General features: G+C 39.3%; 2 protein-coding genes and 1 long non-coding RNA gene across 15 annotated transcripts; all 3 read left to right on the top strand.

Annotated features, from left to right (window-relative positions):
- Positions 1 to 36,719: 36,719 nt before the first annotated feature.
- On the top strand, positions 36,720 to 57,823 carry LOC143888367 (uncharacterized). 13 transcript variants are annotated; one of them, XR_013254557.1, is made up of 7 exons: positions 37,558 to 38,162; positions 42,246 to 42,492; positions 42,602 to 42,651; positions 44,991 to 45,140; positions 56,878 to 56,955; positions 57,294 to 57,436; positions 57,523 to 57,823. It is a non-coding gene; the product is annotated as an uncharacterized LOC143888367 (long non-coding RNA). The 13 variants fall into 13 exon arrangements; XR_013254559.1 differs by having other exon boundaries at positions 37,559 to 38,162; positions 56,870 to 56,955; positions 57,325 to 57,436; XR_013254556.1 differs by having other exon boundaries at positions 37,561 to 38,162; positions 56,870 to 56,955.
- Positions 57,824 to 67,349: 9,526 nt separating this feature from the next.
- On the top strand, positions 67,350 to 72,156 carry LOC143888874 (uncharacterized). The gene is made up of 3 exons (XM_077393263.1): positions 67,350 to 68,500; positions 69,880 to 69,931; positions 71,917 to 72,156. Exons 1-3 carry the CDS (start codon positions 67,350 to 67,352, stop codon positions 72,154 to 72,156), a joined length of 1,443 nt encoding a protein of 480 aa, XP_077249378.1.
- An 18,276-nt stretch (positions 72,157 to 90,432) lies between these two features.
- LOC143888875 (uncharacterized) lies at positions 90,433 to 91,464 on the top strand. The gene has a single exon (XM_077393264.1). The coding sequence runs from the start codon at positions 90,433 to 90,435 to the stop codon at positions 91,462 to 91,464; it is 1,032 nt and encodes a 343-aa protein (XP_077249379.1).
- Positions 91,465 to 103,594: the final 12,130 nt, after the last annotated feature.

Here is a 103,594-nt window from a genome sequence, read left to right on the forward strand (position 1 = left end):
TCACCTTAAATATCCTTGGTCATAGCTCATCTTCATCTAGGTTTAGAAAATCCTCATTCTGCGATTCCGATTGGTGCAACCTCCGGTGAACTTTGTGAAATCCGGTCACCTCCCCTGCTAGCCTCCATATTCTAACATGGAAACCCTAATTGTAGAGAGAAAGAGGAATTTCTCGACCGATCATCTTCTCCGAGAAAGCTTCGCCGGAGCTCCGGCTGGTCAAGGGAGTCTCTAACCCTCAGATTTTCAAATTCCCTTGCCGTTTCATCCTTAAATCACTATTGCAATCAGAAAGTGTGGACCCCGATCCGGGAGAGAGGTGGGGGACGAGCCCCCAACGGCCTCTTGGATCATCCACACATGAAGGAGAGCTCTACCAAGGAACTCTCAAAACAAAAACAAAACTCAGAGTCGCCATCCATGGTATACGGCCATGGATCCTAAAAAAATATGCTCTGTATACCATGGATAACCAGAAATGAATGGGTTCGTGCCTGATTACGAATGGAGAAGGTCTGAAGAGCACCTCCAACTCGTCCGAGTGCAAGCACTTGGTCTCTTATTCCATTTATTATTAGATCTAAAGAATTTTCGGTAAAATCATATGAAATGGGAACAAATATCCCCGAGTGAACGTCTACTTAATCATGCATGACTCGGGGATGAAATAATAAGCACACATAAAATAAGATGAAAAATGTGTCACCTAATGATAACTAGGTTATGAGTGACATGCCTAACTGGTGTCTAAGTTCTAGTGGACGTACACATGCAAGCTACAGCTAAAGGTATAGGATCAGTACAAGAAAATAAGAAAACACAACAAAACACACAACACAAATCAACTCTATACATGACTGGACAAGATAAATCCTAAAACTCTAATGCAGGACTTGACTCGGACCAAGATGGCCGTCCATCCCAACTGCTCTACGTATCCCGACCTCGGAAAGAATCGGAGTCAACGTAGTTCGATGACCTATTCTAACTACAATGCCTAACCATCTAGAACCGCTATCCTAGACTCGATCCACTAGACTCGACTGATTTTTAAAGCTTTTTGAACGATTGCTTAAGTTCAGGTGAATTGTAATTTTCAGGACTCTCTATATGCCCTACCTAATGTAAGTTGATTAGCCTTAAGCTAATGCAGGTGGGCCCTACATCCTATGTGTAACTAGGCTGTGCAACCTAATGAAAACCATGGGCTGACTATATGCTTCCTAGTCTAACCATCGGTTCGACTAAATATCTAACCGATCGACTCGAGGCCTCCTAACTCTAGGGACACTCACACGACATGACACACCATATCAATACAAATCAGGACAGCCTCCTAACTCTAAAACACCCTAAACAGCTATGACATATTCCTAACTCTAGGGGAAGATCTTTTTGAAAATGTTTTGAAGAATTTTATATTTTTTGGAAGTTTAAAATATTTATTTTTAAAAGGTTTGGCCGGACCTGAGATGTGGATCTCAAGCTGCACTACGTACCCTATGTAAAAGGATCAAGCCAACGTAGTTCGGAACATATTCCGAGATAAAGACACTAAACAAGTACACAAGGGTGATTCACAAACAAGTAAACTAGTGTGCTCACAAACAGGTACACCAGCGTGGTCACAAACAAGTAAACTAGCATGATCACAAACAAGTGAAACGGCAATCAGATAAAACATGTCTAAAGAGAATATCTAAAAGACTTAGAAAGTCTTCTAAAATGAAGAGAAATGGATGCTACAGGACTTAAACAAGTCATCCTAAAAGAGGGGCTTGGGATGACTTTTTCATCGCCCTTACAATGAGAAGGGTTCTAAAAATAATCAGAACATCTAAAAGGCTGGGTAAGCCTACGAATCAATAGAGGGGAATGCTACTAGGACCGAGCAAGTCCCCTAAAGATGGGCTCCAAGTAACCTTATCATTGCCCTTGCAATGAGGGAAGGGTTCTAAAAAGGATTAAAACATCTAAAAGGCTGGGTAAGCCTACTAAACAAAAGAGGGGAGTGCTACTATGACCGAGCAGGTCCCTAAAAGATAATGAAAACACTTGTTATAAACAAAAGATGCGCTGGAAATGAATTAATAATATTACTATTAGATTCATACATTAATATTCTTAACTATGACCCTAATTCACATGTCAGAGTATAGTCATGCTTGAGAAGAAAATAACAGTGACGTTACTCTATCTCAACATCAACACTTAATATGACAATTCTACTGAACATAGTACTTTTACAAACATGACAATTCTACAAATTAATGCAATTCCTAATATTCTAAAATAAAGAACACAAGGAACATATAAATGATTGATTAGTCATCACATTTATTAAGTATTCTTCCGAATCAGTAAATAAATAGATAAACTAAACAAGTGCTATTATCAACTCAGGTTAGTATTCTCATTTAAAAAAAAAACTAATAGAGACATTAAGAGATTGTTTATAACCACATAAAAAATAAGAATCAATCATATAAAGAATGAAAATATCATTCCCAGGGATCAAAACAAAAGAACATTATTCATAAGATTGGGGAAACACTCTAAAGTTATACTACTTATTTCACTGTTCAAATTAGCTTTACTTATTCCCATGATATGAATAGTAACAAGTTAAGAAAGAAAGACTAATTTTATGCTCTGTTCAATAGAAATAAATAACCACAATGCTTATAAAATCACACACAGTGACCAAAAGAAAAAGAAAGATAAATAGCTTTAAAAATAAAAAATCAAAAATCAAAAGCATTCTGATGGTGATGGACTGAGATAATGGACATGTACATTATGCTTACATATAATCCTACCTTGGATCTCTTTCTCTATTCTTTATCATACCTATGCTTACATATAGACATACACTCATACAAGCACACGTTCAGCCACATGCACATACACCTACTCCCATATTCATTCACACTCACACAGCTATATGCACAGATGTACACATATAAGCTCACAAACTCTCATATACTCAGCTCTTATCTGCACACATTCAAATTTCAGGTTATGCTAACTATTTTTAAGTCATAAACTAACTATTTTCAGTTTATATGTCAACTGATTTCAGGTTTTACACTAACTGATTCAGATTTTCGTGTCCACTGATTCAGTTCAAAATCTGAGATATTATAATGGAAATCTGAATTTCAAGAATAAAACATATGCAAGAGCATGTAGGTGTACCCCAAATTGTCCTCTGTGACCACAAACCGAAAATATGTGTGTGACAAACTAAGATAGAGAGGGAGGTAGGTCAAGATATAACTCATATATATAAGGACAACTTTCCCTTTAATGCTCAAAGAAGATAATTAGTACACTTAACAAAGAAAGAACCAAATTGGATGTGAAAATTATCAAGGCCACCAAGTGGGTAGATGTAAAGATAGAAAAAGATTTTAAAAGCAAACTCCAGCACTTGGGGATCCCACTAGTGATTTAGAACCCTCCAAAACTTCTAACAAAGGCAACAAGGGCTGAATAATGTAAAATAGGGGCTGAACCATGGCAAAAACAGGGACCGCATTGTATAACACAAGGGCTGAATTGTGTAAAATAGGGGCTGAACTATGGCAAAAACAGGAACTGCATTGTTTAACACAGGGGCTGAATTGTGTAAAACAGGGGCTGAACTATGGCAAAAACAGGGACTGCATTGTTTAACACAGGGGCTGAATTGTGTAAAACAGGGGGTGCATTGTGTGCTAAAACTTGTGCAGAAAATGGGGGTTGAATTGAATTGGCCTTGGATGATTTCAGTTGGAGTTCAGAGTTCTATTTGGGTAGAATTTCAGAGCAGCACTAGTTCGGCTTCCAATAGCTTTTCATTTATTCAAGTGCAGCTGCTCAAGTCATGCAATAATCTAGTACCTTTGAAACAAATCATCAAACAACATGTAGGCCTTAGCAATTGCTTTCAACAACACAAGTATTTGTGTGCAGGTGAAAGAGTACACTCCTACTCCATCCAAACTGTGTGCACAGCATGATTGATTATTTTAAACCTGAAGCATGATTTTTCTTTTTGGTCCAATCAATGGCTCTGAGTTTCAATCCTAGGCTCAAAATGAACGAAAATAGAATCTTTTGAGCAGGAACTATTATCGTGTAACTAGAAAGAAGATGTTCTCAAGTGAAGATCGATCTGGATCTCGTGAGGCTTCAATTGCTCAGATCAACGAAAATTAAGATGGAAAATACACATATAATCGGTGTGCTGGCAAGATTCTCTTAGCTCTTTGCCAATTTCAATTCTACACACTTGAACAGTAAAGCGAATCGATCATATACAGACAACCTTGATTGTAAAATTCTTTAAAAAAAAATAACACCGGTGTAACAGAGGGGCTGAATAGACAGAAAATGATGATTCGTTCTCCTCTTCCCTGTTATAACTGAGTAGGATTCTCTTTACTGTACTCAGATCACAGAAACGAACATACAATCCAGAGCATATTTTGTTCTTTTAAAGAAAAGTAAGATCTGATGAAAAGCTCTCAGATTAGTGATTGATTTTTAATGAAAAATGATGAGATTATTTATCTGCAACAGATCTTGAAAAATTCCTCAACTTTTCCACTAAGAACAGAGTAATATGACCGATCTAGACACTTTCTTTGATTTTACCAGATGTTCTCCACAAATTGCATCAGATCTCTGCAAATTTATTCCAAGATCGGCTGAAATTGAGAAATTTCGGCGATTTGAGCTTTGATATCATTTGACGCAGGTGGCCGAGGAAGCACCTTCATCGATCTTTGGGAAAGGATCCGATCTTCAATGGAAAGTGTCGATTCTTAAAGGAAGATCAAAGAAAAAGAATAAAAGGTATATGTTGTCTGGAGCTTGGCCGGAGCTCCGGCGAGAATGATTGGAGAAGAAGATCAGAAGAAGAATGTATAACCCTAATTTCGCCTCTCTCTCTCTCTTAAAAATTAAGAACCATCATTTTTATTTTCTTTTCTTTAGAATGATAGAGGGCCTCTCTATTTATAGGTGTTTACAATAATTTTTAGGCCCCAAAACTCATGGGACAACCCCTTACTAGATTTTCCCCATTAAAACCTTTCAAAAAGATCAAACAGTGTAACACAGGTTCGGTAATTTCATGTCTGTTAAAAACCTTTCAAAAAGACCAAACCTTGTAACACAGGTTCGGTAATTTCATTTCTGTTAAAAATCTTTCAAAAAGACCAAACCGTATAACACAGGTTCGGTAATTTCCATCTCTGTTAATATCTTTCAAAAAGGCCAAACCGTGTTACACAAGTTCGGTAATTTATCTCTGTTAAAATCTTTCAAAAAGATCAAACCGTGTTACACAAGTTCGGTAATTTATCTCTGTTAAAATCTTTCAAAAAGACCAAACCGTGTTACACAAGTTCGATAATTTATCTCTTCGATCAGTCTAAAACTTACTCGACCAATTATTAGGGTACTCGAATATTTGAGCTAAACTCAAACTTCTAATATCGAGGCAAAACTAAGTCTCAAGCCTAGCGATAGATATACAGATCATTGCTGAAAATAAATTTGTTTAGCTATCCGAGTAACTCTGACTCCTCTCTTTCAAGGTAGCGAATCACTCCGGATCACGCGGTTCTGCTAAACAGTTCCACATAAACCAAAATTCGTATGTCCTGCTAAACAGTCCCATACAAACCTCTTCGCAGATACACATGACTCCTAACATGTTAGGAAGCTGCACATTGCGGAACGATGATTAGGTAAGTCACTACTTGACATTACATTACTAATCATCTGGGTACTAAATACCTGTAGACACCCCATTTTGACCGTGCCCTAAACCTTCCAATTTTGTGTAAAACCCCATCAAATGATTGAACTAGGGTCTCAAACTTTACTCTAAGCTAGGTTAAGGCCCCAGCTAGGTCCCTGCAAAATTTCGTCGAATTCCGAGCGCGTTTGCCTAGCGAACAAGTCGAGCAAAGTCGTAGTGCAAGTTCAGAAAAGGGGGGCGAATTATCCTGAATGGTGTCGAACCTGAGCCGAATGGGACAAGAGTTGCGGGCGCGCCGTATCAAATTTCCGCGCGCCCATCAAGTAGTTGTGCGAGTATCATTTTCCCTTTTTACCTATAAATACGAGTTTTATCTCATTTTCTTAAAAAAAAAAGAGAAAATCGGCAGAGAGAGAGAAATCCCTGAACCTACCTTTTTCCGTTATCTTCTCCGACGGGATTCCGGTCGGAATTTGGCCAGACTCCAACTACTTTTCTTCTCTTTCTTCTTCCGTTCACTCAAACGTCACTTAGACTTTTCAATTTCATTATCATTTAAAGAAACCTGCAAACCCTAGTTTTTTCCTTAGATTTTGTTCTTGATTCCTCCGATCTTCTTCTCCGGCTAATCATCTCCGGCGAGCTCATCTTCTCCGATCTGTCCCTCAAAACCGTAGATCTGCTCATCCAAAAGCTTCAGATCTGTAAAAAGAAAAAAAGGGCTTTTCCCCAAATTAGAGAGAGAGAGAGAGGCGATTTTGCAAACCCTAACCCAAACTCTTATTTTTCTGATCATATTCCCGCCGGATTCCGGTTAACTTTTGGCCGGAATTTATCTCCTCTACTTTGTTCTTTCTCCTTTTGTTTTGAATTTGTTTTTCTGAAACCCTAGCTATATTTCTTCTTCTCCGGTCTAGTTTTTTGTCGGACTCCAATCAATTTCTAGCCGTTGTGTGCAAATCTCACAAATAAATCTTGCTTTCTTTTATCTCTGCTACATTGTTTGTTCTAAACCCTAACACTATAGTAAAAGAAGAAGATCGGCAGAATAGAGAAAAAATTGAAGAGAAGAGTAGTAGATCTGCAAAAAAGGAGTGAGATTTTACAAAAATATGTGAAAAATTAAGAGAAATGGAAGATTCTGCGAAAAGAGGAAAAATTCTGGTTATTTTCTCTGTTTCTTTTTACTGAAGCTTTAGATCCATAGCAGATTCGATCGTTTTCGTCATCCTTCCAGAAAGCTCCATCAAAAATTCGGTTGTCCTTTGTACATTTGAGTTCTACATCAGCAATAAAAGTAAGTATTCTCATTAAATGTTCAGTTTTATTTTTTAAAGTGATCATGATTGAGTTAGTATGCTAATTTTAGTTTAAATTTTTATCGATTCCTTTGATTGTAATGAATTTTTGGGGTAAATAAATGCTCTAATGTGAAAAACCTGTGTTATTTTGGCTTACTCATAAAGAAAAAAATGTATTAATCTGATAATCTGTCCTTTAAAAAAAAACGGTTTTCTTTAAGCCTTTGTGAGAAAATTGGATAATTAGTAGTCATATAGAGGCCCAGAATTTGTTCAAAATTCAGTTTTTCTCTTCATTTGTGGCTTTATATATTGCTCAGCCATATCTTGATAAATGCTCAATTTTGCCATGTTTCTTTTCAATGGTGACTTAAAAATTTGATATGTTTATCATATAGCCTTATTTGTCCTCATGAATCCATATGGAATTGTGTGAAATGAAAGAACCAGGAGTTTATGTATAATGTTTTTGGTTGCGGCTGCGAATTATTATATGATATAACTATAGTCTCTGTTTATGGCTAAATAATCTGTGATTGTGTGTGTGTGTGTGTGTGTGTGTGTGTGTGTGTGTGTGTGTCATGCAAGGTTAAAAACATCATTTTGTCTCGGTGAAATGTAGAATGTTGTATATTTTTTCCATAGATCCTGTTCAATATTCTGGTGTGGTGATGGTTATTTGTTGGGGAAAAGATGTATAATTATCATGTTGTGATAACATGCATGAAAATATGATTTTCTTAAATATTTGTTTTACTTTGTTTTACCTTTGAAATTTTCATTTTCAACTTGAGGTCAAAACTTTGTTTCAGATTTCTCTTAGCATCACTATTAATATCCCTCTTTCTTTTGTCTTTTATAAAGACAGCCTCAAGTCATTAGATCCTTTCTAGATCTTTCCATTCATCGCAAGGGCGATGAAGGCGCTAGCCCAAGCCCACCATTAGGAGACTTGCTTAGTCCAAGTAGCACTCCCTTCTCTTGTTTAAAAGACTCGCCCAGTCTTTTAGATGTGTATCCCCTATAGACCTTAGGTTCCCCTATTCATTGCACGGGCGATGAAAGAGTCATCTAGAGCCCCTGTTTAGGGAGACAAGCTATGTCTCGTGCAGAGAAAATCATACCTTTTGAATACAAGCTGTGTCTCAGAAAAATCAAACCCTTTTGGAGACAGGCTTTGTCTCATTGGCCCTACTTATCATTTTGTTTTAGGAGACATCATGTCATGTCTCATTAGAGCCCTTCTCAGAGTCATTAGCATAGGAGTCTGTCCTTTAGTGTTAGGGATCAGTCTTTCAGTTTCAGGAGTCAATCATATCATCATAGCGGTCAAGATTCTTTCCAACCTCTCATCAAATATTGTGATTTTTATCCACTCTTGCAAGGTATAGGATGCTGTCCAACCCTTGCAGAGTCGTGATTCTGTCATTTTCTCCCGCAAAGCATAGGATGCTGTCCAACCTTTGCGAGATATCAGGAGTCTGTCATACTCTTATGATGATAGGAATTTGTCCTCTTGAGTCAAAAACACTTGAAAATTCAAAAACATCTGAAAAACCAAAAATCTCAAAAATCTTGAGTCTTTAGGAGAGTAGTTAGGAATTCAATTCTGAACTACGTTGGCTTGATCCCTTTCCACTGGGTACGTAATGCAGCTTGGGATCCACATCCCAGGTCCAGCCAAACCTTCAAAAATAAATATTTTAATTTTTCCAAAAATACAAAACTTTTTTAAAACCTTTTCAAAAAGATCTTCCCCTAGAGTTAGGAGTCTGTTTTAATTGTTTGAGGTGTTTTAGAGTTAGGAGTCTGTCCTGATTTGTATTGATATGGTGTGTCCTGTCGTGTGAGTGTCCCTAGAGTTAGGAGGCCTCGAGTCGATCGATTAGACATTTAGTCGAACCGATGGCTAGACTAGGAAGCATATAGTCAGCCCATGGTTTTCATTAGGTTGCACAGCCTAGATACACAGAGGATGTAGGGCCCACCTGCATTAGCTTAAGGCTAATCACCTTGCATTAGTTATGGCATATAGAGAGTCCTGAAAATTACAATTCACCTGAACTTAAGCAATCGTGCAAAAAAGCTTTAAAAATCAATCGAGTCTAGTGGATCGAGTCTAGGATAGCGGTTCTAGAAGGTTAGGCATCATAGTTAGAATAGGTCACGTTGACTCCGATTCTTTCCGAGGCCGGGATACGTAGAGCAGCTGGGATGGACGGCCATCTTGGTCCGAGTCAATGCATTAGAGTTTTAGGATTCATTTTATCCAGTTATGTTTAGAATTGAATTGTGTTGTGTGTTTTGCTGTGTTTTCTTACTTTCATGTATAGATCCTATACCTTTAGCTGTGGTATGCATGTTTTTGCACACCAGAACTCAGACACCAATTAGGTATGAGACTCATAACCTAGCTATTATTAGGCGACACTTCTTTCATTTCTTTTATGTGTGCTTATTTTTCATCTCCGAGACATGCATGATTAGATAGACGTTTTCTCGGAGATATTCGTTCCCATTTCATATGACTTTCGCCCAAAACTCTTCAAAATTATTAAGTAAATGGCATAAGAGACCAGATGTTTGCACTTGGGCGGATGAGATGCTCTTTAGACCTTCCGAATTCGTAACCAGGCACGAACCTTCTTTTATATTTCTGGTTATCCGTTGCAACAGAGCATAGTATGGGATCCTTGGCCCACTTCCTTGGATGGCGACTCTTCTTTTGTTTAAGGTACGCCTCGAATCTGGGCTAGTCCCCGAATCGAGAGGTATCTCACATTTGTATTGCCACTCATGCTGTGAGGGGCACTTCTTTCGAGAGTTCCTTGGTAGAGCTCTCCATTCACGTGGATGATCCTGAGACTGTTCGTGTGGGGGCCCGTTCCCTCACCGCCCCTCTCGGATCGGGGTCCACAATACCCGAGAGAAGGAAGAAAAGACCAATCCATGTAACACAGGATCAGAAATATTTTCCTTATTAAAACCTTTCAAAAATACCAAACCGTGTAACACAGGTTCGGTAATGTTTATCTCTTAAAAACACTCAAAGAGTTTTTGTCATTCAATTAAAACTTTGTCAAAGCAAACAAAAACCAAACACTCAAGAGTACAAATCAGATAAGTACACACTAATCACTCAAAGAGCTTTTTTTTATAGCTGTATTAAAAAAAATTTGTCAAAACAAGTGTAAACCAAAGGTTTTTTTTTTAAATGATGGAAGAAAAGATCAAACCGTGTAACACAGAATATAGTAATTTCTTCCTTTATTGAAAACTTTCTAAAACCATGGAAGAAAAACCAAACCGTGGAACACGGAACCATTAATTTCTATCCTTATTAAAAACTTTCAAAAGAAATGAAGAATTTAACATCTTTGATCAATTTCACTAATGGGCCAGTCATCTCTTACCGAGAATAACTAGGAGCGCATGATCTTTGCTAAAAGCAAAACTCAAGTAGATTGATGAGATTTTCAGGTGCTGACTCTCTTTAACAGGTGAAAAGCATTCTGATTAGGTTTGAAGGATGCATGAGTAGATTCTATACTCCGCTGGGAATTGAAGTTTCTGAAACTGGCTCCAAAAGAAACCATTGGATCAAGGAATTCAACTCAAAGAGTATGCTCAAGCTTCTCTGGTTTCTATTTGCTAAGAATAGATATCCCAATTATCATTGTGTAATATCTTTTATGACGCAAGTCATAAAAGATGCCCCTAGTATGATGTGCTTCCATGACAAGGTCTTAAGAAAGCAGAACCAAGGTAAGTAGGAAAATTTTGAGTTTGCATGGATTCTTTCTTTGGTATAGTGGTAAAACCAACTCCACAAAGGCTAGATCTAAGATTCTTCCTTTCATTGCTGAACATTACTTGAGGCTTGATGTCTTCTTGTAGGTTTGAACCAAATGTTTCATGCCCCTTCCTTGATTCTTAAACCAGGATCTACTCTAGATTTTTCTTTACATTTCGGAAGGTGTACACCCATTCTCTCCAGTGCCAAACACTTTTGATTCTAAAAGAAAACAATGATAAACAAGAAACAGACTCCTGAGGACTCTTTCAAAGAAGATTTACAATATTCAAGGAACTTGACTAAATTTTGATTCACTCTTAGATTAAATGTATCATTTTTAAATTGTAAGGTCAGTCACTCTCAGAGTAGTCTCAAAAACTATGTCAAGATGACCTAATTTCCTCCATCGGGATCTCCGTCATGGTTATACCCCCTTCGGATTGCTCAGTTTCAATGCCCCTAGTTTAACAAGATATCAAAGTAAGTCTTGTCGACATTACTCGGATTCCAGGATCCTGCCCTGTGTAGTGATTGTTTCTCCATCTCTTCGAGTCTCCTCTTCGAAAGAAGTCACAACTTTTATTTTTCGAGTTTTCAGTCTAAAAGACCGTTTGTCTCAACTTTTGCTTTCCAAGTTTTCAGTCTAAAAGACTACTTGTCCCAACTTTTGCTTGCACTCGAACTTGGGAATTCTACGTAACTGAGGAACTCCTTCTGCTTCTATTCAACTCAACTTTTCATGGGAAGTATTTGCCTCTGACTAGATTGTTTCTTCAAGTTTTCAATCTAGCAGACCACTACCCTTACTTTCTAATAAGTCAATCTCTTTGCTTGTTGACTTAGCAAGAAAAACGGCTTTCACCTTTCTCTAGGCCGCCCTTTCGGGTTTTCAACCTAGCAGGTCTTCAGACTCTCATTCTTTTCTTTCTGTTTTTCTTTTCATTCGCCTCGAACCTTTGCTTGTTTCACCAGAAGGACTTTCTAGGTGGGCTTGGGTTCAAAAGGGTTGAATACCTAAGGTTCTAAGGATTTGGACCGAATCTGGTCTAGCCAGACTGCCTACGTACCCCAAAAATGGAGGATCAGATCTGCGTAGTTCGCTTTAGGATTTTTCAAAGAATAGTTTAGCATTTAGCTTCAAAATTTTGAAAGGGATTTTATCCCAAGGTTTGACCGAACCTGAATTAATCAGGTTGCCTACGTACCCCTGAAGAGGTGGGGATCAGGTTCGACGTAGTTCGGGTGCATAAATGCCCCTGGTTTATAATGTGGTTGAAAGAAACATTGGCTTTAAATTGTTGGCCCAAAGGGTTCTCAAAAGGATTTTAAAATATTAGGATTTTGGCTATTAAGGCTCAAACGTCCAATGATGGCCTCCTGATGTATTTGATGTACAAGCTCTTTTGCTTAAGGTTCAAAGACTTAAAAAAATTTCTAGGAGTCTGACGGCATGCCAGACAAAACTTCAACCACTGTGCTCCACTCCTATCTTGCCTCGAAATCATAATGAAAATACACAGCCCAATTTTTTTCTTTTTAGGGCTCAAATTTACAATACAACTTTTTTGCCTGAAATCTTCTCTCAATATCTCATCAGCTCCACAGGATGTCTGATGCGTATCTCTTTAAAATTTTACTCTTCAACTGGATGTCTAAAGCAGATGAAGTCTTGCTTTGCTCAACGACAGGGTATTCCCCTGGTTTATCCTTATAGGATCAAGCAAGACTACCTCAAACCCCTATAAACAGGTTTATCAATTCTTTGCACTCCTCGGGAGGTAAAGTTTTGCCAATCCATCATTCCCGAGTTTTGAATTTCAATACCACTATCAATGGCTTCGATTTCTTCTTCAAGTGGTTATGCTAGACGCTCTTCCTCTCGTTTGACCTTTTCAGATTTCAAGGGAAATTTCGTCTGCAATCTCATCCGAGAAGGGTGTCTTTAGTTATTTAAACATTAGATCTAAGAGTGAATCATAGAGTATCAAAGATACGAAATCAACCATTTTATTGAATTGAAGACTGTAAGTACATTGATGATTTTTGACACACCTCAATGGGCTCTTCATCAGTTCTGATAGAAAACAGAACACTGACTCTATATAAGAAAGACTGACAGATATGTCACTTTTTTTTTAACATCTACATAACTGAACTTTTTCAACTTAGAGAGAAGAAAGTTGATGTATACTCAATGAAAGACAAATCTAAAGACACAGGACACTTCTTCAAAGGTAGTGAACTGACACTGAAAGTTTATAGATGATACATCTTTCCTCATGATAATGATAACTATAAAGTTCGATCCCGGAGTAGGAATCCCAGAAAAGGCAATTCCACAAGGTCTAGGTTAAATGGGGCAACAAAAGGCTTATGTTGACAATGTGGGTAAAGCAATAGACTGTTGTATCGAATGAGTTCAGAAATAGTCAGTCTTTTGAAAGAATGGTCTTTCGCTAAACACAGACTGTTGACTTGGAAGTACATACACTAGATCAATAGTCATGGGATAAAGATTCTGAATAAATAGAGATATGAGTATTCTTGAACACATCAACGGGTATTTTATTCTAAAAATCAAAGAAATACTGTCTATGAAGGTCAAGGAAAAATAGACAGTGATAATGTGACCTACATCAACAGGGTCTCAAAGGATTTTCAATTCACTCCTTTAAGTCTCATTTGAGTATAACTGCTCTTCTTTTGGGAATGAAAGAGTCAGGAACGATAAACATCCCTAATCTAAACAAGTTCTGATCTCAGCAATGATCATGCACTCAAAGGATACAGGTAAGATCAAACTTTTCCATCAATGATTTCGATATGATCCAAGGGTAAAAGATATATGATAGGTAAACACGGATCAATGAAAAATCAATGGCTCAGATAATAGACCATGGCCATAAGAATGACAAGAGTAGGGTCAAAGACCAGATCTAAAATCTGAATGATGGATATCAACAACTGTACGATCAATATGATCAGAAATGATAGACCATGGCTATAAAGGTAGCGGACGAGCTATCAACCAGGTCTAAGACACAACGAGTAAACAAGTAAGGATCTAATCCTACTGAGTAATGTATATACATAACCTGAATCTATGACACAACAAAAGAATTGATACATAGACAAAGGGTAACAAATAAATTATGACCAGGAGAATGACATGTACTGGCCACTAACCTAGTGAAACTAAAAGTATACAAATACAACTGATCAAATCAGAAGCTCTCACTAAAAGTGGGTCCTAAACTAATGTAAGCTAGACATGGGGATCAAGACAAGGTAAACTGACTCCAAAGAATAGCAATCATGCTCAACATGTGTTGCAAAAAATTCGGCAGCATAACGGCTAAACAAGAAAGTCAAGGTACGGTAAACTCATGGTTTAACTAACTCTAAAGGATAGCAGTTATGCTCAAAATATTCTGCGAAAAATTCGGCAGCATAACGACTAGACAAGAAAGTCAAGGTAAGGTAAACTCATGGTTTAACTAACTCTAAAGGATAGCGGTCATGCCCAAAATATTCTGGACAAAATCCGGCAGCATGACGACGCTAGAAAGAATTCCCACAACTCAACCTAAGGTATATGAATAACGGTGGTAAGATAAGCTCGGAATATGGTTACCAGAGAAGGGTGACCAAATGAAGGACCGACCAAAGGTGAGAACATATATGACAACGGGTCAAATCCTATAATCAACAGATCAAAGGACAAAACCCGGCCAAGGAAATGGCAAGCAAAAGCCACTAACTAGATCTAAATCTGAACAGAGAATGGATATAACCAATTGAAATGAATAAGGAACTCTAACTAAGAGGAGAACCCTAATATATATAATCATTATATATAGGTATATATACATACACACAAATCCTAACCAGGGGCACCAGCCCTAATCTAATCTAACTGAGTCAAGGAAGTCTCGACTCAAGACAGACCTGTGAGTGTACTAGGACCGCATTGTAGCCATGTAAAATAAGCTACCCTAGTCTGCAAGTGGGACAAAGCTCCTAACTCTAGGCTTCACATGTGTAAGCAACACACGTTCGACCCTATATGAATGCAATATACTTTATATAAACACGGGTACTTCCTAGGTGGATTTCACTAAGTCAGTACGTATATACATAGTATATAAAACAAAGTACTGCTTCGGACTCAATCTAATGGGTACTATGCGTATGAAACATACTTAACATGTGTAACATAAGTACGCCCCATGTTATACATAGTATGCTTCATTGCTCATCGGCTGCTGTAGACAAAAGTACGCCCAATGTCTAAGGCTGCAGCACCGGCGCATAGCTTGAAAATAAAGACAACAGCCCCGTCAGGGTAATGAACTCCCAGTCTGGCACGCACTGTATCTATTTTCATAGAGCCAAGAATAATAAAAAACAATAAAAAAGTAAAGAAAATAATATGATAACATATGATGTGCAGTGTGTGAATCCCTTGTTTTAATTACGCACCTATCTGGTGCCCCTGGATTCTAACGATAGAATTCCCATTTAAAATGATTTTAGCTCAAATTTCTCCAAAGTTAGCAAAAATGGCATTTTAATAGAGTTAGGCAATATTTCAAGAACTCCCCAGCAGAGTCGCTAGCCTGTGGACCCCGATCCGAGGAGCGGTGAGGGAACGAGTCCCTAACGTCATCTCTGGATCATTCACGTGTGAAGGAGAGCTCTGCCAAGGAACTCTCGAAACGAATACCATCCTCATAGCATAGCACGAGTGGCGATATAAAAAGAAAGAGATATGTCTTGATCCAGAGCCAAGGCTCGAAACCGAGACATACCTAAAATAAACTCAGAGTCGCCATCCATGGATATGCCATGGAACCCTAAAATCAAATCCTCTGTGCAATGGATAACCAGAAATATATATGGGTTCGTGCCTGGTTACGAATGGAGAAGGTCTGAAGAGCACCCCTAATTCGTCCGAGTGCAAGCACTTGGTCTCTTATGCCATTTTCATTAACTCCAAAGAAATTTGGGTAAAAATCATGTGAAATGGGAATAATCCTCGGGAGTCGTCTACCTAAGCATGCATTTCCTGAGGATAAAGATAATAAGTACACATAAAATAAAATGAAAGATGTGTCACCTAAGCATAGCTAGGTTATGAGTGACATGCCTAATGGGTGTCTAAGTTCTGATGTGCAAACACATGCAAGCTATAGCTGAAGGTATAGGATTAGTACAAGAAAGTAAGAAAACATATAAAAAATACAATAACTACACAACAAATCTTAAGACTCTAAATGATTAGCCCGAGTCCTCGGATGGTCTGATATTCATCCAAAGAAGCCTACGTATCACCGCTTCCACGAGAATCAAGGCAACGTAGTTCTTCGCGCCTATTCTAAGCTATGATGCCTAAGATACCTAGACCTCTATCCTAGACTCGATCTAAAAGACCGGACCAGTTATTAAAGTTTTTTGTATGATTATTTAAATTCCAGTGAATTGTGAATTTTAGGACACCATATATGCCCTAACTAAATGCAGATTAGCCCTAAGCTAATGCAGGTGGTTCCTACAACCTATGTGTAACTAGGCTGTGTTTCCTAAGGAAAACAAATGGTGTACTAGCGTATCCTAATCTAGTCATCATTCGGCGATGTGGATCGCCGACTGACCGGACAGAGGCGTTCCTATAATTCTAGGACAGACCTCTAACAAGCACACAACAAACAAACAATCAAATAACCTATCAAAAGAAACTCCTAACTCTAAAACTCTCTATCTAGGAGAAACTCCTAACTCTAAGAAGAAGATCTTTTGAAAATAAGGTTTTAAAGGTTGCTTATTCAAAAAAAAAGATTTAAAATGCTATTTACAAAAGTTTGGCTGGACTTGGGATATAGATCCCAAGCTGCACTACGTACCTCTGAAGAGGATCAAGCCAACGTAGTTCGAAACGAACTCTCCTAATTACTACTTCTAAAACACTCAACAATTTAGATTTTTTTTAAGTTTTTTTTAATGTTTTTGATATTTTTAAAGTTTTCAAATGTTTTTGAGTTTCAAATTTATAATGTTTTTGGATTTTAAAGCTTTTCCAATGTTTTTGAAATTTAAAGAGTTTTCACCCTTTTGGTCAAAGACCTAAGGGAATATATAAAGCAAAACCCTAGGGCCGAACCCTAGGGCTAACAGGGGAAACCCCTAAACCAGGTAAACTAACGCTAAAGACGAGGGAATGATCTAAGATCGCAAATAAGAAAAGCTCTAATGAGACTGTGCTAGTCTCTAACAAAGAAGAATGACGACAACACTAAGGAGAAACTCCTAACAGATAATACCAAGGAAGGAGTACAACTGAGACAGAGGCTCTCTAATAATACCACGAAAAGATGAATATCGCTAAAGTAGACAACTGAGTCTTTGACTCTCTGATAATATCGCTAAAGTAGACAACTGAGTCAAAGACTCTCTAACAAGGACAAATGAGTCTAAGACTCTCTAATAATACTGCTAAGCAAGATAACTGAGTCAAAGACTCCCTAACAAGGACAAATGAGTCAAAGACTCTCTAATAATACTGATAAGCAAGATAACTGAGTCAAAGACTCCCTACAACACTACCTAAAGGACGAGTGAGTCAACGACTCTCTAATAAAAACCACTAACGAAGACAAATGAGCCAAAGGCTCTCTAATACTACAACTTAAAGGAGGAATGAGTCAAAGACTCTCTAAAAGGAGCTACTCTAATATAAGGCTGGGTAAGCCTTCTAAAAAAGGAAACCCTCTAAATGAGACAACGCTTGTCTCCAAATAGGAGCTCTAAAAATAAGGCAAGGCATGCCTCCTATGAGGAAACTCCCTACCAAATTAAGGTGACATCCCAAAGGGGGATACTCTAAACAACAAGGTTTGTCTCCAAGGGAGGATCGCCTTAATAAGACAAAGCATGTCTCCTATATACAAAGGAGGGGTATGCTACTTGGACTGAGCAAGTCCCCTAAGGATGGGCTGAATTGTGTCTACTAAACAGGGGCTAATATTCTGGAATTTAACATAGATTTCAATCCCTCTCTTGAAATCCTTCAGGTCAGCCAACATAATTGTTGTCTTTACAACTAAGGAATAGCTAATACCACTAGCTTGTAATATTTCCCTATATTCTTCAAAACTAGCAGCAGAAACAGGGGTCAAATAAAGCAAATTAGGCATTATATTGTCAATTCTCATCTCAGAATATCCAGAACATGCAAATAAAGGGAGAAGGATGCTTTCAGGTCCACATATTGAAATATGTAGTAGATATTTCTCACGTATAATCTTACCAGATTCAACCAATGAATCATACAAATGGCTCCATGAAACTCAAATAATTCCTTATTCCCTTTTAATGGCATAACAAAGAGGTTATGATAGTTCCCAAAAGAAACAGGGATTTTGAGAAAGGGATACAAAGATAATATTTTTGCCCCACAACCAATTAGGTGATCAAACAAATTCCCCTACTTCATTTAGTTCAAAGGCAATTATACGAAAGAGGAATCTGCATCATTCAAAATAACTAGCTTTAAAACCACAAAAAATCCGAACAAAGTTAAAATTTTAGATTTACAGGTTTCATCTTTTAAAAAGACTCCTCACACACATATATCTTCACACACTTACACATTCAGCCACAGACTGTTCGACTTGATACCTCAGGACTAATTGTAAGATTACAAAAGTATCCTGATAAGGGATTGAGCAGCACACATACATTGATTAAACGATCAATACGATATGCGGCATACGAAACAGGGATTAAACCATGAATAGATGACCTAATTTTTATAAGTGCATTGATTTTTATCATTACTTCAATCAAATGATTCAACAAAGCAAGATCTTCATAACAGTAATAAAATTACTATAAATTTCAAGAAAATTTTAGCCATACATGGATTTTCTTCTGAGAAACAAATGCTTAGAAACCGAGACTACATGAAGCACAACATGAAAACTCAATTTATTGAATCAACAACCAATAGATCCAACAAGAATCAAACTAAAGCTTATGGATCTATCAGTTTTCACATCAAGATCTAAACCTTGACCAAGCACAATACATTTTAGAAGGGATTACTAGAGGAAATTATAAAGAGATCAGATCAATTTTACCTTAGCACTTTACCTTTTCTTTAAGAAGATTACGCAAAGAACCACCTCGCAATTTCCGAAGACAACGATGCTGACTTAAGACAACCGGACTAAAGAATGATCAAAGACAAAATCTGTACCAATTAAAACTGAATCTGAGCATAAGACTAGCTAGATCTAAAGGGAGATATGGTATTTGGGGTTTAAGTAGGTGATAAGGGTAAAAGTAATTGAAGAAGATGATCAAATCCCGACAGATCTTGCCGATGGAGATAGAAATGGGGTCTGTTAAGGATTTGTAGTGAGAAAAACTAAGGAAATAGAAACCGAAATAGGGTTTTGCGTGAAACTAGCTTTGAAAAATGAGAAATGCAAAAGAATTAACAAATCTAAATGGTTAATCAAAAGAGAAAGCAAGATTTAAAGGAGATCATCGACCGGCCGGAACTTATACTCTCGCCGGAATTCTGCCCGGAGAAGAAATCAAAAATGGAGAAATGAGAATTAGGGTTTCAAAGGAGGTTTCTAGATTAAGAGATCTACATCAAACAAACGGATACTAACCAAACTCCGGTCAGATCTAAGCTCCGGCGAGCTTAGCCGGAGAAGATCTGGAAATCCCCCTTTTTCCGATCTCTCTCTCTCTCCCTCTCTCTCTCTCTCTCTCTCTCTCTCTCTCTCTCTCTCCCTCTCTCTGTTTTTCAACGAAAAAAAATTCGAATGAACAGTGCCCCCTCATTTTAATTTTTTTTAATATATATATATATATATATATATATATATCAAAGTAACAGTGTTGATAATGGCACCTCCAATTGATGATGCGCGCGGAAAAGGATGAGGCGCGCCCGCCAGGTTTGTTTTATTCGGCTTGGGCGCGCCCATCACAGGATAATTCATCCCCCTTGCACACCTTATATTTAATGGCTTGGTAAATACACCCCCTGGTGCAGATAAATTCGCCCCATTTTGGCCTGTATTGCGCTCACTCTCTTGCCTCGTTTACTAAGCAAACAAGCTCGGATTTCAAGGAAATTTTATGGGGATCTCAGGGAGACCCTAACCTATCTTAGGGTAGAAATTGGGGTCCTAACTCTTTGATTGGGTAGGGTCTTGCACAAACACAGCGAACTTGGGTCTGGTCAAAATGGGGTGTCTACAATTGGATACCCGGCGAACTCTCCTACCTTGGATCAGATCTGTAAAGTTTTATCGCCATTCTTTTGAATTCTAATCACCTTGCCTTTGTTCCGATGGTTTCGCCATTTATTCCAACTAAGTATCATTGATTCTAGCAAGCACCATAGTTTCTAATCATTTAATCATTTTTTCTATCCACTTGTGGCTGCAATATCATCTCCATTTCAGTTCTATGAATCTCTTTTTCTCTGTTTTGTGGTTGAATATTCAGCTTTGATTTGATAAAAAGGGGGTTTGAGTTAGGGTCTGTAGAAGTGAAATAGAGCCAAAAGGCTTAGTGAAATTGAGAAAGGACGGGTATCGATTACTGGTCATCATCATCATTCCTATAACCCCGCCGGTGCAAGTTTTTCCCCATAATATTGTCAATCTTGCTGCAAGAAGTCATCACAGTCATCAATGGAAGGAGATTGAATTGGTGGTTCAATTGTTTTGTGGGATATGTTACGTTGCTACAATTGAGTAATTATAATTCGAATATCTACTCCGGGCTCCAAGTTGTAGGAATGAAATTGCTAATGATGGAGGAAGAAAAGAAAACATCTCCAGGTTGGGCATTTCAAATTTCGGAGGACCATAGGGAGCCTCAGCTGTTGCTCTGATCAATTCGCAGCGACTATAATTCGTCAGTCATGACCCCAGAGTTCACCTCATAGATAACGAACAAATAGCCTTGCCAATATCTGTCAATAATCGAGGTAACTCCCTTTTCCTTTTATCTTATTTTATTTGGATACCCTACAATTTTCTTATGCATTAGTTCAAAGTTATTTCAAAATTAATTTGTAGCTAACGTATGTATTGAAGAGGTAGTATGGCAGTTTATCACATGTACTGTGCAGATTCATTGTTGAAAGTGATACTAGTTCAGTTTTTATTTAGAATTTCATAGTGACATAGGAATGTTAGAGTTAAAATGAGGAGGAAATTTCAGCACACCCATGTCTCAAGCATCATGTGTGCTATGTTTGGTCCAATATTGATCCAGCCACACAGATTATATAGTTTCAATTTTTCTATGAACTAACTAGTACAAGTTCAGTTTTCCATTAACAATGCTTACATTGCTAGTTGTATAGTTTATTTTCCCCTTACAATGTGTGTATCACCAATTATATAGTTCAGTTCTCTATTCAACTGTTGATGTTCAGCCTTACATGTTTTCTATAATCATTTGAAGATATTTTGCTATGCTTGTTATGGTTAGGGTATGGATTTGAACTTTAGAGTCGAGGTGTTGATTATGCTTTTCTTTGATATCCTTGTTATACGTTTTGGTCAATATAAGGAGGTTGAAATGATTTTTACATTTAATATGACTTGATTAATCTTGATTCTTTGATTGATTTTACTCATGAGTATATTGTCTCTATTGCTTACCCATTTTGAAATCCAAAATCCATTTTCTACATTGGGAAGTAGAGGAAATGTTCATTCTGTTGATCTCATAGTCATTAAACTGTGAATGTATGATTTTATGGTCCTTCATAAATGGTGTGAATTAAAATTTCTTAGATAGTTGAGATTTAGTTTCATGTCAGTTTACTCACAGGATATGTTAGCACGATCATGTTCTTAATAACTTGTGTATTCCTTCTGTTCTTTGCATCCCCTATTCATTGCAAATGGCGATGAAGGCGCTAGCCCAAGCCCATCCTTAGGGGACTCACTTAGTCCAAGTTTCACTCCCCTCTTTCATTTAAAAGACTTGCCCAGTTTTTTAGATGTATATCCCTTAAGACCTTAGGTTCCCCTTTTCATTGCACGGGCAATGAAAGAGATCTCTAGAGCCCCTGTTTAGGGAGATAGGCTATGTCTCGTGCAGAGAAAATCATACCTTTTGAAGACAAGCTTTGTCTCATTAGCGAGTTATACATAGGAGACTATCCAAGTCTCAAATAGAACACCTCCTTTAGGTTAAAGACCGACTTGGTCTGTTAAAAACCATACCCTTCTTATCTCATCTTCTTTTAGGAGACTAGCCTAGTCTCATTGGCACTCCCCTCTTAGGGTTGTGCACTAGGAGTCAATCCTTTCGTATAGGAGTCAGTCCTTTAGCATATGATGTCTGGCCTTAGCTAGAGAGTCAATCTTTCAGGAGTCTGTCCTATCATCATAGGGGTTAGGATTCTTTCCAACCTTTCATCAAATCATGTGATTTCTATCCACTCTTGCAAGGTATAGGATGCTGTCCAACCCTTGCAGAGTCGTGATTCTCTTCAATTCCCCCGCAAAGCATAGGATGATGTCCAACCTTTGCGGGATATCAGGAGTCTATCCTACCCTTATGATGATAGGATTCTGTCCTCTTGTGTCAAAAACATCAAAAGCACTTCAAAAACATCTGAAAAAACCAAAAATCTCAAAAGTCTCGAGTCTTAGAGAGTAGTTAGGAAATTCTCTTCCGAACTACGTTGGCTTGATCCTCTTCCACGAGGTACGTAGTGCAATACGTAGTGCAGCTTGGGATTCACATCCCAAGTCCAGCCAAACCTTTAAAAATAAACATTTCAAACCTTCCAAAAATACAAAACTTCTTTAAAACCTTTTCAAAAAGATCTTCCCCCAGAGTTAGGAGTCTGTCCTAGATTTTTGGAGTGTTTTAGAGTTACGAGGCTGTCCTGTCATGTGAGTGTCCCTAGAGCTAGGAGGCCTCGAGTTGATCGGTTAGAGATTTAGTCGAACCGATGGCTAGACTAGGAAGCATATAGTCAGCCCATGGTTTTCCTTAGAATGCACAGCCTAGATACACATAGGGTATAGGGCCCACCTACATTAGCTTAAGGCTAATCAACTTGCATTAGTTAAGGCATATAGAAAGTCCTAAAAATTACAATTCACTTGAATTTAAGCAATCGTACAAAAAGCTTTAAAAATCAGTCGAGTCTAGTGGATCGAGTCTAGGATAGCGATTCTAGATGGTTAGGCATCGTAGTTTAGAATAGGTCATCGAACTACGTCGACTCTGATTCTTCCCGAGGCCGGGATACGTAGAGCAACTGGGATGGACAACCATCTTGGTCTGAGTCAAGTCTTGCATTAGAGTTTTAGGATTCTTCTTGTCCAGTCATGTATCGAATTGAATTGTGTTGTATGTTTTGCTATGTTTTCTTACATTCATGTACATACGCTATACCTTTGTCTGTAGCATGCATGTGTTTGCACACCAGAACTTAGACACCAATTAGGTATGACACTCATAACCTAGCTATTCTTAGCCGACACTACTTTCATCTATTTTGTGTGTGCTTATTATTCCTCCGACACATGCATGATTATATAGACGTCTTCTCGTAGATATGTATTCCCATTTCCCATGACTTTCGCCCAAAACTCTTCAAAATCAATAAGTAAATGGCATAAGAGACCAGGTGCTTGTACTTGGGCGGACGAGGTGCTCTTCGGACCTTCCAAATTCGTAACCAGACACGACCCTTCTTTTTATATCTCTGGTTATCCATTGCAACAGAGCATAGTATGGGATCCAGGGGCCACTTCCTTGGATGGCGACTCTTCTTTGTTTAAGGTACGCCTCGAATCTGGGCTAGTCTCCGAATCGAGAGGTATCTCACCTTATATCGCCACTAATGCTGTGAGAGGCACTTCTTTCGAGAGTTCCTTGGTAGAGCTCTACATTCACGTGGATGATCCTGAGACTCGTGTGGGGCTCGTCCCCCTCTCTCTCTCGGATCGGGGTCCACAGAAGCGTACATGCTGCGAGCACTATAAGTCACTGTGTTGAAAGCTTGAAGGGAGGCATGGACTTGAGGATCGGGAAACAAGACTTTAGTGCACCAAATGCTCGCTTGAAAATATTACGTAGAAATGAATGTCGATAATTGAACAACTCTATTGCAAACGTGGGATGTCGATTTGTACGCCTGTACTCTTGAAAGTGATAAGTCTCGCCACGATATGAAGTAAAAAAACCGGGCATATTTGTATAACCCGAGTCGACAACATAGTACTTACCTAATATGATGGTAAATAAAAAATATAAGTGAGATTATTATAATATCCATGTAAACATTTAATCATAATCAATAATTGAGGAATTATACCTTCAGAGGGATGTGGGAACTTCAATCTTTTATTTGTTATTGCCTATACGAATATCCTACTATCATTGGTAGTACCTTCCCACCAAGCATAAACAAATATGAACTTATATTAAATGAGTATGCACACATTACATTTTGGGTTGTACTTTATTATCTTCCCCGGTATGGAATCCGTTTCTTAGCAGGTACGTGAGCACTAATCTGTATGCCGTCAATAGCGCTTATGCAATCCTTGTAAATATAAAGAAGAAATCACAAATAAGAAGCCACGAGGGTGTGTGTTTTTATGATGATAGCGCTTATGTTCATTGATTTTGTAGATGATTGCTTTTCTCGAAAATTTGGGATGAAAATTCTAATTTACGAGAGAAGCCATGACCATAGTCGTCACCTAGATTAAGATTCTAGGACCGATGATTAACTCTGTATAGTTGGTCTACGATTTAAATTCTGGGTAAGTTACCTGGTTATGAGATCGGAAGGTGTACCGCCCGAAGTGAACATCATCGATTTTGCCTGACGAAAGTCAGACTTTACCTTTTAAATGCTTTAGTTGTTTAAATTTTAACTAAAGGGGGTGAATGTGAGTGTTATTTGAGAAACTTAAATATTACTAATCATTTGGCCGTTCACAGTTTAGACTCATGCGGGCCAAGAGTGCATCCTACATGCCTAATTTTTTGACATTTTATTGAGATTGATGAGATTTGGTTTGAGTTGGATTAGATCGTGCGAACTACGTTACATGCACCTGAGACTAATGCAATGGATTTAGTTGCATTTTTAGTATATTTGTGAACTTTGGATTCCAAGAATTCTATTTTGGGGAACCTAGAGTGTGATTTCTAAGTTTAGAACTTTATATCTTTATGTTTAGGAGATTGGGATATTCCAATTTAAGTGATTACGAGTTCTTAGATTCGTTAAGATTTTTGAATTCTTTTGAGTTCCAAATTTAACAAACACCACTAATCATGCAAAATAACTAATATACAAAGTAACAAAGCAAAACAACTACAACCATATGATACTGAAGAAATCTAAATATGTAATTAATCATGCAACTAGACAAAAAGAAACATCTATCATGCAAAAAGGTTTAAGAAAAAGAAAATGGTGGAAAAGAGAATGGAAAAGATGAAGAAGGGTGTGACTGAACTTGGGAGTGCCAAGTTGCCTACGTACCCCGTGGTGGGGATCAAGCCACACGTAGTTCCGATAAGGGACGAAATTGGGATCTTGGAATTGGGAATTTTGTGGAATAGGATCTAAAGGGATAAGTTTAGGTTGCATTTGGCTTGGAGATGACTCGGTTTATGACAGAGTATGACTTGATTTGGGTGCTAAGGGTGCGACTTGGTTTCAGTGTTAAAGGGTGTGACTCGGTTGAGGGAAAGGTTGCAACTCAGTTTGGATTGGGTTGTGTGACTCGGTTGGGGCATGAACCGGTTGTATTGGACTCGGGTAAGGACCGGGTTGGGGTTGGGCTCAGATTGCGGTTCGGGTCCGGTATTGGACTCGGGTTACGGTTCAGGTTAGACTCGGATGGGACTCAGGTTCGGGTTTGGCTCTAACTTGGGTTGACTCAGGTTGCAGTTCAGGTCCGGGATTCGGAATCGGGGTTTCTATTCTTGGTCGTATTCCGGGTCAGGGTAGGGGTTTGACCATTGTGGGATTGAAATGGGTTTGGGCGGGAAAATAGCGTCGGTTGATGAGACAAGGGTGAGATGAGTGTGCTGAAAATGAGGTGTGATGCTAATGGGATGAGGTGTAAAAGCTAATGGGGTATGGGTGTAATCTGATGGGAATTATCTATGGTAGATAGTATACTGATGGGGTGTGGTTTGTTAAGTTGAGGTGTGACGGGATGGCCTATCATAGTAGGATGGGCAGGGGATAAGATGGAGGTTTATTAAGGTGTGGTAATTGCTATAGGATGGTCGGTTCACATGGGGTCATAGATGAATGGCTATGATGGGCTGTGATAGGATGAAGGTGATAGCTATCGATTGTCTTTTATTGGAAACGAGTCTTATGGGGTATGATGGGGTTCTAGGTGATGGATGGGGATTTGGTAATTAAATTGGGCCGTGGGATATAGATGTGATGTATGGTATGGTGATGTTCGTAGAATGCATGGGTATAGGTTATGTAGTGGATGGGGATATATAGGTAGCATGGCTATTGTGATGGTTGCATGAATGACATGAACCAAAGAGTTATGCATGCTGTTTGCTTATGAGCCATATGAATTATGGATGTGAATCAGTTGATGGGGATGGGACATGATTTATATGGTGAAGTAATCGGGGTGCATGGGCATAGTGTATGGGCGTGGTATGTGTTGGTCCAGGGCTTGGATTAAGTTGGATTGGGTTAGGTGCAAGGGCGAGTTGGGGCTGGATTGGGTTAGGTACAGGGGCGAGTTGGACTAGGTTAGGCCGGGGTTGACTGGAATTGCTTGGGTCGAACCAAGTGGGTCCGAGTTGGGTTGGGTTAGACCGGGTTGGGGCTGAACCGGGTTGAACTTGGTTGGGACTGAACCGGGTCGGGTCGGGTTGCGGGTCCGAGTTAGATGGGTTGAGTTACACCGATTGGGTCCGCTTGAGTCATTTGGGTTAGACCGGTTAGGCTAGGTTCGGGGTTGGGTTTCGGGTTTAGTCGGGGTTGGCTCAGGTTAAGTTCGAGTTGGCTCAGGTTAGGTTCGGATTGGGGGTTGGGCTGAGTTAGACCGGGTTGAGTCGGGGTTGGCTCGGGTTAGGTTCAAGTTGTCTCGGGTTAGGTTCGGATTGGACCTGGTTGGGATCGGGCTGAATTGGTTGGGGTTCCAATTAGATGATCCCGGTTAGGGTCGGGGTAGGGTGCGGCTTGGGTTGGGCTTGGGGTTTGGGTTAGTTGAGTCGAGCCGGATTGGGTTAGGTTGGGTCTGTTAGGCTCGGTCATATTATGTCGAGAATGTAACAGAAGTGGTTCTAAAAAGTTATCATGTCAGGTTAAGTTTGTAAACCCATATGGGTATGGATGCATGTTGGGTTGATGGATGGCGTGTGTTGATGGGTGTGGAATGGGTAATGAAAAGTGGTGGTCTGATGAATTAAATAAGGATGGAAGGGCAATGCATTGGGTATGGATAAAGGGGTACTGGGATGTAGGGCTCGGTCATGGGATAGTGGGCATGGGACGTGTATGCCATTGAGTTAATTTGATTTGGCCATGAAGCTTGCTGTTGAAATAGTGATGATGGCATGGGGCATGGGGCATGGGGGATGAGAGTATGGTTGAATTAACATGGTTTGTGGCTCATGGGGATGGGATGTGAGGTCTGATCCGGGTAGCAGAGGGTCATGGGTTCGGGTAAGAATATTCAGACCAAGTAGCTTATGGTTTTTTGGTTAGGTGCAAGTTGAACCGGGGTCTAAGTTAGGGGCAAACCCGAGACTAGCCAGAGTCTAACCAGGGGCTAATGAGGGGGAAGCAGAGTGCGAACCAGAGTACAACCAGGGTGTGAACCAGGGTGCAACCAGGGGCTAAGCAGGATGCAACCAGGGTGCTAACCAGCAGGGAACCAGGCTGCAACCAGGGGTTAAGTAGGGTGCAACAGGGGCTAAGCAGGATGCAACCAGGGTGCAACTAGGGTGCGAACCAGCAGGGGACCAGAGTGCAACCAAGGGCTAAGCAGGGTGCAACCAGCGGGGAACCAGGGTGCAACCAGGGGCTAAGCAGGGTGAAACCAGGGTGCGAAATGACCATACATAAACAACATGATGGAAGGTTTCTATAAACAATGACATTGCCTGAACATTAGGGAATTTTTTACCTAAAAATTGTCCAAAATCGCACAGGTTCTACCAGGAAGAGGAGATTAGATATGGGAAAAAAAATAAAAAGGAAATATATAAAATAAAGTCCTGAAAAATACCTTAAGAGCTACCCTGGAATGGGCTTCATCATTGTTGCTCTGCGTTCCGGTCGTTCTCTGCTGCCGTTCTTGATGAATACTTAAACTTTTTAGGCTCGGTTCATAAACAAACCGAGCCGAGCCGAGCTTTAAAGTTTGGATTATGTTCCTTATATATATATATGAGGAAAATGTTGGTGAGCTTAAGCTCACCAAACTTATGGTGAGCTTAAGCGCCCAATCACATTGGGGCCTACTTTGTTAGGATGATCCAAAGCATTCATTTGAAAGGCCCTTACATAGATGGGGTGTGTACCAAAAATCAGCTCCATAGGATCATCCAAACCCATCCATTTGTGGAGGTCAAAATGGACAGACATTATTTGTCCACAAATCTGCCCATTTTTGTCCTCCACAAATGGACGGATGATCCTATGGAGCTGATTTTTGGTACACTCCCTATCTATGATAGGGCCTTGCAAATGAATGGTTTGGATCACCACAGAAAATGTGGGACCCATGTGATTGGGGCACTTAAGCTCACCATAAGTTTGGTGAGCTTAAGCTCACCAACACTTTCCTCTCTCTCTCTCTCTCTCTCTCTCTCTCTCTATATATATATATATATATATATATATATATATATATATATATATATATATATAGAGTTAAGTGAAGCTACACATACGTGTAGCTAACTTAGCTACACCGACGGCTTAAAATACGGTGGGCCCACATTATTTGGGTGATCCAAACCATTCATTTGATAGGCCCTCACATTGATAGAGTGTGCCCAAAAAATCAGCTCCATAGGATCATCCCAACCCTTCAAACTGTGAAGGCAAAAATTGATAGATTTGTGAAGGTTTTTACACGTCCAATTTTGCCTCCACAAATCGTAGGGTTCGGATGATCCTATGGAGCTGATTTTTTGGGCCCACCCTATCTATGTGAGGGCCCATCAAATGAATGGTTTGCATCACCCAAACAATGTGGGGCCCACTGTATTTTAAGCCGTTGGTGTAGCTAAGTTAGCTACACGTATGTGTAGCTACACTTTTCTCATATATATATATATATATATATATATATATATATATATATATATATATATACTGAGTTAAGTGAAGCTACACATACGTGTAGCCAAGCTCGCTACACCCACGCGCCTCTTTAATGAAAAATAGATCTCATCCGTCGGATTAAACATCGCTGGACCGTTGGATTAAAAAACCCAAGTGCTCTGAAAAAACAATTTGGGCGTCTCTCTCTGTCTCTCTCCATGAGGATTTGGGCGTCTCTCTCTGAAAAAAGAAAAATGATTTGGGCGTCTCTCTCTCTGTGTCTCTTTCTCCGACGAGAAAACCACTCTAAATCAATTTGGGCGTCTTCTCCTCCAAGTTTATCCGACGACAAAACCACTGTAAATCTTCTCCATCTCTTCTCCTTTCATTTTTCTTTGTTTTTTTCTTGAGATGTTAAATCCTAGATCTTCTCCATCTTCTTCTACTTTTGTTTTTGAAACCCCAGCGCTCTCTTCAAACCCTAGTTTTGTTTTATATGTTTTTTCATTTTTTTGGATTATCTAGATAGTTAAAAAAGGAAATTAGATGTAAAAGCCTCTGTTAGTTTGTGGGAAAACAAACCCAAACGTGCCTATAGTCTCTAAAAGCCTCTGTTAATTTTTTAACAATCCACCCACTGATTTTTCATGTTTGGGTTATCTATTAAAAAAGAAAACCAGATGTAATCTTTTGAAAGCACAACCATTTGTTTACATTAGAGGAGTTTAGTAGTTTGCTTCTCTATGGTTCTTCACTACATTCGTATTCATTTGAAAGCACAATCATTGGGTTCTCTTTTTTCAGCACAATCATTGGGTTATCTTTTTTTAGCACAACAATTCTGTAATAATTGCAGAAATGTAGCTTGTCTATGGTTCTTCAGTACTTTCTATTATTTGCTTGTGTGATGGAATTTGCTAGAACTTTTGTAGGTATACTTTTGGTTGTTGCTTTAATTGAAAATAGTGAAAATAGAGTTCAAGGATATGCGTTGGGTTAAAAAATGCTGAAAAATGAGTTGCGAATTTTCTTTTGATTGAGAGTAATGAAGGAGGAAGGATTTCTATTATCTTCTGATTTTGTGGATCTGGTTGTTTACTGTTGGATGATTCATGTTATGGGTTGAATTGGTTCTAAATGTGTATGATGATAATAATTATTCCTCTATCTTATTAGTTTGAATTGTTGTTGCTAAACTATTATTTTCTATCGTCCTTCTCAGTTAATGGATGATTCTTTGTCTAATGTTTGGGGGTTATCTATTGATGAGGTTGATGCCAACAGATTACTTATGGGTGATGTGGAAAATGATGAAGTTGATGGTGGTTTGGTTTCTATTGAGGAGGATGTGCTCTATGATGAACTTGAGGGTGATTTGGTTTCTGTTGAGGAGGATGTGGAAAATCCCAATGAGGGTGCTTTGGTTTGTTTTGTCGAGGAGGATTTTCCCAGTGAGGGTGGGAGCAATGTAGGTAATAAACCATTGGAGAAACAACAATTTGATAGTGAGGACGCTGCGTTATGATTTTTACAATTCATATGGGTTGGCTACAGGCTTTGGAGTACGAAAATGTAGGATCTACAAGTCGAAGAAAACAGGAAACGTGATATGGAGAAGATTTGTGTGTGATAGAGAGGGACAAAGATATGATAAAGATAAGAGGAAGGAGGGCAGGAAACTAAAAAGGCGTCGCATTGTAAGAGACGATTGTAGAGCAAAGATGGAGATCAAATTGAAAAATGGGAAGTGGGTAGTTAGCGCTTTTGTAGAGGATCATAGTCACGAATTGACCTCTCCACCCAGGAGACGTTTGCATCATTCACACAATCAGTTTCATAAGAATGCCGCATGTAAGAATTTGATGAACGACCTCAGTAAAATTGGAATTGGGCCTAGTAGAATTAAAAGGGCAATTAATATTACATGTGAAGGATTAGGTAGTGCTCTCATGACAAATCAAGTGGTGACCCATTTGAGAGCACAGAGGGTTAGCAATATGGGATGAGAAGCGTCGAAATAGCTAACAAGTTCCAACAAAAACGATCAGAAGATCCAAACTTCTGTTTTAGCATGGAGTTGGATGTTAACGGGAACTTGAGATCGATGTTTTGGGCTAACTCACGGGCAAGGGAAGCTTACTTAAAATTCAATGATGTAATAGTTTTTGATGTTACATATAAGACGAATAGGTATAGGATGCCATTTACACCATTCACTGGAGTTAACCACCACAGACAGTCTACCTTATTCGGATGTGCTCTTCTAGCTGATGAGAAAGAAGAGACATTCACTTGGTTATTCAAGCAATGGTTGGAGTGTATGTTTGGGAAAGCTCCTAGTTGTATTATTACTGATATGGACGGGGCGATGAGAAACGCAATTAGAACTGTTTTTCCAAACACCCGTCATCGGTTTTGCTCTTGGCATATTAATAAACACCTAACCGAGCATGTTTCAGCGACGCGAGATTCCACTAGTGAATTCTTTAAAGAGTACATTCATTGGTCTTACAGGAGACAAATAGACGAGTGTTTGACTGAATGAGAAAAGTTGGTGGAGAAACATAAAATTGATGAAAAAAGTTGGCTAGGAAAAATGTGGGAGCTACGAAGTCATTGGGTGCCAGCTTATTTTAGAGACATATTCACTGCCGGCATGACTTCGAGTTCACGTAGCGAAAGCATGAATGCTTTCTTTGATGGTTTTGTTAACCAGAGCACTACATTACAAGAGTTTGTGGAGCAATATGATAACGCACTCAAGGATCGGCGTGGTAAGGAATCTGAAGCAGATTTTAAGTCTAAAACATCAAGTGTTGTATTGAAGACAAGGAGCACGCTCGAATCACAGGCGGCAAAATGTTATGCGAGTACAATATTTAACATTTTCCAAGCACAATTTAAAGATAGTACCGACAGTTGGCATGAGGAGTTGGGTAAGAATGGTAACATTTCAGAATTTCTTGTAGGATTGAGTGATGAGGATAAGTGGAAATGGTGCAAGGTTTTATATGAGGAATCTGAAACTGAAGGTGTGAAGGTTACATGTCAGTGTGCGATGTTTGAGACTGAAGGCATTTTATGCAAACACATCCTACGCATTATGAGAGAGAAACACTTAGGTAGCATTCCCGAGCGATATGTCTTACATAGATGGACAGTTAGAGCACCATTTGGGTGGTGGGGTGGCTACAGGCCAAGGAGATGATAATGATGTAAGTCCTCTTCAGAGATGGTTTTTTATAGCGCAGTTTCAAAGAGTACTAGATAAAATTTAGAAAAATAAGAGTCTTTGCAAGAAGGTGGCTGAAACTTTAGATGTATGGTGTCTGGAAGGTGAAGAGGATGAGAGAGCCAGTCCAATTGTTTTGGCAAATAGTGGGAGCCAAGTGCAGTCGAATTTTGTGAGTGAATTAGCTGAGATCTCTATTCGTGACCCCGTGGTTGTGAGAACCAAGGGTCAGCCTAAGAATGCCTCACGGTTTAAATCTGGTGTTGAGAAGTCTAAAGCCAAAAAGCAGCCACGAACATGTGGTAAATGTGGAGGAAAAAGGCATTATATGACTACGTGCAAATGGATGCCTACAACAAAGGAACAAATGGAAGTTGAGGGACATGAGCAAGAGGAAGATAACGGAGACGGAGAGGAAGAGCATGAGGAAGATGAGGGAGAGGTAAGAAGCATTGTTGTTGTAGTTATTTTTCAAGTAGTTATATTTCCTTTTGAAGAAATCATTACTGTTGTAGAGCTTGGTCATTATTCTTAAACCCAATTTTTTCTCGTGCAGGTTTTTTACTAGCTGTTCCATTAGAGCTTGGTCTATCATTTCGAAGGTGATGGTGTAAAAGCAGAAGAAGCATGTTTGGAATTATGTCAGGAAGCAGCTGGAATCCCAATTTTATCATCTGTTTCTTTTTTGTATCAGCTGTTCAAATGACTCCATACCAATTTGTTATAATTGTTTTTTTTTTAAAAGGGCAACAGAATATATATATATATATATATATATATATATATATATATATATATATATATATATATATATATATATATATGTAAAAACAGAACCGAGGTGGTCCTGAAGGAACAAAGATAATACAAAGATAGCAGTGCAATAATTCAAGGAGGTAGATAGTCAAAGCACTCAAACGCGGCCCGAAAGACTCATTTCTTGGCAAGGGTGTCTGCTTCCGCATTGGCTGATCTCCTGACATGGCGAAAAACTATTGAGGAGCCCTTAGCTCTGTCCTCAATTTCCTCTAAGAGAGGCAAAAATCGCCAAGGGGGAGAAGCGTTACCCGAAAGCCAGCGAATAACATTTAAGGAATCCCCTTCGACGATAATGTTGTCGCACTCCAGACGAGGCATCGAGAGAAGCCCGCTATGAACGGCTCGGACCTCTGCCTCGTTTGAGTCTGCCACTCCGATAGGCCCCGAGTAGGCCCAGAGGACTTCCCCTTTGTGGTTTCTACATAACCCCCCTACTCCTGCCATTCCTGGATTGCCGATAGATGATCCGTCAAAGTTAAGTTTCAGGGACCCCGGAGGAGGAGGAATCCAGGAGGGGAGGATTTTCACTTTGGTAGCCGATTCCAAGCATATGATTGACCATCCTTCCCAGAGGTCGAAAGCTGAAACAAAACGAAACAGAGGAAGGCTTCGAGCCCAGGATATGACCGCAGCTATCAACTGAATATAAATCCAATAGGGAGATCTAGCCTTCCCTTCAAAGATACGAGCATTCCTCTCTTTCCACAAGAACCACCATGAGGCCAGGAGACACATCTTCCACAGCGTTCTGCCTTTCCTTTTCCAAGGAGTCCAGGCCCAACTCTGAATGAATTCAGCCATAGAGTTGGAGGGGACCCAACTGATTCCAAAACGAGAAAAAATAAGACCCCAAATATGACGAGCAACCTTACAGTGTATGAAAAGGTGGTCAATGGATTCCCCAGCGGATAAACATAGAGGACAGTGATCTACCACCACATTCCTCGCTTCCTCAAAAAATCCATAGTTTGAATGCGGCCCCAGCTAACCGACCACCCAAAGAAAGCAACTCTCGGAGGGCAAGATTGTCTCCAAACCGAGGAGGACACGTGCTCCACTAAAGAAGGGATCAGATGGTTATAAAAAGATTTGACTGAAAATATCCCCGAAGGATTCCAAATCCAAATCCGACGATCTACGCCCGAAGACTTGATAAAGCAAGAATCCAATAAGGAGAGGAGGGCGCTGTAAGAGCTTAACTCCCTAACAAAGAAGTCTCTGCGAAATTTGTTATAATTGTTGCGCTAGTATGTCTGGACTTATGTACCCATAGAAGTAGAGCTGGAATTATGTCTGGACTTATGTCTATTTAAGCAGGGCTAGAATTCATGGAGCTTATGCTATTGCTTTTCTTTTTTTTTTTGAATGGTAGCAGCTTATGCTATTGCTATAATTGTTAAAAAGAACTTAGGAATTATGTCTGGAATTAATTGTCTGTAGAAGCAGGGTTGTTAATTATGTGTGGGACTCCATACCCAATTACCGAGACCGAATGCTCCAGGTGGTATCTTCCATGTTGTTCATTTGGAGTATCTTCCATGTTTTTCATTTGGATGCTCCAGGTGGTATCTTCCATTTTGTTATGGCATTAACTATGTTAATGCAATAACAAAATGTTATGGCAAAATGATCAGCCAAACCTCACTTGCATTAACAATGTTATGGCAAAATGAAGGTCACTGAAAGTAAAAATTGAATGAGGTTGGTACAAGGACTTTTTTAAAAAAATTTGAAAAGGTGAGGTTGCTTCTACTCATTGGCCGTTTTAGGTTGCAATCCCAGCCTACCCAGGACTTTTTTATAAATCTGTCACTTATATTTGGCATTGAAGAGGATTCTCAATCCCAGCCTACCTACCAAAAAAAATCTAGAGAGGCAGAAGTCCATATATAAACTTAAGAGTGTAAAGTTGTTGGGCCTATGATAACCCTTTGATCCGATTCTACGCCACGAGTATATGCTAAGCAGCTTAACCATAAAAAACAAGTTTATGCTATTGCCCTCCCATGTTTTAATATTGGCACAAACCCAGCTTGTCTTTTCTTTTTAAATATGCTTCTGAGAGCTTTTTGGGAGCTGTAATGACCTTTGATCGTTGTTTAAATAACCTAAGACAGTATGAGTTAGGATGAGTTAATCCCTTCTTTGGGACTTGCATTTTTTTGGGTAGTTTAAATCTGTCTATTTCAGATTTTCAATGTTTTTGGAGTTTTATATGACCAATATTATGGTCTCCAAGATGACCATAGTTACGGTGTACGGTTGTACAGCCTTAGGTTTTTTTTGTGACAATCAAGACTTTGTTTTGCCTTTGTTGTCTGTGTTCACAGAAACCTCTGATTTGGTATATAGAATTGGCACCATTGAAGGGTGCGACTAGAAGCACATAGAGAGTTTCAAAAGGATCACATTCATGTAGATTACAAAACATACCAATGACAAAATAAACTGTTCAGATAATGAAAAAAGAAGCAAAGAGAGGAAATAAAGGATGAAAAAATGCTTCAGATAATGAAAAAAGAAACAAATGCTTGGAAAAATGCTTCAGAGATGAAAAAAAGCTTCACAAATGAACATATGCTTGAAAAAATGCTTCAGAGATGAAAAGAAGCTTCAAATATGAACATATGCTTGGAAAAATTCTTCACAGATGAAAAAATGCTTGGAAATCATGCAATCCAAGAAGCAGGGCCTTTTCATCCTTTTATTTTCGGGTTAGGATTAGGGTTTCAGAGAACTCGTTGGAGAGGCTTCTTCACAAAACCCATATCTACACAAAACCCATATACAGTCTATAGAAAACCCATATACTTGAAACTATCTACATAAAACCCATTTACAAAACAAACTACACAAAACCCATATACAATGTACATAAAACCCATATATCAAAACAAATAACTTGAGGGCGTCTTCTTAGAGAACTCGCGTGCGGAGGAGCGAGGGAGATCGACTCCAAAGAAGAAGAGGGTTTCAGAGAACTCGTTGGAGAGGCTTCTTCTTCTTCTTCGGAGAGAGAGAGAGAGAGAGAGAGAGAGAGAGAGAGAGAGAGAGATGCCCAAATCCTCGTGAAGAGAGACAGAGAGAGGCGCCTAAATCGTTTTTCAGATTCTAGGATTTTCTCGTCGAGGGCATTTTTTTTAGAGCGCTTGGGTTTTTTAATCTAACGGGCCAGCGATGTTTAATCCGACGGATGAGATTTATTTTTCGTTAAAGAGGTGCGTGCGTGTAGCGAGCTTGGCTACACGTATGTGTAGCTTCACTTAACTCATATATATTATAGAGGAAAGTGAATAAAAAACGCGTTAAAATAGAGCCTTTTGTATTGTAACTGATGGAGTAGGGAAGCGTCCTACACCCACTCGTTAAAATAGCGCCTTTTGTCTTGTAACCGTTAGATTAAATCCATTTTAGCCGTGGATCATAAAGTAAATAAAAGACCTATGGACTCTATCTCACTCTCCATTGCGCCTCTCTTCCTCTCTTATCCACGAGAAACCATTGGAGAGTTAGGGTTGCAGAAAAGGACTCACACTGCGACGGCTAATCTTTTTGCTCTCGGAAACCCTCTCTCAGAAAACCTCCGGGTTTGAAAGTGACGGCTAATCGCTCGATTTGTACGGAAAAAATTGTTGATCTCTCTCGCCTCTCTCACTCTGGTTCGTATAAAGCACATTCATTTTTCAAGGGTTTAGGGTTTCTGTGCTCATTTTCGATGGATTTTTCCTTCTATTCCTGAAACTTTTCTTTTCGTTTTATGGTTTAGTGTTTGTGGGCTCATCTATTTCTAAAGTTTTTTTCTGTAGCTCATTTTTTGTTGTTGGCCTCCTAATAGAATCTGTGAGTTCTATCTCTCTGCCCTTTTTTCATCTATTTGTTTTAGGATTTTTTTTCATCTAGGGTTTTCAACTAAATAATCAAAAGATCATATGAGGGTTTATCCCAATGTTTTATGGTTTAGAGAATTAGGGTTTTCATCTATTTTTGTCATCTATTAGCTCTAGGGTTTTCAACTAACAGACGCTCCTTTAGTGGGAGTAGGGTTGAAAACGAGCCGAACCCGAGCCCTGCCAAGCTCGAGCCTGGTTCGGCTCGGCTCATTAAAAGCTCGGCTTGGGCTCGTTCGTTTACTAAACGAGCTGAACTCGAGCTTGGTTGAATTTTGGCGAGGGGAGTTCGAGCCCGTAGTATTAAGCTCGTCACGAACACGAGCTGATGCTCAAACTAAGTGAGCCGAGCCCGAACACCCCAAACTTTGGCTCGGCTCGGCTCGTTTGCAGCCCTACTCTTGTATATGAAATGAATTAAAATATCTTGGATAGGGGTTGTCTCGAGAGAAAGGTGGGGAAAAAAATTTCGTCATTTCTCTTTATAAGAGAAATAAGGGCTTGTGAGAGAGGGAGAGTGGATTTTTAGGGTTTCTTTAGGGAAGCTTCAAAGGTAGGAGAAAGGGGAGTGCTAAGAGAAGAAAGCTGGAGATTTCCTTTCCATTTTCTTGTAGATTTTGTTTCTTTTTAGATCAGATAGTGAAAGTGAAGTGATCAAACGATTAGAGAGAGTAATAGAGAATGATTTGTGAGAAGATCAAAGAGAGAGAGATCTCTGCGATTCATTTTCTCTGGTGAGGATTTTGTCATCCGATCATCAATTTTCTTCTTGTTAAGCCATAGATCTAAGCCCTAAACTCAGCCATTTCTACTTGGATCTAATTGATATCTCCATTACCTTGGTTTATCATCATAAAAAACCTTATAAACTTTAGATCTGAGGTAATTTCATCCCTGTTGCTTCAGAATTTTAGATCCGATTCTCCCTTGTGTAGATTCAACTCGTTTCCTAAAATTTGGCCATCGCTATTATAGCTTCAGCTGGTTTAAATCAAGATCTGACTCCTTCTCTTTGGATCCAGATAATTGTCGGTAATTTTCATTGTTGTTGATTTCTTGTGTAGATTGTAGAATGTGTTGGTTATATTTGCTTGATCTCTGAATTTCTTTTCTTAGATGGATCGAAAGCTTCTTTATGGATTTTTACAAATATTACTTCGATTCCCATGGATTGATTTGCTTGATCTCTGCTATCATTGTAATGAGCTGGTGTTTGATTTTGCAAACCTTGTTTTGGTCTCAATGATTTTCGAGAAGTAGCAATCAGAAGTTTGAATCCATGATCCCTCTTACTTTTATTTCATGCATGATATTGATTTTCTTTATGATGTGGTGATAATCAATGGCTAGATTTTCTAATTTTGCTTTAATTTCAATAATCTTTGTATTAACTTTCTGTGAGGTAAGACAGTAATTAATGGTTCAATTTCATGACCTGATTTTGATCTTAACAATTTCTTTGCTAATTTCCTCTGAGGTGTGTGGTAAGAATCAATGTTTTGAATTCCAAGTTCTGTTTCAATCTCACTTGGACTTTTATTAATTTCTTGTGAGAGGTGCCAGTAATCAGAATCTTGATCTCATTTTGATCTCATTGATCATACCGACTTCTTCTCGGATGTTATAGTAATCAGTGATTTGATTTTATAATTTGGTTTTTATGTCAACAATTTCCTACTAATTTCCTTTGGAATGTGGTAATAGACTAAAGTCTGACCTTAAAATCTGATTGTCAATTTCTTTTGATTGCAACAACGATTTTATTTGGAGTGGCACTGACCTCATCAAAACACTTGAGTGAATGCTTGATAGCAATATAACTAGGTATGATTAGCACTGGATGCTTGGGAGGATGAAACCTAGTCATAATGGTGTTAATGTTAAGGGTTTAAGGATGTTGAAATAATGCTATGTAACTACATCAGGGAGGCTCACCCTCATCATTTCAATTAGCTCCTTTGCTTTGAAATTTCTTATGGTGAATCCTTATGGCAATGCGAACAATAATACAAGTGAGATGGCTAATGATCAAATGGATATTCATTATGACAGCATTATCAAGTTACAATGCTTGCGTTGAGCCAACTCACTTTAGCTATTTCTCTCAAGCCTTATTTTCAAATTGAAGCAAAATTTTCTTTGATTCATGGTCTGGTTTTTGTCTAATGTATACTGAAGAATTGTTCTTATGGGAGGGTGTGATTGTTAAAAGTCTCAAAACAGTGGTTTGTGTGAAATGCTCTGTTTTCATTCTCAAGTTGCTTGTCTTGTTTGAACCGAACCACAGATTAAGTTATTATATCATTCATCTGGCGGATTTCTTGGAACTGATATGTAGAACCAAATGCTTCTATGGTCACATTAAATCACCTTGTCTTTTATAAACTTTCCCTCAAAGCCAATGGAAGTCTCAGAATGTGGATTGTCAAGGCTTGAGTAGAATTGTTAATGATTTTAAAGTATAATATCATTTCATCGCATTTGTTGGATGTAAAGTCTATTCAGTGGTGCCGCGATAATTACACAACTCTGGTTTAAATTCCTTCTCTTGACAAAGCTTGAAGATCTTTCAGGGATCGAAGTAAATTTTCTTATAGTTACTTGAGCATTTAGAGATAGTATATCTTGGTAGGAATACCTAGGTAGGCAATGATAATGTTAGCTCCTGTTTTAATTCGTTATCCCTTTTCAGAGGGATTCTATAAGCTTAAATTCAGGAAATGACAAGGTGAATTAGTGTGGCTATGGAAACAAAGTAATGTGCATATCGGTGGCTTGACATGAATTTGTATCTGTTCATGCCTTACTTTGTATTTTCTTAGATTCCCCCATAATCGTTGAATTCCTGATGGTTAGATCCATATAACCTATCCAATCAAATTTAAGTAGAAATATTAATTAACTCAGCCATATTTTGATAGTGCCACTCTTCGAGTAGATCTTCCTTCTAACTCTTTTGCAACTTGTGAATGATGATTTGTGATCAGTGAATTCCAAGCTTCCAAGAATTTCATTTGGACATTATCATTTTTTTTCTCTTTCGTGTCTGGAGCTCTTATTTCAAAGTTAGAGCATAGATGCTACATATTTACACTACATCAATGATTTTCATAACTAATGAATCTCTAGTGTTGGTTAGCCACTGTATTTGAGTTCCAAATGATTATAGATTTTGCAGTTCATAAAGTTCAATCCAATATTCCTTACTCAATTTGTGCCTGGCATCGATCAATTGCTGGAATGTAAAGATTCTAACTCTTTTGCAACTTGTGAATGATGATCTGTGATCAGTGAATTCCAAGCTTCCAAGAATTTCATTTGGACATTATCATTTTTTTTCTCTTTTGTGTCTGGAGCTCTTATTTCAAAGTTAGAGCATAGATGCTAGCTATTTACACTACATCAATGATTTTCATAACTAATGAATCTCTAGTGTTGGTTAGCCACTGTATTTGAGTTTCAAATGATTATAGATTTTGCAGTTCATAAAGTTCAATCCAATATTCCTTACTCAATTTGTGCCTGGCATCGATCAATTGCTGGAATGTAATGATTCTGAAATATTAGTTGACTTGCTTGAATTTTTAAGTTTTGATGTGCTGCTGTTCATTGTAAATATATTTTGCATTGTATGAAAGTATGAATTTTGGCCCTTAATTAAGACTACCCTGATTGATTATTTCCTGATTTGAGTCACATCTCATGAGTTAGTCACATCTCATGAGTTTTAGGACCCACATGTGTTCATTAGAGTAGTACAAAATGGCATTTAGGTCTTGGGATTTTTTTTGATTTAGATGATCGAAGGAAGGTTTAGGGCTATGATGAGGTTACTCGGAGCCCACCCCATTTCTTCTCTTTTCAAAATACCCTTTGATGTCAGTCACGATTTCTTATAGGTTTCAGTGTTCCTACCTTAGGAAACTGCCCTCTTGGGCTTGGCGATGACTGAATGTTTCTTGAGCCAACCCCTTCCCTTCCCGCCTTAGAGCTTTTGCAGGTTACGGGATTTTTTCCTCTTTAAGTCATTCTTTGAGTTATAGGATTCTGTCCTACCTTCATAGAGTTTAGGATTTTGTCCTACCTTCATAGAGTTTAGGATTCTGTCCTTCATTCTTTCAGAGTTAGTCTTTGCATGTTCCTAGGGATCCTCCTTGAGTTTCGGGATTCCCTCGATCATAGGAACACCTTGTCGGGTTTCGGAGATGACGGATGGCGACCTCCTGAGCCAAAGCCCCTTTTAATCAAAACGGATAAACAAAAACACATAAAAAAATACAAAACAATAAAAATCACAAAAACAATAAAAAACTAAAAAAACATTAAAAATGTTTTTCGAAAATGCGGTTTCCAAATTACGTTGGCTTGATCCCTTTCCACAGGGTACGTAGGCAGCTTGGGTCCACCCAAGTCCAGTCAAACCTTTCAAAAATAATAAAATGGTTTTCAAAAAATAAAGAAAAAACAATTTTCAACCAAAAACAAAAAAGAAAAGGCTTTTCTCCTCCTGGTCGACGACACACTGAGATCGACATATGCTGATTTCATTGGACCTCGGCGATATGTAATGATGATTGCCCTTTCTAGCCTATCGTGCCTTTACCCCTTTTCTTTTGTTGGTTTCCACACTTTGCTGATTTCCAGATTTCATTAGTTGATTATATGTTTACTTTCAGCTCGCTTTGTTGTTTACTTTTCTAGCAGGTGATTGATTACTATTCAGTTATATGTTTGCTTGCATGTTTCTCTTATAGCGTATGATTTGTTATTGTTTTCTTAGCATCATCTCTTATGTAGTTCTGCATGCTAGTGTGATCATTTCACTGCTTAGCTATATCTATTGCATAGGTTTCCATGCTAGTGTGTTTACCTTTCTGCTTTGATCGCTTACCGCTTAGCATTATCTCTTGCACTGTTATATGCTTGTTTGCGTGTTTATTGTTTAGCATATACTTGTTTACTGCTTTCTAAGCATTGCCTGCTTATTAGATAGTTCTTATCTTGTTCTCATTTTATGTCTTTTCGCTCAAAGTTCCTTAAAACTAATAAAATGGCATTAGAGACCGAGTTCCTCGTGCTAGTGGGGTGCCTAACACCTTCCCCATTCGTAACTAGGGACAGACCCTTCACTTTGGGACGTTGACTTGCCTTAGCACAGAGTTTATATGATTTTTGATCCAGTTTGGTGATATTAGGGGCTATTGCTTATTGTTCATACAGTAATGATGGACCTATCCATTTCATTTCTTTAAATGCTGAGTTCCGCTCATATACAAGACGACGGCCAACGATTTATCTTTTGTTGTTGCCATTGCCTGAATTGCCGACCACCTCCTCTTAGAGACAAGGGTGGAGTAGATTGGTAAGCTTTTGCTATCACCCTTTTTCTTCATAATGGTCGGAACTCCTTTCTTTATCTTTTGATTATATACTTATATATAGCTGTTTTAATACCCATTTGTGTTTTGCAGTTATACACACACACATGGAACAGGTGATATAGGAAAAAAAAAAAAAGCAGGTATATTTGTACTTCCCTTTTATCTTTTATGTTTGGATGGAGTATATGGATTTCTTCATTATAATCTAGAACCTCTAAACAATATCACAAATCAATCAGATTCTTTTGTTCATTAATGTCAAATATGTTAAGCTTGTATTGTTTATTCTATATGCATTTTTCTAAGTAATTTCTAGTCTTGTTAACTATTACTATATGCACTTTTCTAAGTAATTTCTAGTCTTGTTAACAATTATGGCCAATCTTGTGAGTAGTTTGCTGTCAATTTTTGGGAATTATGGTGCTTTTATTAAAAATCTTATGCAGCTATTTCTTATTCGACACGGTATTAATTATGAATGCCATTACGGGTTTGGGCAATGTATAAAAAGATGTTCCTGTTCTTCTCAATGTGCCCCTTTTTTAAAGTAAACTACTTTGCCTTCCTCCCTTGCTATGGGTTTGTAGATGTACGTTTTGAAGATGTTTTGATCATGTTTCCATCTATGATTTAGCCGACACTTTGAATTTATTGCTGACACATGTTGTTTCGTGTCCAACACACCGTCCACACGTGTTCAAGTGTGGCATTCTATTTTATTATTGAATATTGTATTTACCTCTTATTTTATTTTTTGAAATGGTAGGATTTTATAAATGAATGAGAAGAAAAATGCGACCAAGAAGTTCATAGGTGCAATGATGGATAAAAGAAACTGTACAAGAAGAATACAAATTTTCATGGCCATGGCTTGGAGCCTTTCAAGGAGGCCAAAGTCATAAACCACAAGGCTAGCCTTCGACACGCCTTCCTTAAGCCATTTAGTTCGCTTCCCTTTTGGCCAACCTTTTAACGTGAGAATAAGAGATCACCAAAGCCCCCAACTTATCCTAAAATTTCATTAGACCAATGTGTAAATCTACAAGGGATGGGGAGATCTCCCTTAAGCCATTTGATTACACCGTGAGTCCCCTTCAATCGATGCTATATTAGCGGTCAATTAACCACTTCCCCTGAAGAACTGCCCTTTCTTCCGCTTCATTTGAATCCACCGACCCTATTGGCCCCGAGAAGGCCCATAGGGTGATACCACCATCATCTCTAAGAATCCTGCCTATCCTTGCCGGCCCTGGATTACCCAAATTGGACCCATCAAAGTTGAGTTCTAATCAATTAAATGCTTTGTTCTCTCTCTTTTGATCTTCATTGCTACATATTCACAGCTGATTTTGTTGTTAATAAGATCACGCTTCTAACAAAGCACATGAAAATTGTTCCCGGACCAAAAGCAATCACAATTATGCGTATCCTCTACTTTGGAATTCTGAGAAGCGCATTTCGTTTCTTCAGGATGTGAGTGACAAGGTAGAATCAGAGAGGCAGTAGGGTAAGGTAGAATCAGAGAGGCAACATAGTCCTCTTTCTAGCAAAATAGAAAGGATGGTGGCAATTAAAAGGTGGGATAGAAAGTTGGGATTTACAGTTATACAAGACATTTCTTCTCATAGAAGGTATTCTTTAAACTGCACTTGCGATCTATTGCGAGCTATTAGAAATAGGGGGTTCGGTTCGGTTTTTTTCCATTTCGGTTAGGTTTCGGTTAGTTTTTTTGGAAATTTGGTTATTCGGTTTCGGTTTTGGTTAAAAACCATATTTTTCCAAAAAAAATGCTATATGTGCACTCCGTAGGATCATCAAAACCGTCCATTTGATTGGTCACAACTTAATTAGGTTGTGTTCAAAAAATCATTTCGATCGGATGATCCTTGCCCTCCGATCCAAACCCGGATTTTTCTTTTTTCCCTCTTTTTCTCCCACAATTCGGTTATTCGGTTATAACTGAATAACCGAATTTTTTTTTGGTTCGATTTGTAAAAGTTTCGGTTCGGTTGCCGAAATTTGGTAACCGAAATGATTTCGGTTACCTAATTTCGGTTATTTCGGTTCGGTTATAACCGAATAACCACCCCTAATTTGAAATATGTTACATCATTATGAAGACCTACCTCCACATGTCCAGGTTTGTTTCTAAACACAATAATTGTACGATTCTATTTTATTTCTCCTCTAATATGTGCCGTTTGGGTTCTTAATTTAAATTAATTAATTTGTTTGAATTTATTTCATATGGATAAAGTTATGGTGATAGTTAACATAGACCTTCTCCCATGATTGAACATACATGTCCTCACTATGCTAAAAAGGTTTATGCATAATTCCCTAGATGTGATTACCAAATAAAAAAAGTTGTAGAGATAGTTGACTATCCTATTGATACTTTTATCGCTTTTAACAAATTTATTTTCTCTTATTCTGTTCCATATTGAATGCTGAGTGCAGCTTATTGTTGCTATATCAGGGACATCTTGGGCAAATTCTCGAAGGATTTGACGATTATATTACAAGCCGATATCCAGATTTGTTAATTAAAGTGTATAAAGTTGTATCTCAAGACTTCAAGAAAGAGCAATGCTTTAAGAAATATTTTCAATAGTGACTCGATCTCAGGGTGAGTTTGCAATGTGTAGTCTCATACTTGTAAGGTTCACGAGTGATTAAGTAGTAAGTTCAGCACCTATGTTGTGATTACATTGTTGAGATTTGGAAGATTGGAGCCTTTAAATAAATTGGTTTCTTTCTTTTATTACTTAGCATTAAAGATCTCATTTGTTTGCAAGAACAAACAACCTAGGACAATTTTATTTATTTTGCTTGTGTTAGTCAACATAAAACCATTGTTATATTTACTATTCTTAATGGTTGTCATTGGCATTTCGGTTGGTGCACAAAATGCATGGTCAAATTCCGATCATTCGTGAATTATATTATACTTTTTGAGAATCCACACAAGTTTTCTTTGTAAAGATTCACTTCCTAGGTAGGTTATGCTAACAAAATTTTTACTGGAACCCATCTTCCGGGTATCATGATTAGCCTTTCATCATAAAGGCTGAGCAATAAACAAACTATAAACTCATGATTAGCCTTTCATCATAAAGGTTGAGCAATGGGAGAAAAAAGGGGCAAAATATATCATTTCCCTTGATAAAAAGGGGTTCGATTAGGGTTTATGACCTCTCCATTTTCGTTAAAAGAGAGATAGAAATAGAGAGGGAGAGTGATCATTTTCTCCAGCCACCGGCCGACGGATCCACATTTCCATCTCCACTAGATCCAACCCCACTGTCTTCTTCCCCCAAATCAGTCACTCATATACACCAAAGATCCCCAAAACCCAACACCGATTCTTATTCTTTCATCAAGATCCCACTAATCCCTGAGATTTGTCTGAGATTTAGATGAAGAGAACCATTTGAATTGAGAAGCAAAGATAAAGAAGGGGTTTGTTCATTGATTTCTTATACCCTTCCATAGTCGTCTGCACCCTCGCCATCACCTTCCCATCGAATCTGGTCAACATTATCAAATTGGATCGTCACTGAATCCCAATAGAACAGCTGGAAGAGGACTCATCACCCAACATTAGGTAATCTTTTGTCTTCTTCAATTTGTCAATTAGAATATGGGTTCTATGATGATTGCTGGTGTTTACTGCTTGTCTTTTTTTTTTTGCTGTTCGGATTGCACAAAACCTGCTTGTTATTTCATTTCTTTTAATGGTTTATGGTAGCTTCCATTGGAAACAACCATCAAATAATGTAGTGCTTGTGTCAATATCTCTGAGTTTTGGTAATTGCACCAAATCATCTTGTTTTCTCATTATTCCTTGAATTGTTCTGGTCTTCAATGATTGCTGGTTTTACTTTCCCTTGCAATATCAGCCAAGATAGGTTTAGCGCAATTATTACAACATATCAGCAATCATATTAGCCTTGTTAGAATAGTTTTGGACCCACCTTCATGCATTCACACCGTCAGTTGTGGGTAATGGTATTGAATCATCCATCACATCAGGCTGTCTGATTGATTTCTTAGGATAGTTTGGAGTATTATTGGATAAGGCCCTCGAATACTTGATCGGTTTTGAACGAGGTTCAATTGTCATATTGGAGTGGCCATTTTGGTTCCACACGTGTCGACACTCCTTTAGACACTTGTAAATGTATTGCTAGAAATGTCAGACACTCAGACTTAATGTAGGCGTGTAGACACATTTTTGTACCGTTTCAAGTGTGGCATTCTGTTTTATTATTGAATATTGTATTTACCTCTTATTTTATTTTTTGAAATGGTAGGATTTTATAAATGAATGAGAAGAAAAATGCAACCAAGAAGTTCACAGGTGCAATGATGGATAAAAGAAACTGTACAAGAAGAAGACAAATTTTCATGGCCATGGCTTGGAGCCTTTCAAGGAGGCCAAAGTCATAAACCACAAGGCTAGCCTTTGACACGCCTTCCTTAAGCCATTTAGTTCGCTCACCTTTTGGCCACCCTTTTAACGTGAGAATAAGAGATCACAAAACCCCCCAACTTATCTTAAAATTTCATCAAACCAATGTGTAAATCTCCAAGGGATGGGGAGATCTCCCTTAAGCCATTTGATTACACCGAGAGTCCCCTTCAATCGATGCTATATTGAGCGGACAATTGACCACTTCCCCTGAAGAACTGCCCTTTCTTCCGCTTCATTTGAATCCACCGACCCTATTGGCCCCGAGAAGGCCCATAGGGTGATACCACCATCATCTCTAAGGATCCTGCCTATCCCTGCCGGCCCTGGATTATCCAAATTGGACCCATCAAAGTTGAGTTCTAATCAATGAAATGCTTTGTTCTCTCTCTTTTGATCTTCATTGCTACATATTCACAGCTGATTTTCGAGTGTGTATACCACCTCTCCTTAATAAATTTCTCTCTTTTTTATCTCTTTTGTCCATAAGATTTTGATAATTATATCCCCTAAACAGATGGTGCTGTGGGTTAAATTTATTTAATCTGCAAGTATTAACAGTTAATCAGATGGAGTGTTTCTATAATGTACAGTCCCATTAAAGATAGGAGGGTATGATCATCCTATGTAGATTGATTTATGAAGACTAGTCATTGTACAAACATGAGAAATAAAACAAAACAAAAAACTCAGATAAGATCAAAGAAGAAGAACAATTTGCGTTTGCCTCTATAGATAACTTTTTTCCTTTTTTTTCATTACTCACTTTTTATTTTTTCCTTTCACTAGGGGCAGAGGGCATGCACAAGAAACAAAAATCCAAAAAACCTTTCTCCTCTAGTGCTCACAATCTCTAACATTTCTCATCAAAACAGAAGAACACAGAAAAAACGAAAATTAAAAAGAAAAAAGAGGAGACCACAATCATCTTGCCTGGTTCGCCAACCTTGGAGCCATCTCAGCTCATTACGAAGGAGTTCAATGCACTAAAAAGATAAGTAAGGCTGCTAATCTCCATAACAATGAAGGCAACAACAACCACGATAATCTGTGTATATTTTAATGACTTCATATTATCCTCAATGTGAACGAGCACATTGGTAATAGAAATCACAAAAGAGGCAACTCGTATACAGAATCTAACAATTTTCCAAATTCAAACACTTATGTTATTAAATATGATCATTATCATCAGAGTCCAAAGAGTCAGCATAAGCGCAATAAATGCTATCGTAAAATCCAGAAGAAACCAGAATACATCCTTACTACCCACAATTGTGATGACTATTGAACTAAGCCCGAATAGTGATTTTAAACTCTTCACAACTTGTTGATATTCGCTGCACAAACAAAATACTAAAATTATGACCTAAATATTTTGTGAAAAGAGAAAAAGAATCCTGTTAAATCGAAATAAGAAAAGCTCTCTTACCTTTTTTTCATTGTCTCTTCCATTTTTCTCCAGTCTGTTGTCTCAGCCTCCATGCTTCTTCCCCAAGTTTTCTTAGAGAAAAGTTACAAGTGTCCAAAGCCTTCGGTCTCTGTTTATTTATAGTTGATGAGAGAACCTTCGGTGGATGGAAACAGATTGAACGGTCTAGATTTGATCTAGAGTTAGCCCTAATGAGTTATTGATATGTATTTTCAATAATACGTTTTTTGTAAATTACAATCGGAAATAAGTACGGTACAGACCACATCATAGAATGGAAGACAATTTGCAATAATAGAAGGTGCCTCTTTACTCACCAATGCTAAATTTGTTCAACTATTATAGGATTTAGCATTAGGAAGGACCCCACCTGCAAATTATCATAATTTAGATGGGTCTTACCATAAACTATAGGTCAAACATAACGAGAACAGCAAACAACGGCCCTTGGATCGGGATGGTTTCCATCATTTGACAACAACAATTTTTGTGATATGGCCAATCAAGGTGGGGCCTGTAGGATTAAAATTCTAGATGATTATTCAAAATCAGAGAAATTATATGGTGTAAGGTGTAAGCCCTTATAGTCCCGTATTTTTCAAAAAGTACTACACGGACACACTATAGGATGATCCAAACCGTCCATCTGATGGGCCACAACGTAAATAGGTTGTGCCGAAAAAAAATCATTTCTATAGGAATAGGATGATCCCAACCCTCCGATGTATAAAGGGAACTGGATATCCTGGAAACTCTATAGATTGGAGGGCTAGGATCATCCTATGGAAATGATTTTTTTTGCAACTTGTCTTCTATTCTATGATGTGGTCTGTACCATACTTATTTCCGATTGTAATTTGCAAAAAAAAATATTATTGGAAATACATATCAATAACTCATTAGGGCTAACTCTAGATCAAATCTAGACCGTTCAATTTGTTTTCATCCACCGAAGGTTCTTTCATCAACTATAAATAAACAGAGACCGAAGGATTTGGACACTTGCAACTTTTCTCTAAGAAAACTTGGGGAAGAAGCATGGAGGCTGAGACAACAGACTAGAGAAAAATGGAAGAGACAATAAAAAAACGGTAAGAGAGCTTTTCTTATTTCGATTTAACAGGATTCTTATTTCGCTTTTCACAAAATATTTAGGTTCTAATTTTAGTATTTTGTTTGTGCAGCGAACATCAACAAGTTGTGAAGAGTTTAAAATCGCTATTCGGGCTTAGTTCAATAGTCATCACAATTGTGGGTAGTAAGGATGTATTCTGGTTTCGTCTGGATTTTACGGTAGCATTTATTGCGTTTATGCTGACTCTTTGGACTCCGATGATAACGATCATATTTAATGACATAAGTGTTTGGCTTTGAAAATTGTTAGATTCTGTATATGAGTTGCCTCTTTTGTGATTTCTATTACTAATGTGCTCGTCCACATTGAGGGTAATATGAAGCCATTAGAATATACACAGATTATCATGGCTGTTGTTGCCTTAATTGTTATGGAGATTAACAGCCTTAGTTATCTTTTTAGTGCATTGAACTCCTTCGTAACGGGTTGAGTTGGCTCCAAGGTTGGCGAACCAGGCAGATGATTGTGGTCTCCTCTTTTTTCTTTTCTTTTTTTTCTGTGTTTTTCTGTTTTGATGAGAAATGTTAGATATTGTGAGCACAAGAGGAGAAAGGTTTTTTGGATTTTTATTTCTTGTTCATGTCCTCTGCCCCTAGTGAAAGGAAAAAATAGAAAATGAGTAATGAAAAAAAAAAGAAAAAAGTTATCTATAGAGGCAAAAGCGAATTGTTTTGTTCTTTGATCTGATGTGAATTTTTTGTTTTGTTTTATTTCTCACGTTTGTACAATGACTAGCCTTCATAAATCAATCTACATAGGATGATCATAACCCTCCTATCTTTAATGGGACTGTACATTATAGAAACCTCTCCATAGAGATCAGGGGGTAAATGAACAGTTTGGATCGTCCTAAAAATTTGGGTTAACCGAAATAGGCCAGCACAACTGGTTTCTTATGATTTCCGGTAGGGAGTACGTGAGGGCATTAGGTTACATACTTTCTTGATTACATTCATGATTCTTGAAAGATTATTGTAGACATCTCGTTGATGATTCAATTGGCTTCCTTGTTATTGATACTTTTATTGAAATGGTCTTACATTGAAACTGGATTATCTTGTTTTCAATTTCTTGACTGCTTGTGTGAGCAAGGATATTAATATTTGTACCATTAAAAAAAAGGATATTAATATTTGTAAGAAACCAAAATCTTGATTGACGATGTGGCGGGTTAAAATCATATTCTTTTTTGGGTTTCTTTAATTGATCGTGTATAGCATTGGAGTTGATCCTTGGTGATTGTTTGGAGATGAGTTTGCCTAGGGAAATGGTAAATGTGCCCTTTTCCTTTACATCGGACACCCAACTGCTGTGTACATGGCAATGAAATCCATTGAATCCTTCTGAAGTGAAGTACATCAGCCCCTCTGCAGTCAGGGGTTTGTTCCGAAGATCATTTCATTATGAATAAGATGAGCACTATCTTGGGTTCTGAACTGGGTGTAAAGAAGAAAGTTAACAGATTGATTAGACTCTTAAAGGTCTATTGCAAGCCTCCTAGGTTTGGCCCTATCTATAGCTAGATCTATAGCTGGGGTTCCCGGGGTTGAAAAAGGCTATGATTTTTGTTTTTGGTAGCTAGGTAGGCGTATTGTCAGACTCATAGCTCTCCTCCCTAGTAGTGGAGGTTCCAAGGCTCGTCCTTGGTTTTGCTATTAAAAGACCTTCTCCTTCTAGTTTTGAAGACAGGATCCTAACATGGTAAGAATGGCCTCCCTTAAGACTCCGGGAAAATCAACTCCCCTAAGTATTCAGCTCTCCCTCCCTATTTTATTCTGGGACTTCACCAAGAATTTAGGGATCGAACTTTGTATTGGATGGAGACGAAAACGTATCCTCCTTAAGGCCAAGCTATCATATGGTGGAGGATGGCTTGGCGATCAGTGACCCTCTGGAAATCCTGATCCCATTGTCTGGGGTTGTATATCTACTAGAATCCCAGATTCAGCATAGCATATTTGAGTCTAGTCCAGTTTTGATGGCTTGCCTCGATCACTAAACTAAATGACTATTTCAATGGTGATGACAAGTCTGTTTTGAGGAAAGCCTTGCATGAGAGGCCCCCAAATATGGCACTTTTTGTTGGATTCGATCTTTTGGATGCCTTGGGGTAGTGCTAGGGAGTTTTTTGGGGAGTGATGAAGTTTCTCTAGGCCGTGTTCCTAGATAGTAGGGAGGTAAAGTAGTTACTCGGCAGGATGGCAGTGTATGGTTGGGTGGTCCTCACTGTAGCGGATGATTAGAAGATTTTCTTCTTTGGTATTAACTGGTCAGGAGTATGCTCCTGGCCATCCTTAATTGATTCTCAGGCCAGAGGCATCAGAGGTTCTAAAGCACCCTATATTTTGGACTTACAAGAAGTGTCTATCTTTTCTAAGGGTACTAGTGACAGGCTAGTATCAGAGCCTAGGACAGGACCTCTTACCGCGGCACTAAAAAAACCTGGAATATATATAGATTGGGATAAACAGATGGACGCATCATTTGTTACAGTTACATGGCCAAATTCTCAAAACCCGATTATGGAAGCACTCGTGATCTAGTGCGATTCATTAGAAACACAGTTAATCATTGTTCAGAATTTCAATTTCCTGTGTCCCACAAGGTTTGTTTCTAACAACTTTAACTATATGAGTTCTGTTTAATTTCACCTATAATATGATCCTATTGTTTTCTATATTTAAATTAATTTACTTAATTTTGACCGTTGTTGCTCGTGGATTTGAAGCTGTAGCTTTCTTTATAAAGTTAGATGTAAGTCAACCCATATACAGGCGGTGAGATTTTTGTGGTTTTGGGCTTTTAACCCTTGCAACCAGAATGCAAAAAATCTTTGTAGAAAAAACATAACTTTCGGTTGGTTTTAGGTTCACATGAGCTCGTCTTGCTTTTAGCTTCACTTGCATCCGGTTGCTTTCAGATTCATGTGAAATCTGGATTGAAATGACACCCAAATTGTTGTCCCTTGGCTGTGGGTTATTCATACCCTGAAAACGACGACAGGTCATTGTTATTCTTGGGTTTACTTCTGCAAACTAGTAGGACTTCTGCAAACTAGAAGGAACAGTGTGGATTTTGAGAAGATTGTGGTCATCATTACAGATCCTTCACACCTTCCTTGGGCCATCTATTGTCGAAGAGGCAACTGAGAGTTTGTTGGGCTTTACTGTTGCAATTCAAAACATGTTGTGAAGGCCCATACAGATTCAACAACTATCAGGCATCTCGGTTTATATCTCGTGTATAGTTGATTTTTTCATTGATTAGCATTGGCTTTGGACATGGCTTCAAGCTGCAGAATATGGGTCTGTGGGACATTATAGACCCCTCAAGCAGAATTGCTTTCGGATTGAAACCACAACACCTAAGGTTATGCTTGTGCATGCTGATTCCAACATGAAGAGCATCTTCACTCAAAGGCAACCAGATTCAATATGATTTGAGAGACTGGAATAGACTGGGAACAGCTGGTTCCTTATCATTTTCAGCAGGGATTACTTGAGAGCATCAGGTTACATACTTTCTCGATAACATTCGTGATTCTTGAAAGATTATTGCAAACAGCTCGTTGATTATTCAATTGGGTTCCTTGCTATTGAGACTTCTATTGAGATATCTTACATTGAAACTGGATTAGAGACTGGAATAGACTGGGAACAACTGGTTCCTTATCATTTCCAGCAGGGATTACTTGAGAGCATCAGGTTACATACATTCCTGATAACGTTCACGATTCTTGAAAGATTATTGCAAACAGCTCGTTGATTATTCAATTGGGTTCCTTGCTATTGAGACTTATATTCAGACATCTTACATTGAAACTGGATTATCTTCATCTTGTATTTGGTTTCTTGACTGATTGTCTGAGCAAGGATATTGAGGGAAATTAAGAAACCAAAATCTTGACTGACAATGTGGCGAGTTAAAATCAGATTCTTTTTGGGTTTCTTGGATTGAGTATGTTGTGTATAACATTGGAGTTGATCCTTGGTGATTATTTGGAGATGAGTTTGCATGTTGCTGGGTTCTTATCACATTATTGGGTCTTGGTTCTATCTATTTTCAAGTAGCTGATATGGCAAGTTTTCAACCATCTCAACTAAGCCTTTGTCCCAAACTAGTTGGGGTCGGCGCAAGTTTGCAACCATATATATAGGGAAATGTTATCAGCACTACTGTATTTTGATGAGGACACTCCTCATTTTATTAAAAGTATGGTATAGCCCGCACCATAGGATGATCCAAACCGTCCATTAGATGGGCCACAACCTAAATAGGTTGTGCCCCAAAAATCATTTCCATAGGTTGATCCTAACCCTCCGATCTGAATGTTAGAGGGTTGACCCTAACCGTTTATAGATTGGAGGATTAGGATCAACCTATGAAAATAATTTTTGGGCACAACCTATTTAGGCTGTGGCCCATCTAATGGACCGTTTTGATCATCCTATGGGGCGGGCCATACCGTACTTTTAATAAAGTGAGGAGTGCCCTCATCAAAATACAGTAGTGCTGATAACATCTCCCTATATATATATATATATATATATATATATAGGGAGATGATATTTTCACCCCCTGTGGTACGCATGTGCCCCCCCTAATAATGTGATTTGACGTGAACAATGGGCAACTTTAACGCTTTTTGACGTCAAATCACGTCAAAAGGGGGGGGGGGGGGGCGCATGCATACTGCAGGGGGTGAAAATATCGTCGCCTTATATATATATATATATATATATAGAGAGAGAGAGAGAGAGAGAGAGGGAGAGGGAGAGGGAGAGGGAGAGGGAGAGGGCGTGGTTTCTGAGCTCTAGCTCAGGTTGAGCTAAAGCTTAGAGTACACCTTCTCCCATAGTAGGTTGAGTCATCCAACCCGTTCATTTACACTACCTCACCTAGATAGGGTGTTCCTAACAAACCAGCTTCATACCATATTCCTAACCATCCGATCTATAGGACCATAATTTCTAGCCATCCATTTTAAACATCCACAAATCGTAACCCTAACCATAACCCATAATCCTAACCATGACCATAACCATAACCCTAACTATAACATATAGAACTAATGGGTTGGATAACTCAAACAACAATGGGAGATGTAGTTTATGAGCTCTAGCTCAGGCTGAGCTCGAGCTTAGAAACATTTTCCTAATATATATATATGTATATATATATGTATATATATGTATATATATGTATATATATATATATATGTATAAAGAGAGAGAGAGAGAGAGAGAGAGAGAGAGAGAGAGAGAGAGAGAGGTTCCTACACACTTGTTTAGATAAATTATCTACACTAGATTAAAATACAGTGGGGGCCCACATTATTTGGGTGATCCAAACCATTCATTTTAAAGGCCCTCACATAGATAGGGTGTCCACAAAAAATCAGATCCATAGGATCATCCTAACCATTCGAACTGTGGAAGCAAAAAATGGACTAATTTGTGACGGTTTTAGACGTCCATTTTGCTTCCACAAATCGTAGGGTTGGGATGATCCTATGGATCTGATTTTTTGTGGACACCCTATCTATGTGGGGGACTTTAAAATGAATGGTTTGGATCACCCAAATAATGTGAGCCCCCACTGTATTTTAAGCTAGTGTGTAGACAACTTATCTACACAAGTGTGTAGGAACCGTTTTCTCATATATATATGTGTGTGTGTGTGTGAGGGACTTTAAAATGAATGGTTTGGATCACCCAAATAATGTGAGCCCCCACTGTATTTTAAGCTAGTGTGTTGATAACTTATCTACACAAGTGTGTAGGAACCGTTTTCACACACACACACGCACACACACACACACACACATATATATATATATATATATATATATATATATAGGGGCGAGGTTTCTAAGGTATCGCGCAGGGTGAGCAAGCCTCTATATAACACTACCTACATGTTATTTGACTCATCCTACCATTCATTCTATAGGACCTCACATAGATAGGGTGTCCGTAAGAAACCACCTCCATACCATAATCCTAACCATTCGATTTATAGGAGTTTAATTTGTAGCCATCCATTTGAAAACCTCCACTAACATAACCATATCCATAACCTATAACCCTAACCCTAACCATAATCCTACCTATAACCTACACAACCAATGGGTTGGATGACTCAACCAACTATGGCAGATAGGGTATTTAGAGGGCTGCTTAGGGTGGGCATTACCTCAGAAACCTTTTACCTTATATATATATATATATATATATATATATATATATATATATATATATATATATATATGCGTGTGCGTGTGCGTGTGCGTGTGAGAGAGAGAGAGAGAGAGAGAGAGAGAGAGAGAGAGAGAGAGAGAGAAGTGTTTATGCGCTCGAGTGGAAAAACCCTTTCCTATTGGATGTTGAAAGTGGGCCCTGTAAGGTAATATAAAAGGAAACTATCGACTCTCTCTTCTCGCCTAAAACTATCGACTTCTCTCTTCTCGCCAGAAGCCCTAAAACTATCGACACTCCCTCCTTGCCAGATCGACCTCCATTAGAAATCGCCACCACGCTGACCTCCCCACCACACAGCTTGATTTGGTTTGATTGTTGCTTCAAGACATGTGGAGAAGAAGAAGAAGCATATCTGTGATTTTGTAAAGGGTTTTCTCTATCTAATCTTTTGTTTTAGGGTTTTTTTTGCTTTGCTAGGGTTTTTAAAGTTCATCTCTTCTCTGCAAATCTGTTTGGTATAATCTCCCTATTTGTTTGTTTTAGGGTTTGTTTGCTTGCATTAGGGTTCTCTGCAAATCTGTTTGATACTATCATATTATTGTCTAATTTGTCAGTTTCTTTGCATTTTCACTCATTTTTATTGTCTAATTTCTTTGCTTTAGTGTTTTTATCTGTTTGTCAAATCTGTTTGTTATCATTGTCTAATTTCTCAGTTTCTTTCCATTTTTTGCAAATATGTTAATATCTTATTTCCATTTCCACTCTTCTTTTTTTCTAATTTCTTAGTTTGTTTGCATTTACTCTAAAATGGTATTTTTTTCCTCATGACAGTATCATTAAAACTATTCACTGTGATGCAAATATAAACCCCCTCTATATAGTGCAGCAAATTTTTGTTTCAATTGATTATGGTCTTCATGTCTTCAATGTGATTGCGATCCCAATGATTTTGAAAGGTCACTTGTACATTGCTTCTAGTATGATGCAAAATTATGATATTTGAAAGCATTCTCCACTCAATCCTAATGTATGTAGGCATTGTAGACTACAGAGCACCCAATTTTGGTTATTTGTTATGTATAAACCCTATATAAATGGTTCAATATTTCCTTTGAAGGTGAACAGGTTCTATAGAAAAGCTAAAAACTGTGGTGTTTGAAAGCACTTCTAAGGTCATAGTGAGTTGATATTCATGCCATCAATGTGAGTTCTTGCACTACTTGTGAACTTTGAAATGTTGATGTGTCTCAAATACCCAAGCTTGCCATTTAGAACATAGGTTTTTACATCTGGCCACGGAAGGGTCATTGGAATGATTTCGAAAACAACCAACAAAAGGGTCGTTTGTAAAAGATGAGATGCATACATACAGGGAAATGATTTCCACTTCAATTGAACCATTCTTTCTTGATTTTGTGTATTTTCTAGTTTGTTTATGGTTTCTCAAATTAGATCCATTAAAAATTGTTGCAACTGTAGGGTTTGTAGTGTTTGAACTTTCATTTGGCTTTGCTTGCTCATGATTTATGTCTTCTTATTAGGAATTTACATGGTTTCCTCTACTGGTAGCAGTCATAAGGTAGGGCGTGCATTTTGTCAGAGAGGACACGGTATCATGGACGTGTACATATCAAAGACAACGAAAAATCCAAGAAGACCATTTTATGAATGCTCAAATTAGCATGTAAGTGTCATTGATATACCTCGATTGAGTTTATTTCTTATTATGTACATAGTATTTAATGAATATGTAAATGGTTTATATTATAGGGTAAAGATGGATGCGGATATTTCAAATGGGTTGAAGAAATGCCTAAGTGGGATATGAAGACCGAGGCGAATACTATGTGCCAAGAGGACGGCCGGATCATCAGCATTACATTGAGAAGCATCTTATTAGGATTATATATCTTGTCATTTTTGTTATGTTCGTGGTATTTGTTATGACTTCTTTCTTGTATCTTGCCACCATTAAGTGAGCAGTTTTAGATATTTTGTCTTAGTTTTTGTTGTATCTTGCCACCAATTGTAGAAGACTTTTCAAGGAGTTAAGAAGACTTTTGTTTCTCCATCTTTGTATCCTTTTTTGTGTGGGTTGGTTATTTTATTATTGTTCTTTCATTTCGTGGTTCATCTTAAAAAATGGTTTACTGATCCAAGAGAAATATATTGCTTCTGTGAATCCCATCAGAACGCTCAATGGCAATGTTTACTCCCAATGTTTACTAATCCAAGAGGACATATATTCTGTAAGGCACCATTGCCCGATCTCACTTGCCAAATTGAGAACTTGTTTATCTTCCAATAGTACAAGAGGATCTGATAGATATGGGGAGATTTAACTCCGCCTTTTTAACAACTTAGAATTTTACCGAAAGAGTTTATCTGTATTCATGTTAGAAAAAGTTAGTGGAGATGGTTTTCTCAGATACATATTTGATCACAATTAATGGAATTCCTGATAGCCTTTTTCACCTTCTGTACAATTTTTTTCTCGGAATATGACTTGCTAATCTCAGAGAAGCTGAGAATCAACATTTTTTTGGAAATTTCAGAATCAGGCTAAATGATACTCGGCAGCAAAGAACATTTTAAGATTTCAGTTTTTTTTTTTCCATTTTTCGCAACGAAAAGAAACCGAGAAGCACACTGCTAGTAAGGATTAAAGAACGTGACCTGTTTTGATTTCATGTTCATTTAAGGAGAGGTCTACTGTCCATATTTCACCACTTTCTTATTCTATGCTAACCGGTGTACTGCAATTGGAGCAATTCAGTATCCTATAGCCACATTATTAGTAGAAAACCCATAATGCAAGAAAATAAAACTGTCAAGAAGAAATTCCTTCCCCACCTGAGTGAACTTGTCCCTACACTATTATGTGATGTTAGCTACCCAGTATAAAAACATAAGGTAAACATTCATGGGATCACAGGGTGTCTTGGATCACAACATTCATTGAAACAGCATGCAGCTGCAACAATCAAGCAAAAATACAAGTAGTTCGTTTCATTTCATTACGAAGTTTGCTCCAGAACAAGTGAACGCCCAGCAGCTGCAACATGTTCAACATTACAAACTTGTAGTTCATTTCATTTCATTACAACTAGTACATATTCATTTCAGTTCATACAACTTTCTGTTTGACACAATTCAAGACACAAGTTCGAATAAGTTCACACCACACTTCAGTTGAGTTGATTTCTTCAACTTGAAAGTGCTTCAAATGGCCATTGCTTCAAAAAATGCTTCACTTGTCAATGTCTTTCAAATCTGGTCTTGAAAATCGAAGAATTGCCGTGATCCCTGCACATAGTATACGAGCAAAAGTAAGACCGGGAATGGAATAGGTAGAAAACTCATCTATCGTGTAGTTCCCAAGTTGTACTGTCTCATAGTGTGACACTTAGGAGACTGGCTTGGTTCTTCCCTAAGAAACCTCTTTATGCCTTCTGCTTTGAATTAAAAAAAAGGTCCGAAGAGTGTCTTTTGCAATGAAAATGCTTTAGATGTCATATGTTAGGACATGGAGGAATAAACTCCAGGCTGAACAGAAGGAAATTAAGAACAGAATAAGACATCGAAATTCACAAAGTTTGAAGGAATATATGCATTTCTCCTTCTAGGAATAAATTCTTACCATCTGAAATATCAAGGCTTGAACAGAGATGAGCTCTAGATAACATGGGCTTCTAGACTTGTTTAAGTAGTTGCGGAACGGCATTCTCGCCAGACGTGGATATCGGGGAGCAAAAAAGCGAGAATTCCTTCAGCAAAGATATTTGATTGATCAATAGTGGCCAATGACTGTAACTATAGCAAAAACATAAATTGGAGGGCTAGGATCATCCTACATGGAAGATTTCCGTGGTATAACATACTAAATTGGGGCTCAATAAGGGCCCGTTTGGATGCCGAAAAGATTTTGATTTGGATTTCTCACATTTGCAGCCCTTTTTGCACTGTAATTTGGATCGGATCAAATTCTTCGATTTCTAATTCCTCAGCTGACAGTGAAAAAAATCAGATTTCTAAGTTTGCTGTGGAAATAAGAAATTGAAAATCCACAGATCTGGGAGTTTCCTTCACCCTCTTAGCTCCTCAACCTCTCCCCTCCACTAGGAAGTACCCTCTTCCCTCTCTGTCTCCCTCCAAATGAGCTGCCGGGTCTATTTATTTTGCATTCAAAAGTCAATTCCAAATCTAAATACAAAATGGGAGGTATCCAAACGGGCCCTAAATGAATGGTTTAGATCACCCAATAATCGGGGCAGCAATATATTTTAAGGGAAATTATATATTCTCCTTCTTTTCCTCCCCAGCCACCCCCTTCAATGTAAAAACTAAAAAGAGTAGTCATATATATATATATATATATTTTTTTTTTATGGGTAAGCTGGGATTAGGCAGGACCCCGACCAGATATATTAATAAAAACAACAAAAGAGATTACATGAAACTCGAGAACAAACCCCTAGGAAAAAACAAAGGAAAATACAAGCCAAAACAAACATAAGGCCCCACAAGAAAACAGACCCAAAGATAAGGGAAAACAGAAACTACAACACCATACAACTGAACTCATGAAAAGAAATCAGCGCTCTAATCACAGAGAGATTGATCAGCCTAATCACAAGCTCCTCCCAAGGAATAGTTTGGAGAGGGAAGGAATGCCACAGGTTGGAGGGGAGAGAAGGCAAGGAAGGGCGACTTGCCTTTCTTCCTACGAACATTTTGGCATGGTCCCTGATATGAATTTGGAGAGCTTTCATCTTGAACAACTTGATGCTGAAAGCCATCAATAGAGGGAGGCGGATCAGAGTCAGGGACATCGAGAGCAGCAAACCGATTGCCAAAAAGAGTAGTCATAGTAGATACACATACACTAGAGGTGGGTGGCCTTGGGAATAAAAGAGAACGAATATATCAATTTCCTATTTTAAAAAGGTGGTTACTGTGATGAGTTGGGAAATGCAAGGAGAGTGGTGGGTATTTTTGTTATGGAAGAGACTAGGGTAAAAGGATTTGCGGAGCAGTATACTGTGAAAGCCCTCTAATAGCCATTAAACGAATAAGAAAGCTCTGGAGCCTCTGTAAGTTGTATCAACGACCTCTCTTACTCATTTCTTGCATCATTGTTTCAGTTTCTCCGCCGAAAGCTATTCCTCCTCTATTCTTTTCAAAACCCATCTCTCAAATCCATCTCTCAACTCTCAAACTCCACAAATCAACCATCGTTTAAAGTCTCTTACCCATCAACTCATGTGGGCTCTCAAAAGAAGCAGCTCTCAAAGTTGCTCAAAAGGTCGACTTCGAAACTGCAAAAAAACCAGATCGTGTCCTACCTTTCTTCAGAAACCATGATTTAACCAAAACCCACATCTCAAATATCATTACAAAGTTTCCAAGACTACTCATATACAATCCAGACAAAACCCTAAAGCCCAAATTCGAGTTTTCCTTGGTTTGGGGATTCCACACACCCAAATCTTCTTTTGTTTAGTTTGGAGAAGCGAATTCGTCCTAGATGTTTAGTTTTGCAAGTTTTGGTGTCAAAGGAAAATCCTTAAGAAAGATTTCAATCTGTTCTCCTCATTGAAATTATCTGAGAAGGAATTCATTAAGAAGTATGTGACTAAAAATGAAGAGAGAGTTCCAGAAATACTGAGTGTGTATCAAGGCAAGACAGGGGGTATAGGATTAGACATTGGATCTAAAGAATCAGATGTGGTTCATATATTGTAAAATGTTGATGTGAAAGTGCTGGGAAGATGCGCATTTTTCTGTATGATACTAATTACTACTCTTCTGTTTAGTTTAACCTGGTGTTGTACTTCTTGCTCTAGTTCATTGGAGGCATTGTTTATTTTATTTTATTGTATGGTACCAATTGCTAGTCAACAATTTAGTTTAAAATTTGTTGTTGTACCACTAATTCTAGTTCATTGGAGGCAATACTTGTTTTATTTTTCAATTTTCGTTCAAAGGCATACATCCCATGGAGAATTGAGTGGCTTGTTAATGGTCATTTTATGTAGGCTCTGCACTCAATTTGGAAGAGTTTTTTCACTTTCACTTGGCAAAATGCAGTAATACAAATCTTGACAGCCTTCATGAATGCCCTTATCTAAACTGTTACGCCCTTGTCTTCTTCTCTGAGAAACACCTAAAAAAAAGTGGCTCCAATCCCATTGCACTCTTAGTCCTAAACAGCGGAAGTCCTAAAACTTGTTCTCCTCTTTTTGAAGTCACCAAAGCTAGAAGTCACTAGCATTTGATTATTTTTCAGGTGTTCTTAAATGCACTTTTTCTGAGGTTGAGTATGTTCTCCCATAGTCCCTCGTAGTGTTTGAGATATAGTCGGTCCAAGTGTTGAGAAGTTCCATATACATTGCTGAACCTGGTTTTGAACATCAAATTCGCACCTTGGATGTGTTAGTAGAAATTATTTGGGTTGTCCCAAACTCTCTCCGCTTTTGATAGCTGAGAGCAATAGGTATCCGAATGAGCTAAGGTAAGGAGGTTGGGCAAGAGGTAAGCTGGAGACAGAAGGCGTGCTCATCCGGCCAATGATATAGCTGCTTTTCTTTATATATTTTAGTATTGTGAAAATCCCATAATCATTGACAGACATCTGGGAGTCAAAATATGATTGTCTGGGATCAACATCTTCACAGTGGCTGTGTGAGTTATCAAGAGGTGAACATGGTGACATGTCATGAAGAGTATGGTTGTTCTGCTCATTTGAGTTATTTCCATGTCAATCCATGAACATGTTTTATATTTTAAGAAACACTGTGATGTTTTTTTGAACGAAGACAAAGCATTACAACAAATTAGTAGAGGGGCAGAGATTGCCCCAAAACTTTACTCCTATATACGCTGTCTTCACCTACGAGTTCGTAATGCCCTGGTCCCCTTCAAGCAATGTTTAAAAACACGTACTCAGACAGAAACTCACCCATGGTAAAACTGGGTCGACCCAATCGAGTAAATGATTGAGTCGTTAGGGCCAAAACTGAGTCGCCTGCCTTAATTATTGTTGCACCATGTCACCGGTATCATCTTTGGATACTCCACAGTTACTCACTAGGCCGAAATTTCCATAGGGAAACCATCAAAGTTCAATTTAATAATAGAAGGCATAACCAACCTTTTCTTGGTTTTAAAACTTTATTCTCTTTAGATTCCAACCAAAGATAACCTCATTCTATTTCCTATGGTGATGTTGGGTCATGATCCCCAAAAAATCACCATGCACACCCAAGAGGGGATCAAGACTTAAGTTGTTTTTTAGAAATCCATATTCTACACCAAAGGCATCTTGTTATAAAAAATCCTAAGTCTTCTTGGATGATCCAAGCCATCACAAAAGAGATATGTTCCATAGGAAATGCCCTCTCTGCTCAAGGTGTTAGCACCTCTTTTTTTCTGAAAGCAAAGTAAAAGAAGCTGAAAAAACCCAGCAGGGGGACACATCAAACCACCAAGAATTGAGCTCCAACTCCTCCTTGCACGGAGAACCATGATAGGTGATGGCTGGATTCCTTTCTCTCGCCACTCAAGATGCATATGTTCACAAATTGGATTTTTTTTTCTTTAGCAAATTGTGTGTTGATTCTATATGGAGCTCGCAAACCAGCAAAATGATTGCACCTTGTGGGGAGAGGCCGAGAACTCTAAATGATGTCCCATAAAACCCAACCACCACCATCACCACTAGGTACCTGAAAAGGGCATAACTAAGAAGGGACACAGGGAGTCAATTAGTCAAGCCCAAATCCCCCATCTTCCTCTACATCAGAAACAAAGACCACCTCGAAACTTCTAATTAGCCTAAACTCGTCTTCCTTAAGGGGCTGTTTTGTTAGCAAGAAAGAGGTGGAAAGTCGTCGAGAGGGAGAGTTTGTTCCCAAGTTTTTACCCTTTCTGTGTTTGTGTAAGGATGAATTTTCGTAGGCGGAATTCCTTTTTCACCTGGAAACAAAAACACCTAGTAAGTCACCCAAAAGGTGCCCCCCTTAAAACCTCGAATATGGCTTTCCTATCCAGACATAAAGGAGTATCAGGCCTCCATCTCCTAAGTTGTCTCTCTCTACACTTTAAATATTTGAAAAATGCTTGGGAGTCGCAAGTTCTTACATTTTATCTATTTCCCCAATTTTGTCTTCTAAAAAGACAATGGAGTGAGGTTCATCCTTTCATGGTTTCCACTCAAGCTGTTGTTAAAGTCATGAAGCGGTAATTATCAAGGTAAATTTTCTTCGATTTTCGCTTTTTGACCCGTTTGTCTTCCATTTTTTAGTTTCTTATTGGATTCAATAAACACTTTGTTTGTTTTTCTTTTCAAAAAAAATAAACACTTTGTTTTTCTTGGTAACCAAGGAATTATAAATTAATGATTAAAGATACAACCATGGGCTGAGAACAAACATATCAATGTCGATAAAAAAAAAAACCCTACCCTTATCAACTAATAATTGGGAAGAAAGCAGAGCAGAGAGTAGACCATAAGAAAAAACAATTAAAAAGAAAGAAATGATTAAACAAAATTCTCTAGTATGCTATATTTTCTTAGTTTTTAATAGTAGAATGCTAGATTTGTATGTTTGTTCTATTTCTGTTAGATGTTAATCATTTTTAATGATATAATAGTATTGCTTCAATATTCGTGAGCCGTATTTGACGATGGAGAAGAAGCCCAGATGTTGTAACACTCTTTCCCATTAAAGAGGGGTATGGTTATGCATCCACAAGGTAGTTGCCCAAAATCTTTTTTCACACTAAAAAAGGGTGGCCCAGTGCCCAAGGCCGCCCTTTTTAAAAAAAAAATGAAAAAAGAACTTTTTTCTCGCTGGCAACTTAAAATTAGTATACATGTAGAACTCATAAAATATGCTAAAGCCCTGTTTGGATTGCAGGAATTTCTGGAAAAGTTTTGGAAAGGGGAATTATTACTAAAATTTTGGATAGAGTTTGTTTTTGGTTTTGTTTTTTGTTCGATAATTGGTGCTCGGAACGGACTCTTAAAGATATGCTTCCAAAGTTGTATGTAATTGCTACTCAAAAGGATGGTTTTGTTAACGACTGTTAACTTACCAACTTCTCCAAAAGCTTAAGCTGTTGGAGAAAGGCATAATTTATCTGTTATACTTAACACTTCCCCGCACGTGTGGCTTACATGGCAAACACGTGGCACATGTGGTCCCACTTTGGGCTGACCATCGTATGTGGATTTTTGCTATCCGGGAGGTTTGAACTCGAGACCTTTGGCTCTTATACCATGTTAACTTGGCTCTTATACCATGTTAACTTACCAACTTCTCCAAAAGCTTAAGTTGTTGGAGAAAGGTATTATTTATCTTTTATACTTTAACAAGGACCATATGGAAAAAAGTGAAGAGAGAGTAGTTTGGAGACCTCAAAGGAACTTCTTTGATAGGGAACTCGAATCACTTGCTAGGTTTTTGGAGATTTTAGAAGAGAGTTACATAAAGCGGGATGGTGATCACAAAAGGATTTGGATCTGGTATTCATCGGGAGATTTCTCCGTGAAGTCTTTCTTTCAGCATCTAGTAGCTTGCCCTGTGTCTTCCAAGGTAGCAAGAGTTTGGACATTCCAGGCTCCCCCTAGGGTGTGCACCTTTGGATGGGCGGCTTCATGTGAAAGGATTCAAATGGTGGATTTTCTAAGAAAGAGGAAAATGTTAATAGTTGCCATTGTGTCTTATGCATTGAGGCGGGATAATCAATAAACCAAATTTTCATCCACTGCAAAGTTGCCAGGGAGGTATGGAGTAAGCTCCTTTGTAGGCTATTATGAGTCTTTCTTGAGAAATTCATTGATCTTCTTGAGGCTCGGTCGGTAGCCCCATGGAAGAAAAAAGGAAAATTCTATGGAAGGTGTCCTTAGCTATTGTTTGGGTACTTTGGAAGGAAAGGAATGCTAGAATTTTTAAGGGGGTGCTATTAAGGGTGTCAATTTTGGCTCGGGCTCGGAAGCTCGCTCAAGCTCGGCTCGAAAAAAGCTTGGCTCGAATCCTTAACGAGCCGAGCCGAGCCGGCTCGTTAAGCTTAACGAGCCGAGCCCGAGTTAGGCCAGGCTCGGCTCGGCTCGTGTCATGTTCATCTGGAAAAACAAATACTGAAATACGTAATGATGGTATGATGGTACGTATGTAATGTCAACATCATATGCAAAAACGAACGGTTGTGAAAAATCGAAAACCGTAATTGTCATAACTTTGAGAAATTTTTTGTATTTTTTATTAATTGTCATAACTTAGCACATTTTAAACTTTATAAAATCAGCTGTTTACTGTTTATTTTTGTTTGTAATCATTACTTTTTTTTTCTTTTATTTGCTTTTGCTAGTGAGAGGTGCGAAACTTTATAAAATCAGCTATTTTACTTTTTATTTGTAATCATTACTTTTTTTTCTTATTTGCTTTTGCTAGGGACATGGGCGAAACTTTATAACCGGCTCGTTAAAGCTCACGAGCGGCTCGCGAGCCTGGCGGAGCCTTACCGAGCCTGGTTCGAGCCCGAGCCGAGCCCGAGCCAAGCCTTTGAGCTTAACGAGCCTAGCCGAGCCTGGCCAAGCTCGGCTCGGCTCGTTTACACCCCTAGGTGCTATTTCAAGAAATTTTTTTTTTTTTAAGGGGGTATCAAGGAGCCTTGTGTTTCTCGTCACTAAAGTAATAGCATTATTAATCTCTTGGGTGAAATTTCTTCCATGTTTACAATTTATGGGAAGGTTGGAGAGAGGTGTGTTGGAGTGTGGAACCCGAGTTAAAAAAAGTACAAGAATGGAAGCCCCTGCTCAGGGTTTTCTAAAGTTTAACTTTGATGGCTCAAGCTTGGATAACCCTAGGCCAGCTAGAATTGGAGGGGTTCTGCATACTGTACCGTGTCATCCATAAATCCGAGGGTTAGGATCATTATCTAACCCTAGGCCAGGAAGATTTTCCTTGCATTATCTACTACGTTTGGGGCCCAATAGATGAATGGTTTAGATTACCCAATAATAGGGGCAGCAATATATTTTGGGAAATGTTATCAGCACTACTGTACTATAGATCCTAACCCTCTATAAATCGGAGGTTAGGATTAACTTATGGAAATGATTTTTGGGGCACAACCTATTTAGGCTGTGGCCCATCTAATGGACGGTTTGGATCATCCTATGGTGCGGGCCATACCGCACTTTGAATAGAGTGAGGACTGCTCTCATCAAAATACAGTAGTGCTGATAACATTTCCCTATATTTTAAGAGAAATTATAAATTTGATCCCCAGCCTTTCCTCCCTGGCCAATCCCTTCAGTGTAAAGAGAGTAATCATAAATACATTCAAGGTGGGGGTGGCCTCGGGAAGAAAATGGCACGAACACATCACTTCCCTACTATAAGGAGGCGTTACTGTGATGAGTTGGGAAATGCAAGGGTTGTGTATTTTTGTGAGGACTCAGTGGTGCCCTGTAAAAGCCCTTGAGTAGCCATTAAAAGGAACAAGAAAGCTGTAGAGCTTATTGGTGGAGAAAAGAGTAATTCTCTGTAAGTTATATCAACGCCCTATCTTACTCATTTATTGCATCAATGTTTCAGTATCTCCGCCGAAAGCTATTCGACCTCCATTCTTTTCAAAACCCATCTCTCAAATCCATCTCTCAACTCTCAAACTCCACAAATCAACCATCATTTAAGGTTTCTTACCTCATGAACTCTTGTGGGCTGTCAAAAGAAGTAGCTCTGAAAGTTGCTAAAAAGGTCGATTTTGAAACGGCAGAAAAACCAGACTCTGTCTTAAATCTCTTAAGGAATTATGATTTATCGAAAACCCACATCTCAGATATGATTATAAAGCTTCCAAGATTACTCTTAATCAATCCAGACAAAACCCTAAAGCCCAAATTTGAGTTTTTCCTTGGTTTGGGGATTCCAGCCCCTGACCTTGCAAAGACCCTCTGCGTAAACCCATATATGTTGATAAGGAGTTTAGATAATCAAATCATTCCTACCTTTAATTTCCTTAAGAGCATCCTTCACACAAACAAAGACATCATGTTCGCCCTCAGACAATCAAGATATCTTATTCAGTTTAATGTCCAAAAACTAATGGAACCAAATATCGCAATCTTGCGAAATCATGGTGTGCCTGAATCCAGGATTTTGAAACTCATCATGACAAATCCTGGAGCACTAACGCTCAAGTCTGATCATTTTAGTGAGGTTGTCACTGAGGTTAAGGAAATGGGGTTCAATACATCAGGTTCATTATTTATAGTAGCAGTCATTGCAAGGTCGGTGATGAGCAAACCGACCTGGGAAAGAAAATTGGAGCTTTTTAGGAGCTTTGGTTGGTCTGACGATGAGATTCTTTCAGCATTCAAAAAGCAACCCTGGTATATCATCACATCAGAGAAGAAGGTTAAGAAGGTAATGGATTTCTTTGTCAACAAAATGGATCAGAAGCCATCCTTTCTTTCCGAACACCCAAATTTTATTTTGCTTAGTTTGGAGAAGCGGATTCGTCCTAGATGTTCAGTTTTGCAAGTTTTGATGTCAAAGGATATCCTTAAGAAAGATCTCAAGCTATCCGCATTGCTAATGTCTGAGAAGGAATTCATGGAGAAGTATGTGACCAAGAATAAAGAGAGAGTTCCAGAAATACTGAGTGTGTACCAAGGCAAGACAGCGGGTATAGGATTAGACATTGGATCTAAAGAGTCAGATGCTGTTCAGATATTGTAAAATGTTGGTTGTGAAAGAGCCAGGAAGGTGCACATTTTTCTATATGATACTAATTGCTACTCATCAATTTCGTTTAATTTGGTGTTGTACCTCTTGCTCTAGTTCATTGGAGGCATTATTTATTTTATTTTCTTTTGTATGGTACTAATTGCTACTCAACAAAGTAGTTTAATTCATTGTTGTACCACTAATTCTAGTTCATTCGAGGCAATGCTTGTTTTAGTTTTCAACTGTCTATCAAAGACTTAAATCTAGTGGATAATTGGGCAGCTTGTTAATAGCCATTTTATGTACTCTGAGCTCAATTTGGAAGAGTTTTTGCACTTTTACTTGGCAAAATGCAGTAATACAAATCTTGACAGCCTTCATGAATGCCATTATCTAAACTGCAATGCTCTTGTCTTCACCTCTGATAGAAACCTTAAAGGTTTTCCTCCTAACCCCTCACACTAGAAATTTCTTGCACTCTTGGGCCTAAACACCTTAAGTCCTAAAGCATGTTCTTCTCTTTTAGAAGTCAGCAAAGCTAAAGGTCACTATGCCAGTAGCAAAGATCTTCTGTTAGCATTTGATTATTTTTCTTGCGTTCTTAAATGCAATTTTTCTAAAGCTGAGTATGTTCTCCATAGTCCCTTTTAGTGTTCGAGATATATTCTGTCCTAGCGTTAAAAGGTTCCATTTACATTGCGGAACCTGGTTTTGAACATCAATGTGTTAGAAGTAATTATTTGGGTGGTCCCAAAATTATAGCTGCTTGGTTTTTTCTATACATTTCCATGTTGTGAAAATCCCAAATTAATTTACAGATCCCTGGGATCAACACCTTGGCAGTGGCTGGTGTCAGTTATCAAGAGGTGAAAATAGTGACGTGTCTTGAAGAGTATAACAGTTCTACTCATTTGAATTATTTCCATATCAATCTAGGAACATTTTTTCTTTTTATGAAAGATTATGATAGTATATTGAAGAAAGACAACATTACATCATATTAGTAGAAGGGTAGAAATTGCCTCAAAACTAAAGCACTCCTATATACACTGCCTTCACCAAAGAGTGTAATAATACTGTTTACCTCTTCCAAGCAATGTTTAAAACACGTACTCAAACAAGAATTCGCCCAATGTCAGGCGAGTAATTGATTGAATCGGTAGGGCCAAAACTGAGTTGAACCAACTTTTTTGCTTTGAAATTTTATTCTCTTTAGATTTCAACCAGAGATAATTGCATTCTATTTCCTATGGAGATGTTGTGTTATGATCCTCGACAAACCAACATGCACTAACACCCAATAAGCGATCAAGACCTAGATGTTTTCTTGAAATCACCTCCTACACCAAAGACATCTTCATGTTAAAAGTCTTGATTCTTTCTGAAGGTCACAAACCATCACAACTGAGACTGTTCCAGACATACCCTCTCTCCCCAAGGTGTGAGCTCCTCCTCTCTTTTTCTTCCAAAAGGACGGTAAAAGAAGCTAAAAAGGCCCGGCAGAAAGACACACCAAGCAACCCAAGAATTGAGCTCCATATCTTCCTTGCATAAGGGAACGATGAATACATAGGTGATTACCGGATTACTTACTCATTATCTGAGACGCATCTGTTCACCAATCAGAATTTTTCTTTTTTAGCAAATTGTGCATTGATACTAGATAGGGTCTGCAAACTGGCCATATTATTGCACCTTGGGGGAGCCAGCTAACTCTAAATGATGTCCCACAAAACCCAACCACCACCACTATGTAGCTGAAAAGGACGTAATTGAGAAGGGATAAGGGGAGTCAATTAGTCATGCCCAAACCCTCTTATCCTCCTCCACATTGGAGGCAAAGACCACCTCGAAGCTGCTAATAACCCTGAACTCATCTTTCTTAAGCGGCTGTTTTGTTAGCAAGAAAAAGGTGGAAAGTGGTGGAAATGAATGGCTTTTCCAAGTTTTTACCCCTTTATGTTGTTTGTTTGTTATAGGATGAGTTTTTTTCGGCTGAAATCCTCTTTCATCTTTGTTGGAATATGTAACTTGCCTAAGGGCATTTAGGAGATTACCCTAACTCATTCATTTTTCTCTCTAAACTTTCTCTTAACATGGTATCAGAGCCTTAGGGTTTTCTGATCCCTAGGGTTCTCCATTAACCTTCATCTTCTCCATCTCCACTCTCCACTCTCCTGATACTCTGCTCCTGCTCCTCTCTCTTATCGCTCGCCCCCCGGCACCTCCCCAGACCTACCGTGACCCTCCGAGAAAGGACTGCGCCCCCGCGAGAAAAATCTTTCCTGGGTTTTGGATTTGCACCCCGCCTAATTTTTCTTGGAAAATATTTTCTACCCAGGTCGGAATTTTTTTTCTGGAACGGGGATTTGCACCCCCCCAATTTTCTGACCCCCCCCCCCCCCCAAAAAAAAAATCACTTTCCCGAAAATTTCTTTCCAGGGCTGTGTTCACTCCCGCCCTGTTTACTTTCAGTTAGTAAAAAAATTACTAAATCTCTTCGCTGTTCTGTCTCATTTTTCCCATCTTATTGCTTGTTTCACGATCGCTCAACTGAGAAGACGATTAGAACGGGTCGTGAGGTAGATGGACTCTATCGTCTTGACTGCCGGCCGCCTACTGTCTTACATAGCTCTGTGAATACATTCAGTGGCATTGTCGCCTGGGGCATCCTTCACTTCAGCGGCTGCAGAAGACTTCTCTGCTTTCCAGACCTTTTTCTAGTTTTCAGTGCGAGTCATGTGAACTCGGGAAACACCGTCATGTGTCGTTTCCTTCCCGGGTCATTAGTAGAGTGTCTAGTCCATTTGAATTAGTCAATTCTGATGTATGGGGACGCTCTACGGTCGCGTCTAGTACTGGCTTTCGGTATTTTATTGTATTTGTTGATGACTTCTCACGCATGACCTGGTTATATTTACTGAAAAGTAGATCTGATGTGTTCTTTGTTTTTCGCACATTTCATTCTGAAATTAAGAATCAATATAATTGCAATATTAAATGTCTTCGTACTGACAATGCTAGAGAATACTTTTCTGATACTAATGGCTTTCAATCCTTTCTCTCCCAACAAGGGATTTTACATCAGTCTTTATGTGCGTATACCTCTCAACAGAATGGTGTTGCTCAGAGGAAACTTCGTTATTTGGTTGAAGTAGGTCGTACTCTTCTTTTTCAGATGAGTGTTCTTAAGGCATACTGGAGTGATGCCCTTTTTCACGACGTGTTTCTTAGCGAATCGCCTTCCTTCCTCCGTCTTAGAGGTGCTTCTTCTTTCTAGATTTTATCTCCTCTTAAGGAACAGTTTCCTCTGACACCTCGTGTATTTAGATGCGTTTGCTTTGTTCATCACCTTGGACCTGGTCATGACAAACTCGATCCCCGATATGAGCGTTGTGTCTTTCTGGGGTATTCCCGTATGCAGAAAGGCTATCGTTGCTATGGCCCTCGTCTGCGTCGTTGGTTTGTCTCAGCCGATGTTATGTTCTTTGAGTCTGAGCCATTCTTCAAACATGGCGCGAAATCTTTCACCCCTTCTCTCGAGTCCGAGGTATCGCTTCCCTTACCAGATCTACCTGCTTCTCTTCCGTCATCTCCTGTTTTCGTGCAGCCACCTTCTGCAGATTCTACTTCTACGACGTTGGAGAAGCCAAGCTCCACCTAAAATTACAAAGCAGTATCAGCTGCGCCGAGTTACAACAGGTCTCTTGTACCTCCTCTCGCACAATCATCTTCTGAGCCGATGATTCCTCTCTTCAGCTCAGGTATCTTCTCTTCTGCCTTCCACTGTTGTTTTTGATTCTTCTATTGCATCTCATACGAGATCCTGTTCCACTGCACATCCTATTTCGAATTTTATTTTTTATGATAAGCTCACTAATACCTTCCAGAGCTTTGTTTCGTCTTTGTCTTCTATGTCTTTATCACAGTCAGTGGTTGAGGCTCTTGAACATCCTGGCTGGCGTGATGCAATGAACCTAGAAATGGGCGCTCTTCATAGTATTGATACATGGGATCTGGTCCCCCTACCCTTGGTACCCGTCCTGTTGGTTGTCGGTGGGTTTTTTCCATCAAATACCTCCCTGATGGTACTGTCGAGCGCTTAAAAGCACGGTTAGTCACGAAAGGATACACTCAGGCTTTTGGTGTTGACTACACTGAGACCTTCAGTCCGGTTGCGAAAATTCCCTCTGTACGTGTGCTGTCTCTTGCTGTTAATCATAGCTGGCCTCTTCATTAGCTGGATGTGAAGAATGCCTTCCTCCATGGCGACCTGACTGAGGAGGTGTATATGGAGCAACCACCAGGGTTTGTTGCTCCGGGGGAGACTTCCTCCTACGTGTCGCCTACGCAAGTCACTCTATGGCCTCAAACAATCTCCGCGTCCGTGGTTTGGGAGATTCAGTTAGGCAGTCATGCGCTTTGGCATGAAAGAATGCGCAGTGGATCACTTAGTCTTCAGTTATTACTCTTCAGCTGGGTGTATTTTGTTGATAGTTTATGTGGATGACATAATCATCACAGGGAGCAATTTACAAGGTATACAACGTTTGAAAACCTTCTTGCAAAAGGAATTCTCTACTAAGGATTTGGGTCAGCTCAGGTATTTCTTGGGGATAGAGGTTGCTCGTTCTTCTAGAGGCTTGTTCATATCACAGAGAAAGTATGTCTTGGACTTGCTAAAAAAAACATGCAATCTTGGAGTTAAACCAGCTTCTGCACCCATGGATCCTAATGTGAAACTCGTTCCAGAAGAAGGAGAGTTGTTGGAGGATCCTGGCAGGTATCACAGGCTTGTCGGTAAACTTATATATATCTCACGATTACTCGGCCAGATATTTCATATGCTGTTGGAGTTGTCAGTCAGTATATGAGCTCTCCACGTACTTCTCACTGGGCTGCGGTGATACAGACTCTCAGGTATTTGAAAGGAGCTCCAGGGAAGGGATTGATGTTCAAAAGATATGGCCATATGAAAGTTGAAGGCTTCTCTGATGCAGATTGGGTTGGATCTCCAGCAGATAGACGGTCCACCACTGGGTATTGTACATTTGTAGGTGGCAATCTTGTTTCATGGAAGAGTAAGAAGCAGGATGTTATAGCTAAGTCGAGTGCAGAGGCTGAATACAGGGCAATGGCACAGACAAGCACGAAACTTATTTGGCTACGTTCACTTCTTTCTGAAATTGGCTTCATTTCATCTTCTCCTTCGCAGCTTTATTGTGACAACAAAGCTGCAATATACATTCCCAACAATCCAGTATTTCATGAGCGCACCAAACATATTGAAGTGGATTGTCATTTTATCCGTCAAAGAATCTAGAAAAGAGAGATTTGCACTGTGTTTACTCGGTCAGGGGACCAATTAGATGATATGTTTACAAAGTCCTTAAATAAGTCAAAATTGAGTGATATATGTAACAAGCTAGGAATGTATGATATCTACATTCCAGCTTGAGGGGGAGTGTTGGAATATGTAACTTGCCTAAGGGCATTTAGGACTTTGTCCATTTCTTTATGTTTTAGTATAAAGATATGAGTCAGGGGGAGATTACCCTAACTCAGCCATTTTTCTCTCTAAACTTTCTCTTAACAATCTGGAACAAAAAACACCTCTAAGTCATCCAAAAGGTTTCCGTCTTAAAACGTCGAATGCGGATTTCCTTTCTAGACGTAAAGAAGTATCGGGCCTTGTCTTCTAACACATCTCTCTCTACACTATAAATACTTGAAAAATGCTTGAGAATTGCAAGGTCTTACTTTTTATTTATTCTCTCAACTTTGTCTTCAAGAAAGACAAAGGAGCGTAGTTCGCCCTTCTATGGTTTTTAGTTTTTACTCATGCTTTGTCAAAGACATGAAGCGGTAATCATCAAGGTAAATTTTCTACAATTTTCTTATGTCCTTTTTCGCGTCCTGATCCTTTTTTCTTCCATTTTATAGTTTCTTGCATTGGATTCAATACACACTTTTTTTTTTGTCTAGGTAAGCAAGTAATAATAAATTAAAGAATAAAGATACAACCAGGGACTGAGAGTAGACATGTCAGTAGATACAGAGGTAATAAAAAGCAACCCTTGTCAGCTAATAATAGGGAAGAACACCCATAAGTTTTCCTAAAGCAGAGATCGCATAAGAAATTGCAATTAAACAGAAAGTGAAAAATGATAAAACACTAAATTTTACAATGCTAAAACACAATGCTTTTTTTTCGTTGCGGAAATGTTGAGATATTTGAGCTTCTTTTCTCAGTTTTTTAGTATTTTGTAAAGTTTTGACATTGTATTATTTTTTTTGTTAGATATTAATCATTTTTAATGGTAGAATAGTACTGAATCAATCTTTGGGCCTCTATTTGGAGTGCAATGAGTTTCTTTTTGATGAAATTCAGATTGGAAACCGTAAAGGACTGTAGATTTTTGTAATGTTTTGCTTAGTTAGGTTTTAGTTGATTTTACTGGTTTATAGATTATGTTTAATTTTCCCCAAATAATAAGGTTTTAGTTGCAATTACTGCTTTCTAGTTGCTTTGGTGGTACCAGGTTTTACTTGTAGAATACTAGAAGGGTATGTTTCCAATAATATAGTGATGCTATTTTCTCCATTTGATGTGCTTTTTAGTAGCATGTTACAAATGGGTTAATCTTCTGATACTCTGATTTGAACTTGTGTGTTTTATTGATGGATTTTTTACTCAAATCCAACAAAATGCTGCTACCTTGTAAAATTCTTCTGAGTTTTGGTAATAACTAATAAGTCTTAGTTTCCTGTTCTAACTTGTAGTTACTTTGCTAATATCTATTTAGAGCTTCAATTTTGTAATGTTGGAATTTACTTTGTACTAATTTTGATTGGGAGTGCGTAAATGACTTTTATTCAAAGTAGCTATTGATCCAATATCTTTTGGAGAAAAAATTGGCAGTGAAGCTCCTTTCAGACCAACCTGCAGACATATCTAACTCTAGAAAACTCTATGGTTTTAAGAGTAGTTGAAGCTCCCACATACCGGCATCCTCACTTTTAACTCGAGAAAACACAGAGTGATGAGAGTGCTTCCTTCTCTAAAATTCTCCTGATGTGTCATCTCTTTCTCGTCATCAATTTGGTTTTCAATTTCTGTTGGAGTTTCATTATGGCAACAGAATAAATATGTGATGCAGATAGTAGGCCAATAAGTGGCATATTTACCCATTAGGATTTATTTCCATGTTATTTAGTTTCTATGAAACTTATTTACATGTTATTTGGTTTCTAGCATTTTATTTTCCATGTTATTTAGATTTAGGGCTTTTATTTACTTTCCATGGAATTTTATTTCAATTGCCTATACATAGGCCTCATGTTTTTTAACTTTTGATGAATAAAGATTGATTCGCTTCTTCCATCTACAGTTTTTTTCTCCTTCCTCTATTCCTCTTCTCTTCTCCTCTAATTTCTTCTTCTCCTATTCTTCTTCGCTTCTCTTCTTCCCCCACTCTTCTTCTATTCTTCTCCTCCAATTCTCTTCTCCTTCTCTTTTTCTCCCCTGCTTTTATTTTCCTTCCCGGTCCTACATCAAATTTGGTATCAGAGCAAAGGATCCTAGAGCCGGAGAGTATTGAAATCCGTGATCAACATCTGCGAGCGCAAGTCCGAGAACTAAGCCTGGACAGATTTTTCGAAACCTCTTTCACGAAAACCCAACCTAGCTGTCACTTCTACACTTTGAAATTCATTCATATCCCTAAATCCAGTCCTGAACCCTTTAGTTTCCGAATCCCTGCAGATTCAGCCACATAGCACAAACCAGCCCCCCAAACATCATTAATTTTGTCTAGATTTCCAGAGTTCTAGTTTCAGCCACAAGTCAGAAATTTCCCTTGATTTTGTCTACAACCCTTGCCTCTTCATCCCCAACCAAACCATCCTTCTTTTTTCCACCCAGAAAAAAAACCAGACCCATCAGAATAAAAAACCTAACCCTAATAGCACCATCTTTGGAAGACCCAAAATCATCCATTACACAACCCCAATTTTTGTTTCTTTAACCCATCTTCTCAATTGGAACCCTAATCTCAAGGAAGAATAACTGGGAAAATAAAGTTGTTTCGTCGGAGCTGTCGCAGCTCGCGGAGCTTCCACCTCCACCGGTGCCGTTTTGCCGGTGCACCGCTACCGCCGCCTCCTTCTCCAGCCACTTGATCTCATGGGGTAATAGAAACCCATGTTTTTCTAATATTGCAAAGCAAGTTTCCAATATTGCTAAGCAAGGTTATCCGGTGTAAAGAGGATTTCAGTGCACATGATGATCATCAGGAGGGTTGTTAGCGTGACATCACTGAGCCAGATACAGCTCTAGCAGTTGGCTTTGTTCCTGATTTCATTGAGCCATATTTGATACTAGCAGATGCTGACCTTAGTGAGGCTAGTCATGGATTGTACTGCCCATAGCTGTCATGCTGATCCCACCGATCCAGGAGGAGTACGTTGTTATCTTCCCAGCCAGTTTACTTCTCCGGCGTAGTTTGTTTTCTTATGATTTTACGTGGGCGATTTCTTTCCCATTGCTCCGCCGGCATATCTGACTACTCTCACGATTGTTGGGAGCATTAGACTTCACAAGTTCTTCTGACAGATTACGACTCCTGCTGCTTCATTGGGTTGTGTACATATTTGATCCAGGAGGGCTAAAACTCGAGGTTGAGTTCTTTTCAAGCGGGAGAGAATGATGTAGATAGTAGGCCAATAAGTGGCATATTTGCCCATTAGGATTATTTCCATGTTATTTAGTTTCTAGGATTCTTATTTACATGCTATTTAGTTTCGACGATTTTATTTTCCATATTATTTAGATTTAGGGCTTTTATGTACTTTCCATGGAATTTTATTTCAATTGCCTATAAATAGGCCTCATGTATTAGGGTTTTTTAACTTTTGATGAATAAAGATTGATTGGCTTCTTCCCTCTACAGGTTTCTTCTCCTTCCTCTATTTCTCTTCTCTTCTCTCCTAATTTCTTCTTCCTACTCTTCTTCTTCTATTCTTCTCCTCCAATTCCCTTCTTCTCTTTTTCTCCCCTTTCTTCTATTTTCCTTCCCTGTCCTACATCAATATGTGTTCACATTTTCTGTATTTCAGCTGTATTTGACGATGGAGAAGAAGCCCAGATGTTGTAACACTCTTTCCCATTAAAGAGGAGCATGGTTGTGCCTCCCACAAAGTTGCTGCCCAAAATCTTTTTTCACACTAAAAAAGGGCGGCCCAGTGCACGAGGCCGCCCTTTTTAAAATAGCAAAATAAAAAAAGAACTTTTTTCACACTGGCAACTTAAAATTAGTATACATGTAGAGAACTCATAACAGATGCTAAAGCCCTATTTGGATTGCAGGAATTTTCTGGAAAAGGTTTGGAAAGGGGAATTATTACTAAAATTTTGGACAAAGTTCATTTTTGGTTCGATAACTGGTGCTCGGAACGGACTCTTAAAGATATGTTTCCAAAGTTGTATGTAATTGCCACTCAAAAGGATGGTTTTGTTGAGGACTGTTAACTTACCAACTTCTCCAAAAGCTTAAGCTGTTGGAGAAAGACGTTCTTTATCTTTTATACTTTAACACTCCCCCACTCGTGTGGCCCACTTGGCAAACATGTGGCACATGTGGTCCCACTTTGGGCTGACCATCGCATGTGGATTTTTGCTATCCGGGAGGTTTGAACTCGATACCTTTGGCTCTGATACCATGCTAACTTACCAACTTCTCCAAAAGCTTAAGCTGTTGGAGAAAGGCGTTATTTATCTTTTATACTTTAACAAGGACCATATGAAAAAAAAGTGAAGCTAGAGTAGTTTGGAGACCTCAAAGGAATTTCTTTGATTGGGAACTCGAATCAGTTGCTAGGTTTCTGGAGATTTTAGAAGAGAATTACATGAAGCGGGATGGTGACGACAAAAGGGTTTGGATCTGGTATTCATCGGGAGATTTCTCCGTGAAGTCAGCATCTAGTAGCTTGCCCTGTGTCTTCAAAGGTAGCAAGAGTTTGGATTCCAGGCTCCCCCTAGGGTGTGTACCTTTGGATGGGCGGCTTCAAGTGAAAGGATTCAAATGGTGGACTTTCTAAGAAAGAGGAAAATGTTAATAGTTGCCATTGTGTCTTATGCATTAAGGCGGGAGAATCGGTAAACCAAATTTTCATCCACTGCAAAGTTGCCAGGGAGGTATGGAGTAAGCTCCTTTGTAGGCTATTATGGGTCTTCCTTGAGAAATTCATTGATCTTCTTGAGGCTCGGTTGGTAGCCCCATGGAAGAAAAAAGGAAAAATTCTATGGAAGGTGTCCTTAGCTACTGTTTGGGTACTTTGGAAGGAAATGAATGCTAGAATTTTTAAGGGGGTATCAAGGAGCCTCACGTTTCTCATCACTAAAGTAATAGCATTATTAATCTCTTGGGTGAAATTTCTTCCATGTTTAAGTTCGTTCCAGCCAACAATATATGGGAAGGTTGGAGAGAGGTGTGTTGGAGTGTGGAACCCGAGTTAAAAACAGTACAAGAATGGGAGCCCCTGCTCAGGGTTTGCTAAAGTTTAACTTTGATGGCTCAAGCTTGGGAACCCTGGGCTAGCTGGAATTGGCGGGGTTCTGCGTAATAATTCAGGGGAGGTGATTTGGGCCTTTGCAGGTCCTATAGGGGTAGTGGATGCATCAAATGCGAAGGTGCGCTCAACACATCAGGGATTAAAATTATTGGCAAGAGATCGAGTGGAAAATGTGGTCGTGGAAGGGGAGTGTGTGAATGTAATCAGATGGCTTCAAGGGGCTCAATGCCACCCATGGAGATTTTATAGATTCTTTGATGAAATGTCTGATTGTGCGGGATCTTCTTCATGGGAATACATACATGTGAGGCACTCGGCTAAAGAGGTGGCGGACCAGCTAGCTAGAATTGGGGTGTCCAAAGAAGCATTGTCATTGTTTGTCTCCTCCCCCATGAGTTTTTTTGCTTTGTAGCTCGTTAAATGTATTTCTCAAGTTCTGTTTCATCTGTACTTTTGACCATCTCATTCCCCCATGTTTTGCAATAAAATTGGCTATCATTAAAAAAATTTCTAAATTTTCTGCTTTTTTTTGTTCTAGAGATGAATAAAGATAACTTCAACAAAACCTTTCACCCCTTTAGGATAATGCGCCCCCTTTTAACGTGATTTGACGTCAAAAAGCATTAAAGTCTACCCACAATTCACGTTAAAAGGGGGGTGAATCATAAGTTTGTAAAATAGAGAGTTTGAATTCGGAGTGTTTATAGAAGAAATTTCTTCTAATTTGTGAGAAATCCCTTTGTGTTTAATTCATGTAAGCAAGAGGAATTCGAAGCTTCATTTGCAAGCTTCCTCCTTGTTCCCTAACTTCTTCCCCTTCTGAGATTGCAAGGTCTGAAATTGTTCAATACATTTGATTTTGATGTCTCCATGCCAAGATCTAATCAAGCCCCTTGACGAGTCCTGCAAGAACTATTGAAGATTTGTTCTGAACTGAAAAGTTGCTGAGATGTGTTGCAATTCGTTAGTGTTTCTTGTTGAAAATGGAGACAATTTCATGGAGTTTTTCATCCAATTTTCACATTTTTTTTTTCTTCCTAACTGGTTCATGCATATTGTCTGGTTGGTGTATACCCACATACTGAACTGTCAGGTGGCAAGAACGGATGTTGCATGTAGAAATTCATGAACTCATGTGAAGATATCCCATATGGCATTTACAGTTCCTGTATGTAAAACACACCTTCAATACCCCCTTATTTCTTCAGATTTGAGCTCAACTTGTCATTTGGAGTTACCATGAATTATTATTATTATTTTGAATTCTGGTGAGGTTAATAGCATTAGCAGCAGTTCTTAAAATGAGAATAGATAAGGAGACTATTTGTAGAAGAAATCAGCTAGTAGTTTCTATCGATTGTAGGAGTCTCTTTTAAGACATGACTTGTAAAAGGTAAAAATATGGCAATGGTTGGGGAAATTGGAATGCCAATAATCCGACCAGAGGCAAAGGCTCCGGATCTTGGAGATCAATAGTTTCGGCTCGTAACTCTTTTGACCCATGGGTCTGTTTCTGCGTCGGAAAAAGAGATGCTACCAGATTTTGGATCGACCTATGGGTGGGTGATAGTTCATTTCAGTTAAAGTTCCCTTCCCTGTACAGGCTGGCCATTAATGGCTAGGCTAAAGTTGTGGATTACTTGACAAGAGATGGCACGCTAGGAGGTGGTTTCTGGGACATAAGAGTGCCAAGGAATTTGAAAGATGAAGAAGTTGAGAGTTTTGGGCTCTGTTTGGTTAGATGAGATTTTAGTGGAAGTAGTAGTCAACAAGGAGGTGACAAGGGTGGGATATGTGTAGACTTGTCTAGAGAAGATTAGAGGGAATTTTGGGGAATTTTGGTAGTGTGTTTGGTTAGATGTCAAAGCATGTGGGAGAATGGAGGGGTGTCATTAACAAAATAAATAGTAGAAGAGAGAGAAAGAGAGAAAAAAGTAATGATTACACATGGCATTTCATATTCTACTCTTCTCCCCTCTAAAATTTACCAAAAACAAGGTTTGGCATTGGAAAAGTAGGGGAGGGGACAATCCCGCCACATAGCCGCCACCTAAGCAAAAAGCGAATAATGATGTCTCTTCCATGTCTAGTAGTCCAATGGGATTTGAGCTAAAAAATGACAACCAAACAACATTTGGTATTTCATATTCCTAGAAATGCTCAGCCGTCTTCCCTACTTCTTGCAACCAAACAGAGCCTTGTTGAACTAACCCGAATTTTTGAAACTCAGTATTGCTCTTCATTCGTCCCGGATGAAAGGATTTGGGTACCAGACCCGGATGGGAGCTTCTCTCTAAAGTCACTATTCTCTATCCTCAACAAAGGTAACATGTGGGTAAGACCCCAAGCGGCTGTATGGAAATCATAAGCACCACCTAGGTTGGTTGCATTTGCCACCGTATCCCACGGTGCTATCAATATGTGTGATAGACTCAAGAAGAGGAAACGCCACCTTGCCAGTTGGCACATCTTGTGCAAAAACGCTGAGGAAACTAGCGATCATCTTCTCTTACATTGCCCCTTTGCTTACCAGCTATGGGTCTCCATATTAAGATTGTTTGGAATGAAGTGGGTATTTAAAATAACCATCAAATCAATTCTATTGAATTCGGGTGGTGGAATTTTTGGCAATACAGGAACTAGATTGTGGAAACTAGCACCCTAAGCTATATTGTGGAACAACTGGAGAGAGAGAAATCAAAGAGTCTTTCAGGAAAAAGAAAGAAGCAAGAACTGGGTGTGCGTATAAGCTAGAATTGACCTAATTACATGAGTTAAAGCTAAAGGGGGAACTCATTACGGAGTGGGAGACTTTCTTAGGAATTGGCACGACATCATTTGGGAGTGTTAGATCAAGGACAAGCCGTCCCCAAAATGGATTCCACCTCCTCCAGGTAGCTTCAAACTCAACTTTGATGGCAGCTCGATCGGCAACCCGGGCAAGGCTGGAATTGCTGGAGTGATTCGTGACTCGAATGAGACGATAGTGATGTCCTATTCGGGTCCCGCCGGGGAATGCAACGCAAATGAAGTTGAGGTGAAGGCGCTTTTGTTCAGATTGAAACGGTATGCGTGCAACATGAGGGGACCGTTGATAGTGGAGGGTGACTCATCCAACACGGTCTCGTGGCCAACCACAAATACTGATGGCCCTAGGCGTATCCGGAATCAAATCAGGGAAATCAAGAATCTTGTCCGTCAGATCAATCCAACGGTGGAGCATAGAAGGAGATCGGCTAATGAAATGGCTGATCAGCTAGCGAAAGGGCGGTCATACTAGAGGCCATGTCAATTTTTACTGCCCTTGATAGGGTGGGGATTGGAAATATTGTATCCTGATCCTGATCTATGTGGTTGTAACGGGGGGTATGGGGGACATCTTGTCCCTTGCATTCCCTTTCTAATTTATCAATAAAGACATCTTTCAGAAAAAAAAAAGAAAAAGAAAAAAGAACAAGGTAAAAACATGAAATTACACTGGAACCATACCAACTGAGCCTCAAATGCCAAAATAACATAAAAATGGACTCAGAAGGTCCAAAAACCCTAGGAATCGGTCCCCTAGATTTACTGGTGCAACTCGGGTCGGGCTGGATCGGATTGAGGCCAACCCTAACCACACCCGAGATAGCATTCTCTCAACCCTAACCCAACCCAACCCAACCCAACCCAACCCAACCTGAGCCTCGGGTTGAGGATGGTCAGCCCTAACTCAACCCGCCTCTAAATCATCTCTCAACCCTAACCCAGCCCATCTAACTCGAAATCGGGTCGAATTGAGTCGGGTTGGTTCGGGTTCACCTTGGGTCAAACAGAAAAATACACTAACCCAATGAAAATCAAGATAAAATTAGACGGAGGTCTTGTCGGGTCGGGTTGCCAAGGCCTCAACCATAACCCAACCCGAAATTAAATCAGGTTGGCTTTTCCCAGCCCTAACCCAACCCGACCCAAAGTCGGGTTGAACTCGTAAGGTTCAAGTTGGGCCCTACCCAACTTGCACTCCTACCTAGAATTCTGATCTTAAGTCTATGATTGGGAAAAAAGGTATGCAGATTAGTATGGAATGCCATTCTACTAGTAGCTGATCTAGAAAAGCGCTTGGCACTTCCTTGTGAACTGCCTATACTCATCTAGAATTTCGGCATACAAATTATTCTAGGTTCAGTCAAGGAACTATGGAATGATTAAAGAACTATTTAAATTTATCTTTGGAGGTTTGGAATTGGAAGAATCTCAGTCGTTCATGTTCACTATATTGAAAATGAAGAGCTCTTCAAAAAGAAGATTTCAGATGGCTGGAACTACCAAAGAAAAGGCAAGGATTTGACGAAATACAATAATGAATTAAAGCAACATTGAGTATGATATAGCTGCAGGTGCTAGGGAAGCTGTTGCAAAGAATCACATTGCCGCGTTATAGCCTAGTGGATGATATTCAGTTCTAGTTTTGATCTGAATTGAGAAGTATTTACCTACAAACGCCTCAGCAAGATAATCGGCCCTTTCAATTGGTTCAAAGTTGAAGGTGATACCACTATAAAATTGGCGAGTCAGAGACACCCAGAGAGGATTTGGGTGTTGATTTGGATTTAGAGTGGCTTCATTTGGTCATGATTTTAGAATATAAAATTTTTCATAGATCATTTTTGTTAGCCCAAGATTTTTAACTATTTTGAGCCTTTTCTTGAACCAATTTGAGTGGCAGTTTTGTATGTTATTCCATTGATCCAATCTTGTATGTTGGTTCATTCTCTTTAGTAGAATTGCTTTGATTGAGATATAAAGTGAAAGTTGATAGAGAAAAATGACCATGAGGCAGTATTACGGTCGCCGCTGGGGTTTTTCCCCTAGGATCTCTGCTTGGGTGATCCTATGGGTGTGGTCTAACTGTAGTTGTGGCTTTAGGATTGAAAGCTTGAAGGAGACTTATCTTGATATTGTTGAATCCAGATATAAGGTGAAAGTTGATAGAGAAAAATGACCATGAGGGAGTATTACGGTCGCCGTTGGGGTTTTTCCCGGGATCTGTGCTTGGGTGATCCTATGGGTGTGGTTAACTGTAGTTGTGGATTTAGGATTGAAAGCTTGAAGGAGACTTATCTTGATATTGTTGAATTTGGATACTCTGCCCACGAGGCTTTCCAAACATTAGGTCTATACAGGGTTTGCTGCAGAAGATCCTTGATCTTATTAGGACAAGGAAAAAGCCCTATCGGATCCCAATGGTCTTCTCCAAGGTCTTACCCTAGAACCCCGTGGAGTGTAGTGGAGGGGGATGTTTCCTTGGGAAGGCTTGATTCTGGAGTCAGGAGAAACCTCGGAAAATGCGTGGAAGGAACCAGAAGGCGTATCCCCTCATACCAATTTGATAGTGATTGGAAATGCTTGGATTGTGGTTACAATAATTTTGGGAAGCGTAGTTATTGCAGGAAGTGTTCATTGCAAAAAGAACCAAAAGCATTTGCAAGAGGCTGGCCTTCTAGAGAAGATAAGGTCGAAATCACTCTGGAATTTGAGGCTAAAGGTGGCCCACCGGAGATTAGAGTGCCGCCGGGACAGGTGGGGGAGCGTAGGTTGGCTCTTAAAAGTTGGTTGGTAGGCTGCATGAAAAATAGTTCATGGCTTCTGGAAGAGGTTTGGGCATGGGCTAAAAGACTTTGGGGTCTACCTCTGCTAAAGAAACCTTTTAATTTGAATCCTACGACGAACCTTTTCAGTTTTGATTCAGAACTACAAGCTGCTTCAATTCTGCGTCGAGGTGGTGATGCTCTGGGTGAGTATCTCCTTTTGCTTCAGCTTTGGTTCCCTGCGTTTAACATTGGCGCAAGGATTATTCGGATTAGATTTTATGATATTCCGCTTCATGCATGGACATCCTCAACCGTGGAGGCCTTGGGGAAGTTTTTTGGACAGGTACTCGAGGTCCAAATTACTGGGAACTACGACCATTGCATGGCCTTTGCCTCTGCAAAGGTCCTTACTACAAAGTAGAAATGCCTGGTGCCATTTATTAGCCCTAAGGTGGAGTCCAATTCCCATCTAGTGGGAGTTAAAGCAGTAGCTGAGGAAGCACACATTAATGGGAAATGACGGCATGTGGAAGAGACAAATGCAAAGGAAAATTCCGTCTCTCGAGAGGAATCCGGCTATTGGAATTCAGGATAACCGTTGCCAGAGGAAAATACTATCTCGGAAAATGTTGGAAAAGAAAATTCCGTTAAAAGAGATGTAAAGGACAAACTGCTGTTGATGGGGCCCACTTTGGAATTTGAATCATTTGCTAAAAAGGAAATCAGGGTGACAGAGGATAGAAAGAAGACATCACAAGGAAGGGAATGACGGTGTGGGAAAGCAACCGTTCAGAGTACATTAAATACAAGGACAAATGGCACTCGGGGGAAGGCCAACTGAAATTGTGTTTCTGGCGGAATATATATGAAGTCGGCGGAAGCATTGAAAGCAAGGAAAATAAAAGATAGCATTAATGATAGCTACAAAAGGTATCCTGGGAAATCAAATAGAGCTATAGCTGATAGGGGTCAGTCCCTAAGGAAACGTGTCAAATTTCATGGGAAGCTGAACAGTTTCCGTGTTGGTAAATCTAACTCCACGCGTAGGGGTCAGAATTCCAAGGCCCATTTATTGGCTACAAGAGGCGGTCTTTCTTTTTTTAAAAGAGAACTACAGGGCCACTTTAGAAGGGAGGAGAGGAAGAAAAAAATATCCGTTTCTGAATTATAAAGAATGTTGGAGAACTACGATAAACCAAGCGAGTCTACTATGTCCAAGGAATGAGAGGCTCTAGACAGGAAAAGGAAGGGAGAATTAGTCATGACGGAAGGAACAGAGGACGTCAGAATGAAAAAGGCCATGGTCTATGACGAGCAGAAGGCTTCTGAAGAATCACCGACTCCTAGAGAAAGAGCCATTGCATCTCTGAAGCAGGAATGGAAGCAGTTCAAAAAAGATGAAAGAGAGAATGCGGAGGAGTTTTTCAGGCTGACTGGCAAGCGAAATGTCTAAGATATATGTGTTCCAGTTTACAAGCTTCCCCATTTCAAAGAGGCTTTGGAAGAGGAACGTAAAGAAAGGCGTTTGCGTTGGGAAGCAGAGATGGCGGATGAGAATATAGAAAAGGTACAGCCTGTTTTGGCTCCAGATGAGGAGTAGAAGATTTGTAGAGATTCTCTAGATATGGAGATCAGCCATTTGGTTCGCTATCGTCTTGTACATGTGGAAGATACAAGTGAGAAGGAGATTGAGGTGAATTCGGAGGAGGCCAGAGTTTCAAAGGACAAGGAGATCGCTTCCGATGAGTTCGATGTGATGTTGTCGATTGGCGATGTTTTTGGGATAGGTTATGATGAAAACATTGATGAAACGAAGAAAATGTTTTTTGGAATGGAAGAAAGGGATCTGCGTGAGAAGATGGAAAAGGAAAAACAGTGGGAAAAGGAAAGTGAGAGCTGTTTGCCCTCAGGAAATAGAAGGCCAACTTCTCTATCGTAAATTGTCTGTGATTAGGGTCTTTTGTTTTTGGGTTGCTCTTCTTCCTTTTCCTTTTTTCTTCTTGCGTCTGGGTCATAAGATTAAGTATATGGTGTTGGAACTAGGTCTGTTATTAGCAATTAGATGCTGGGAAGAGTTTGTTGTTTTAAGACTCCGGATGTTGTTAGCTGTTAAGGGAGTGGGCCAGGGATTTAAGTTGTTGATGTTAATCTTAGTCAAGCAGGATGTTTGAATCAGTTTCTGGATGTAGGATAAGTTGTTAGGCGAGAGGATGATTATGGGTAGTTGGTTGGGGGGTGTTTATGTTGTTGGCCGGAGGATTATGGATAGTTGTCTCTTAGGCGGGGATGCCTGTTTTAATTGATGGTTCATTAAAAATTTCCAGAGAGATTTGGGAGCAAATGAAACGATGCAGATCCTCATCAAGCTTGAGAGACTTTGGTCTTTCGCATTTTGAGGCATTTTATTGTTTTTGATCTTTGAAAAGGAGGAGCGAATGAAACAATGCAGATCCTCATCAAGCTTGAGAGACTTTGGTCTTTCGCATTTTGAGGCATTTTATTGTTTTTGATCATTGAAAAGGAGGAGCGAATGAAACAATGCATATCCTCATCAAGCTTGAGAGACTTCGGTCTTTCGCATTTTGAGGCATGTTATTGTTTTGATCATTGAAGAAGAGGAGCGAACGAAACGAAGTAGATCCTCACCATCTTGAAGGATCTCGATCTTTTGCTACTGGAGGCATTTTATTGTTCTGATCCTTGCTCGACCTCGAGGAATTTTGTGAAGAGAGGTTCTTGCGAGTGAAATTTTGGAAGCATAATGGTTTTGTACGGATGGTATTTTTTGGAATGTAAACGGAATGATCGGATGGTTAAATCCATTCTGCTAGGACCCATAAGATGTTTTAGTTTTATTCTAGTTTCTTATGGTCTGGAGTATGCTCCTGACCAGCCATACTATGTAATGCAAGTTGGGACCTCTGTCCCCAATGTTATTCTCATAGTATGAATATATTTGTCATCTTTCAAAAAAAAAAAAAAACAAAGATATTATGTGAAAGTAATGTTCATTCATTCTCTTTTGTAGAACTGCTTTGATTGAGACTAATTGTGACCGTTCTCTTCCTCAATGATATCACTTGACGTAAGGCAAACTTATGATGTTGAATCTTTAGATAAAATGAGGTATCATTTTTTGACCAAATATGAAATTGATTTCTGTTTTTCTTTCCAACATAATGTTGCTCGTGCACTTCCATCCAAAAATCAAAAAATCTCTCTTAAATATTAGTAAGTTGTAATCGGATAAAAGAAACCACATATTCCGTCCATGGATCTTGAACTTGATGCACTGCGAAGTGGATGGCCACAGCCCAAAACTCAGTCAAATTGGAGACACTTAGGCCATGTTTGGCAGCAATGAAAGTTTTTTCCATGGAATATTGGATTATCAAGAGGTGGGAGAGGGGCAATGAGGGGAGGGGCGAGGGAATTCAGATGGCATGAGTGATGAGCATAATTTTAAATTTCGACCGAAATCCGAAATCACTAAAACCCGAGATGGTATTTTATTTCGTCCCAAAAACCTAGTTTTTTAATTAATTTAATATTTTACCAAAATTTAGGCCGACATTTGGTATCAAATAAAATAGTGTTTTTATTGTTTCGCTGGATTTCAGCCTAAATTTCAATTTCGGTGGGGTCCGAAACCGGTACAGAAACCGAAATTTAAAACCATGGTGATGAGAGGGTGGGAAGAGGCTTAAAATTAGGGAAAGGAAACGAAATCTATTCAAAATAAAGTTTTGTTTTTCCTCAACTTTGCATCATCTCCTCATTCATGCCATCTCAGTTCTCTTCCTCTCCCACTCTCCCTGCCCCTCGACACTTGAAAGCTAATATTCCACGAAAAAAAACCCGTGGTTATCAAACATGGCCTTAGGCCCTGATAGGCTCCGTTTGTTTTGAATTTGGAAACCAATTTGTGAGTCCAAAGCTGATTATCGGACTCAATCAATTATGAGTCCAAATTGGGCTCACAAATAGTTTTATAAATCCAAACCGAACGGGGCCTTAAAAAACAAGGTTTAAAATTTGGGTTTCGGTTTCGGAAATAGCCGAAATTCGGTAATGAAAAAAAAAAGCAAATTTCATTATTATGCCGAAATTTAGGTAATTTCGGCTGAAATTTTGGAAAAAAAAATTAAAAAATTACATTCTGGCTGAAATTTTGGATTTAGGTGGTTTCGATGTCGGTTGCACTGAAATCCGAAATTTCGGTATTTCTGAAGAAATTTAAAATCATGCTTAAAAGTTGAGTCGATGTTTTTTGATAATGCTTTTTGATGAACTTGTAAATTTATGGCCCTTTTTGCTGGAATGAGAGTTATTTTTTTAACCCGCAATTAAAAGGTGCCGGGGCAGACTGGAAATATATTGAAATATGGGCAAACCGGTGAGGACAAGCTGTCTAACCCCTAAACAGAACACAAAATGCTGGCCAGTGGCACCCGAGGACGACAATAGGAGTTTATTTTTTGTTAATAGTTAAAAATCCTTTTAAATGTCACTTCGATAGCTCTATTTTAGGCTTTCGATTACTGATGGTAAATTTAATTGAAAAAAAGAAGCAACTGAAATGGTCATTACAATACTGGCAGCAAAAAGAAACATCTATAAAGCAGGACATAAAAAATGAAGGTGGAAGGAAATCAAATCTCTCCAAGCTAGTATGACATGGGTGGAATTATAGGGAGAAAATGTTGAAATTTGTTTCTGATCCCATTTGGAGGTATTCTGATTCCTCCCCAAACGTAATGACATGTTTTTTTTTTCGCCCTAATTCGAATGAAATGTTTATTAATTTTCTATTTCTGATTCTGTTTAACGGGGAATTGAAATAGGATGCTGATTCCGATTCCTGATTCAGCCAAGAAGGCAAGCCATAAAAATGATAATAGTAGACCTGGCAAAATCGACCAGTGCCCACGGATCGACCCAACCCGCCCGCAAATTTGCAGGTATGGGTGGCATTTGAGTGACCCGTCAAAATTGACCCGCGGGTCACCCAACTTGCCAAAACATGGGTTGGGTCAGGTGAATCCGCAAGTACCCGAATTTTTTTTTATTTTGATTCGAGTAGATATCGGCCGCATTTCCTATCTCGCAACAAAGGACAGCTTTCAGATAAAAGAGGAGATTTCTCTCTTTTCTTTTGGAGGTATCCATGCATTTGTTGTTACTTCGTTGAGAAGCAATCCATATGAACCGTGAGATCAAAGAAAAAGAGAAACAGATAGTCTAGTTTAAGAGAAAATGCACCCTAGTAAAAACGAGACAAGGGTTCGATTGCAATGGGGTAAGAGGAAATGCAACCTAGTAGAAAAGAGACAAGGTTTCGTTTGCAATGGGTACTCCTGGCATTTTTTTTTTTTTCTAAGTCTATTGTTCTGTTTTTGTTGCTATAATTTCCTTATTCACCCTAACTCCCTTCTTTTCCCTCTTCTTACCGAACCCTAATTTCCTTCTTCTTCCCTCTTACTTCTCTCCTGTCTGTATCTTGAATCGACCAACAATTATAGTCGAAATGATTAGGAGCTGATCGATGACAAATAATCTGGAGGAACCCAGATTTCATATCAGCTTAACTCCTTTCTAACTTATCCAATCTGTAAGTTGTATCAAAATCCCTTTACTTCACCAATGTCTCATCATTTTCTTCACAGTAGGCTACTACAAATCAGCATCACACAACCTTCAACTACATATCTCTATTTTCTTCAAAACCCATTTCTCAAATCCATTTCCACCTTATCAAACCCTAACACATTTACAGTCTCTTACCTTGTTAATTCATGTGGGCTATCAGAAGCAGCAGCTCTTTTATAGCTGGCAAGAAAGTCCGTATTGAAACCGTTGAAAAACCAGACTCTGTCCTTTGTTTATTCCAAAACTACAATTTTGACAAAACCCACATCTCAAAGCTCATTACGAAGTTCCCCTCGTTACTCTTAGCCAAACCAGACAAAACCCTGAAGCCCAAGTTTGAGTTTTTCCGTGATTTGGGCTTTTCCAGCCCTAACCTTGCAAATATCCTCTCTTCAAGCCCATATATTTTGAAAAGGAGCTTAAAGAAGCACATCATGCCTTCCATTGATTTCCTTAGAAGTCTTCTTCGTACCAACGAGAACATTATCTTCGCTCTCAGACGGTCACCTCGTCTTCTTCAATTGGCTTTCCAAAAACGATTAGTATCCAATGTATCAACCTTGCAAAAACATGGTGTACCAGAATCGGGAATTTTGAAATTGATCATGACCCAACCCATTGCACTGATTGTGAATCCTAATCGTTTTAGTGAGAATATAATGGTGATTAACGAGATGGGTTTCAATCCCGTAAAATCAACGTTCATCCAAGCAGTGTACATTATGTCGCAGTTGAGCAAATTGACCTGGGAAGCAAAATTAAAGGCTTATAGGAGTGAGGGTTGGTCTGAGAATGAGATACTTTATGCATTCAAAATACAACCTATATGCATGGCTATATCGGAGAAGAAAATTAGGAAAGTGATGTGTTACTTTGTGAACAAAATGGGTTGGAAGCCATCAGTTATTTCCAGAAACCCAAATATTTTGAGTCTTAGCTTCGAGAAGAGAATTCATCCTAGATGTTCAGTTATGAAAATTCTCATGTCAGAAGGTCTGATCGATAAGGATTTGAATCCGGCTTATGTACTGAAATTGACTGAGAAGGACTTCTTGAAGAAGTTTGTGATCAAGAATCAAAAGAAAATTACTAAAATACATAGGGTATACCGAAACATGATTGAAGATGCAGGACTAGACAATTGGCCTAAAGATATGTGTGAGATTCAGAAGTTGTAAAATTTTCATAACGAAACTCTTGGAATATATATGGTTTTCAGTTTGTTTTCTGTCATTTTTTTCTATTTACAGAAACTGGTAGGCTGGAACCTGACAACTCACATGCCGGAGTGCACGGCATACTTCACTATGGTGGTTTGCTCTCTGACACTTGATTTGGTGCAACTTTTTGTCTTTCAGTGGCATTAGTTCTTAGTTATTTGATGGAAAATATTTTACTTTAGGCTCTTTTAGCTTGTCTATGGTGAAATCTATGATGAAGAATACGGTACTAATTGTGTTTGTGTAGTCTAGACTTTGGTCACAATTCAATGTGTTTTGGTTGGTTAAATGTGGTAAGACAAATACAAGCAACTAGAAGCTGTTGTTCTAGTCCTGACAAGAGAAAAATGTTTAGACTCAAATTGGAGCATCTCTAGCTCCTCTTAAATTTTTATTTCGTCAAAGTCAATGAAGTGCTAATTTTTGCTTCTTGAGAAATGATGTGCTTTTTCTTATCATATGTACACTGGCCACGTATTTTTCTTTTACACTATTCACCATTGTACCTCTAAGTCTTTGTATATTCTCTCAAAATCCTATGTGGTGAACAAGATATTTCTTGTTTTAGTGTTCAGAAGCTCCATCCATTTGATGAACTCACTTTTGAACACGAACTACCAAAGTTGCACTTTGAGTGATTTAGTGCAGAGTTCTGAAGTTATCCTCCACTGAAGTTACAAATTAAATTGAAGAAGAACTTGCAAAAAAATCCAAGAAGGTAACATACCAGATTTCTGAATCAAGGTTACCGGTATGGGGTACGAGAACGGGTACGGGGTACGATGGTAGTCCGGTACGCGGTACGATGTGGGTAGGCTAAGTTGGTTCACTATTTCGGCTCGCGGATCGATTTGGAGAGTACATCTAGGTCGCTCCGCGGCTCTCTATATATAGTTTCATATATTTTTAGAAGAATACCATTCTATAGTCCATACTACAAACATTTAATAAACAAAACCGAAAGCCTCATGTATGCCATTCATATATATTGAAAATGAAAATTCTAGTTCCAATCCAATCTATTTTTTTTGAAATGGTGTTCCAATCCAATCTATAATATATAAAATTTGAAGATTTGCAAATATAACTAAATTAAGTACCAACATATATTGCATTTTAATCTTAGGTGAAAGCAAACAGAAAATAACTACCCAATTCTGAAATAAAAGCATGCACAAACTAATAAACTATTGTACAGCTCTCTTTTCCTAGTCCACTGAAGTGTTCCGTCTCTCTATGCATCTCTCCCTTTCCCGGGTCGCCATTTTTGGCGATCCGGGTCGCAAACGACCCATGTTTCGGGTCGTCGACCCGGATCGCGGGTCCGAGGGTGCCTACTGTTAGTAGAGATGCTTTCAAAAGAAACTTCCCATGAAAACACCAACAAGATCATTGCCACATAGCTTTTACTATAAAGAAAAATGAACCAAGATTGTAGATCATTTCTTAAATGGTACAGAGTGTTTCAATCTCAAGTTAAAATTCCAATTGCTGATTGAGTTTCAAAGAGTTGGATAGCTATCAAACCTGAAAGCTTAGCATATACAGAAATTGAACTGACCAACTAAGGTTGCAATAAATTGCAACTGGGTGGTGAACTTGACAAGGAAAAAGATAGATAAAGTAGAATCTTTTGAGGAGAAAGAAGGGATTGCTAGGGTGCTTGGATGCAAAGTGGACTCCTTTATGAAAACATACCTAGGGTTGCCATTGGGGTGGCAAGACCTAAAAAGAGGAATTGAGACCCAATTGTAAACCGAGTAGAGAAAAGATTGGACACATGAAAGTGCAACTTAGTCTCCTTGCGAGGAAGAATAACTCTAATAAAGTTAGTGCTAGTGAATCTTCCCATTTATCAGATGCTAGTCTTTAAATTTCCTACAAGCATAATTAAGAGCATGGGGAAAATTCATAGAAGGTTTTTGTGGGGTGGGGTGGGGTGGGAGTGGGGATTAGATGAGAAGATAAAAATTCTCCTGGTTAGTTGGGAGGAGATTTGGAACCCAATCAAAGCAAGAGGTTTAGGTATAAGAAACTTAAAGGCGATGAACCAATCACGTTTGGGTAACTGACTTTGGAGATTTGGTGAGGAGGGTCATCTTTGGGCCAAGGTAATTGAAAGTAAGTATGGTCCGACTCCAAGTCATTGATAGGCAGATGATAAATTCAGACACGTTGGGGTGACGAGTTTGGAGGGACATAATGAGGCAAAAACAAAAGTTTTCTGAAGGGACTTGATTCAAAGTGTATTCAGTGGGATATGATTGAGAGGGCCCCTCTTTTAATGATGAGTGGGATCACATCACGACAGGGAACAAGTTGTTTGCGCCCCACGTATGGCTTCCACTGTGATGCTCGGTGAATAGTATGCCAAGGGCTTCGAATAATGTATTTCAGTGTATTCAGAGGATCGTATAAGGTTCTAGTTTGATGCATGGTGTGATCAATCATCTTTGAAGGAGCTTTTTCGTGATTTATTTCTAGTGGCTCAGAACAAGGAAGCTTTTGTAAATGAATGCTTTGAGTGGAGAGGGGGCAGAGTCTCATGGAAGATGAACTTCAAAAGAAATTTCTTTGATAGAGAGTTTCCTAGGGTGGCCGGATTCATTGAGTTGTTTGGAGGGTGCTATATCAAGAGGTCAACCGAAGATAAAATGGTTTGGATATGAAATTCGTCTGGGGAGTTCATTGTTATCATTAGCTTGTGCCTAGCCCTGTGCCTTCATGAGTATCCAGAGTGTGGACAGTCCAGGCACTGCCCAGGTTATGTGCATTTGGCTAGACCACCTTTCTAGATAGAATCCAGACAGGGGACCACTTGTGTGACTGGCATATGTTGATTATCGACCATTGTGCCCTCTGGATTGGGGCAGGGGAATTGGTGGATCACATGTTCATACATTGCAAACTGGCCGGGAAGTTGTGGAGTAGAATATTGGGTAGATTTGGGATGGCTTGGGTGCTCTCATCAAAACTCGCTGACCTCTTGGATAGTTGGTCGGCGGTGCCTTGGAGAAGAATAAAGATTTTGTGGAATGTATCATTGCTAGCAGCAATTTTGGTTCTTTGGAAGGAGAGGAACGCTCGGGTGTTTAGAGGTTCCATGAAGAGTGCCTACTTCCTTTGCCTGAAAGTGATCACCCTAACTATCTCATGGGTGAGGATCATCCCATGCTTCAAGTTCGTGTTGGCATTAAATCTATGGAATGGATAGAGGGAGATTTGCTTTAGTTTAGAGCAAGAGACTTTGATTGTGCAGGATTGGAAACTACCAGCCCAGGGTTTCATAAAGCTCAACTTTGATGGCACAAGTTTGGGAAATTCCGATCCTACAAGAGTAATTGGAGTTCTTAGAACAATGAGATGGACATTCTTAGGTCCTATTGGGATCACTGATTCTAGTGAAGCAGAGGTTAGAGCCAAACACTAGGGCATCATTCTTATAGTTAGAGAAACTATGGACCAAGTAATAGTAGAGGGAGACTATGAATGTTATCATGTGGCTTTGAGGCTCTACGCCTTTCCATGGAGATTTCCCCCCTTTTTTGATGAAATCCAGGATCGAGTGTGGGGCTCAAGAATTTCTTTAATCCGTATTAGGAGGTCAGCCAATAGTGAAGCCGACAGGCTTGCCAGAGAAGGGTTATCCAAGGAGAGTTTGGAGCTATTCGACTATTTCTTCCTTGATTGTTTTTTCTCCTATCTTATTATTTTGCTTTTTTGCTTGCATTTCTGTCTTCATCTTTGATTGCTTCTCCTGGTTGTATTGACCATCTCGGTCGCAGGGCTTTTCCCCCTCTTAGGTCCTACTGGGATCACCGATTCTAGTGAAGCGGAGGTCAGAGTCGAACATAGGGCATCATTCTTCTTGAGAGAATCTATGGGCCAAGTAATAGTAGAGGGAGACTCTATGAATGTTATCCGGTGGCTTAAAGGCTCTCACGTCTTTCCATGGAGGGTTGTCCCTTTATTTTTATGAAATTTAGGATCGAGTGTGGGGCTCAAGAATTTCTTTAATCCATGTCAGGAGGTCATCCAATGGTGAAGCCGATGGGCTTGCTAGAGTAGGGGTATCCAAGGAGAGTTTGGAGCTTTTTGACTATCTTCTTCCTTGACTGTTTTTTCTCCTGTCTTATTATTTTGCTTTTTCGCTTGTATTTCTGTCTTCATCTTTGATTGCTTCTCCCAGTTGTATTGACCATCTCGGTCGCAGGGCTTTTCTCCCCTTCATTTAAGAAATCGCTACCATTAAAAAAGTAGTCTTTTGAGCAAGTAAAAGAAAGAATCCTAACAATGTACTTCACATATAGAAGGATACTTCTGGTCAAAATAAACAAACTTTAAAAGAAGACAAAAAATTTGATTGAAATTTCTATATCTAGAAGCTTTCTAAAAAATTACCGAAGTAGAGATGATACGGAGAGCAGAAAAAGCAGGGATTGGACCAATGATCGAACAACAAGGGAGTTGGGACTTGGGAGAGAATACTGCAGGGGAAGTTGGGATGTGGTGAGGAGCAGAAGAGAAAAGTGATTTGAAAAAGGCGGCCAAGGAGAGAGAAGGTTGGGGTACATGAAATGCTCCTGCTGCTGGTTAGAAAATTTTAAAAGAAGAGTAGAGTGCTGGTGATGCAAAAAAATATGGTATTCTAATGACACGAACATTTACAATCAATAAATAATGGACTGAATAAACATTCTGGGTAGAAGAGACTCATCTTCAACCATAGAGGAAGAGACTGAAGCCCTATGAAGAAGCAATGAGACGGAAAACCAGGAGCCAGGGAGGGTGTTACCATTAGGAGTCACCATGGAAGTTTCTCCCTCCACACAATTCCAAATGTGAAGAAAGGGATCTGGGGAAAGTTTGCATTCACGTGGTCAGGATCTCTCTATACGGTGGAGGCATGGTTAGAACGAACTAGTGAAATTTTCGGAATGATTGCAATTTACCAACTAGATGCCTTTAAGGTAGTTATTATTTCACTGCCGAAAGCAAACTCGAAAATCCTGAAGCAAGCGTGGTTGTCGAAGGCGGGATCCTCCTTTGATTAAATGGAACCCTGGTTCATCAAGTTCATGAATGTGCTTATGGCTGCTTTGTGGGAGGTTTCAGGTGTTCCATCACAAGCTTGGTGCTAGAACAATTCCAGAAAAATTGGAGCGAGAATCAAAAGAGTGCTAGCCGTGGACTAGTCCTGCAAAGCTGGTTCGAGGATATAAGAGACGAAGGCTTCTGCTTTAGTCTTCTGCGGCAGCTCTAGAATTGATGTCTATCCCAGTAGAAATATACTACAACCTTTGCTGGTTAGTGCCTATGAGTATCTGGTTCAACCTTGAAACCCCCAGAGTTACAGTAGGCGTTCGAAAGAGTGACGGGAGCCAGCGAATGAACGCTCCTTCACTGAACTGTAGGTGTATACCAGCTGGAGCGGCGACAAATCAACGCAGGTCGTCGACAAGAGGCTGAGATCTGCTGGACTCGGTGAGGTCGACACATTTTAGTGAATTTGCGAGCGCATTCAATTTTTAAAGTTGGTGGCTATCTTGTTCCCCTATGTAGAGGTTAGAGGAGAGACACACGGAATAAAGTCCATTGGCCATAGTGGTGCAGGAAAAACTCTTTGCGTACATGCAGAAGAAAGGCTTGCTTTGTCGATATGTAATAAGGCGACGACTTTAAGTTTAATAGTTCCTCTTATTAACTTCATTTCAGAAGAAATGTTAAATTAGGAACCTGCAGTTGGCAGGACAATCCTCGGATCCACCTGAGAGCAGCAAACCCATGGAAGATAACCTGGACATGTGGACCATAGAGAAAACCCCTCATATTACCTGTGCTGGTGGGCCCAAACATTTCCAGCGTATGCTTGTGGGCCCGATGTTGGCTTCCAGTTGGGTTCCTTGGTGACCGGGTCAGATCCAACCGTGTTGAGTTAACTCGGGTAGCACAAAGTTCATGAGTTGACTCAGAATACATGATCTCATTTCGTTTTCACCGGGAAAAAAATATATCGACTATGGTTCTATCGACCATGAGATAATCACCATGGATTGATCAGGTAGAAGGATCAGCCGGCGCTTCAGGAACGCACTTCCATGGAAGGGTGTTCGATGGTGGAGTAATCATCGCTAGTCAGTGACCCTTGGTTGCTGATTGATTCTGTGAGATTCGCTTCAATAAGGTTTCAGCAAGATAGCACTCCTCGAGTTTAGGATTGGGTGGCACTTTTGGATGACAGTATGCCAGTTGCAGGGGTGAATTCAATAGATTGGGTGGCACTAGCAGTGGATTTATTCAGCTTGGGTTGTACAATTGTGGTTCTATGGTGCAGAGACCTCCATCTCTACTGGAGGACGGCTAAGAATGTCCATTAAAAGGAGCGGACCTTGGCAATGCTTGCATTGTCACTACCTTAATTTTGAATGGAGGAATAGATGCAGAAGATGCCTGCTAAGTAGTACGAATCTGTTCCCCTCACCAAGCGTACGCGGGGGGGGGGGGGGGGGGAGATCCACTGAGAATCTCGGGCATATCTCAGATAATAGACATCAAAACTGGCTCTGCTCTTCTTGTCAAAGTGTCAATATCTAAATCTCAGATGGCAGAAGAAATGCCGCTGATGTCATTAGGCTAGAATTTCCCTGTAGTGGGTTCCTCGCTCTAGTTCCTCTAAGGAAGTTCCCGAGAGTGGTGAGAATGACCCTTGGCCTGATTCGGGTAAAATATCCCGTCACAGAATTTCAGGGTTTCCATCTTTATCTATCTCGGGCAAGGAAGTGGAGAACCGTATGGGCTCCCTTAGAGCTTGCCTGTTAGGGAAAAAGAAGAATCCTAACGAAACTTTGCAGGAGCTCTGGAATTGGGCAAAAGTGTCCTGGGATATCCCATCTTTACATTGCCCCTCTATATTGGCGTCAAATGATGTTCTCTTTATGTTTGAATATGAGTCTCAAGCTTTACAGATCCTTGCGAAAGGATATGAGGCATTGGACAATCGTTTGTTGTCCCTCTCACCATGGAGAAAGGATTTCATTCAGGGAGAGGAGGTTTTTTGGGTTCACTTCTTTGGCATCCCGTTGCACGCTTGGGTTGTTTCAACGGTGGAGGCGCTAGGGGGTCTCTTTGGTAAGGTTGTAGAAATTAAGATGGAAGGTAACCATCAGAATTGCATGAGTTTTGTTTCGGCTAAAATCATAGCTCCCCGTTGGCATTTTTTTCGTTCCTGTGTTAAGCTCAAAATCTCAAATTAGATCTACACCGTTGGGGTTAAGCTTTCTAAGGCAAGTCCTGATTCATTTTTTCCTGGTTCAAAATCTTTTTTGCCAGAGGAAAGATCTCTGGTGTGCGGGGGTTGTTTGTCTGGTGAACCGTTGAACCATGTAGGGATTTCAAATTTCAAATCTTCAAATCTTCAGGGCGGCACTCCTGAGAAAGGCCTTTTGGCTCTCCCCGAAAATCTGTCAGTTTGTCCTGTGATACCTAAGCCTAGAAAATCTACCCCTAGGCGGAAAATAGATTGCTTGGACACGATTACCAAGCGAGCTGGCTTGCACCTAAGAGTCAGGAAATTGTCTGACTATCGAACCACTGGTGGTATTTATGATGGTTCAAAGTCGGCGGCCAAGTGGCCACGATCTCAACAAAGTATATTAATGAAAATTGTGGAGATCACTTTGGCCTTGAATCCGGGATCAAGGAAGATAAACAATAGATTACTCAATATACCCAAATCCTTCTCCAAATTGGGCAGGATTGTTCCCATCCACAGTTAACTTAGTAGATTTGGGCCTTGGATGGTTTTCCCTTTTTGGTCCTAAACCCTAGAGCAGGATAGGGGGTTTGGGCCTAGGGTTGGATAATTCTCCTTTCTTATTCTGGGTTAGAGGCGAGGAGTGCAGGGGAACGTCAAATCTCTTTTCGATGTATTTGCCTTAAATTCCTACCTTGGGAAGGTGCGCAGGTTCTCTTGGATGAGATGGCTCTCTTAAAAGTAATGATTAGCAATATCTGCAAAAGCTGTCTGGGACACTTGGGTTCAGGGCAGGATCCTCATGGCGTTGCCATAATTTATATCACAATCTATTAGATGTGGAAGGTTTTAAGGGCTTCCATTATATCCAAGTAAGTAAAGATGGATGATCAAGACCCCGTGCATTAGGAATCATCTTCATGCCCGGGGGGCCGAAAGAGGAAATTGTTCGTGGAAATCATGGTGCTGAAATCAATCCTTCACAAGTTAAGAAGAATGGCTTACGATGAAGAGTTAGCCTCCACCAATGCTTTTCATGGTATCTCTGGAGATAGGCCAGAAGATAGGAGCCGGCGGAGTAGATATAGGATGTTTCGAGGGAGGTGGCCATCTCTTATCTGGAGGGAGAAATTGAGTCTCGTTCTTCCCCTCGTTTCTTGGAATGAAACCCAGAGGCGGTTGGCATGTGTTTGCCGTCTTCCCTCCTCCAAAGCTTTCTGGACGAGCTTGGGAAATGTTCCTATTAGTTGGTTTTGGTGGGTCTGGATTGGTTTTGAGTTGTGGATGAATTCTTGCTTTTTGGGAGCGCCTGGGGAGGAAGTCAACTGATAAAGGGAGGCAAGATTGCAAGACAGGGTGTTATCTATGGTAACAGTCGGGGTAACCTTCTTTTTGTAAGGCCTGAAAGCAATGTATTCGATATCTTTCCCTTTCACCTTTCTGGCTCAAGGTATGCCCTGGCCTGTTCTTCTTGATGCTGTGTATTGCCAGGGGGACTCCTGTTCCCCATTGTAATTCTTATAGTATCAATGAAAATATGTCATCTTTCAAAAAAAAAAAAAGATTGGGTGGCACTTCATCACGTTTGGATGACAGTATGCCAGTTGCAGGAGTGAATTCAATAAGGGGAGAAGGTGGAATGAAGACATGCCATTCTGCTACGATTCAACAAGATCCTCCACCATCTCCATCCGAAGGAAGAATTTTTGCCAGATTTCGGAGAAGACGGACAAACAAGATCAGTTATCGGCTCTACAGTCGAGCAGGGAAGCAACCCATATCACTCTTTCTCCTGAAGATAGTTAATAACTTACAGAATATCAGTCAGTCTGAGCCCCAAACGAGGCATCCCCTTTCGGTACGCAGCCTACATTCTATGGGTTTTTAGTTGGTTTGCATCCACTTTCTAGTTCGTTTCAAGACACATGTTCAGGGATAGAGATGGAAAATGAAGAGACAATCAACCCTAGAGGATTGAATATAGATCCAAAACCCTTTTATATTCAGCTCACATCAATTAGACTGGGACAATTCTGATTTAGGGGGTCCTGTAAGTGAGAGTTAGGAAGATGGGATTGGCAAGCTTAAGTACATGTAAGAATAATAGAAATAAGAGGTAAAGAGGTAAAGGAAGGTAATCGATTAGCAATTGTGCAACTGATTGAAGTAGATACAAGTCAAATAATGTGGCAAGTGCAAATTTATAGATGAATGAGTTTGTGAATCATTTCATTGCAACTAGTAGGGTGCAACAGATTGAAAAAGATACTAAGTCCAATAGCGTGGCAAGTTCCTAATTTGGATCTAAATGAGCTGTTTGTGAGTCATGTCATGGCAGCTCGTAGGGTTCTAGGTTTAGCATATGCGTGCATAGAGGAAAATCTGAGGTGATTATTCTAGCAGGCTGAAACGAGGGAACTTCATATGAGTGTTCAATTGGAGATATCAAGATTGGAGGCTTCGAGGAGGATGCGAGAGAGTTGGGATCGCTCAAGAAAAAGGCCCATCAAGCAAATAATGTTAAAACTTAAATAAGAAGTCCTATGCATCCAAGAGGTTAAAATGAACTACATGAATCGGACATTGATCAAAGAACCCAGGAGGAGGTGGAGGAGGGGGGAGTATGTGTGTGTGTGTTGGGGTGGGGGTTGCAGATCTTGTTGGCATTTTGTGACCGTCGATGTAGCTGGCATGACAGATGGGATTTCAGTCGCTTGGGATTCGGTGATCTTTGAGATGATTGAGAACTTCATTGTAATGTTCTCAGTTTCAATTGTAGTTAAGAAGATGGGCGATCATTCTTTGTGTACTTTTACTGGCATTTATAGGCCGACACAGAGAGTGGAGCGAAGGTTGTTGTGTGTAGAGTTGGACGAGGTTAGGAGCAACTTGTCTAATCTGTAGTGTATCAAGGGGAGGGGGACTTCAATGAGACCAGGATGATAGAGAGGGCGAGTTGCAGCAGATCCAGATCCGATCAGTGCATGTTGTATGTTGATGTTTTCTGACTTCTTTAGTAGAATTGAACGTATTGACCTTTCATTGAACGTGGTCCAGTTCACCTAGTTAATAAATTCAAGTCGAAGTAGAATATATTGATTTCTTATTTGCCCTTTGTGGCTATCTATCCTCCACGACGTTTGCCAATCTGCTTTGCCTCAAACCACATCCTATCATTGGCCTCTTCTTTTAGACACTAAACTTGAGTCTATATTCCTTTTCAGGTCGAATTAGCATGGTTGGAAGTTCCCAGATAGAGGAGAGATTGCGAGGATGGTGGAATGAAATAATAATCTCAGACCTAACCGTTGTGGTGATCGGGAGTGGAATCAAGATAGACAGATAGTAGGAGCTGAAAGTAAGTTGTGATTGCTCTCTAGAATCAAGGACTTCTCTTGGGCATATGAGAGAAGAGGCCCGCGGGGGAGGGGGGTGTCGGGTCTTGCTAGCACGGATAGGGGTGTCAACGGATCCACTTCGGCTCGGATCCACCTATGTGGATCCACCTATGTCACAGTCACGATCCATTCAAATTCGTTATCGGTCGGGTCGGAGTCGGAATTTTCTTCGGATCCTATTTTCCACGTCATGATCACGATCCATTTTAATTCGGACCGTCCATCCTATTATGTCCCACTAAGCTAAGTAAACAATTTTTTTTTTTAAAAGAGTTAGAATGGCAGTCCACTATTAGTGTGTCTCTATGCATTTTCTTCAACTAAATTAAAAATTTATCTATGTGTATAATAATGCTTGTAAACAATAAAACTAATCAAAATTACATACACGAATATAATATATAACTATTATCAACGAATAAATTACCCTAAAACCCCTCTCTCTTTTCCTTCGTAAAAGTATGAAATGAAATGAGTGAAATCGCATTCCCATCCGATTTATTAAGTGATAAGAGAGGTTTTGACCAAAATGCCCTTCATATGACGGTTAGCATTAACAAAATTTGGAGGGTATTTTTGCAATACATTTTGGATTGTGACTATCCAATGGGCATCTGTGGCGTGCCCATACACAATCCGAAAATTTTCGGATCCCAGATTTGAAGATCCGAAATATGCCCATGGATCCTATTCATATGTTTAGATCCCGTTCATTAACGTTCGGATTCGGACGATCCATCAGACCATCTGGATCTATTGACACCCCTAAGCACGGAGGATGTGGAAGAGATGGGCTTCCTAAGAAAGGACTATAACTATATAGTGCTCCAGGAAGAAATAGCTTGGAATCAAAGATCAAGAGTGAAATGACTCAAGGAGGGAGATACAAACACGGATTACTTTCATGGGATACCTAGCGCTAGAAGGCATGGAAATTGCATCAGTGCTTTAAGTTGAATGGATTGATCGTAGGGGACAAGGAAGTCATTGTCAAAGAGAATGTTGAGTTCTATAAGGGTCTATACTCATATCAGAGAATGGTTCACCCCATTCCTAAGGGGGTGGAGTTAAGTACGTTTTAGGACGGAGAGAGAGCTGCCCTAGAAAAACCTTTCATAGAAGAGGACATATGCACGGGGCTCTTTGCCTTGGGTGGAGACCAAGTGCCAGAGCCGGATGCATTTTGCTCAGCATTCTTTCGAGCTGTTGGGATTATTTCTAAGAGGATATCTCTAAACTCTTCAAGGAATTCTATAATGGATTGGTGATAGATAAAGCTATGAGGGCCACATTTATCACTGAGAATCCCAACGTGAAAAGGGCTGTTAATATAGCTGACTTCCACCCCATCAGCATAGTTATATGCCTATATAAGGTTCTAGCTACGTTTTGGCATAGCGACTGAAGAAGTGAAGAAGGTACTTCCGAAGATCATTTC

The sequence above is a fragment of the Tasmannia lanceolata genome, unplaced genomic scaffold, assembly GCF_043159265.1.
Source record: "Tasmannia lanceolata isolate RefF3 unplaced genomic scaffold, GAP_Taslan_0.1 ptg000012l, whole genome shotgun sequence".
In the NCBI taxonomy this organism is placed as follows: Eukaryota; Viridiplantae; Streptophyta; class Magnoliopsida; order Canellales; family Winteraceae; genus Tasmannia; species Tasmannia lanceolata.

What these genes read in the sequence shown, in the direction of transcription:
- LOC143888874 (XM_077393263.1), top strand. Translation starts at nt 67,350, where the DNA reads ATGTTTCAGTATCTCCGCCGAAAGCTATTCGACCTCCATTCTTTTCAA. An exon ending in TCAGATGCTGTTCAGATATT is followed by an intron (nt 68,501 to 69,879) that starts GTAAAATGTTGG and finishes TTCTTTCTGAAG; the next exon opens with GTCACAAACCATCACAACTG. An exon ending in ACATACCCTCTCTCCCCAAG is followed by an intron (nt 69,932 to 71,916) that starts GTGTGAGCTCCT and finishes TCCCGTATGCAG; the next exon opens with AAAGGCTATCGTTGCTATGG.
- LOC143888875 (XM_077393264.1), top strand. Translation starts at nt 90,433, where the DNA reads ATGTGGGCTATCAGAAGCAGCAGCTCTTTTATAGCTGGCAAGAAAGTC.